Genomic DNA, 144,179 nt, shown 5'->3' on the forward strand with positions numbered 1-144,179 from the left:
CAGATAGATGGGAACACCACCACCTGGAAGTTCCCCTCCAAGTTACTCACCATCCTGACTTGGAAATATATCGCCGTTCCTTCACTGTCACTGGGTCAAAATCCTGGAACTCCCTCCCTAACAGCAGTGTGGGTGTACCTACACCACATGGACTGCAGCGGTTCAAGAAGGCAGCTCACCACCACCTTCTCAAGGGCAATTAGGGATGGGCAATAAATGCTGGCCCAGCCATATGAATGAAGAGTCATACGGACTCGAAACATTAACTGTGTTCCTTTCCGCAGATGCTGTCAGTTTTTCCAGGTATTTCTGTTTTTGTGTCCCTAATTGTGGTTGGGGGTGAAACAGCAAGGGGAAGCAAACATTGGTGGGAGCTGTTTATTGACCACCAAACTGTAGTGGTGATGTTGGATAAGATATAAATCAGGAAATTAGAGATGCATGGAATCTGGGTGGGGACTTCAATTTATGCATAGGCTGGAATTCAGGTGCCCACTGGCACTGCGAGTGATCGGTGGCATGAGCAGATAATATGGTGCAATTGGGTTCATGATGGTGTGAAATCAGTTCAGGATCATCCACTCAGCCTGTCAATGGCGTTTCCTGCCATCAGTTTCCTGCCGATGTGTTTCACAACAGCACAAAAAAGGCCTGCCCTTGGTGGGCTGCATTATGAGGGGAACTCGGAGGTGAGTGGCACAGTAACAATGTGCAGCCCTCACCAGGGGCGCCTGTTGGGCTTCAAGCCTGAGGAGCGGTGCAGGGGAGCAAGGGCAGCCCTGCGGCCGAGCAACTACAGAAGGGTGGGGGGCAGACAAGGGCTGCTCTGCCATTGAATATAACACACAGCATTCGGGGTGCGGGGTGCGGTGGGGGGTAAGGTGGGGGGAAGGGGTGGGTGAGGGAAGCGGTCACACATTAGGGAAACATGTAGAAAGTGACCATCCCTCTGAAGCTGAGACAGTTCAGATGCAGCCACATTGATATGATTGGAGTTGGGCCTCTCGTCTACCTGCCCACTCAATCAATGCAGGGGCAGGAAAGTGCCACCAAGTGCAGCCCCTGCTGCCCCCTCCCCGGCACAGACTGTAAACTCATGAGCGTTTTAGTGGAATTCTGCACACGTTGTACAATCTCCTCGCTAAATCTGGCCATGGGGCAGTCACTGGTGGAGATGCTCACAGCCCCTTTGCAATGTCATCATCCCGGTTTGGAGCAATCTCCCCCATGGTTCAAGCTAACAGTGCAGCCTTGCAGTGTGGGTTAGGAGAATGCCTGTGCCTGAGATGAGAGCACAGCCTGCAGTCCAGTGGGCAAAGCTGCTGCCAATCGGTCAGGTGGAATAGGGTGGAGGTGGATGGGGTTTTGGGCAGCCATGGGTTTTTAGTACACCGATGTTAACCACGTGTCTCTCTCTTTCATCCTGCAGGATCATGGAGCCTGGTGAACTAGCTGTATTCCTGATGGCCTACAGAGAGCGAAGATGACGGAGGAGAGAGCGACTGAGGCTCTTGGCTGCACCGAGGCAGAAGCAGCAACTTCAGGAGGAAGAGGAAACTGGGGCTCCCACACACGCCACAACAAGCCACAGTGAGCCATTGCTGGTCGATGCCTAGCTGGACCCAGGGTCTATAGACATCGCCTTTCATTCCTGTAGATGACCAAGAACCAGTGTCACCAAAGACTGTGCATGTCCAGGGAACTGACTGCTCACATCTGCCAGCTGCTGCAGGATTTGGTGCCAAGGGGACATGGAGGGCATCCACTGCCAGTGGCTGTGAAAGTGACTGTGGCGCTCAATTTCTATGCCAGTGGCTCCTTTCAGGGCTCCACAGGTGACCCCTGTGGGATCGCTTAAGCCTCCACCCAAAAATGCATCCATGAGGTCACGGATGCCATCTGCCCAAGGGCACACAACTTTGTGCATTCCACCCAGGACCAGGAGAGACAGGATGCAACAGTGATTGGATTTGCTCGGATCTCAGGTTTCCCAGAGGTGCAGGGTAGCATCAACTGCACTCACGTGGCGCTCAGGTCTCTATCGTTACACTCGGTGAACTACATCAACCGCAAAGGGTTCCACTTGCTGAATGTGCAGCTGGTGTGCGACCACCAGAAACACATCCTGCAGGTCTGTGCACCGTTCCCAGGGAGTGTGCACGATGCCTACACCCTCAGTCAGTCATAGGTCCCTGCAGTCTTCCAGGGTCCACAGAAGCTGCAGGGTTGGCTCCTCGGGGACAAGGGCTACCCACAGAGGCCGTGGCTGATGACACCCGTGCGGCGGCCTCAGACTGCAGCAGAGCGACGCTATAATGAGGCTCATGCAGCAACTCGCACCTTGGTGGAGCAGACCATTGGGATGCTGAAGAGGAGGCTCCGGTGCCTGGACCGGTCTGGTGGAGCCCTGCAATACAGTCCACAGAGGGTGTCACACATCATCGTCGTCTGCTGCACCCTTTACAACCTGGCGCTGCAACGGGGAGAGGAGCTGGCTGAGGAGGAGATGGAGGAGCTGGAGGTCTCCTCCGATGAGGAGCACACAAACAGGGATTAAGGTGAGGGGGCCCTCGGTAGTGTCACTGACGAGGATGAGGGTCTCGCACTGTCCAGACGAGGCTGGCGCGCTTAGGAGGCCCTCATAGCTGCTAGGTTTGTTGGGGATGATGAGGACATGCAGTGATGTGTCCCCGTAGATCCTCACATTACAGTTGTGAATGTTTGACTCCAGTCTGACTTATGGCAGCACCAACACCCTCTGTGAGAATGCTACTGTCATGGAGATGAAGTGGAGGCCCTAATAGTCCCTCAATTTCAGGAGGATGATTACGAGATGCAGTGAGGACACTCCATAGATCTTCACACAGTCTCTGTGAATGCCTGACTCCTGTCTGGCCGAGGGCAGCTCACTTACGCTGTGATCAGGGTCATATCATAGAGACGCAGCCATGAAACTTTAGAAGCATCTGATCCTTTGTCCTCCTTCAGCACCTGAGCCCTTCAGGAGCTGGAGCACAGCCTCACTGGTCACAGATGCTGAAGAGATGGGGACCAGCCCCACCTTAAAGGTGCTGAGACCACACAGAGAGTATGAGGGAACTCTGAACTCTGTGACGCCTGCCCACTACATTCTGGCAGCAATGACCAGCACCATCGAGGTGCAGACATCAGTAATGTGTCCAGGGAGTGTGAGGCCGGACCATCACTGTGGTCTGAAGGCTGCACAGACACAGGGAAGAGGCCCTGGACTGAGAGACCTGCCTTTATCTTGTGCAGAAAGGTTTCACATCTGAGTGACATGAACACTGCTCATCAGAACAAGAAGCCATAGGCAGAGAGATATTCTTGGGAGTTTATTTATAACAGTGAACATTATGTACAAGTGATTAACACCCGTGCCCAGGCTGGGCAACTACATCTTCTTAACCTCCCTAACCCTGCCGCTACGTCTTGGTGCTCCCCGGACATCCACAGCAGAGGTGGAGGCAGCCTGCTGACTGTGACACCCTGTCTGTGATGAGCTTGGCGGGCGTCCTCTGGAGGGTTGAGACTTGGAGGGGCCCCGGCCTGCTTTCGGGGTCCTGCTGTGTGGCAGTGACACCCTCCTCAGCCTGTGGAGCTGGAGCTGCGGAGGTCACAGGAAGTGGGGATTTGGTTGGGTAGATACTCCTGGAATCACCTGTATGGATGGGCCCAGGGTCCTGCTGATCCTTCTCCCTATGGGTGTCCGAGGGCCCCAGGCTGACTGTTTGAGGAGAAGGGGTAGCTGGAGTGAGATCGAGCTGTTCTACACCCCTCTCGTGTACACACTTTTGGATGGCATGAGCGATGGAGTTAAGCCCGTGCAGCAGTGACGTCCTGGACCAAGGTCTCCATGGCAGCCGCCATCCTGCCAGTGTTGACCTCGGTGCATTGACAATGCCGGCGCTATCACCTCAGCCTGAAGGCAGACAGACTCCTCCATCGTGCTTTGCATCTGAGGAGTGCAGCGGACATCCCTTCCTGATGTTCCCGAGCTTGTCTTTGCAGCTCCAACATCTGTCACATGACCGAGTCCAGAGGCTCCTCATCTGACCCGGACTCAGCAATGTTCAGGCCTCCAGCAGTTCCTCCCAGTGCTGGACATTTGGGAAATCCAGTGTCTCCGCCTGCTGTGGATCACAGTGCAATGTGCTCACCAGATTGTGATCCCGAGGCGACTCTAGAACTAGGTCCCACCGAGGCATGTCTCTGCGTTGGTGGAGGGTGTGAGTGAGGCTGTGATGGGACTTCAGGGAGGGTGCCTCCAGATTCCTCTTCAGAGGTTCCCTTGGGGTTTGATTGGAGGCCCTGGGTCATTGACTCTGTCGGCTGTTTCCCAGATGTGCCTGTGAAAGCAAGGGGAGATAATTAGTGCCTGGCAGTGGCCTGTGAAACAGGACACATCACTCACAGCCTGGGTGTCTGATGGATATTGCACTGCTGGATCCTCACTTGGTTGAGCAGCGCCGACCTCACCGTCAGCACAGGACCGGTCCCAGTCATCGCCGGCCAGCTGGATGGCTCTGTTTTCAAAGTCCGTGAGGACCTTGATTTCGGGCATTCCTCCACCGGTCTGCGACCTCTCCCTCTTGTGTGTCAGCTTGTCCTGCATGGACAGAGATGGAGAGAGTGTAAGCAGAACACCTGCCGGGCCAGATGATAAGTTTGCCTGGCACATGGACGGGATGAGGACAATGACGGTGAGTGTGAGGGAGTGAATGGTGATGTCCCTTGCACTGGCAGTGAGTGAGGGTCCTGTGGGTGTGTGATGGGTTTGTGAGTGTGAGAGGTGAGAGTGATGAGCAGAGTGACTTACCCTGGTGTAAAATAGTGTGCAATGATGTCAGGCGAGTATCCCAATGTCATCGCGCACTCGTGCAATGTTTCAGCTGGTGGATGCTCACAAGAGTCGGCAGTGTGCTGGCCGACAATTAAGAGGCCCGTTAAGGCTCTTAATCAATTAATTTAAACATATATATTTTTTGCTGCCTGACAACCTTACGGTTAGCAGGCAGGCGAATCTGCAGGTGGCCTTTTCATTTTTTAGCAAACCTCGTCCACAGGCGGGATGAGGTTTCCACAATTAAATAAAAAATAAATATAAATTTCTGGGCAGAATTTTTATTCTGTTCATGTTGTTGTGAGTTAGTCTCACGTCGGGACATTTTTTTTCAGATTTTAAAAATCTTTATTTTTGCTCAGCTCCCGGAGGCAGGTCCCAGCCCTCAGGGAGCTGTCAGTGCACGCTCTCCTGCGCAGGCCCAGACTTCAGTGTCCGCGCACCTCCCAACCCCACCCCAGCAGCGCTGAGGGTCTTAGCACACGTTTCATGTTGGCTGGCACCCGCCCAACAACCCGACAATCTTGCCCTAGGACCTTAAATCTGAACAAAGGAAACTATGAAGCTGTGAGAGGCAAGTGGGGGCTATGGTGTGTTGGGAAAATACACTGAAAGACTTGACGGTAGACAGGCAATGACTAGTATTTGGCCTGGATAGTGTGGACGTGGGGAAGATGTTTCCATTAGTAGGAGAGACTAGGACCCAAGGGCACAACCTCACAGCAAAGGGAAGACCTTTTAGAACAGAGATGAGGAGAAACTTTTTTAGCCAGAGAGTGGTGAATCTATGGAATTCATTGCCACAGAAGGCTGTGGAGGCCAGGTCATTGAGTGTATTTAAGACTGAGATAGATAAGTTCCTGATTGGTAAGGGGATCAAAGGTTACGGGGAGAAGGCGGGAGAATGGGGTTGAGAAACTTATCAGCCATGATTGAATGGTGGAGCAGACTCGATGAGCCGAATGGCCTAATTTCTGCTCCTATGTCTTATGGTCTTATGGTCTTACTTAAAGAAATACTACACGGTCTACAACCGATAGACATTCTTCTATGGCACAAACATCCAGAGGGAAAGGAAAATCCACTGTGATTTACAAAAGAAGTTAAAAATTGCATTAAGTCAAAGGAAGTGACTTATAAGGATGCCAGAAAAAGTGGTAAGCCCGAGGATTGGGAGCAATTTAGAATCCGGCAAAGGGGGACTAAGAATCTGATTAAGAAAGGGAAAAGAGAATATGAATGCAAACTAGCGAGGAACATAAAGGCCGACTGTAAAGGCTTCTTTAGGTATGTGAAAAGGAAAAGATTAGCTCGGACAAATGTGGGTCCATTACAGGTGAGGATGGGAGAATTTATAATGGAGAATTGGGAAATGGTGGAAAAACTAAAGTTACTCTACGACAGCCTTTACAGGAGCTTATACAGAAAATCTCCCAGAAATACCTAGGCAGCTGAGGAGCTAAAAGAAATTAGTATTAATAAAGAGGTAGTATTTGAAAAGTTAATTGAATTGAAGGTCGATAAATCCCCATGGACCAGAGACCAGATAAGCCTAATCCTAGAGTGTTGAAGGAGGTGGCTATGGAGATAATGGATCCATTGGTGGTCATCTTTCAGAATTCTTTAGATTCTGGAAAGTTTCCTGCAGACTGAAAAGTAGAAAATGTAACCCCAATATTTAAGAAGGGAGGGAAAGACAAAACAGAGAAGTACAGACCCCTTAGTTTGGCATCAGTAGTAGGGAAGATGTTAGAATCTATTATAAAGGGTGTGATAATTGGACATTTGGAAAAGAATGGTAAAATTGGGTAGAGCAAAAATGGAGTTATGAAAGATAAATCATGTTTGAGGATGTTACCTGCAGCATTGATAAAGGGGAACCAGTGGATGTGGTGTATTTGGATTTTCAGAAGGCTTTTGATAAAATTCCACACAGGAGGCTAGTAAATAAAATTAGAGCACATGGGATTGGGGGTGTTTTATTGGCATGGATTGAAAATTGGTTAACAGACAGAAAGCAGAGAGTACAAATAAATGGATCATTGTCTGGATGGCAGGCTGTTACAAGTGGAGTACCACAAGGATCAGTGCTGGGGTCACTGTTCATAATCTATATCAATGATTTGGATTGGGGACCAAATGTAATAGTTCCGAATTTGCTGATGACACCAAGCTGGGTGGGAATGTGAGTTGTGAAGGGGATGCAAGGCGGCTTCAAGAGGACTTGGACAGGACAAGTGAGTGGGCTAGAACATGGCAGATGGAATATAATGCGAATAAGTGTGAAGTTATTCACTTTGGTTGAAAAAACAGAAAGGCAAAGTATTTCTAAAATGGTGAGAGGTTGGGAAGTGCAGGTTTCCAAAGGGACCTGGGTGTCCTTGTTTGTGAGTCCCTAAAAATTAGCATGTAGGTGCAGCAAGCAATTAGGAAGGCAAATAGTATGTTGACCTTCATCATGAGGGGATTGGAGTACAGGAGTAAAGATGTCTTGCTGCAGTTGTAGACATCCTTGGTGAGACCTCACCTGGAGTATTGTGTACAGTTTTGGTCCCCTTAGCTAAGTAAGGAATATAATTGCCATAGAGGGAGTGCAACTGTGTGTGCTCAGAAGGACAGGAAACATGGAACAGATGTCACTGAAACTCAAGTCATGCAGAATGCAAACTGTTGGCAGAGTGAGGTTCGACTGTGAGATGGATTTACACATATTGGTTAAATTACAGCCCTGAGCTTCACTATCCTCAGAACAGATCAAACCCTGTATTGAAACAGCTGCTGTTTGTGGATTAGTACCCAACCTTTATAGCATTAAGCTCTCGAGTGTGTCTGTCCATTCAGAAGCAGTATTATTGGATCTTTCAGCCACTATCCTAACACAGGAGCTGTTCACAAAAGAAAACTTACATTCATGCAGCAACTTACACCACCATGAGGCGCTCTGAAGTGCTTTACTTTTGATGTAGTCACTGTTGTAATGTAGGAAATCCAGCAGTCAATTTGCCCAGAGCAAGCTCCTACAAGCAGCAATATGATAATAACCACCTGATCTATTTTAGTGATAGCTGTGTGCTTACAGATGCGAATTGGGTTCATTATGCCTTGGTCGCAGAGCTAGTTTCTTGTTGGATAGGGGTTAAGGTGAAAGAACCTAGCTTCATCGGAGAGGAACCAACGCTTTTCAAACTAACCCATTCTGTATTTTGGAGAAACCTCCCAAACTGTTCCAGATTGTTGATTCTCAAAGCAGATCCTTGGTAAGGCCCTGTGTGAACAGGACTGCTGGGGAGTGGATAATGATCCCAGAACATGCAGATGAAGGATTGAAGATGATCTGGTAGGCGTATCATGGCAACAATAACAATTTGCATTTGTATAGTCCTTTAACCTAGTAGAACATGCCAAGGCATTTCATAGGAGCGTTAGCAAATAAAACTTGGCCCCAAGCCACATAAGGTGATATTAGGGCAGATGGCCAAACGTTTTATCAAAGCTTGGTTTAGGAATATCTTAAAGGAATGAAACAAGGTAGAGAGGTGGAGATGTTTAGGGAGGGAATTCCTTCCAGCTTTTATTTTGCCTTAAATTACAACTCAGACTGATATCACAATCTATTCCATGAAAATCTGAGATGCTTTGTAAAACAGATAGAAAAATTCAAAATCTAGTGACTTGTTCTGGTTCTCTTTCTATAGATTGTTGCTGCAATGTTTTTTTTTATCCTTTTAAGTTATTAACTGAGAACCACTTTAATAAACAAGAATACCAGGTCAGTAAATGTAGAATTTAGTGCTGAGAAACATCCTGATCATATTCAGCCTCTTCTGAGATATGGCATTCAGTTCCCTCTTCAATGTCTTGGTTACTTGATGATGATTTCAATTGGGTAGAAGATGTTGAGCAGTTCTTCTGGAAGATTCTGCAGTTTGGTTATCAAGACCAGTTGGAATTTCTCTGTTCTTGTTGGAGAGAATTCATTGCGGGAATATTCTGGCCCATCTCCAGGTCGAATCAATGACAGGAACCTAGCATGACAAAGGACACAAACAACAAGTACATTTATAAAATACCTTTCCTATTAACAAAATATTTCAGGGTGCTTCACAGAAATATAATCAGTGAAACAGACAGTAAGTCAAAGAAGCGATAAATGGTACTATTTTAAAGATGGTGCAGGAACAGAGAGACCTGGGGGTGTATGGTGACAGGACAAGATGAGAAGGCTGTTGAAAAGGCAAACAGGGTCCTTTGCTTTATAAACAGAGGTATAAAATACAAAAGCAAAGAAGTTCAGCTAAACTTAGGTTTTAAAAAACTAGTAAGGCACCAGCTGTGGTATCATGCTCAATTTTTGCCCTTGAGTCAGGAGAACAGAGTTGGGTAAATTCCTGACTCTACAAGCCTGATTTGGGAGAAAGTGCCCTTCACACCTTTCAACCCCACACACTCCCCATGCCCCATCCATGCCAGCTCATGTCCTTCACACGCCCTCATGGCCCTTCATACACTCCCAACCTATGCCACTCTGCCTACCCACCATGGTCCTTGATAGTCCTGATGCCAACCTATGAACCTCCACCCAAACCCCATGGCCTTTTATATCGCTATGCCTACTTAGTTTCAACTCATGTCACTACCCTTTGCCCTTATACCCTCCATGCCAACTCACCCAGTATCCACCATGGGCAGACCTCAGGGTCCAGGCTAAGATAAAATAAAATAAAGTTTTAAATATCTACTGATGACTTCACTATCAAAAAAGCATTTTCAATGATAGAAACCCATTCAATGCATTTAAATTCTTTCAGCTACTTAATCCCATAGAAAATCAAACATTTCATTCAAGTGTTTAACACTTCATGTAAACACACATCTATATTCATAGTCCCACATTAATGACTTGGAGCTGCCAATCAAACTGTGAACTGATAGGCATGCTCTGTGATAATGAGAGGTTCTGGAATCAATCATGCAGCACTAATCTTAAAATAGCCCTCAAGCTTATGCCAACAGAAAAAGTGAAATAGCAAGCACTGATTTTTTTTTAAAAAACAGCAAACTTTTATTAATTCAAAAGGCAGAAGATTTAAATACTTCAAAAGCTTGACAGTTCCACAGAGCTTATCCTCTTTTTATGCACGATCATATCTACCCCTACCATTCCCAGAGGGGTCCCTGGGCCTATCCAAAAGGGTACTGTCATGTCCCTAAGACATGAAAGAGATCATAAACTGTTTAAATCAAACCTCACCTTTTGCTTATTTAAAAGTGGACCTTGCTGAACCAAAATATGGTTGTTACAGGTCACAAGATTCACAAGTTGGCTCCAGTTCTGCAAATTTCCAACATTAGCTACAGGACAAATACTCAACCCTCATCCTTGTGGAATCTCACATCTCTCATTGTGAAAACACATTATAATCAATTAAACCAGGGACCAACTGTTATGGCAGGTGGATGGTAACCATGTTCTCTGTGTTGTACTTTTTGGAGTCTCTCAATTTAAATAATAGTCTGCCTTTTGATTCTTCCTAGCAAAGTGCACGATCTCACACTTTCCTACATTAAACTCCATCTGCCAAGTTTTTGCCCAGTTATTCAACCTGTCAATACCCCCTTGCAGATTCATTATGTCCTCATCACAACATGCCCTCATCACAACATGCCCTCATCACAACATGCCCTCATCACAACATGTCCTCATCACAACATGCCCTCCCACTTATTTTTGTATCATCGGCAAATTTGGATGCATTACACTCTGCCCCCTTCTCCAAGTCATTAATATAGATAGTAAATAATTGAGGCCCTAGGACTGATCCTTTTGGCACTTCACTAGTTACGTTTTTCCAACCTGAAAAAGATCCATTGATCCTGACTCTCTGTCTTCTGTGTCTCAACCAATCCTCAACCCATACTAATACATTACCCCTAATACCATGAGCTCCTATCTTATACAATAACCTTTTATGTGGCACCTTATCAAATACCTTCTGGAAATCTAATTACACTACATCTACCAGTTCTCCTTTATCAACTCTGCTTGTTATATCCTCAAAGAACTCTAGCGTATTTGTCAAACATGATTTCCCTTTCACAAAACCATGTTGTCTCTCTGTGACTGTGTTAAGCTTTTCTAAATGTCCTATTTCTTCCTTAATAATGGACTCTAGCATTTTCCCAATGACAGCCTGACTGGCCTCTAGTTTCCTGCTTTTTGTCCCCCTCCCTTCTTGAACAGGGGCATCACATTAGCAGTTTTCCAATCTGCTGGGACTTTCCTGGAATCCAGTGAGTTCTGGAATATTTAGACCAATGTCCTCACTACCCCTGCAGCCACTTCCTTTAAAACCCTTGGATGCAGGCCATTAGATCCTGGTGACTTGTCTGCTTTTAGCCCCATTAGCTTGTCAAATACTTTGTCCCTCATGATAGAAGCTGTTACAAGATCTTTCCTCCCATTAGCTCCTTGTTTATCTGATATCTTTGGAATGTTTATAGTGTCTCCACTGTGAAGACCAATGCAAAATATTGGGTTAAGTTATCTGCCATTTCCCTGTTCCCCGTTATTAATTCTCCAGTCACATCCTCCAAGGGTCCCAAACTCACTTTAGCTACTCTCCTTTTTATATACCCATAGGAGCTTTATATTTCTTGCCAGATTGGTTTCATAATCAATTTTCTCCCTCTTTATTAGCTTTTTAGTCATCCGCGCAGGTTCCTAAGAAATTCCCAATCCTTTGGGTTGAATTCCATTTGCCACTTTTCTGCCCACCTGACCAGTCCATTGATATCTTCCTGCAGTCTACAGCAATCCACCTCACTATCTACCATGCAGGTAATTTTTGTGTCACCTGCAAACTTCTTGATCATTCTCCCTACATTTACATCTAAATCATTAACATATACCACAAAAAGCAGGGGACCTAACCCAAAAAATTCAATCAAATTTGTCAGACATGGCCTTCCCTTAATAAATCCACGCTGACTGTCCTTGATTAATCCACTTTTCTAAGTGACAGTTTATCCTGTCCCTCAGAATTGATTCCAATAATTTGCCCGCTACCGAGGTCAGATTGACTGGCCTGTAATTATTCAGTCCATCCCTCGCTCCCCTTTTAAACAAAGGTACAACATTAGCAGACCTCCAATCCTCCGGCACCTCACCCGTATCCAGTGAGGATTGGAAAATGATGGTCAGACCCTCCACTATTTCCGCCCTGGCTTCTTTGAACAGCCTGGGGTACATTTCATCCGGCCCTAGTGATTTATCCACTTTCAAGGATGCTAATCCCCTGTATACTTCCTCTATCTTGATTTGGCCATCCCAGCCTTTTTCTTTATGGGATCATGTTAACTCTGAACCCGTTGAATCTTCCCTTTGAATGCCTCCCACTGCTCAGACACTGATTTACCTTCAAGTAGTTTCCAGTCCACATCTGCTGAATCATTCATCAGCTTAGTAAAATTGGCCTTAACCCAATTTAGAACTCCAACTCCTGTTCTGTTTGTCCTTTTCCATAGTCATATTAAAACTAACTGAATTATGATCACTTCCAACAAAATGCTCCCCCACTGTCGCTCCTTCCACATGCCCAACTTCATTTCCTAAAATTAAATTCAGCACCGTGCCCTCTATGGTTGGACTTGCTACATACTGGCCAAAAAAGTTCTGAATGCACCTTAAAAATTCTGTTCCCTCCATTCCTTTCACACTAAAACTATCCCAGTTAATATTGGGGTAGTTAAAATCCGTTCCTATTGCTGCCCTACCGTTTTTGCACTTTTCAGAGATTTGCCAATGTATTTGCTCTTCTCTCCCCCTCTGGCTGTTTGGGGGTCTGTAGTACACTCCCAGTAGTGTGACTGTGCGACTGTCCGAAACTCAATCCATGTGGCCTCAATTGATGATCCTTCTAACATATCAATCCCTCCACAGCTGTCATTGCTTCTCTAACCAAAACTCCCCGTCTCCCTCCCTTTTCATCCCCCTCTCTATCTCATCTGAAAACCCTGAGCTATTCCTGTCCCCCTTGTAGCCATGTTTCACACAATCACAGAATCACAGTGCAGAAGAGGCCCTTCAGCCCACTGAGTCTGCACCGACACGTGAGAAACACCTGACCTACCTACCTAATCCCATTTACCAGCACTTGGCCCATAACCTTGAATGTTATGATGTGCCAAGTGCTCATCCAGGTACTTTTTAAAGGGTGTGAGGCAACCGCCTCCACCACCCTCCTAGGCAGTGCATATCCTGGCTGCGAGGTTTGCTAGTGTCACTCGGGAGGGTTTAAACAAGTATGGCAGGGGGATGGGAACCAGAGCAATAGGTCAGCAGGTGAAATAAAGGATTGGGAACCAGTGAATATGGCCAGTAGGACTAAGAGGAAGGGCAGGCAGGGAGAAATTACTGAACACAGTGAGACTGGGGGTCTGAAATGCATTTGTTTCAATGCGAGAAGTATAACAAGCAAGGCAGATGAGCTTAGAGCTTGGATTAGTACTTGGGACTATGATGTTATTGCTATTACAGAGACTTGGTTGAAGGATGGACATGATTGGCAGATAAACGTTCCACGATTTAGATGTTTCAGGCAGGATAGAGAGGGATGGAGAAGAGGTGGGGGAGTTGCACTGCTGGTTAAGGAGAATATCACAGCTGTACGACAGGAGGACACCTCATTGGGCTCATGCAGCGAGGCAATATGGGTAGAGCTCTGGAATACGAAGGGTGCAGTCACAATGTTGAGGATTTACTATAGGCCTCCCAATTGCTGGTGGGAGATTGAGGAGCAGTTATGTAGGCAGATTTTGGAAAGATGTAAAAGCAATAGGGTTGTTGTGGTGGGTGATTTTAACTTTCCCTATATTGACTGGGAATCACTTAGTACTAGGGGTTTGGATAGTGCAGAATTTGTAAGGTGCATCCAGGAGGGCTTCCTGAGACAATATGTAGATAGTCCAACTAGGGAAGGGGGAATACTGGGCCTGGTATTAGGGAATGAACCCGGCCAGGTAGTCGAAGTTTCAGTAGGAGAGCATTTCGGGAAAAGTGACCATAATTCAGTAAGTTTCAAGGTACTGGTGGATAAGGATAACAGGAGTCCTTGGGTAAGGTGCTGAATTGGGGGAAGGCTAATTATAACAATATTAGGCAGGAACTGAGGAATCTAGACTGGAGGCGGATGTTTGAGGGCAAATCAACAACTGACATGTGGGGGGCTTTCAAACGTCAGTTGATAAGAATTCAGGACCGGCATGTTCTTGCTAGGATGAAGGATAAGCATGGCAAGTTTCAGGGACCTTGGATAACGAAGGATAGTGTGAGATTAGTCAAAAAGAAAAGGGAAGCATTCGTAAGGGCTAGAAGGCTGGGAACAGATGAAACCCGTGGAGAATACAAAGAAAGTAGGAAGAAACTTAAGCAAGGAGTCAGGAGGGCTAAAAGGGGTCATGAAAAATCATTGGCAACCAGGATTAAGGAAAATCCCAAGGCATTTTATACAAATGTAAAAAGCAAGAGGGTAGCTAGCGAAAGGGTAGGCCCACTCAGGGACAGAGGTGGGAATCTGTGTGTGGAGCCAGAAGAAATGGGAGATAGAATTTGATAGAATTTACCCTGAAATTTGAGAGGAAAAAGCTGGAATCAGATGTAACGGTATTACAGTTGAATAAAGGCAACTAGAGAGGCATGAGGGAGGAGCTGGCCAAAATTGACTGGGAGATGAGCCTAGCAGGAAAGACAGTGGAACAGCAATGGCAGGAGTTTCTGGGAGTAATTTGGGAGACATAGCAAAAATTCATCCATAGGAAGAAGAAGCATACTAAAGGGAGGATGAGGCAACCATGGCTGACAAGGGAAGTCAGAGACAGCATAAAAACTAAAGAGAAAGCATACAATGCGGCGAAGAGCAGTGGGAAACCAGGGGATTGGGAAGCCTACAAAGACCAACAGAGGACAACTAAAAAAGAAATAAGGAGGGAGAAGATTAAATATGTGGGTAAACTAGCCAGTAATATAAAAGAAGATTGCAAGAGTTTTTTTTAGATATATAAAGGGTAAGAGAGAGGCAAAAGTGGACATTGGGCCGTTGGAAAATGACGCTGGAGAAGTAGTAATGGGGAACAAAGAAATGGCGGAGGAAGTGAATAGGTACTTTGCGTCAGTCTTCACAGAGGAAGACACGAGTAACATCCCCAAAGTTCAAGAGAGTCGGGGGGGCAGAGGTGAGTATAGTGGCCATTACCAAGTAGAAGGTGCTAGGAAAACTGAAAGGTCTGAAGGTGGATAAATCACCTGGACCAGATGGATTACACCCCAGAGTTCTGAAGGAGATAGCTGAAGAGTTAGTGGAGGCGTTTGTGGTGATCTTTCAGGAATCACTGGAGTCAGGGCGGGTTCCAGAGGACTGGAAAATCGCTAATGTAACCCTCCTGTTTAAGAAGGGAGTGAGGCAAAAGACGGAAAATTACAGGCCGATTAGCCTGACCTCGGTCGTTGGTAAGATTTTAGAGTCCATTATTAAGGATGAGATTTCAGAATACTTGGAAGTGCATGGTAAAATCGGGCAAAGTCAGCATGGTTTCACCAAGGGGACGTCATGCCTGACAAATTTGTTAGAATTATTTGAGGAGGTAACGAGTAGGTTAGACAAAGGAGAGCCAATGGATGTTATCTACTTGGACTTCCAGAAGGCCTTTGACAAGGTGCCGCACAGGAGGCTGCTCAGTAAGATAAGAGCCTATGGTGTTAGAGGCAAGGTACTAGCATGGATAGAAGGTTGGCTGTCTGGCAGGAGGCAGAGAGTTGGGATAAGGGGGTCCTTCTCAGGATGGCAGCTGGTGACTAGTGGAGTTCCGCAGGGGTCAGTGTTGGGACCACAACTTTTCACTTAATACATTAATGATCTAGATGAAGGAACTGAGGGCATCCTTGCTAAATTTGCAGATGATACAAAGATAGGTGGAGGGACAGGTAGTATTGAGGAGGCAGCGAGGCTGCAGAAGGATTTGGACAGGTTAGGAGAATGGGCAAAGAAGTGGCAGATGGAATACAATGTGGGGAAGAGTGAGGTCATGCACTTTGGTAGGAAAAATAGAGGCATAGACTATTTTCTAAATGGGGAGAGAATTCAGAAATCTGGAGTGCAAAGGGACTTGGGAGTCCTAATCCAGGATTCTCTTAAGGTTAACTTGCAGGTTGAGTCGGTAGTTAGGAAGGCAAATGCAATGTTGGCATTTATTTTGAGAGGACTAGAATATAAAAGCAGCGATGTGCTGCTGAGGCTTTATAAGGCTCTGGTCAGACCACATTTAGAATATTGTGAGCAATTTTGGGCCCCGTATCTCAGGAAGGATGTGCTGGCCCTGGAGAGGTTCCAGAGGAGGTTCACAAGAACAATCCCAGGAATGAAAGGCTTAACACATGAGGAACGTTTGAGGACTCTGGGTCTATACTCGATGGAGTTTAGAAGGATGAGGGGGGATCTGATTGAAACTTACAGAATACTGAAAGGCCTGGATAGACTGGACGTGGGGAAGATGTTTCCATTAGTAGGAAAGACTAGGACCCGAGGGCACAGCCTCAGAGTTAAGGGAAGACCTTTAGGAGAAACTTCTTTAGCCAGAGAGTGGTGAATCTATGGAACTCATTGCCACAGAAGGCTGTGGAGGCCAAGTCATTGAGTGTATTTAAGACCGAGATAGATAGGTTCTTGATTGGTAAGGGGATCAAAGGTTACGGGGAGAAGGCGGGAGAATGGGGTTGAGAAACTTATCAGCCATGATTGAATGGCGGAGCAGACTCAATGTGCCGAATGGCCTAATTTCTGCTCCTATGTCTTATGGTCTTATGGAGAGATACTAAATCAATACTTCTCGTCAGTATTCACCAAAGAGAAGGACTTAGCAGTCGATTTGTCTAGGGAAGAGTGTGTAGATAGCCTGGATCATGTTGAGATCAAAAAAGAGGTGTTAGGCGTCTTGGAGTATATTAAGGTGGATAAGTCCCCAGGGCCAGATGGGATCTACCCCAGAGTACTGAGGGAGGCAAAAGAGGAGATTTCTGGGGCCTTGACAGAAATCTTTGTATCCTCACTGGCTACGGGTGAGGTCCCAGAGGACTGGAGAATGGCCAATGTTGTTCCATTGTTTAAGAAGGGTAGCAGGGATAATCCAGGAAATTACAGGCCGGTGAGCCTTACGTCAGTGTTAGGGAAATTATTGGGGAAGATTCTTCGTGACAGGATTTACTACCGTTTGGAAGCAGATGGGCAAATTAGTGAGAGGCAGCATGGTTTTGTGAAGGGGAGGTCGTGTCTCACTAACTTGATCAAGTTGTTCGAGGAAGTGACAAAGATGATCGACGATGGAAGGGCAGTGGATGTTATCTACATGGATTTCAGTAAGGCCTTTGACAAGGTCCCTCATGGCAGACTGGTACAGAAGGTAAAGTCGCATGGGATCAGCGGTGAGCTGGCAGGATGGATACAGAATTGGCTTGGTTATAGAAGACAGTGGGTAGCAGTGGAAGGGTGCTTTTCTGAATGGAGAGCTGTGACTAGTGGAGTTCCGCAGGGATCAGTGCTGGGAACTTTGCTGTTTGTGGTATACATAAATGATTTGGAGGAAAATGTAATTGGGCTAATTAGTAAGTTTGCAGACAACACTAAGGTTGGAGGAGTTGCAGATAGTGAAGAGGATTGTCAAAGTATACAATGGGATATAGATCGTTTGGAGACTTGGGCGGAGAAATGTCAGATGGAGCTTAATCCGGACAAATGCGAGGTAATGCATTTTGGAAGGTCTAATACAGGCAGGAATTATACAGTAAATGGCAGAACCCTTAAGTGCATCGACGGGCAGAGGGATCTGGGTGTACAGGCCTACAGGTCACTGAAAATGGCAACGCAGGTGGATAAGGTAGTCAGGAAGGCATATGGCATGCTTGCCTTCATTGGCAGGGGTATTGAGTATAAAAGCTGGGAAGTCATGCTGCAGCTGTATAGAACCTTGGTTAGGCCACACTTGGAATATTGCGTGCAATTCTGGTCACCACATTACCAGAAGGATGTGGAGGCGTTGGAGAGGGTGTAGAGGAGGTTTACCAGGATGCTGCCTGGTCTGGAGGTTATTAGCTATGAGGAGAGGTTGGAGAAACTCGGATTGTTCTCACTAGAGTGATGGAGATTGAGGGACGACTTGATAGAAGTTTACAAAATTATGAGTGGCATGGACAGAGTAGATAGTCAGAAGCTTTTTCCAGGGTGGAAGAGTCAATTACTAGGGGACATAGATTTAAGGTGAGAGGAGAAAACTATAGAGGAGATGTGCGGGGCAAGTTTTTTACGCAGAGGGTAGTGAGTGTCTGGAATTCGCTGCCAGAGGAGGTGGTGGAAGCGGGTACGATAGTGGTGTTTAAGAGGCAGCTTGACAAATACACGAATAGGTTGGGAATAGAGGGATATGGACCCCGGAAGTGCAAAATGTTTTAGTTGACGGGCAATATGAGCGGCGCAGGCTTGGAGGGCCGAAAGGCCTGTTCCTGTGCTGTACTTTTCTTTGTTCTTTGTTCTTATTCCAGATGTCACCACCTTCTGGGTAAAAAGGTTTTCCCTCACATCCCCCCTAAACCTCCTGCCCCTCACCTTGAACTTATGTCCCCTTGTGACTGACCCGTCAACTAAGGGGAACAGCTGTTCCCTATCCACCCTGTCCATGCCCCTCATAATCTTGCACACCTCGATCTGGTCACCCCTCAGTCTTCTCTGCTCCAACGAAAACAACCCAAGTCTATCCAACCTCTCTTCATAACTTAAATGTTTCTGGAATAGTTCTGATATCAAACAGCCATGTTTCTATCTGTCTCGTCGCCTTTATTTGCTCTGCCCCTTGCATTGAAGTATAAATCCTTGAACACTGCCAAACTCTCTCTTTTATTTTCCATCTTTTGTTTCCTCTGCCTTCCAGACTCACTCTCTGATTTTCTGCCATCCATTACCATTTCTGATTTTGCCCTATCTGAGTCCAAGCTCAGGCTCCCATCCTCCTGCTAAACTAGTTTCAACCCTCCCCAAAAGCACTAGCAAACCTTCCAGGCAAGATATTCTTCTGGCCCCGGCAGCTTTAAACCTTTTCTTCAAAGGTCATCAGCCCATGGGTCATGTTCTGGAGATTCCACGATCCAGAATTGGATCTGTCTGAAGGCAGCTGTATTTTGACATGTGCAGCTGCCTCTGTGAGCTACAGATCTGAAAGCTACAATCCACCCCGTTCCCCCACCCAGCACAAAATGGTGGGTGCCCTGGTGCGGGACGGGACTTCCAGAATCGGGCTGATAGGGGATTATGCAGTTGCAGACGTGAACCCAGGATGGTATGTTGCCTCCCTGGCGCCAGGGTCAATGGTGTCATTGAACGGCTGTGGAGCACCCTAAGTGGGGGATGGGTGGGTGGTGGGGGGCTGTGTGGGTCGGGAAGTGGTAAACAACTAAACAACCAGTCGAGTGGTCCATATTTGTACAGGTAACAACTGGTAGAAAGAGGGACCTGGTGCTGAGTGCAGATCTTAAGGAATTCAGAAAGAGATTAATAGGCAGGATTTCAAAGATAGTAGTTAATCCTCACATTACTCCATGTGTCATGCGCTAGTGTGTACAGAAATAGGATTGAGCACATGAACGTGCTGCTGGAAAGATGGTGCAGGAAGGAGGGCTTTAGAATCCTGGGACTTTAGGGCCAGTTCTGAGGAAGTAGGACCTGTACAAGGGTTGTACCTCAACAGGGCAGGGACCAATACTGTCATGTAGAGGTTTGCTAGTGTTACTGGGGAAGGTTTAATCTAATTTGGCAGAGGAATAGCAAACTGAGCCTAGATTCAGCAGGGGGAGAAGCAAAACTGGAAATGGAGGGGAGAAAATTAGTAAGTGAGTAAGGAAAGCCAAGAAAATCAAGGCTGTAAAATAGACAACAAAGGATTATTATTCTGTGATATGCAGTATACACTTCAACACAAGGAGTCTAGGGAATAAGACAAATGAGCTGAGGGCACAGGGACACTTGGAATTATGATATGAACATATGAATTAGGAGCAGGGGTAGGCCATTCTGCCCCTTGAGCCTGCTCCGCCATTCAATAATATCATGGCTGATCTGATTGTAACCTCAACTCCATATTCCTTCCTATCCCCGGTAATCTTTTGCCACCTTGTTTACAAAGAATTTATTTATCTCTGCCTTAAAAATATTCAAAGACTCTGCTTCCACTGCTTTTTGGGGAAGAGAATTTCAAAAACTCACAACCCTCTGAGAGAAAAAAATTCTCTTCATCTCTGTCCTAAATGGGCAGCCCCTTATTTTTAAACAGTGACCCCGAGTTCGAGATTCTCCCACACGAGGAAACATCCTCTCCACATTGATCCTGTCAAGACCCCTCAGGGTCTTATAAGTTTCAAACAAATTGCCTCTTACTCTTCTAAACTCCAGCGGATACAAGGCTAGCTTTTCCAATCTTTCCTCATAAGACAACCCACCCATTCATAAGAACATAAGAACTAGGAGCAGGAGTAGGTAATTCAGCCCCTCGAGCCTGCCCCGCCATTCAATACGATCATGGCTGATCTCATTTTGGCCTCAACTCCAATTTCCTGCCCTCTCCCCATAACCTTTCCACCTGTTACTAATTAAAAACCTGTCTATCTCCTCCTTAAATTTATTCAGTGTCCCGGCATCCACTGCACTCTGAGGTAGTGAATTCCACAGATTCACGATCCTTTGAGAAAAGTAATTCCTCCTCATCTCTGATTTAAATCAACCACCCCTTAGCCTAAAACTATGGCCTCTCGTTCTAGAATGCCCCAGAAGGGGAAACATCTGCTCCACATCTACTTTGTCTATCCCCTTTAGCATTTTATATACCTCAATTAGATCTCCTCTCATCCTTCTAAACTCTAGCGAGTAAAGGCCTAAACTGCTCAATCTCTCCTCATAAGACAAGCCCCACATCTCTGGAATCAATCTAGTGAACCTCCTCTGAACTGCCTCCAGTACAACTACATCCTTCCTCAAGTAAGGGGACCAAAACTGTGCACAGTGCTCCAGGTGCGGTCTCACTAATGCCTTGTACAGTTGCAACAACACTTCCCTATTTTTATACTCTATTCCTTTAGCAATAAATGCCAAAATTCCATTTTCCTTCCTTATTACCTGCTGTACCTGCAGACTAGCTTTCAGCGATTCATGCACGAGGACACCCAGATCCCTCTGCACTGAAGCACTCTGAAGTTTCTCTCCATTTAAATAATGTCGTCTTTTTATTCTTCTAACCAAAATAGATAACCTCACATTTATCCACATTAAACTCCATCTGCCAAATTTTGGCCCATTCACCTAATCTGTCCATATCCATTTGTAAATTTCTTATTTCTTCCTTGCAACTTACTTTCCCACCTATTTTGGTGTCATCTGCAAATTTAGCTATTGTACCTTCTACCCCTGAGCCCCAGTCATTAATATAGATTGTAAATAGTTGGGGCCAAAGGACCAAACCCTGTGGCACCCCACTAGTTACAGCTTGCCATCCAGAAAAAGACCCATTTATCCCGACTCTCTGCTTTCTGTTGGTTAGCTAATCCTCTATCCAAGCTAATATATTACCCCTAACTCCATGTGATCTTATCTTGTGTATTACTCTTTTACAGGATCCCCATTATCCACTTTGCTTATCACATCTTCAAAGAACTCTAGCAAATTAGTCAAACACGATTTACTCTTCATAAAACCATGCTGACTCTGATGGATTGCATTTTGACTTTCCAAATGTCCCATTACTACTTCCTTAATAATGGATTCCAACAATTTCCCAATGACAGACGTTAAACTAACTGGTCTATAGTTTCCTACTTTCTGCCTCTCCCCTTTTTGAATAAGGGTGTTATATTAGCATTTTTCCAATCCACTGGAACCTTTCCAGAATCCAGGGAATTTTGGAATATCATGACCAATGCATCCACTATCTCTGCTGCCACTTCCTTTAAGACCCTGGGATGTAGGCCATCAGGTCCTGGGGACTTGTCACCCTTTAATCCCAATAGTTTGCTCAGTACTTTTTCTCTAGTGATGGTGATTGTTCTAAATTCATCCTTCTCTATACCCTCTGCACTACCTGTTACTATTGGGGTGGTATTAGTGTCCTCCACCATGAAAACTGAGGCAAAATATTGATTAAGCGTCTCTGCCATTTCTGCATTCCCCACTATTAACACCCCAGCCTCATCCTCCAAGGCACCAACATTCACTTTAGCTACTCTCTTTCCTTTTATATACTTGTAGACGCTTTTGCTATCAGTTTTTACATTTTGCGATAATTTTCTTTCATAATTTACCTTTGCTCTTTTTATTATTTTTTAGTAACCCTTTGTTGATCTTTAAAAGTTTCCCAATCTTCCAGCCTGCAACTGACCTTTGTAATTTGGTATGCCTTAGTTTTTGCCTTTAAGTTATCTTCAACTTCCTTGCTTAGCCATGGATGCTTTTTCCCCTCTTACCATCTTTCTTCCTCTTTGGAATGTATTTTACTTGGGAGGAATTGAATATCTCCTTAAATATCTGCTACTGTTCATCAACTGTCCTACCTTGTGGTCTTCCTGCCCAGTCCACCGTGGCCAAATCTGCCCTCATGCCTATGTAGTTAACTTTGTTTAACTCCAGAACACTAGTGTGGGACTCAAGTTTCTTGTTCTCAAACTGAACTTGTAATTCTATCATGCTATGATCACTCTTCCCTAGAGGATCCTTTACTATGAGATCATTAATTAATCCCATCCCATTACACAAAACCAAATCCAGAATAGCCTGCTCCCTGGCTGGTTCCAGAACATATTGCTCCAAGAAACAATCTCTAATGCACTCTACAAACTCTCCCTCAAGGCTACCCTTGCCAATTTGATTAGCCCAGTCCATATGCATATTAAAATCACCCATGACTATTGCCGTGCCTTTCTTACATGCTCCCAGTATTTCCTGGTTTATACTGTGCCCTACTGCTAAACTACTGTTTGGGGACCTATAGATTACTCCCACCAGGGACTCCTTTCCCTTGCTATTTCTTATTTCTACCCAGACTGACTCTACGTCTTGCTTTCCAGTGCCTATATCACTCCTCACTATAGCACTGATCTCTTCCTTTACTAACAAAGCTACACCACCTCCTTTTCTTTCCTGCCTATCCTTCCGAAACACTGAGTACCTTTGGATATTCAACTCCCAAACCTGATCTCCCTGTAACCACGTCTCAGTAATCACCACCAAATCATATCTATTTCTCTCTATGCGCTTTTAACTCATTAGTTTTATTCTGAACGCTACGTGCATTCAGATACAAAGCCTTTAAGTTTGCCCTATTGTCAATTTTCCCTACTCTTATATGATTCTTTGGTGCAATATGGGGTTCACACACTCTGTCCCTTCCTTTCACTTTTTGGTAGCAATCAGCCTTGTCACTAACCTGCACTCTCACCCTCTCCTTAAACTTTGATTTTTTATATTTCCATGCAATGAACCCTCCCCACCACATTGTGGGAGAAGCTCCAGCTGAAAAGGGCTAAGACTCTGGCCCCTGGTTCTAGACTCCCCAACCAGGGGAAACCTCCTCCCTGCATCTAGTCTGTCTAGCCCTGTTAGAATTTTATACTTTTCAATCAGATCCCCTCTCATTCTTCTCAACTCTAGTGAATACAGGCCCAGTCGAACCAATCTCTCCTTATACGACAGTCCTGCCATCCCTGGTATCAGCCTAGTGAACCTTCACTGCACTCCCTCTATGGTAGGGAGACCAAAACTGCACACAATACTCCAGGTGTGGTCTCACCAAGATACTGTATAACTGCAGTAAGACACCCCCACTTCTGAACTCAAATCCTCTTGCAATGAAGGCCAACATACCATTTGCCTCCCTAATTGTTTGCTGCACCTGCCTGTTTACTTTCATTGACTGGTGTACAAGGACACCCAGATCCCTTTGTACATCCACATTTCCCAATATATCACCATTTAAATAATACTCTGCCTTTCTGTTTTTCACACCAAAGTGTATAACTTCACATTTATCCACGTTATACTGCATCTGCCATGTGTTTGCCCACATACACAACTTGTCTAAATCACCCTGAAGCCTCCTTGCATCCTCCTCACACCTCAACCCCGCCCAGTTTTGTGTCATCAGCAAACGTGGAAATATTGCATTTGGTTTCCTCATCCAAGTCATTGATATATATTGTGAATAGCTGGGGCCCAAGCACTGATCCCTGTGGTACACCACTAGTCACCACCTGCCATCCGGAAAAAGACCCACTTATTCCCACTCTCTGTTTCCGGCCTGTCAACCAATTCTCAATCCATGCCAGTATATTACCCCCGACCCCATGTGCTTCAATTTTGCCCACTAGCCTCTTATGTGGGACCTTATCAAAAGACTTCTTGAAATCCAAATACACCAAATCCACTGGTTCTCCCCTACCTATTCCACGAGTTACATCCTCAAAAAACTCCAGTAGATTAGTTAAGCATACTTTCCCTTTAATAAACCCATGCTGACTTTGTCTAATCCCATTAATGCTTTCCAAGTGTTCTGTTACTGCATCTTGTATAATAGACTCTAGCATTTTCCCCACTGCTGATGTTAGACTAACTGGTCTGTAATTCTCTGTTTTTTCTCTACCTCCTTTTTAAATAGTGGGGTTACATTTGCCACCCTCCAATCTGTAGGAACTGCTCCAGAGTCTATAGAATTTTGGAAGATGACCACCAATGCATCCAAAATTTCCAGAGCTGCTTCCTTTAGTGTTCTGGGGTGTAGATTATCAGGCCCTGCGGACTTTTCAGCCTTTAACCCCATTAATTTCTCTAGCACCATCTTTTTTACTAATACTGATTTTCTTCAATTTCTCCCTCTCACTGAACCCTTCATTCCCTAACGTTTCTGGGAAATTATTTGTGTTCTCTTTTATGAGGACAGAACCACAATATGTGTTCAATTCTTCTGCCATTTTTTTGTTCCCCATTATTGGGACAGAAAGAGATCCCAGAAACAGATACTGTTAAGTAAATTTGAGGGAAAGGAGCAGAGAAATAAGCTCCAGGGTAAAGAAAAAGCTGCAGTAAGCAGACTTGAAGACAAGTGGGCTTGAGAAAAGCCCTGAAGTTCCGAAATGGCAGCTGATGGTTGGGGGCTCCATGCTGCGGGCTGTAGCGGCAAAGGTACCTCTTTGGAGTGGTGGTGTTCTGCTTGGCGTGGCTGAAGATCTGAGAGTGCGCTTGGAAGGTGAAGCTTGAGCGTACATGGAGATCCAGGGAAAGGAATCTCAGAAGGTGAGATTGAAACCTTGGAGGTGGATCCTTGTTGAAGCTGTCCGAGTGGGAGTGATGTTTGGAGAGGATTCCAAGGTGAGTTCTTCAAACGTGGACATTGGAAGCCCTCACAAGGAACACAGAGTTTCAGTGGGACTAAATGACTCACAGTGCGACAAGTGTCTGGGTGGGTTGTTGAGGAATCCATGGAATCTGCTTGGGTTACATCTGTAATTTACTTTGTAGTGTACCGTGCCTGTCCACAGTTCGTCTGTTAATACACATGTGCTCACCTTGAATATTAGAGTGAAGGATAGATATTTCTTTTTATATCTTTCCGAATTTGTACGTGTCTGTAAAGGTACAGATGAGATGAAGGAATGGTGAATATTTGAATCATTTTCCTTGTGTTTGTATTGAGATCTTTCCAACCTTTCTTGTGTGGTACAATATAGTTCATTTTTCTTGTTTAATAAATGTTTTATTCTTTGCTCATCAGCAGATTCCTGTGCATTTGTTCAGGAACTGTCCTCCACTGTTTCAAATTAAAAGTTAAGATCTACCAAGCCAGATTTCACTCTAGGATCTGATTCGTCCAGTATTAACACCAGCTCGAATCGTAACAACATAATAAATGACAGGTACATAAGGTTGTTAAGAAGCCTTACAGGATACCTTATTAGTCAAGGCTTGGAATATAACAGCAGGGAGGTTATGTATAAAATTCTAGTTAGACAGCAGCTAGAGTACTGCGTGCTACAGTGCTGGACAGTCTATCACAAGAAGGATGTGATCACACTAGAGAGCATACGGAGAAGATTGATAAGGGTGTTGCCAGGAATGGAGAACTTTAGCGATGAGGAAAAATTGGTTAAGCTGGGGTTGCTTTCTTTGGTGCAGAGGAGGCTGAGGGGAGATTAAGTTTAGGTGTATAAAATTATGAGGGGCCTAGAGAGAATGGTTGGAAAGGATCTATTTCCACTAGCAGAAGTCAACAATCAGGGGGCACGGGTTCAAAGCGATTGGTGGAAGAATTAGAGGGGAGTTGCAGAGTAATTTTTTTCACCTCCAGGGTGGTGGAGTCTGGAACTGACTGCCTGAAAGGGTGGTAGAGGTAGAAACACTCATCACAAAATAATACTTCAATATGCACCTGAGGTGCTGTAACCTACAGGGCTATAGACCAAGAGTTGAAAAGTGGGGATTGACTAGTTAGCTTTCATTTAAACAGCAAGACACAATAGACCAAAAAGCCTCCTGTAAAAGAACTCTAAAAAGTGACATCCAGGAAAGAAAAGGTTAGTGTTTTGGCCTTTTGATCAGAGCTGGAAAGCTATGAAAATCTCTTCTAGAGGGCAAAGTGGAGGGCAGCAGAAAGAGGGCTTGACCTAGCTGCTGTTGGATGATGGACATCACAGAGCTGTTGCAGGCAAGCTACTGTAGATGTGTGAAGATGCAGAGGACGAATGAGTGTGGCACACCATGACAGCAGATCTCCTGGTAGAAGTGTCTACATGCAGCAGCAGCTATGAACATGAGGATGAGAATTTTAAATCTGATGCATTGTGGAAGAGTAGGGGCCAACTGAGCAGGTCTAAATATTCTCTGTCTTATAGCCACCAGATATAAATGCAGGATAGAATACCAACTGCAGTGTTTTAGAGGAGTCAAAGTGCATGAAAATTGGGAGCTTACCAGGAGAGCACTGGGATAATCGAGTCAAAGTTGAGAGTTTCAGGAGCAGATGAAATGGAGTAGGGTGGAGCCAGGCGGTATTACAGTGGTGAAATTAGGCAGGCTTAGTGATACCGAGGAAATGTGGAAGAAAGCTCATCATGAGGTCAAACCAAATACTGGGTGGAATTTTCAATTTTTGAGACTAAATGCGGTGGTGGGCGGGTTTCGTGGCACGTACCCTGCTGCTCAGATTGGTGGGAACGCACGCCTGATCCTGAGCTTGGAAGCTCTTTTTTTATTCATTCACGGGATGTGGGCTTTGCTGGCTGGGCCAGCATTTGTTGCCCATCCCAAACTGCCCTTGAGAAGGTGGTGGTGAGCTGCCTTCTTGAACCGCTGCAGTCCATGTGGTGTAGGTACACCCACAGTGCTGTTAGGGAAGGAGTTCCAGGATTTTGACCCAGCGACAGTGAAGGAACGGTGATATATTTCCAAGTCAGGATGGTGAATGACTTGGAGGGGAACTTCCAGGTGGTGGTGTTCCCATCTATCTGCTGCCCTTGTCCTTCTAGATGGTGGTGGTCATGGGTTTGGAAGGTGCTGTCTAAGGAGCCTTGGTGAATTCCTGCAGTGCATCTTGTAGATGGTACACACACTGCTGCTACTGTGCGTCGGTGGTGGAGGGAGTGAATGTTTGTGGATGTGGTGCCAATCAAGTGGGCTGCTTTGTCCTGGACGGTGTTGAGCTTCCTGAGTGTTGTGGGAGCTGCACTCACCCAGGCAAGTGGGGAGTATTCCATCACACTCCTGGCTTGTGCTTGTGATTAATTATACGCAGGCAAGTATCTCTCCGAATCACCTGGCAAGTCGGGAGCTGATTCATTCGTCCTTTAGCTGGCGGGGTCAAAGGTCATGGCACCTTATTTAAACACCTCCCAAACATACCTCACTCTCTCCAGCCCACGTGTCTCCAGGAGACCGTTAGAGATGTCTGTGAACAAATAGAAGAAGGCTGCAGCCCACTTCCCTCACCAGGCCCTTGAGGCCTTGATCAGAGGAGTGTGGGAGTGTGGGTGCACAGTGTTGTCCTGTATCCCAGGGATGATTCCAGGAGTCATACCAGCCTCACTTCTCCAGCCTGGGAGGCCATCAGAGAGGAGGTCAGCGCAGCTGGTAATCGCACCCTAAACAACATCCAGTGCAGGAACAGGATGAGTGATCTCATCCGCCAGGGTAAGCCATCCTTCAACTCCCCTCAATATTAAACTCTCGTCATGGCATCGGCACTCAAAGGCCTACTCTCTTCAGGGATCTCAAACAACCATTAGCGGGGGACACATATCACCATTGATTGTCTCACAGGAACCTTCACATCACCACCATCCCATCTATCATGCTACTCACACTCTGTCCTCAGCCCCTTAGGGAGGGCTCAGCACACAGGGGTGTACATCCTTCCCAACCCCTGCTCCATCCCTCCTCATAACCTGCCTTTCTTTAGTCTTCATCCAGGCCCATGCTAGCCCACAACAGAAGGGACAGAACACAGACCCGTGGAGGCAGGCCTCAGTGAGTTTGAGGAGGCCGCAGCTGAGATCTCTGGAGAGGACAGGGATCGCTCCTGTAGGGAAATCAGATTTGCCCACCAACCTAGTATGGATTACGCCTCCACCAGTTCATCACGTCCTGGCAATCACAGTGTGACATGCAGTCTTATAATCCTCACGCTCATTAACTGAAACTCTATTCTCTATCTTATAGCCACCAGCAGATTGAGGCTCAAAGGGTTGGCCAGCGTAAATCCCAGCCCCCAGACCACATCTGAAGAGGAAGCTGAGTAAGAATGGTCACTGCGCTCACCCACACCCTCCACCAGCTCAGAGACACACACCTCGATGGGACACAGCTCAAGATTAGGCTCGGGCTCACTTACTGGGGAATACCTCACTGACACGTCCTTACAGCAGCCAGAGGCAGGGACAGGGAAAGTCTACAGCACTCGGAGGGCTGCTGGAGACCAGCCACTCACTCAGTCCCAGTCAGATGATGAGCCTCTGCAAGTAGCTGCCAACTCAATGCTGGAGATGCAACAACTGGCGGTGGAACATCAGGCAGAGATTCAGCAGTCACTCAGCAGACTAGAGCAAAGGATGGACAAGTCCGTGTGCGTTCTGTCTGATGTCGTGGCTGCGACATGCCAGCACCTCAGGGTCACCATGGGAAGGTTGGTGACCAACTTGGACAGGTTGGTCCAGCAGGTTTGGCCAGATCGGCCCTGGGCTCCAAGGTCATAGACCCTGGTGGGCACCATCAAGATGTAGGTGACATGGGGACAAGGCATCTTGACCTCCCTCCAAATGCACCATCTTCTCAAGGATTCAGGGTGGGGCTCTTGGACATGCACAGGGAGTATGAGCATCAGCCACACCCTGAACCTCTTCAGCCTCTTGAGGTGCCAGGCACTCCTGATCCTCATCCTCAGAAAAGCTCTCATCCTCCTTCAGTTCACCCTCTGGCAAGGGGTCACCTCTTTGCAGTGCCAGGTTGTGAAGGGTGCAACACACAGCGATGATGCGGGAACCCCTGTTGGGAGTGTACTGTAGTGAGCAACCTGAGCGGTCCAAACATCTGAAGCACATCTTCAGAATCCCAATAGTCTGCTCTACTAGGGAGCGTGTGAAGCTGTGAGCAGTGTTGTACCTCTCCTCCGAACAAGTCTGAGGGTGGGGCACCAGAGTCATCAGCCTGTGTTTCAGTGGGTACCCCTTATCCCCAAGCAGCCATCCCTGCAGGCGTTCATGCCCTTTGAAAAGCTCAGGCACCTGGGAGTGAATCAGGATGTAGGATTCATAGCAATTCCCAGGGTACTTGGCACAAACGTGCAATATGTGCTACCAATGATCACACACCAGTTGAACATTGGAATGGTAGCGTTTATGGTCTATATACATTAGATGCTACTGCCATGGAGCCCTTAAAGCCACACTGGTATGGTCAATTGCACACTGCACACTTGGGAAGCCTGAGATGGCTGGAAGTCAGTGAACCTCGCAGCCTGGCTACCTTCATCCAGAGCAAACCTCGCATGCTGATGTGTCTTCCTGTAAAGGGCATTTGTGACCTCCTTTATGTATCTATGTGTTGTGGACTACAGGCTGCCGCCCAGGTTCCTTGTTGATACCCAGAAAGGCCCACAAGCAAAGAAATTGAGCGTGGCGGTCACCTTTAAAGCCACTGGCAGGGAAAGCCTCCCACTCCACAGGCATCAGGTCTTCACAAAGAATGTGCCAGGCATGAACTACCAGAGTTCGGGACAGCCTGCTCTCACTCAGTAATAAATAGGAGAATCTTCTTCGGTAAACCCTCGGTCTGGTGAGTCACCTCCGTGGTCTGAGTCTCTCTTCCTGAGCCTCTTGTTCTTACTCTTGTTTTCCTTAACCCTGGACATCAGGCCAGGGGCCTCCTGGTGGGGCTGCGCCCAACATCACCTCTCCCTCCTTCACCCCCTCCAAATAGGAAGCATTAAACCCTGGATCTATTTCTGTTTTGACCTTCTGTCTGAAATGAAAGATTGAAGGCATTAATGAGAAACAGTTCAAGATAGTGAAGCTGACAATCTGCTACCTCTGGGGACTGTCATGGTCCACAGTGGTTTCCGCCTTACTGATTGTTGCTGATGCTGCATTGTCTTTGAGGCACTTTGACCCACATTGAAGTGACCAAGATGCCATCCCAGAAACGTGACATTGGAATCCGAGATTGGTATGAGAAGATTTGAATGATTGGTGCTACCTACCCGAGATCAGTGCTCCAATCCGGAATACTAATTAATAATAAGTTGCTTGTGATTAATGACTGGATGCCCTTTGCACCATTAGGAATGCCAATTCGGAGGAAGACCTGACTGGCCTCCATTAACGGAATACCATATATGCTGCACCTGTGCCTTCTCCCCGATTATCCAGTGTGAAGTGTTAATGCTGATATCTGTGCATCGGATGTGAAGCCTTTGCCTTCTGAGTATCCCTGTTCCAGTGCTGATAAATGGCTTTCTTCAATAGCAGCTCTTCCTCCTTTCTCCATAATAAGACTCCAGGTTGCTCTGCAGCACCAACAAGTTAGAAGCTGCCCCCAGAAAGGGCTCCTTGGCCCAGCAGTGTGCTCCTCCCACACAGCCTTAGACCCCCTCCTGTTCGGAATCACTCCTACTTTCGATTTATAACTGCACAATAACTCCAATAGAGCAAGATGGTGGCTCTGCATTATTATTCTGAAATGATCTTCAATGCTCCCCCTCTGACTGTCTGTTTTCCAATGTCTACATGGAGCCTCATGATGTAAAAGTAGATCTCCCTCCTGTTATTCTCCAACCTCCCCCAATAATACTGAATTCCATAGTTGTTGTGGTCGATATTCCTACCCCTCCCCCTGAACCGATCACCACTGAAGTGCCCATGACCCATGTGGACCTCCACCCTCCCCATCTGAAGCCTGTGTGCATGGTCGCTCACCCAGGAAAGCTTCACATAGCCCAGCCCTTTATTATGTGTTCCCCAAATAGAGGCTGCAGATGCCTCCCATTCCAACCACCAGACTGTGGGCAGCCCAGTTACAGAGACAAACAAGCCCAGGGACAGTGACTGTGAGACAGGCCTGCACACAAGCTGCACATTACTCCTCTTGAGGACACAGCCCTTGCCCCTCCCTGGAGCTGCCAATGATTACTCCTGCAGCATGGCCTGCTGCATCCCATGGCTGTCTCCACAATCTGACTGTTGACTGTGCAGTTCACAAGGCCCCAGGGATGTCTCTACTCTCTGACTGCTGACTGTAAGCCTCAGACCAAGAACTTTGACTTTCACATCATTCTCCATTGTCCTGGTGACTGAAGACTACACTGTCTCCCTTACCTCCTCCTCCTACCATGAGTCTGCATGCAACCCATCCCTCGTGACACACCAACACCCCCCCCCACTTTCCTATTGATGAGTCTGCGTGCATCTCCTCCCATTCATACATCTGGAATCCCTATCACCCCCTTGTTCTCCTTATTGGGCTCCAGCTTCCCACCCCTGGGTCTGCCCTTTGCCTTCCATCTTACCCCCTCCTCCTCTACCTCCTTGCAAAGCCTTCCCGCCCCTCTGCCCCCTTACCCCCACAACCCCTTGCTTAGCCTTCCTTCCCCAATCACCCCAATGTGTTCATCCTTCCCCACCCCACCTCACCCCCTTCCCTGGTTGAAATGCTGGTTACTGAATACTCAGCCCTGTCCGAGTACCATTGCACAGCGGTGTCCCTCTGGACAACAGTGACACCCACTGGGAGCAGGCAACTCCGCCTACCACCCCCCCCGCCCCCCGGTTGCAATACTGGTCAGTGTCTGAATGTTGAGCCCTGCCTGAGTACCGCTGCACAGTGGTGTCCTTGTGACTTTAGAGTCTACCACAGGGAGCGTACTAACCTTCCAGCCCCAGCAGTGTGGCGCTCCACTGGCATTGCAGCGAGGCTGGCGCAGCGCTGTGGCAGGTAGGCTATTGCACTCACTTTGAAGTCATCAGTGAAGTGAGATCCAAGATTCAGACGGACAGGATGTCTCGCTGGTGTGATGCAAGATTGGAAGGTGGCAGGTCATTCCAGCAAGCAGTGTTTTAATGAGCACTCATGAAATCGTGATGAAAGCAAATGGCATTAACGTCACTACTTAGCGGGGTACCCGATCTGCCATTAACCCGCCATCGGGAGAATTGCAAACTATTTTTATGCCGGCGGGTTTCTGACTTTTTGCCTGCCGCTGAATTCTCCGCTCTCACCTGCCATGAAACCTGTCGTGGGCAGGATGGGAAAATTCCGCCCTCAGAGTTTGCAAATAGTCTGGCTCAAAAGATGCAGAGTGGTGAAGTATAATGAAGAGGATGATCTTTGTCCTCACCTGTCCTTCTGGAGCAATTCCTTATTCAGCAACTTCTCCATCAGCCCTCCCTCAATCTGATCAAGTATCCTGCTGACTGCATGAAACATATTCACCTCCATCATGTCAATCACAAGCATCTTCCCAAACCTTGAGAAAAATACACAATCAATCAGCTTTCCGTCTCTGCTCTCCATCTCTGCTTTCCATCTCTGCTCTCCATCTCTGCTCTCCATCTGTGCTCTCCATCTGTGCTCTCCCTCTCTGCTTTCCATCTCTGCTCTCCATCTCTGCTCTCCATCTCTGCTCTACCTCTCTGCTTTCCATCTCTGCTCTCCATCTCTGCTCTCCCTCTCTGCTTTCCATCTCTGCTTTCCATCTCTGCTCTCCCTCTCTGCTTTCCATCTCTGCTCTCCATCTCTGCTCTCCATCTCTGCTCTCCATCTCTGCTTTCCATCTCTGCTTTCCATCTCTGCTCTCCATCTCTGCTCTCCCTCTCTGCTTTCCGTCTCTGCTCTCCGTCTCTGCTCTCCGTCTCTGCTCTCCGTCTCTGCTCTCCGTCTCTGCTCTCCGTCGCTGCTCTCCGTCTCTGCTCTCCGTCTCTGCTCTCCGTCTCTGCTCTCCGTCTCTGCTCTCCGTCTCTGCTCCCCGTCTCTGCTCTCCGTCTCTGCTCTCCGTCTCTGCTCTCCGTCTCTGCTCTTCCTCTCTGCTCTCCCTCTCTGCTTTCCGTCTCTGCTCTCCGTCTCTGCTCTCCGTCTCTGCTCTCCCTCTCTGCTCTCCATCTCTGCTCTCCATCTCTGCTCTCCATCTCTGCTTTCCAGCTCTGCTCTCCATCTCTGCTCTCCATCTCTGCTCTCCATCTCTGCTCTCCATCTCTGCTTTCCCTCTCTGCTCTCCGTCTCTGCTCTCCGTCTCTGCTCTCCGTCTCTGCTTTCCGTCTCTGCTCTCCGTCTCTGCTCTCCATCTCTGCTCTCCATCTCTGCTCTCCATCTCTGCTTTCCCTCTCTGCTCTCCATCTCTGCTTTCCATCTCTGCTCTCCATCTCTGCTCTCCATCTCTGCTCTCCATCTCTGCTTTCCCTCTCTGCTCTCCCTCTCTGCTCTCCGTCTCTGCTCTCCGTCTCTGCTTTCCGTCTCTGCTCTCCGTCTCTGCTCTCCATCTCTGCTCTCCATCTCTGCTTTCCCTCTCTGCTCTCCATCTCTGCTTTCCATCTCTGCTCTCCATCTCTGCTCTCCATCTCTGCTCTCCATCTCTGCTCTCCATCTCTGCTCTCCATCTCTGCTCTCCATCTCTGCTCTCCATCTCTGCTCTCCATCTCTGCTTTCCATCTCTGCTCTCCATCTCTGCTCTCCATCTCTGCTCTCCATCTCTGCTCTCCATCTCTGCTCCCCATCTCTGCTCTCCATCTCTGCTTTCCATCTCTGCTCCCCATCTCTGCTCTCCATCTCTGCTCCCCATCTCTGCTTTCCATCTCTGCTCCCCATCTCAGCTCTCCATCTCTGCTTTCCCTCTCTGTTCTCCATCTCTGCCTTCCATCTCTGCTCCCCATCTCTGCTCTCCATCTCTGCTTTCCATCTCTGCTCTCCATCTCTGCTCTCCGTCTCTGCTTTCTATCTCTGCTCTCCATCTCTGCTCTCCATCTCTGCTCTCCATCTCTGCTCTCCGTCTCTGCTTTCCATCTCTGCTCTCCATCTCTGTTTTCCATCTCTGCTCTCCATCTCTGCTTTCCATCTCTGCTCTCCGTCTCTCTGCTCTCCATCTCTCAGTATCTTTTTGCTCTCCAATCTCTGCTTTCGATCCCTCTGTTCTCCATCTCTCTCTATCTCTCTGCTCTCCAGCCCTCTGCTCCTGCATCCCTCTGTTCTCCATCTCCCTGCTCTCCACCTCTGTGCATCTCCCTGCTCTCCAATCTCTGCTCTCAATCCCTCTGTTCTCCATCTCCCTGTATCTTTCTGCTCTCCATCCCTCTGCTCTCGATCCCTTTGTTCTCCTCTCTCCATCTCTCTGCTCTCCATCTCTCTGCTCTCCATTTCTCTGCTCTCTATCCCTGTGCTCCCTATTTCTCTGTTCTCCTTCTCTCTCTCTGCTCTCAATTCCTCTGTTCTCCATCTCTCTGCTCTCCATCCCTTTGCTCTCCATCCTTCAGCCCTTGCACTGCTCTCTTCTCCATCACGTTGCCCTTTGTTGTTTTACTCTCTATCACATTGCAGTGTGTGACAGTGTCCAGAGACCCAGGCTCTGGGTACACGGGTTCAAATCCCACCTTGACAGCTGGTGGAACTGAAATTTAGTTAGTAAATCTGGAATATTAAAAAAAAGCTAGTCTCAGTAATAGCGACCATTATACTATCATTGATTATCGTAAAAACCCATTTAGTTCACTAATGTCCTTCAGGGAAGGAAATCTGCTGTCCTTACCTGGTCTGGCCTACAGGAGACTGCAGACCCACAGCAATGTGGTTGACTCTTAACTTCCCTCTGAAATGGCCAAGCAAGCTAGTCAGTTCTAGGGCAATTAGGGATGGACAACAAATGAAGGGAAGGTGGTGGCATATTGGAATTGCCATTGAACTGCTAATCCAGCGACCCAGGATAATGGGGACAGGGCTTCGAATCCCACCATGGCAAATGGTGGAATTAAAAGACTGACGATGATGGTTATTGTAAAAACCCATCTGGTTCACTAATGTCCTTTAGGGAAGGAAATCAGCTGCCCTTACCTGCTCTGGCCTACAGGAGACTCCAGACCTGCAGAAATGTGGTTGACTCTCTAATGCCCTTTGAACAGGAGCAATTAGGAATGGGCAATAAATGCCAGCCAGCAACACCCACATCCCACGAATGAAAGGAAAAGAAATGCTGACCTTGACAGTGGTGCCTATCATCCATGAAAGAATGAAAGTGTCAGTATGTGACAGTGTAACAGGGTATCTTTGAAGGCTTTTCTTTGTCCTCCCCTGAAAGCTGGGCATTTGAGTGTTGAAAAAACAGAACCTGGCGGGAAAAATACTTTTCAGCCATTCAGTCCATTGAAGTTGATTTTGCAGGAGTTTTACCTGAATGCTTGTGGAGCAGGATTCAAAAAGGAAATTAGTGACAGTGTAACATGCAGCAGACAATCAGCATGTGATAGTGCAACAGTTAGTGTGTGACAGTGTAACAGGCAGAAGGCAATCTTTTACAGTCAGTCAGTGTCTGATAATGTAAAAGGTAGCTGTCAATCATGTGTAACAGACAGTTGTCAGTGTCTGACAGAATACCAGGTACTCAGTGCCTGACAGTGTAAAGGGCAGATGGTCTGACAATGTAACATGCAGTTGGACAATATCTGACAGTGTAACAGGCAGTCGGACAGTGTCTGACAGTGTAACAAACAACACAGTGTCTGACAGTGTAACAGACAGATAGCCAGTGCCTGACAGTGTAACAGGTAGAAATCAGTGTCTGAGAGTGTAAAGGGCAGATAGTTAGTGTCTGACAGCGTAACAGGCGGTCAGAACTTGTCAGACGGTATAACAGGCAGTCAGTGTCTTGACAGTGTAAAGGGCAGATGGTCAGTGTCTGACAGTGTAACAGGCAGTCGGATCTTGTCTGACAATGTAACAGGCAGTCAGTGTCTGTTAGTGTAAAGGGCATATGGTCAGTGTCTGAAAGTGTAACAGGGAGTCAGTGTCTGACAGTGTAACAGGCAGCCAGACCTTGTCTGACAGTATAACAGGCAGTCAGTGTCGGACAGTGTAAAGGGCAGATGGTCAGTGTCTGACAGTGTTACAGGCAGTCGGACCTTGCCTGACAGTGTAGCAGGTAGTCAGTGTCTGACAGTGTAAAGGGAAGATGGTCAGGGTCTGACAGTGTAACAGCGAGTCAGCGTCTGACAGTATAATAGGCAGTCAGTGTCTGACAGTGTAAAGGGCAGATGGTCAGTGTCTGTGTAAGTTTCAGAGTGATTAATCCCGGCGACAGTTCACCAATATTATTTGAAAGCTATGATGCTGATCGCATGGCTGCCAATCCCTAATCCAAACTAGTTGATTACCTTATAGCTCCAAGGAGGCCGAGCCGAAGAACCTCAGGCTGCATGTGACCAGGATTGAGAGCATTGTAAAAATTGGTGTCACGGTACCGCAGGAAGGTGCTGGCTTGGCCAGATCGGTCAATGATGAGTGGCCACCTGAAACACAGTGGTGAGGATTGAACAGGCATCCATAGCCAGGGAAGTCTAGTAAGGGTGTGGTGCGATGTGAAGGTTTTGCTGCATATTACTGCAGCAGCATGGGTCTTTTACACATTCCCAATTCTAGAGCACAGTCTCAGGTTTCAACATGTTGTTATGTAATCATAAGGTCATTATAGCACAGAAGGAGGCCATTCGGCATATCGTCTCCATGCCGGCTCTCTGTAGAGCAAACCAGTTACTCCAGTGGTGGACAACCTGTGGCCCATGGGCTGCATGTGGCCCATCAGGGTTCGGAGTGTGGCTGGTGAGACATTTTGTTGCCCATGCGCATGGTTGCCAGATTCCGCTGGTTTCCCTCTGCGTAGTTTTTTCCTACCAGTATTACTAAAATGATATGCACTCGGGAGGTGGTGGACTGGTATTCTAGAGAGCCAGGGTAATGCTCTTGGGACCTGGGTTCGAATCCCACCACGGCAGATGGTGAAATCTAAATTCAATAAAAACCTGGAATTAAAAGTTTAATGATAACCACAAAATCATTGCCAATTGTCTCCAGACCCACAGCAATGTGGTTGACTCTTAAATGCCCTCTGAATTAGGGATGGGCAATAAATGCTGGTCAGTGATGCCCACATCCCATGAGTGAAGGAAAAAAAAACACAAAGCAAGGGCAGTGAAGTGAGGGCACAGAATTAAAGTGATTTGCAAAAGAAGCAAATGTGATGTGAGGAAAAAACGTTTTCACACGAGTGGTTGGGGTCTGGAATGTGTGGTGGAGGCAGGTTTAATCAAGGCATTCAAGAGGGCATTGGATGATTATTTAATTAGAAACAATGTGCAGGGTTACGGGGACTAGGCAGGAGATTGGCACTGTGAGGTGTGTGCTGATTGCGCACAACATTGACTATGAGAGCCATACACTCCATCAGCATCCAACCAAAGTGCTGCTACAATGCCCGATTTCAATCTTGCGGCCCACTGAGATGAAGAAGGGCCACATCCACTCACTAGCCTATGACTGAGTTATTCCCAGTCCTCCCACTCTGTCCCTGTAGTCCTGTAACTTTATTTCCTTCAAGTCCTCATCCAATTTCCCTTTGAAATCATTCATTGTCTCCACTTCCATCATCCTCCATTACCACTTTTGCATAAAAGGTTCTGCTTCACATTCTCCCTGCATCTCCTGCCCAGAATCTTAAATCTGTATCCTTAGTCCTTGTACCACCAGGTAATTTGAATAGCATTTCTTTGTCTACCTTATCTAAGCTTGTCATAATCTTGTGCACTTTAATGAAATGTCCCTTCAATCTTCTTTGCTCCAAGGAGAGCAGCCCCAGGTTCACCAAACTAATCTCATAGCTAAAATCCTTCATCCAATTGCAGAATCACAGAATTGTTACAGTGCAGAAGGAGGCCATTCGGCCCACTGGTCTGCACTGGCTCTCTGAATGAGCATTATGACCTAGTGCCATTCTCCTGCCTTTTCCCCATAACCCTGCACATTGTTTCTAATTAAATAATCTTGAGTGCCTTGATTGAACCTGCATCCACCACACATTCCAGACCCGAACCACTCGCTGTGTGAAAAAGTTTTTTCTCAAGTCACACTTGCTTCTTTTGCAAATCACTTTAAATCTGTGCCCTCTCATTCTCAATCTTTATACGATCAGGAGCAGTTTCTCTCTATCTACTCTGTCCAGCCTCCTCGTGATTTTGAACTCCTCTATTAAATCTCCTCTTAGCCTCTTCTCTCCAAAGAGAACAGTCCTAAACTCTCCAATCTATCTTCATAACTGAAGTTTCTTATCCCTGGAACCATTTTTGTGAATGTTTTCTGCACTCTTCCATTGCATTCACATCCCTCCTAAAGTGTGATGCCCAGAACTGTACACAATACTCCAGCTGAGGTGTAACTAGTGTCCTATACAAGTTCAGAGTAACCTCCTTGCTCTTGTACTCTATGCACCTATTAATAAAGCCCAGGATACTCTATGCTTTATTAACTGCTCTCTCCACCTGTCCTTCAAGCTTTAATGACTAATGCACATATACACCCAGGTCCTTCTGCTCCTACCCTTTATTTCAAATTGTCTGTCCATGTTCTTCCTACCAAAATCAATCACCTCACAGTTCTCTTCATTGAACTTCATCTGCCACCTACCTGCCCACTCCACTAACTTGCCTATGTCCTTTTGAAGTTCTACACTCTCCTCCTCACAGTTTACAATGCTTCCAAGTCTTGTATCATCTGCAAACTTTGAAATTGTCCCCTGCACACCAAGATCTAGATCATTTATATATATCAGGAAAAGCAAAGGTCCTAATTCCGACCCCTGGGGACCTCCACTAAAACTTCCTCCAGCCCGAAAAATATTAATTAACCATTATTCATTGTTTCCTATCCCTCAGTTAATTTTGTATCCACATTGCTACTGTCCCTTTTATTCCACAAACAATAACTTTTCTCACAAGTCTATTGTGTGGCTCTGTATCAAACGCCTTTTGAAAGTCCATGTACACCACATCAGCAGCATTACCCTCATCGACCTTTTCTGTTACCTCTTCAAAAAACTCCAGCAAGTTAGTTAAACACCATTCTCCCTTAAGAAATCCATGCTGGCTCTTCCTAATTGACCCATATATTTCCATGTGACAATTAATTCTATCCCGAATAATCGTTTTTAGAAGCTTCCCCACCGACTGAAGTTAAACTGTAATTGCTGGGCTTATCCTTACAACCTCTTTTGAACAAGGGCATAATGTTTGCAATTCTCCAGTCCTCTGGCACCACCCCTGAGTCTAGGGAAGACTAAAAATTTATGGTCAGTGCCCCTGCAATTTCCACTCTCACTTCCTTCAATATCCTTGGATACGGTCCCTGTATCAACTTTAAGTACCAACAGCTTATCCAACACTTCCTCCTTATTAATTTTGAACCCTTCTAGTGATAGAGTTTCCTCGTCTGTCACCATGACCTGGGTAGCATCTACCTCCTTGGTAAAGACAGATACAAAGTATTGATTTAACCCCACAGCCATGGCCCTTTCATCCATGTGTAAATCCCCTTTTAGGTCCGCAATCGGCCCTACTCCTCCTTTTACCACCCTTTTACTATTTATACGCCTATAGAAGACTTTGGGATTCCCCTTTATGTTGGCTGCCAGACTTTTCTCATAATCCCTCTTTGCTTCTCTAATATGCTTTTTCACCTCCTCTCTGAACCTTCTGTATTCCTCTTGGTTCTCCTGACATGTACTATAAGCACAATCTTTATCTTAATTTCTATCTCCTTTTTCATCCAGGGAGCTCTGGATTTGTTTGCCCTACCTTTCCCTTTTGAGGGAATATATCTTGACCATTTCTTCTTCTGTGAAGGTAGCCTATTGTTCAGCTACAGTTTTCCTGCCAACCTTTGGTTCCAGTCTATCCGGCCGAGCTCCGTTCTTGCTCTATTGAAGGTGGCTCTCCCCCAGTTAATTATTCTTATTCTGGATTGCCCATTGTTCTTTTCTACTGTCATCCTGAATACAATACAATGATCACTGTCTCCTAAATGTTCCCCCACTGACCATTGATCTACTCAGCCCACCTCATTTCCCAGAACCAGGTCCAACACTTTCTTGTTGGACTGCACACATGCTGCTGAGAGAGGGAGATGTGCTTTAGTCCTTTCAGCCAGCTGCAGTTTCTAACTCTTTCTCGCAGGTGGAAACCAGTCCACCAGTTGCACAGCCGAGACTGAGCAGTGAAAAGCAGATATTTGTGGGGAACGTGAAGATGGGAGAAGATGGGGAGCAAACAGAGGAAAGTAATGCCCAAGTTTTGCAGGAAGCCACAGAGCCCAGCCCACCCCCCCAGCCCGAGCCTGGAACCCAGCACCCAACCCGAGCCACAGAGCCCACCCCCCCCAACCCGAGCCACAGAGCCCACCCCCCAACCCGAGCCTGGAGCCCAGCCCCCACCCCCCCAACCCGAGCCACAGAGCCCACCCCCCAACCCGAGCCACAGAGCCCACCCCCCAACCCGAGCCACAGAGCCCACCCCCCAACCCGAGCCACAGGGCCCACCCCCCAACCCGAGCCTGGAGCCCAGCCCCCACCCCCCCAACCCGAGCCACAGAGCCCACCCCCCAACCCGAGCCACAGAGCCCACCCCCCAACCCGAGCCACAGAGCCCACCCCCCCCAACCCGAGCCACAGAGCCCACCCCCCAACCCGAGCCACAGAGCCCACCCCCCAACCCGAGCCACAGGGCCCACCCCCCAACCCGAGCCTGGAGCCCAGCCCCCACCCCCCCAACCCGAGCCACAGAGCCCACCCCCCAACCCGAGCCACAGAGCCCACCCCCCAACCCGAGCCACAGAGCCCACCCCCCAACCCGAGCCTGGAGCCCAGCCCCCAACCCGAGCCTGGAGCCCACCCCCCAACCCGAGCCACAGAGCCCACCCCCCAACCCGAGCCACAGAGCCCACCCCCCAACCCGAGCCACAGAGCCCACCCCCCAACCCGAGCCACAGAGCCCACCCCCCAACCCGAGCCACAGAGCCCAGCCCCCAACCCGAGCCACAGAGCCCACCCCCCAACCCGAGCCACAGAGCCCACCCCCCAACCCGAGCCACAGAGCCCACCCCCCAACCCGAGCCACAGAGCCCACCCCCCCCAACCCGAGCCTGGAGCCCACCCCCCAACCCGAGCCTGGAACCCACCCCCCAACCCGAGCCTGGAGCCCACCCCCCAACCCGAGCCACAGGGCCCACCCCCCAACCCGAGCCTGGAGCCCACCCCCCAACCCGAGCCTGGAGCCCAGCCCAACCCCCCAGCCCGAGCCTGGAACCCAGCCCCACCCCCCCCCCCCCCCCCCAAACCAACAACCCGAGTCTGGAGCCCACCCCCCAACCCGAGCCACAGAGCCCAGCCCCCCCAACCCGAGCCTGGAGCCCAGCTCATCCCCCCCAGCCCGAGCCTGGAGTCCAGCCCCCACCCCCCCAACCCGAGCCTGGAGTCCAGCCCCCACCCCCCCAACCCGAGCCTGGAGTCCAGCCCCCACCCCCCCAACCCGAGCCTGGAGTCCAGCTCATCCCCCCCACCCCGAGCCTGGAGTCCAGCCCCCGCCCCCCACCCCGAGCCTGGAGTCCAGCCCCCGCCCCCCCAACCCGAGCCTGGAGTCCAGCCCCCGCCCCCCACCCCGAGCCTGGAGTCCAGCCCCCGCCCCCCACCCCGAGCCTGGAGTCCAGCCCCCGCCCCCCCAACCCGAGCCTGGAGTCCAGCTCATCCCCCCCAACCCGAGCCTGGAGTCCAGCTCATCCCCCCCAACCCGAGCCTGGAGTCCAGCTCATCCCCCCCAACCCGAGCCTGGAGTCCAGCTCATCCCCCCCAACCCGAGCCTGGAGTCCAGCTCATCCCCCCCAACCCGAGCCTGGAGTCCAGCTCATCCCCCCCACCCCGAGCCTGGAGTCCAGCCCCCGCCCCCCACCCCGAGCCTGGAGTCCAGCCCCCGCCCCCCCAACCCGAGCCTGGAGTCCAGCCCCCGCCCCCCACCCCGAGCCTGGAGTCCAGCCCCCGCCCCCCACCCCGAGCCTGGAGTCCAGCCCCCGCCCCCCCAACCCGAGCCTGGAGTCCAGCTCATCCCCCCCAACCCGAGCCTGGAGTCCAGCTCATCCCCCCCAACCCGAGCCTGGAGTCCAGCTCATCCCCCCCAACCCGAGCCTGGAGTCCAGCCCCCGCCCCCCCAACCCGAGCCTGGAGTCCAGCTCATCCCCCCCAACCCGAGCCTGGAGTCCAGCCCCCGCCCCCCCACCCCGAGCCTGGAGTCCAGCTCATCCCCCCCAACCCGAGCCTGGAGTCCAGCCCCCGCCCCCCCAACCCGAGCCTGGAGTCCAGCTCATCCCCCCCAACCCGAGCCTGGAGTCCAGCCCCCGCCCCCCCAACCCGAGCCTGGAGTCCAGCTCATCCCCCCCAACCCGAGCCTGGAGTCCAGCCCCCGCCCCCCCAACCCGAGCCTGGAGTCCAGCTCATCCCCCCCAACCCGAGCCTGGAGTCCAGCCCCCGCCCCCCCACCCCGAGCCTGGAGTCCAGCTCATCCCCCCCACCCCGAGCCTGGAGTCCAGCCCCCGCCCCCCACCCCGAGCCTGGAGTCCAGCCCCCACCCCCCCAACCCGAGCCTGGAGTCCAGCCCCCGCCCCCCCAACCCGAGCCTGGAGTCCAGCTCATCCCCCCCAACCCGAGCCTGGAGTCCAGCTCATCCCCCCCAACCCGAGCCTGGAGTCCAGCTCATCCCCCCCAACCCGAGCCTGGAGTCCAGCCCCCGCCCCCCCACCCCGAGCCTGGAGTCCAGCCCCCGCCCCCCCAGCCCGAGTCTGAGGCCCAGCTGCCCCCCCCAGCCCGAGTCTGAGGCCCAGCTGCCCCCCCCAGCCCGAGTCTGAGGCCCAGCCGCGGCCCCCCCAGCCCGAGTCTGAGGCCCAGCTGCCCCCCCCAGCCCGAGTCTGAGGCCCAGCCGCGGCCCCCCCAGCCCGAGTCTGAGGCCCAGCTGCCCCCCCCAGCCCGAGTCTGAGGCCCAGCTGCCCCCCCCAGCCCGAGTCTGAGGCCCAGCTGCCCCCCCCAGCCCGAGTCTGAGGCCCAGCTGCCCCCCAGTCCAGCTTGAATATCTGTTCTTTCCTAATTTTTTTTTTTAATTCATGGGATGTGGGCTTTGCTGGCTGGGCCAGCATTTATTGCCCATCCCTAGTTGCCCTTGAGAAGGTGGTGGTGAGCTGCCTTCTTGAACCGCTGCAGTCCATGTGGTGTAGGTACACCCACAGCGCTGTTAGGGAGGGAGTTCCAGGATTTTGACCCAGCGACAGTGAAGGAACGGCCGATATATTTCCAAGTCAGGATGGTGAGTGGCTTGGAGGGGATCTTCCAAGTGGTGGTGTTCCCATCTATCTGCTGCTCTTGTCCTTCTAGATGGTAGTGGTCGTGGGTTTGGAAGGTGCTGTCAAAGGAGCCTTGGTGAGTTCCTGCAGTGCATCTTGTAGATGGTACACACGCTGCTACTGTGTGTCGGTGGTGGAGGGAGTGAATGTTTGTGGATGTGGTGCCAATCAAGCGGCTGCTTTGTCCTGGCACCACAGCCACAAACATTCACTCCCTGCACCACAGACTGAGAGAAAGAAGAGGGACTGTCTTATTCAGCGATGGAGATAAGCTCCATCTATCCATTTCTACAATCCAGGACCAGTAAACCATTCTCACCTGTTAAGAATCGTATGTCTTTTCAGCCTATTTAGCTTACTTACCATTTCTAAACTGTTGCTTCTTAATAAACTGCTTTAAAATCATCTATCACTTTAACCCCTTTTTGGGTAATCTATGACCATTGAACCAAAATCTTACGGTGCAGAACCCATTACCAGCTGCACCCTTTCTAATGTTCAGCAAGAGCCCAAACGGCCTTGCCCACTGCTCTGAGGCACACGCAATGCCAAGAGGGTGACACCCCCTGAACTGGCAAAGTTCTTAAAACAGACCCCTCCCTGGCCTGTGCTGGGCTGCTGCTGCTTTAATTTCACAGGGGTAATCTATGATAGGCATTCATACCTACGTTTAGAAACCTTTCTGGCTGTCATGACTCTCCCCAACATGGTCCTTGCCTGTTATGATGAATATCTAATTCATGTTTCCTGTTAATATTTTAAGAGGTAATGTTTAGTTCTGGGAAGATTATTGCTGTGAAGGGAAGGTAATCAAAATGTTGGGCTTTGAGACTGCCAAAACATCTCAAGAAATGGTAGTTCAGAAGGTTTTCCTTGTTTCTTAAGTAGAGTCAGAGTAGAAGAGATGGAGCTGTAAAAGGGCAGGCAGGCTTACTTAGCTAGTGAACTGGAGACGTGATGTCTACACTGCTTGCAAAGACGTGCAGTCCAGAAAGACGCTGTGTACTGAGAGTTAGAGATAAATTAGTTTAAAAGCATTCAGTGAACCCTGAAAGAGATGTGTGAAGCTTAAGAAGGTGCTCTGTTTTCAATTGACCTGAATGTTCTGCATCAGGGGAAGAGGTTGATACCAGAGAGGTGCTGTTGTTAACAGGCTCCAGGCAGTTAGGGATCAGGGAAGTCCTGGGAGCCATTTACTCCAGCCAGGAGACTGGAATTTGGAGAAACCCGGGGCAGTGCCAGCTTAGTGAGATGAGCAGCCTGGGAACGAATTAGAAGTGTGCTGGTAATTAGAGGTGGGATTTCAGCTTTGCGAATCCTGTGGAATGCAGTCTCAGGAAGTGACCGTGAACCATCAGGAGGTGAGCAGTCATGGAGGCAGTCCAAGTTGGAGTGGCTTTTGAGAGAATTTAGAGGGATACACTGTTTGAATGGAATTTTGTGATTCACAGTGGTTACTGATGTCTGAGTGGGTTGCTGAGAAATCCATGGGATCTGTCTTGGTTGCGTGTGCCATTAATGTACAGTGTGGTGTGCTTGACGACAGTTTCCCTGTTAATTCAAAGTTAAGTGTTAATTCTGAATGTTGGAGTATAAGATATATATTGTAGATTGTTTTACTTTTCTAACTTTGTATAGTTAAGTTTGTTTTATTTGTTTTAAACCATGAAATCTGTTGCTTTATTCTTCTAGTGGGTAACTAGGATTTTCAAACGATGTCTACTTAAATAAAAGGTTACTGGTCCCTAACTGGATTGTAAAACTGTCTTCAGCTGGCCTGAGACAGGCAGTTTCTGAATGCTGCTCATCCACAGAATAAAAACAGAAAGATTCCAGAAATGGGCTTTTAACAAAGCCTGTCATGAAGCTACTAATATATAATGTTATTGGAAATTATTATTTTTTTAAATAGAGGTTTAGTCTGTGTGTGTGTTAACTGGATTAAAGCCAGCTAGTCTGGGTACTTTGATGTATAGTAGTTTTGAGATGTTAACACAGAGGTAGAAGACATTTGCATTTTGTTGAATAAAGCATTCAAAGAGTGGGGATGAAATCTTGCACCTAGCTAGGAGACACCAATCAATGTTTATATTACTGATAACATTGATATTATGAAAGGAGTTTTATTGTTAGAAGAGGTGGAGTTCAAAGGGCCTGGTGATACAATGAGAATTTACATTCAAAGAGAAGTGCTGGGTATAACAGGAGACAGTTTTGTGTGTGCAGGGCAGAGACATGTAACATCAAAGCAGCAGGAAGCCTACAACTGTCTGCAAAGGAGCCAAGGTGAAAGGAACCTCATTTTGAATTTGTAAGGTGAAAATGTTTTGTCTGGTGTCTGCTTAAAGCCTATGGGTTGTTGTTGCCTTAGTGGAGATTAGTTTGGGAGTTTGTTAAAAGTTATGATAGTAGTAATTTATAGCCATGTCTATATTTTTAGCTTGTGTAAATTAATAAATGTCTTATGTAGTTTGATATAAAAACCTCTCGAGAACTGGTTGTCCTATTCCTAAATTTAGAGCTACATCTCAAACATACCACTTGAAAATATAGGTTAAGACAGTTGTTTAAAGTTTCCCTCTGGGACAGCCTTTACCAACTGTTGTGTCATAACACTGCCAGATAGCCTGCCTCTGGGAGTGCACTCCACATTGACCGCATGATGACTGCTGACACTGGAAATGGAGGCAGGATGCCCCACTGTACAACGCCACCATCTCTTTTTCAACTGCCCACCTCCGTTATAAAAATAGAAAATGCTAGAAAATCTCAGCAGGTCTGGCAGCATCTGTGGACTGTTTCGAGTCTGTACAATTCTTCTTCAGACCTATAGCCACATCTTTTATTTGGAGGAAGTGCTGCTATTAACACATTCTGCAAAACACCTGCCTTAGTCTTTAACGCTACCATTAACACTCCTTTAGTCCTGTAGCCATGACATCTTTGTCAAATCTCTCCTGAGCTCCCACCTTTCCCTGACCTTCTATTTTGCTCCACCTTCTCTCTTCAATAGCGTAAAACCCATCACATTTCTACCTCTCTTCAGCTCTGAAGAAGTCATATGGACTCAAAACGTTAACTCTGTCTCTCTCTCCACAGATGCTGCCAAATCTGCTGAGGTTTTCCAGCATTTTCTGCTTTTATTTCAGATTTCCAGCATCTGCAGCATTTTGCTTTCACCTGTTATGGCCTGATTGGGGCCCCCGAGGTCTAGCCCTGATACCCTGCAAATTTATATCTCTGAATCTCTATATTCTCAATCCTGATTTCCTGTCCCTGAAACTCTGCATATTCTCAATCCTAAATTCCTGTAAATTTCTGGACCTGATTCCCTGTAAATTTCTGATTATAAATCCCTGTATGTTCCTGATCCTGAATCCCTGAAAATTTCTGATGCTAAATCCCTGTTTATGCAGGTCCTAAGTCCTTAGAGTTTCGAAGCATAAGAGGTGACTTAATCTAAACCTTTAAGATCCTGAGGGGTCTGGACAGGGTGGATGTGGAGAGGATGTTTCCTCTTGTGGGAAAATCTTGAACTAGGGGTCACTGTTTAAAAATAAGGGGTCGCCCATTTAAGACAGAGATGAAGAAAAATCTTTTCTCTCAGAGTCTTTGGAACTCTCTTCCTCAAAAGGCAGTGAGAGCAGAGTCTTTGAATATTTTTAAGGCAGAGCTAGGTAGATTCTTGGTTAACAAGGGGGTGAAAGGTTATCGGGGTGGGCAGGAATGTGGGGTTGAGGTTACATTCAGATCAGCCATGATCTTATTGATGGCGGAGCAGGCTTGAGGGGCTGAGTTGCCCACTCCTGCTCCTAACTCATATGTTTGTATGTTTGTATGTTCCTGTTTATTCCCGCCCTGAATCACTGTCTTTTCAATGTTGCCTGTTCAATTGGAAAGTCGGAGAATTAGGGAGATTGAATTAATAAAGATTTGCATTTATATTGCACCTTTCACAACCTTAGGGCATCCCAAAACTCAGTGTGATGGGCCTGTCGTGGCAGAGCAGGCTCCAGAGGAATACTCCCACTCATGTACACCAAGTCCATCAGCGCACACACTGCTTCTGACTGTGAACTGGGATCACTGAGAGCAGCAGGTTGGATAGTTAGGCTGGTACCTGCCATCCTGCTTGATCTTGTCGCCAACGTCCTTCAGGAGCACATCATCCAGCTCACGGATATGGCACAGGGTTCCTACAGGCTTCGACAAGGGTGCTTCTGGGGAAAGAAAGTCATTTCAAGCAACATGTGAGAGACTGTTGGAGATTCCTTACAGGAGAATGCCTTTAATAGGCTATCAATAGCTGGAACTTAGCCCTGCTGGCTTCTCCCCAGTTACTTAGTGAGCTACCTGCGTTCTCTTAATCATTGATTGTCTCTTTTCTCACCATAGAATAATAATAACCTTACCTAAGGAAGGATATGTTTGCCATAGTGCAGCAAAGGTTCACCAGATGGATGTCTGGGATGGCAGGATTATCGTATGAGGAGAGATGGGGTTGATCTGGCCTGTATTACTGGACTTGAGAATATGGGAAGCGATCTCAATGAAACATATAAAGTTTTGACAGGGCTGGACAAACTGGATGCAGGGATGATGTTTACTGTGGCTGGGGGATCTAGACAAAGGGGTCACAATCTCAGGATATGGGGTAGTATATTTAGGACTGAGTTGAGAAGAAATTTCTTCACTCAGAGGGTGGTGACAATGTGGAATTTTCTACCACACAAGGCTGGGGAGGCCAAGTCACTGAATATATTTAAGAAGAAATTAGATAGGTTTCTGAACTCCAAAGGCGTCGAGGGGTATGGGGAGAAAGCGAGTGTATGACGCTGAGATAGAGGTTCAGCCATGATCACATTGAATTGCACAGCAGGGTCGAGGGGCTGCATGACCTACTGCTGCTCCTATCTTCTATGTTGCTAAGCTTCTAGAACATAGAAAGAGGATACTCAGCCCAATCAGCTGAGTCATTGAATAGATTCAAAGCTGAGATACATTCTTCAACTATAGGGGGATCAAGGGTTCTGGGGGGCAGGCAGGAGAGTAGAATTGAGGTCAAGATCAGACTAGCCATGATGTTATTGAATGGTGGAGAGGGCTCAAAGGGCCAAATTCTTTTCTAATCATTCATGGGATGTGCGCTTCGTTAGCTAGGCATCCCTAATTGCCCTTGAGAAGGTGGTGGTAAGCTTCATTCTCATTGAAGGTAGCAGGTCTTGTGGAGAGAGCAGTAACAAAGCATATGGTATCCAAGGTTTATTAATAGGGACATTGAGTACAAGAGTAAGGAGGTCATGTGAAAATTGTATAAGACACTAGTTAGGCCTCATCTGGAGTACTGCATCCAGTTCTGGGCGCCATACTTGAGGAAGGATGTGAAGACATTGGAGAGAGTACAGAGGATAAACAACTGCAGTTATGAGGATAGATTGGAGCTTGGGTCTTGGAGAAAAGGAAGCTGAGAGGAGGTATTCAAGATCCTGAGGGGCATGGACAGAATAAATAGTGAGAAACTGTTCCCACTCAAAAGAACACCAAGAACTAGGGGGGCACAGATTCAAAATAACAGGCAAAAGGAGAAGTTTATTTTCTTCATTTACGGGATGTGGCATCACTGGTTGGGCCAACATTTATTGACCGTCCCTCGTTGCCCTTGAGAAGGTGGTGGTGAGCTGCCTTCTTGAGCCGCTGCAGTCCATGTGCTGTAGGTACACCCACAGTGCGATTAGGAAGGGAGTTCCAGGATTTTGACCCAGCGACAATGAAGGAATGGTGATATATTTCCAAGTCAGGATAGCGAGTGGCTTGGAAGGGAACTTCCAGGTGGTGTTGTTCCCATCTATCTGCTGCTCTTATCCTTCTAGATGGTAGTGGTCGTAGGTTTGGAAGATGCTATCTAAGGAGCCTTGGTGAATTCCTGCAGTGCATCTTGTAGATGGTACACACTGCTGCTACAGTGTGTCGGTGGTGGAGGGAGCAAATGTTTGTGGGTGTGGTGCCAATCAAGTGGGCTGATTTGTCCTGGATGGTGTCAAGTTCCTTGAGTGTTGTGGGAGCTGCACTCATCCAGGCAAGTGGGGAGTATTCCATCACACTCCTGACTTGTGCCTTGTAGATGGTGGACAGGCTTTGGGGAGTCAGGAGGTGAGTTACTCATCACAGAATTACTAGCCTCTGACCTGCTCTTGCAGCCACAGTATTTATATGGCTAGTCCAGTTCAATTTTTGGTCAATGGTAACCCCAGAGTGTTGATAATGGGAGGTTCAGTGATGGTAATGCCATTGAACATCAAGAAACGATAGTTAGATTCTGTCTTGTTAGAGATGGTCATTGCCTGACACTTGTGTGGCATGGATAGAAACATAGAAACTAGGAGCAGGAGTAGGCCATTGGGCCCTTCGAGCCTGCTCCGCCATTCATTATGATCATGGCTGATCATCCCACACAATAGCCTGCTCCTGCTTTCTCCCCATACCCTTTGATCCCTTTCACCCCAAGAGCTATATCTAACTCCTTCTTGAAAACATACAATGTTTTGGCCTCAACTACTTTCTGTAGTAGCGAATTCCACAGGCTCACCACTCTCTGGGTGAAGAAATTTCTCCTCATCTCAGTCCTAAATGGTCTACCCCATATCCTCAGACTGTGATCCCTGGTTCTGGACTCCCCCACCATCGGGAACATCCTTCCTGCATCTACCCTGTCTAGTCCTGTTAGAATGTTATAGGTTTCTATGAGATCCCCCCTCATTCTTCTGAACCCCAGCGAATATAATCCCAACCGATTCAATCTCTCCTCATATGTCAGTCCCGCCATCCCAGGAATCAGTCTGGTAAACCTTCACTGCACTCCCTCGATAGCAAGAACATCCTTCCTCAGATATGGAGACCAAAACTGCACACAATATTCCAGGTGTGGTCTCACCAAGGCCCTGTATAATTGCAGCAAGACATCCCTGCTCCTGTACTCGAATCCTCTCGCTATGAAGGCTAACATACCATTTGCCTACTTTACCGCCTGCTGCACCTGCATGCTTACCTTCAGCGACTGGTGTACGAGGACACCCAGATCTCATTGTACATTCCCCTCTCTCAAATTATAGCCATTCAGATAATAATCTGCCTACCTATCTTTGCTACCAAAGTGGATAACCTCACATTTATCCACATTATACTGCATCTGCCATGCATTTGCCCACTTACTCAGCTTATCCAAATCACATTGAAGCATCTCTGCATCCTCCTCACAGCTCACCCTCCCACCCAGCTTTGTGTCATCTGCAAATTTGGAGATATTACATTTAGTTCCCTCATCTAAATCATTAATATATATTGTGAATAGCTGGGGTCCCAGAACCGATCCCTGCGGTACCCCACTAGTCACTGCCTACCATTCGGAAAAAGACCCGTTTATTCCTACTCTTTGTTTCCTGTCTGCCAACCAGTTTTCTATCCATCTCAATACACTACCCCCAATCCCATGCGCTTTAATTTTACACGCTAATTTCTTATGTGGGACTTTGTCGAAAGCCTTCTGAAAGTCCAAATAAACCACATCCACTGGCTCCCCTCATCAATTCTACTAGTTACATCCTCGAAAAATTCCAGCAGATTTGTCAAGCATGATTTCCCTTTCATAATTCCATGCTGACTCTGTCCGATTCTGCCACTGTTTTCCACGTGCTCAGCTATTAAATCTTTTATAATGGACTCGAGAATTTTCCCCACTACCGACGTCAGGCTGACTGGTCTATAATTCCCTGTTTTCTCTCTACCTCCCTTTTTAAATAGTGGGGTTACATTAGCTACCTTCCAATCTGTAGGAACTGTTCCAGAGTCTTTAGAATCTCAGAGGATGACCACCAATGAATCCACCATTTCTAGGGCCGCTTCCTTAAGTACTCTGGGATGTAGACTATCAGGCCCTGGGGATTTGTCGGCCTTCAATCCCATCAATTTCCCCAACACCATTTCCCTACTAATACTGATTTCTTTCAGTTCCTCCCTCTCACTAAACCCTGTGTTCCCCAATATTTCTGGTATGTTATTAGTGTCCTCCTTTGTGAAGACAGAACCAAAGTATGTATTTAGTTGGTCAGCCATTTCTTTGTTTCCCATTATAAATTCCCCTGTTTCTGATTGTAAGGGACTTACATTTGTCTTCACCAATCTTTTTCTCCTCACATACCTATAGAAACTTTTACAGTCAGTTTTTACGTTCCCTGCAAGGTTACTCTTGTACTCTATTTTCCCCTTCTTAATCAATCCCTTGGTCCTCCTTTGCTGAATTCTAAACTGCTCCCAATCCTCAGGTCTGTTGTTTTTTCTGGCCAATTTGTATACCTCTTCCTTGGATCTAATACTATCTCTAATTTCCCTTGTAAGCCATGGTTTGGCCACCTTTCCTGTTTTACTTTTGTACCAGACAGGGATAAACAAATGTTGCAGTTCACCCATGTGCTCTTTGAATGTTTGCCATTGCCTATCCACCGTCATCCCTTTAAGTAACGTTTCCCAATCCATCACAGCCAACTCGCGCCTCATACCATCGTAGTTTCCTTTATTAAAATTCAGGACCCTAGTCTCAGAATCAACTACGCCACTCTCCATCTTGATGAAGAATTCTATCATATTATGGTCACTCATCCCCAAGGGGCCTCACACAACTAGATTGCCAATTATTCCTTTCTCATTACACAATACCCAGTCTAGGATGGCCTGTTCTCAAGCTGGTTCCTCAACGTATTGGTCCAGAAAACCATCCCGTATACACTCTAGGAATTCCTCCTCTACGGTATTGTTACTAATTTGATTTGCCCAATCTATGTGCAGATTAAAGTCACCCATAATTACAGATGTTCCTTTATTGCATGCGTCCCTTAATTCCTGTTCAATGCCATTCCCAACATCACCAGTTTGGGGGTCTATATACAACCCCCGCTAACGCATTTTGCCCCTTAGTGTTTCTCAGCTCTATCCATACAGATTCCACATCGTCGGAGCTAATATCTTTCCTCACTATTGCGTTAATTTCCTCTTTAACCAGCAATGCAACTCCACCACCTTTTCCTTTTTGTCTGTCCTTCCTAAATACTGAATTATACTGGATGTTCAGTTCCCATCCCTGATCAGGCGTGGTACTCAAAGCTCTCTTGGTGGCAGGGGTATTGCAGGGTGGTCTCTGTATGTGACCGTGCACACAGCCTCAAGTTAGGGAGAGGTGAGATCCACATGGGGCATGGGTTCAGTTGGGAGGGCAGGGATGTCCACAACAATCACAATGGGCTCCAGGGTTATTGGAGGAGGCTGGAGAATGACCGGGTTCCAGGATGGTCAGAGGGGTGTGAAAGCTGGTCTGGAAGTAGAAGTGCAGCACCACCATGCTGACACCCCGAATCAATGAGGCAGTTTAAAAATGAAACTAGAAAAAATTTGCCACGGGAGGGGTCTGAAGCAGTGTGGGGGGAGCCCCGGGTTGGACTCCGGGCCCCTTTCAGGGGGAATCCTCATGTTTATTAGAATTTCAACATGGAGATGAAGGCTCAGCTGAGTGAACTCATGAAGACTTTATAAAGTTGAAACTTTATGGTGCACTTTTACACTCGGCAATGGCATCCCATGAGAGGTGGTTTCATTGAGCATTTAACCAGCAGGGGATTGTGAGAAGGAAAGAGGCAGCTAGCTATTCAGGGAGCACAGCTGCTGGATATATCCATGAAGCTCCTCCAAACCCTGCAAACTGCATTCTCCATTTGACATGGGTCACTGGGCACACAACATCCAATCATTCCAAAGTTGCCAGGCAGGGCTAAACTCAAATCTAAATGAGGCAGTGTGTGAGTGCCTTCAGTGAGGCTCAAAATTACATGGCTGTGTCCAACCCTTTTCCATCCTATACAGGATTGAGATGTCATGTGGTTGGGGTGGATTCTTAGAGACCTATAATCAGTGTGGGAATGCCTCAGCTCCATTCCTTTCACACTAAAACGATCCTAGTTAATATTGGGGTAGTTAAAATACCCTACTATTACTGCCCTACTGGGCAGAATTTTTAGCTTGGCATGTGGGCACACGCCTGACCCACTCGAGCGTAAAATAGCACATGATGATGCTGGGCGGAATATTTCGGAATGCACGGAAGTCGAAGACGCACCCGTCAACAATTAAGAGGCCAATTAAGCCATCAAAGTTCCAATTGTCCCCAATTTTGCATTGTCCACCCAACCTTATGATTGGCGGACGAGCAAATCTTCCAGGCGGACTTTGCATTTTTGATGAAACTTTATCCAAGGACGGGATGAGGTTTCTGTTATTAAAAATAAAAAAATGTATGGGCAGAATTTTCATCATGTTTATGTTCAGGTGAATAAATCTGGACATTTTCTTTTGGATTTTAAAATCTTTGTTTATTGTTTTGACAGGCAATATGATTGGCGCAGGCTTGGAGGGCCGAAGGGCCTGTTCCTGTGCTGTACTTTTCTTTGTTCTTTGAAATTCTTCAGCTCCCTGAGGCAGCTCTCTGCCTTCAGAGAACTTTCATTCCACACTCCCCTGCGCCCCACATACATCAGTGCCTACCCTCCCCCTGCGCCCACCTTGGCAACATTGAGCCTTTTAACCATTAATTGGCCAGCCAGCGTGAAATCGCTGTCGGGGGCCGATTGCAGCCAGTGGTTTGTTCCCTGGCCGATCCTGTACCTGCCGACTGCGCCCGCCCACCGAACTGAAAATTCTGCCCATGATTTGCAGTTTACAGAGAATTGCCTCCATATTTGCTCTTCTAACTCCCTCTGACTGTCCGGGTGTCTATAGTACACTCCCAGTAGCGTGACTGCCCCTTTATTTGTTCCTAAACTCAATCCATATGGCCTCAATTGATGATGTTCCTATCATCCCTCCTCACAGCTGCAATTGCTTCTCTAACTAAAATTGCCACACCCACCCCCTCCCTTTTTATCCACTCTCTATCTCATCTGAAAACTCTGAACCAGGAATGTTGAGCTGTCATTCCTAACATACATGTGAACATACGAATTAGGAGCAGGATTAGGCCACTCGGCCCCTCGAGCCTGCTCCACCGTTCAATAAGATCATGGCTGATCTGATTGTAACCTCAACCCCACATTCCTGCCTACCCCCGATAACCTTTCACCCCCTTGTTAATCAAGAATCTATCTAGCTCTGCCTTAAAAATATTCAAAGGCTCTGCTTCCACCGCCTTTTGAGGAAGAGTTCCAAAGACTTACAACCTTCTCGAGGAAAACAAATTCTCCTCATCTCTGTCTTAAGTAGGCAACCCCTTATTTTTAAACAGTGACCTCTAGTTCTAGATTCTCCCACAAGAGGAACCATCTTCTCCACATCCACCCTGTCAAAACCCCTCAGGATCTTAAAGGTTTCAATTAAATTGCCTTACTCTTCTAAACTCCAGTAGATACAAGCCTAACCTGTCCAGCCTTTCCTCATAAGACAACCTGCCCATTCCTGGTATTAGTCTGGTAAGCCTTCTCTGAACTGCTTCTAACATGTTTACATCTTTCTTTAAATAAGGAGACCAGTACTGTATACAATACTCTAGGTGTGGTCTCATCAATGCCCTGCACAACTGAAGCAAAACCTCCCGATTTTTGTAATCCATTCACTGCATTACAGAATTTTAATGGCACAGAAGGAGGCCATTCGGCCCATCATGTCTGCACTGGCTCTCCAAATGAGCATTATGGCCGAGTGCCATTGCCCTGCCTTTTCACCGTACCCCTGCACATTGTTTCTATTCAAGTAATCGTCTAATGTCCTCTTGAATGCTTCAATTCAACCTGCCTCCACCACACTTACGGGCAGTGCATTCCAGACCGGACCACTCATTGTGTAAAAAAGCTTTTTTTCACATAACATCTGTTTCTTTTGCAAATCACTTTAAATCTGTGCCCTCTCGTTCTTGATCCTTTTACGAGCAACAACAGATTCTCCCTATCTACTCTGTCCAACCCCCTCATGATTTTGAACATCTCTATCAAATCTCCTCTCAGCCTTCTTCTCTCCAAGGAGAATAGTCCCAACCTCTCAAATCTATCCTCATAGCTGAAGTTTTTCATCCCTGGAACCAGTCCTGTAAACCTCTTCTGCACTCTCTCTAATGTATTCACATCCTTCCTATAATGTGGTGCCCAGAACTGTACACAATATTCCAGTTGAGGTCTAATGAGTGTCTTATATCAATTCAGCACAACCTCCTTGCTCTTGTACTCTATGCCCCTCTTAAAAAGCCCAGGATACTATCTGCTTTATTAACTGCTCTCTCCACCTGTCCTGCCACCTTCAATGATCTATGCACATATACACCCAGGTCTTTCTGCTCCTGAACCCCCTTCAAAATTTCACTCCTTATTTTATATTGTCTGTCCATGTTCTTCCTATCAAAATGCATCACCTCACACTTCTCCACATTGAACTTCATCTGCCACCTATCTGCCCACTCCACCAACTTGTCTATGTCCTCTTGAAGTTCCACACCATCCTCCTCACAGTTCACAACACTCCCAAGCTTCGTATCATCTGCAAACTTTGAAATTGTCCCCTGCACACCAAGATCTAGATCATTAATATATATCAGGAAGAGCAAGGGTCCCTATATCGACCCCTGGGGAACTCCACTACAAACCTTCCTCCAGCCTGAAAAACAACCATTGACCATTACTCTCTGCTTCCTATTTTTCAGCCAATTTTGTATCCATGTTGCTACTGTCCCTTTTATTTCATGAGCAATAACTTTTCTCACAAGGCTGTTGTGTGGCACTGTGTCAAATGCCTTTTGAAAGTCCATATACACCACATCAACAGCATTACCCTCATCGACCTTTTCTGTTACCTCTTCAAAAAACTCCAGCAAGTTAGTTAAACATGATTTCCCTTCAGAAATCCATGCTGGCTCTTTCTTATCAACCCACATTTATCCATGTGACTACTAATTCTAACCCAAATAATTGTTTCTATAATCTTGCCCACCACTGAAGTTAAACTGACTGGTCTGTAATTGCTGGGCTTATCCTTACAACCTTTTTTGAACAAGGGTGTAATGTTTGCAATTCTCCAGTCCACTGGCACCACCCCTGAGTCTAGGGAAGGCTGAAAGATTATGGCCAGTGCCCCTGCAATTTCTACTCTCACTTCCTTCAATATCCTTGGATGCATCTCATCCGGTCCCAGTGCTTTGTCAACTCTAAGTACCGACAGTCTATTCAACACTTCCTCCTTATCAATTTTGAACCCTTCTAGTGACAGAGTTTCCTCATCTGTCACCATGGCATGGGTAGCATCTACCTCCTTGGTAAAGACGGTTGCAAAGTATTCATTTAATACCTCAGCCATGGCCTCTTCGTCCATGTGTAAATTCTCTTTTGGGTCCCTAATCCGCTCACAGTGAAGGATAACATTCTATTAGCTTCCCTAATTACTTGCTGTACCTGCATACTAACCTTATGTGATTCATGCACTAGGACACCCAGACCCCTCTGAATCTCAGAACTCTGCAATCTCTCACCATTTAGATAATAAGCTTATTTATTCTTCCTGCCAAAATGAACAATTTCACATTTGCCCACATTTTACACTATTTGCCAGATCTTTGCCCACTCACTTTACCTCTCTATGTCCCTTTGTAGCCTGTCTCTCTTTAAGCCATATTTCTGTAATAACTGTGATATTATGATATCATATTGCCAAGGTTCTCTCTATGCCCTCAGCTCATCTGCTTTATGTGCTCTGCTCCTTGCATTAAGGTCTATACCCTTGACTGCCAAACTCTTCTTTTTATTTCCTACCTTTTGTTTCCTGCCTTCCAGACTCACTCACTGAATTTACACCATCCATTACCATTTCTGATTTTGCCCCATCTAAAAGATCTTTCAGGTTCCCACCCCCAGCAAAGTAGTTTAACCCCTCCCCAAAAGCAATAGCAAACCTCTCCACGAAGATACTGGTCCAGGACCCATTGACCAGCAAACCGCCTGGCTTGAACAAATCCCGCCTGCCCCAGAGTACATCAGGACTTCAGTCCTGGGGCTGGAGAAGATCAGGATCTCAGTGCTGGGCTGGAGGACATCAGAGTTTCAGTCCTGGGACTAGAATGGATCAGGGCTTTAGACCTGGGTGGTGGAGAACATCAGGGCCTTAGTCCTAGGTGCAGGAGTAGATACATGCCTCAGTCCTGGGTTGGTGTACATCAGGGCACTTGTCCAGTGGCTGGAGTAGTTCAGGGCCTCAGGCCTGTGACTGGAGTAGATCCTGGCCCTGGTCTAGGGCCAGTAGTAGAGCAGGGCTTCAGGCCTGGGATAAGAGTAGATTAGTGCCTCAGTCCTCCAGCACTGGTAGATGAAGGCTTCGATCTTTTTTTAAAATTCATTCACGGAATGTGGGGTGTCACCGGATTGACCAGCATTTATTGCCAATCACTAATTGTTCTTCAGAAGGTGATGGTGAGCTGCCTCCTTGAGCCGCTGCAGTCCATGTGGTGTAGGTACACCCACAGTGCTGTTAGGGAGGGAGTTCCAGGATTTTGACCCAGCAACAGTGAAGGAACGGTGATATATATTCCCATGAACATGCTGTGCGTTAACAGGAAGTCGGCTATCCGAGGCCGACCAGTGATCCGTGGCACTAGGGTATCGTTACATTTAGAGGGGATTCTGATGTAGATGTGTTCGGTCATAATCCCACAGATGGTAGCTTCTCACTTTGATAAGTGCCACAGTCCAGGTCTAGTGTACATCAGGGCCCTTATCCTGGGGCTGGCGTAGATCCGGGTCCAAGTCCTGGGGCTGGGGTAGATCCAGGTCCGAGTCCTGGGGCTGCAGTAGATCCGGGTCCGAGGCCTGGGGATCGAGTAGATCCGGGTCCGAGTCCTGGGGCTGGGGTAGATCCGGGTCCGAGTCCTGGGGATCGAGTAGATCTGGGTCCGAGTCCTGGGGCTGGGGTAGATCAGGGTCCGAGTCCTGGGGATCAAGTAGATCCGGGTCCGAGTCCTGGGGCTGGCGTAGATCAGGGTCCGAGTCCTGGGGATCGAGTAGATCCGGGTCCAAGTCCTGGGGCTGGGGTAGATCAGGGTCTGAGTCCTGGGGATCGAGTAGATCTGGGTCCGAGTCCTGGGGCTGGGGTAGATCAGGGTCCGAGGCTTGGGGATCGAGTCGATCCGGGTCCGGGTCCTGGGGCTGGGGTAGATCCGGGTCCGGGTCCTGGGGATCGAGTAGATCTGGGTCCAAGTCCTGGGGCTGGGGTAGATCCGGGTCTGAGTCCTGGGGCTGGAGTAGATCTGGGTCCGAGTCCTGGGGATCGGGTAGATCTGGGTCCGATTTCTGGGGCTGGAGTAGATCCAGGTCCGAGTTCTGGGGCTGGAGTAGATCAGGGTCCGGGTCCTGGGGATCGAGTAGATCCGGGTCCGAGTTCTGGGGCTGGAATAGATCAGGGTCTGAGTCCTGGGGCTGGGGTAGATCCGGGTCTGGGTCCTGGGGCTGGGGTAGATCCGGGTCCGAGTTCTGGGGCTGGAGTAGATCAGGGTCTGAGTCCTGGGGATCGAGTAGATCCGGGTCCGAGTCCTGGGGCTGGAGTAGATCCGGGTCCGTCCTGGGGATCGAGTAGATCTGGGTCCGAGTCCTGGGGCTGGAGTAGATCCGGGTCCGAGTCCTGTGGCTGGGGTGGATTCGTTGTCCGAGTCCTGGGGCTGGGGTAGATCCAGGTCTGAGTCCTGGGGCTGGAGTAGATCCGGGTCCGAGTCCTGGGGATCGAGTAGATCCGGGTCAGAGTCCTGGGGCTGGAGTAGATCCGGGTCCGAGTCCTGGGGCTGGAGTAGATCAGGGTCCGAGTCCTGGGGCTGGAGTAGATCAGGGTCCGAGTCCTGGGGCTGGAGTAGATCCGGGTCCGAGTCCTGGGGATCGAGTAGATCCGGGTCAGAGTCCTGGGGCTGGAGTAGATCCGGGTCCGAGTCCTGGGGCTGGAGTAGATCAGGGTCCGAGTCCTGGGGCTGGGGTAGATCCAGGTCCGAGTCCTGGGGCTGGAGTAGATCCGGGTCCGGGTCCTGGGGCTGGAGTAGATCCGGGTCCGAGTCCTGGGGCTGGAGTAGATCCGGGTCCGAGTCCTGGAGCTGGAGTAGATCCAGGTCCGAGTTCTGGGGCTGGAGTAGATCAGGGTCCGAGTCCTGGGGATCGAGTAGATCTGGGTCCGAGTCCTGGGGCTGGGGTAGATCCGAGTCCGGGTCCTGGGGCTGGGGTAGATCCGGGTCCGAGTCCTGGGGCTGGAGTAGATCCGGGTCTGTGTCCTGGGGCTGGAGTAGATCCGGGTCCGAGTCCTGGGGCTGGAGTAGATCCAGGTCCGAGTTCTGGGGCTGGAGTAGATCCGGGTCCGAGTCCTGGGGATCGAGTAGATCCGGGTCAGAGTCCTGGGGCTGGAGTAGATCCGGGTCCGAGTCCTGGGGCTGGAGTAGATCAGGGTCCGAGTCCTGGGGCTGGGGTAGATCCAGGTCCGAGTCCTGGGGCTGGAGTAGATCAGGGTCCGAGTCCTGGGGCTGGGGTAGATCCAGGTCCGAGTCCTGGGGCTGGAGTAGATCAGGGTCCGAGTCCTGGGGATCGAGTAGATCCGGGTCCGAGTCCTGGGGCTGGGGTAGATCCGGGCCTCAGGGCTGGGCATGGAATAAGTCCATGGCCAGGATTTTGAGGTCGGTGAGCACGTTCATGCATCCCAGCGTCATTCAGATTGTCAGTTTGGTGGGTGCGCTCCCGAATCGGCTGCGCGCTCGCTTAACTCTCAAAGGCCTATTAAAGCCATTTAAGTATCAATTAAAACAATAAACGGAGCTGCCCGTCCAATCTTCAGGTCGGCGACAGGTGAAGAGCCCAGGCGGCCTTCATATTTATCACGAAACCTCATCCACGGGCGGGAGGAGGTTTCATGAAGGTATTTAAAGTTTTATAAAAATTTTAATCACATTCATCGACACTTTCACATGAGGGGACATGTCTTAAATGTTTTTTCTTTATTAAAATTTTCAGAAGTTGAACTGCTCTCCCTGACAAAACAAAAACAGAATTACCTGGAAAAACTCAGCAAGTCTGGCAGCATCGGCGGAGAAGAAATCAGTCAACGTTTCGAGCCTTCATGGCCCTTCGGCAGAACTGCAGCATGAAGGGCCATGAAGGCTCGAAACGTTGACTGATTTCTTCTCCGCCGATGCTGCCAGACTTGCTGAGTTTTTCCAGGTAATTCTGCTTTTGTTTTGTTTTGGATTTCCAGCATCCGCAGTAGATTTTAGCTTTTTGCTCTCCCTGAGGCAGCTCTGTGTCTCAGGGAGATTTCTCTGCTCTTTCGTGAACATGCACCAAAGAGCACACTCCCCGACTCAGGCAACCCCCCCCCCCCGCCCGCACAGATCGCGCTGAGCGCTTCTGGGCGTGCCTCACGCTGGACGGCCCTTAACTGACCTGCCCATGTAAAATGGCGGCGTCCAGCTGGTCGCGCGCAACGATCGGCTGCCCGTCCATCCGCTCCCATTCCTGCCCAACACCTCCAACAGGGAGAAAATTCTCCCCCATAAGATGTAGGAGCAGAAGCATTCCAATCGGCCCTTCGAGTCTGCTCCGCCATTCAATGAGATCATGGTTGATCTGATAATCCTCAACTCCACTTTCCTGCCTTTTCACCATATCCCTTTATTCCCTTACTGATTAAAAATCTGTCTATCTCACCTTGAATATACTTAACGACCCAGCCTCTACAGCCCTCTGCGGTAAAGAATTCCACACATTCACTACCCTCTGAGAGAAGAAATTCCTCCTCATCTCTGTCTTAAATGGGTGACCCCCTTACTCTGAGATTATACCCTCTGGTCCTAGACTCTCCCACAAGGGGAAACAACCTCTCAGCATCTACCCTGTCAAGCTCCCTAAGAATCTTACATGTTTCAACAAGGTCGCCTCTCATTCTTCTAAACTCCAATGAGTACAGGCCCAACTTACTCAACATCTCCTCATGAGAAAATCCCTCCATACCCAGGATCAACCTAGTGAACCTTCTCTGGACTGCCTCCAATGCCAGTATATCTTTCCTTAGATAAGGGGACCAAAACTGTTCACAGTATTCTAGGTGTGATCTAACTAGTGCCTTGTATAGTTTTAGCAAGACTTTCCTATTTGTATACTCCATTCCCTTTGAAATAAAGGCCAACGTTCCATTTTACCTGTGGAACTTGTTTGATAGCTTTTTGTGATTCATGCACAAGGACCCTAAAGTAGATCAGGGACTCAGTCCAGTGGCTGGAGTATAACAGACTGTCATGAAGTTATTAATGTATATAATATCTTGGGAAATATTTTTCTTTTAAAATAGAGGTTTAGCCTGTGGGTGTGCCTTAATTGGATTGAAGCCAGCTAGTCTGGGTGCTTTGATGTGTACCAGTTTTGATATGTAAGAGAGATAACATGCATTTACATTCTTTGAATAGAACATTCAAGAAGTGGGGTGAAAACTTGATGCCTTCCCAGCAGATACCAAGCAATATGTTTATGTTACTAATAAAATTAGTACAATGAATGAGGTTCCATTGTTAGAGAGGTTTAGTTCATAGGTTGTTGATACAATGAGAATTAACATTCAATGGGGCTGGTTGGTATAACTTCAGCAGTTTTCGTGTGTGTAGAGCAGAGGCAATGTGAGATCAAAGGCAGCTGTAAGCATCCAACTGGCTCCACAGGAACCAAAGTGAAAAGAACCTCATTTTGAATTCATAAGGTAAAAATGCTTTGCCTGGTGTCTGGTTAAGTCTATGGGTTGTTGTGGCCTTAATGGAGATTAGTTTGGGAATTTGTTAAAAGTTATGATAGTAGTAATTTGTAGCCATGTGTATATATGTTTTAACTTGTGCAAATTAATAAAATGTTTCAACTAGCTAATGCAAAACCTCGAGAAATGGTGGTCTGATTCATGTATTTAGAATTGCATCTCAAACATAACACTTAAAATTATAGGTTATGACAGTTGTTTGAAATTTCCCTCTGGGATTTTTAAATAACTCCACTATACCAACTGCATTGGTCATACCACAGACCCTTGTCCTGGGTCTGGAGCATATCAGGGCCTTCATTCTTGTGCAGGCGTGGATCAGGACGTCAGTTCTGGAGCTGATGTAGGTCAGGGCCTTCGCTATGGGGCTGGTGTAGATTAAACCTCAAGTCTGGGGCTGGAATAGATCAGACCCTCAATTGTAGAGTTGTAATTGATCAGGGCCTCAGTCCTGGAGCAGGACTGGATTAGTGCTTTCAGTCCTGGGTTGGAGTAGATCAGGGCTCTAGTCCTGGGGCTGGAGTTGATTAGGGCCTCAGTCCCGGGGCAGGAGTAGATCAGGGCTCTAGTCCTGGGGCTGGAGTTGATTAGAGCCTCAGCACGGGGCAGGAGTAGATCAGGGCTCTAGTCCTGGGGCTGGAGTTGATTAGGGCCTCAGTCCCAGGGCAGGAGTAGATCAGGGCTCTCGTCCTGGGACTGGAGTAGGTCAGAGCCAGGGTGTACTTGCCTCTCTGTAGTTTCTCTCTGAGCTCCAGTTTGGCCAGGGAGAGTTTATCTTCTGCCTCTGCTACTGCTGCTTTCTTTGCTGCCAACAGCTCCTCTGCATCATGAATGGCCTGAAACAGAGAGGCAGCTTCATCAAATCACAGCTCAGAAACCTCAGAAGGAGGAGGACCACACAGAATAGCCTCACCAAACCCCTGGCCCCGACTGTACTCTCCCCTGGTGCAGTCCGGCCAAAGACTCATCATGCCCAATAGTCCAAAAGAGATTGGGTGAGCATCACAGTTCTATAATACACCAAATACCCTCTCCCTCCATCCCCCAGGTTAACCCCTTTTCCCTCCTGTTCTTCAGAGCTCATGATTGTTTCTGAGTTGTAGATTCCACTGGTTTCCTCATTCTTTACTTTACAACCAATACAGAAGGGGTATTCAACTATGGGGGGCATTGCCCGGCAGTCATACGCTTCCAACCTCCAGCAGGGGCACATGGCAGTAATCTTAAGCAGGAGCCCTGGCGATTACTCCCACAGCAGATAGAAGCTAAAAGCCCGAGAGAGAGAAGGCAACCGAGAGTGAGAAACAGAGAGAGCATGATAGAGAGAGAAGTCGAGAGAGAGAGAGATAGAGAGTGAGAAAGATACTGTGTGAGAGAAAGAGAGGGAAAAGGTCCTACTCCCAGATACGGTGAGACTCGTGCTTCCCCAAAAACCCTTACCCACCTGCAGTGTGATGTCTGTTTTACTCATGTTTTTACGCACACACTTGTCATGTTCGATGATACGTTTGTTACACTCACAGTAGGCTTTCTGCAGCTGAGGAGAGAATAACTGAGTTAATTTGTTAGTCATGTTCCAGCACTGGATCTTACACTCAAGATATGAACAAACCAAATGCTGGGAATGCTCTTTGGCAAAGATTCCAGAAGAGCCAATCACCATTTGATGGCCACAATCATTATTAGACCCACGGCCACTATACTTTATCTCCATCTAGCACTCAGCCTAGAGAAGATTGTTGATGCTGCATCTCTCTTTTGTAGATTGATAGGTTACAAGACTTGTCAGTCAGAAATTTCTGATGGGTCAGACTGGACAGTGAGTTGAGGTAGCCATTGGAGCCTTGGGGCCATCTGTATTGAACCTACAGCAAAGGTGTTTGCACAGCTGTCAGTGGATGGGAAGAGGAGAAGAAAGCTGTCTCCAACACTGAGCTCTGGCTCCTGTTTCAGCTATTCCAGTACAGAGTGAGTGGGGAGATTATCACCCTCTTGGCCAAAGGTTGTGTTTACCAGTGCTGGTCAGGTTCAGTACCACTCCAGAGACACTTCAATGCAGTACTGAGGGAAAAGTGCACTTTCAGAGCTGCTGTTGATCGAATGAAATGTGAAAGCAAATTGACTCCTCTCTCAAGAGGAGGTTGATGGCACTCTTCAAAAAAGAACAGGGGCAGTGTCTGGCTATTTAACTGATTGCTGTGCACAAATCGCCTGCTAGGATTTCCAATGATACCAGTGATGACACATTTCATTGGCTGTAAGCAGTTCTCAAATGTTTTTGGTTGAAGGAGTCCTTTTTAAGCTTATGAATAATCACTAATCCCTCATTTAAATATAATACACATAGTACCCAGGTGAACTTGTGTTCTGGTGGCTTTCTTTGAGTTCAATTATGCCGTACTTAAATATTTACAAAATCCACCCCCCTTAGACAAAGCTGAAGTTACCTGGCACCTATTATCAGCCTTCGCAACTGCAGGTCTATGTGGCAATCTGCCTGCTCCTCTGCATCCCCCGCGAGAGGGATAACTCATACCAGCTCACACTGCACTGCACATGTAAAGGCCGTAATCTACTCCTGTTTCCAGCCTTGCTCCAGGTCAGCCTCTGTCTGTGGTCAGTTGTGTACTGCTTGACTGCTTTATGGGCCCCTCACCTCCCCCTAGAAAGTCATTTGAACCCCATTTGAAAAACACTGCATTTTAACATTTAGAATGAGAGTACAAATCCTTTCTTTCCTTCCAGTGTAGGTCTGGTTCAGTATCACCTTTCAGCTCAGACATTAAACTGAAAGGTTCTGCCTTTTCAGCTAGATGTAGCAGAAACATGGTACTGTTTAGGTAGAAGCTTCATGTTCACCATTCATCCCTCAATGAAAAGATATACAGTCATCTTGTTACCCTTTACTTGAAATGATTAAAGCAGCTGTGTTTACCTACAGAACAACAAATCTAATCATGCATTGTATGTGAAAGCAGGATTGATGCGCTCTGTCAACATGGTTCAACTCAGTTTCTATAAATATGTCCATGATTACATTGGAAACACCATTGTTCACTTCATAAAGAAATACAGCTTAAAACTGTTTTTAGCACACAGCAGGCCCTAAGGTCAACAAGAGGTACAGAGGTTAATTAATAGAAGTTATTACTCATCATGTAATTGCACCTGTGCTGGAGATTTAAGAGAAACATGTGAGCATCAAAAATAGGAGCAGGAGTAGGCCATTCAGCCCCTCGAACCTGTTCTGCCATTAATCTAGATCATGGCCGATCTTCTACCTCAACGACATCTTCCCGCATTATCCCCATATCCCTTGATATCTAGAAATCTATCGATCTCTATCTTGAACAGACTCCATGACCTCAGTGCTTGGTGCTGTGGAACTCTATATGATTGTTTTGATCTTGTCATCCCACTACCTGACTCCAAATATCTCCTCCAACATTCTCCTTTGGTTAATCGAAAAGCAGAATACTGCGCAAGTGGGAAATCAGAAATAAAAACAGAAAACGATGGAAACACTCAATGGGTTATAGCAGCATCCGTGGGGAGAATGTTTCGGGTCTGTGACCTGTCATTAGAACTGGGAAAAGTGAGAGATGTAATAGGTTTCGAGCACAGGGCTCACCACCACCTTCTCAAGGGCAACTAGAGATGGGCAATAAATGCTGGCCCAGCCAGCGAAGCCCACATCCCATTAATGAATAAAAATAAGAAATGGTGATGGGGCAAGGAAGAATTACACAGATGAAGTGACCACTTTGTGGAACGCCGCTGCTGAGTCCACGAACATGATCTCGAGCTCCCAGTGCCTGTCATTTTAATTCTCCACTTTTCACTCACTCTGACGTTTCTGTCTTTGGCCTGCTGAACTGTTCCACTGAGGCTCAATGTTAGCTTGAGGAAGGAAACCTCATCTTTTATTAAGCACTTTTACAGCCTTTCACTCAACACTGAGTTCAACAATTTCAGACCATAATCTGTGCTCCATTTTATTTCCTTTCCTAGATTCGGTTTTATTCTTTCAGTCAGCAGCACATCTGCTCTTGGCACATCTTCTGTTTCTCTGTTTCTTTCCTTGGCCCATCACTATTCCCTTCAGCCCGAGAAAACTAACTCTTCTCTCAGTCAATCTCTCTCGTCTTTCACCTTATCACAGACCTTCCTTTGTCTTTGTCTCACCCGCCCCTTGTTCAAAACCTATTACATCTCTAATTTCATCCAGTTCTGAGAAAAGTCACAGACCTGAAAGCTTAACTGTGTTTCTCTCTCCACAGGTGCTACCTGACCTGCTGAGTATTTCCAGACTTTGCTGTTTTTATTTCCCTTTGATTATTCCCTTAGCTTTCCCATCCCAGTCTCTCAATGTCCATTCTTTTTTGCTTATCACTTGCCCTGTTTTGCTCCTTATTTCCCTTCCCACACTCTCCATTTCCTTCTCCAATCCCCTACTCCCATCTCTCTCCCCACCCTCTCCACTTTCCTCACTCTCCCCTCCCACTCCCTCTCCCCTCCCTCTCCCCTCCCTCGCCACTCTCTTCCTTTCCCCCCACACTGTGCCTCTCCTCTCCCTTCTCCCCCTTTCCGGGCCCTCCGCTGTCCTCTCTCTCCACTCTCCCCTTTCCCCAACCTCTCCACTCCCATCCTTTCCCCACCCTCTTTGCTCCCATCCTTTTTCTGCCATCCCTCTCTCCGCCTTTCCCATTCCACTCTTCTCATTCTCCTCCCTTTCTGCATTCCACCATTTGCACTTCCTTTTCCTTTCCAGGTATTCCGTTTTTGCTGTACTCTGTCATACCTTGCTGCAATATGCTCTGCAAACTTTGGCTGCATATGTGGAGTTTTACATAAATTATTATATTGTGGGAGATGATGGTGTAGCGGTAATGTCACTGGACTAGTGATCCAGAGGTCCAGGCTAATGCTCTGGGGACAAGGATTTAAATCCCGCTATGGACGCTTATGGAATTTGAATTCAGTCAATGAATTGGAATATAAGGCTAGTCTCAGTAATGGTGACCATGCCAACTACCATCGATTGTTGTAAAAACCCATCTGGTTCACTCATGTCCTTTAGGGAAGGAAATCTGCCGTCCTTACCTGGTCTGGCCTCCATGTGACTCCAGCCCCACAGCAATATGGTTGACTCTTAAAAATGCCCTCAGAAAGGGCCGAGCAAGCCACTCAGTTCAAGGGCAATTAGGGATGGGCAACAAATTCAGGCCTTGCCAGTGATGCCTACATCCCATGAAAGAATTTTAAAAAACTTCTGTTGAAAGTTAAGCAGTTAGTTAACATTTTGAGTCCAGTGCCTTTGCCGGAAGTGCAGCTGAGGCCTCAAATTTATCCAACAATTCATCATTGCTGTGAGAAGCAGCTCAAAGTGCTTCTGGACAATTAGTTCCTTTGAAGAGACGTACCTTATTATTTTACTACCTCATGGGGTGTGGGCGTCGCTGGCTAGGCCAGCATTTATTGCCCATCCCTAGTTGCCCTTGAGAAGGTGGTGGTGAGCTGCCTTCTTGAGCCGCTGCAGTCCATGTGGTGTAGGTACACCCACAGTGCTGTTAGGGAGAGAGTTCCAGGATTTTGACCCAGTGACAGTGAAGGAACGGTGATATATTTCCAAGTCAGAATGGTGAGTGACTTGGAGGGAAACTTCCAGGTGATGGTGTTCCCATGTATCTGCTGTCCTTGTCCTTATGGGTAGTAGAGGCTGCAGGCTTAGTAGGTATGATTGAAGGAGCCTTAGTGTGTTGTTGCAGTGCATTTTGTAGATGGTACAAACTGCTGCCACTTTGTATTGGTGGTGGAGGGAATGAATGTTTAAGTTGGTGGATGTGGTGCTAATCAAGCGGCTGCTTTGTCCTGGATGGTGTCAAGCTTCTTGAGTGTTGGGGGAGCTGCAGTCATCCAGGCAAGTGGGGAGTATTCCATCACACTCCTGACTTGTGCCTTGTGGATGGTGGACAGGCTTTGGGGAGTCAGGAGGTGAGTTACTCACTGCAGGATTCCCAGTCTCTGACCTGCTCTTGTAGCCATGGTATTTATAGGGCTAGTACAGTTCAGCTTCTGGTCAATGGTAACCCCCTGGATGTTGATGATGGGGGATTCAAAAATGGTAATGGCATTGAATGTCAAGGGGTGATGGTTAGATCTGTTCTTTTTGAGGTTCTTATTCCATGAAACTTGTGTGACATGAATGTTACTTGCCATCTATCAACCCAAGTCTGAATGTTGTCCAGGTCTCACTGCATTTGGACATGGACTGCTTCAGCACCTGAGGAGTAATGAATGGTACTGAACATTGTGGAATCATCAGTGGACATCAGCACTCTGGCCTTATGATGGAGGGAAGGTTAGGATGGCCAGTGATACCCACATCCCATGAAGTAGTAAAATAATAAGTCACTGCTCTTTAAAGGATCTAATTGCAGCTGAAGATGGTTGGGCCGAGGACACTACCCTGAGGAACTCCTACAGTGATGTCCTGGAGCTGAGATGACTGACCTCCAACAACCACAACCATCTTCCTTAGTGTTAGGGATGACTCTAATGAGTAGAGAGTTTTCCCCCTGATTCCCATTGACTTCAATTTCCCGAGGGGTCTTTGACACTTAGTTAAATGCTGCCTTGGTGCGCAGCGCAGTCACTCACACCTCTCAGCTTGAGGTCACCTCTTTGGTCCATTTTTGCAACAAGGCTGTAATGAGATCATGAGCCGAGTAGCCCTGTTATTAATACAAATGTAGCAACCATTTTGTGCACAGCTGGAGCCCCGTGATGATCTAATAGATTAACTAATCTGTTTTTGAGAGAGACAATTAATGTTGATCAGCACAACCAAGCATATTATTCTCCTTCAAAGCAGTGAACCTGAACTCTTGATACCACTGCTTCTTGTCTAATCAAAGGTGAGGCTGTTTCAACAGTGCAGCATGGCCTCAGTACTGCCCTTCCGACAGTGCAGCATGGCCTCAGTACTGCCCCTCCGACAGTGCAGCACTCCCTCAGTACTGACCCTCCGACAGTGCAGCATGGCCTCAGTACTGACCCTCCGACAGTGCAGCACTCCCTCAGTACTGACCCTCCGACAGTGCAGCATGGCCTCAGTACTGCCCTTCCGACAGTGCAGCATGGCCTCAGTACTGCCCCTCCGACAGTGCAGCATGGCCTCAGTACTGCCCTTCCGACAGTGCAGCATGGCCTCAGTACTGCCCCTCTGACAGTGCAGCACTCCCTCAGTACTGCCCCTCCGACAGTGCAGCATGGCCTCAGTACTGCCCCTCTGACAGTGCAGCATGGCCTCAGTACTGCCCCTCTGACAGTGCAGCATGGCCTCAGTACTGACCCTCTGACAGTGCAGCATGGCCTCAGTACTGACCCTCTGACAGTGCAGCACTCCCTCAGTACTGCCCCTCCGACAGTGCAGCGCTCCCTCAGTACTGACCCTCCGACAGTGCAGCGCTCCCTCAGTACTGACCCTCCGACAGTGCAGCACTCCCTCAGTACTGACCCTCCGACAGTGCGGCACTCCCTCAGTACTGACCCTCCGACAGTGCAGCACTCCCTCAGTACTGACCCTCTGACAGTGCAGCATGGCCTCAGTACTGACCCTCTGACAGTGCAGCACTCCCTCAGTACTGACCCTCTGACAGTGCAGCACTCCCTCAGTACTGACCCTCCGACAGTGCGGCACTCCCTCAGTACTGACCCTCCGACAGTGCGGCACTCCCTCAGTACTGACCCTCTGACAGTGCAGCATGGCCTCAGTACTGACCCTCTGACACTGCAGCACTCCCTCAGTACTGACCCTCCGACAGTGCAGCATGGCCTCAGTACTGCCCCTCCGACAGTGCAGCACTCCCTCAGTACTGACCCTCTGACAGTGCAGCACTCCCTCAGTACTGACCCTCCGACAGTGCAGCACTCCCTCAGTACTGACCCTCTGACAGTGCAGCACTCCCTCAGTACTGTCCCTCCGACAGTGCAGCGCTCCCTCAGTACTGACCCTCTGACAGTGCAGCACTCCCTCAGTACTGACCCTCTGACAGTGCAGCACTCCCTCAGTACTGACCCTCTGACAGTGCAGCACTCCCTCAGTACTGACCCTCTGACAGTGCAGCGCTCCCTCAGTACTGACCCTCTGACAGTGCAGCACTCCCTCAGTACTGACCCTCTGACAGTGCAGCACTCCCTCAGTACTGACCCTCCGACAGTGTAGCACTCCCTCAGTACTGACCCTCTGACAGTGCGGCGCTCCCTCAGTACTGACCCTCCGACAGTGCAGCACTCCCTCAGTACTGACCCTCTGGCAGTTGTAACATTCCCTTCGTACTTCTTCTGTGTAATGCTGTGAGGCAACAATAGCCCTAAACTCATTAGACTGCTCACTTATGTTCCACATTTCCTCTTTAATGCAGACAATGCCTCTTTTACTGACCATATAGCAATTTTAAATTGTAAACCTAGTTGGTACTTTGGTGGGCACAACTCCAGTCCTACCCATTGCCCCTTCAACTAGCTTTCCTTATTGTTCAATCTCATGTTCATGAGCAGTCTACCCTGCCCAACATGGACACAACAGTAAAGTGTTTCATCTTGTCTGGATCTGTGTAATAAGACCGTAAGACATAGGAACAGAAATTAGGCCATTCGGCCCATCGAGTCTGCTCCGCCATTCAATCATGGCTGATAAGTTTCTCAACCCGATTCTCCCGCCTTCTCCCCGTAACCTTTGATCCCCTTACCAATCAAGAACCTATCTATCTCGGTCTTAAATACACACAATGACCTGGCCTCCACAGCCTTATGTGGCAATGAATTCCATAGATTCACCACTCTCTGGCTAAAGAAGTTTCTCCTCCTCTCTGTTCTAAAAGGTCTTCCCTTTACTCTGAGGCTGTAATCAGAGGACACAGCCTGTTCTGGTGAGGGTCTGACCAAATCTAATCCGCAGAAAGAAAATTTCAGTGAGTGAGTGGGCAATCAATGGAACTGGTTCCCTCAGGAGTAGAAGGAAGCGGATCGTATTGATTCATTTTAGATTTATTTCAGTAAATAGTGTTTTGGGATCCAGTCTATGACTAATTTGAGATGTGATATATGATGAGTGTTACTCATGGAGGAACAAGTGATTTGCTAAAGGAGGCAGTGGCATAGTCACTGGATTTAGTGTCTAGGATAATGTTCCAGGTTTGAATCCCAGCATGGAAATCCAATAAAAAATCATTAGATGTTAACCATGAAACCATTGGTGGTTGTTGCAAAAACCCACTCATGTCCTTTAGGGAAGGAAATCTGCCGTCCTTACCTGGCCTGGCCTACGTGTGACTCCAGACTCACAGCAATGTGGTTGAGTCTGAAATGGCTGAGCAAGCCACTCATTTCTCAAGGGCAATTAGGGATGGGCAGTAAATGCTGGGCTAGCCAGTGACACCCACATCCCGTGAATGAATTTTAAAAAAACCTATGGCTCCCAAAGCTCTCCAAGCCTGGGTGTTTTACTGACCTTGGGCTGGACTTTCGAAAGGGGGAGTGGGGGGGGAGGGGGGGTGGGGTCAGGAACCTGCTTACCTCCAGTTAACAGCCTGTTAAGCTGTTAACAGGTTGACCAGGGTGAGAAGAGAATTTTCAATCAGCAAATCGATGTACTCGCGCAGCCTGGTGCACATTCGTGCACAGCTGACCAGTTCAAAGAGGGGAGGAGTTAATGGTTTTTTAATCTGGTGAAAACTCTCAGAACCTGGAGCTTCGTCGGATCAGGTACAACACCTTTCATTTGGCCTTGTGTGGTTATGCTGCTGGTCCTCCGCGGAGCTGCCTGCTCTCTTCAGCAAGGCCCCCACCTCCTGGAGATGCTCAGCACCATTAAAAGTGTACTGAGCCTGCCTCCCGCCCAATTAAGGCATTTACATTTCATGATCGTGTCGTGTGAGAGACACAGATGCAGTGCAGGGTCAGGATCTGGAAATTCAGGCATGGGTTTCCAACATCAAATTGAAAATCACGCCCATCATGATTGGGTCTGTTTTAGACTAACTGATAGAGATTGACTGCTGATTGGTCAACAATTCTATTACCGTTGTCTCACTTACTCACTATCTCACTGAAATAGATGGATGCTGGTCTTTATTCATCAAGCAATTTCTTTCTGATTCATTCAAAGGGAATGGGCTTCTCTGGCTGGGCCAGCATTTATTGCCCATCTGGAATTGCCCCTTGAAAAGGTGGTAGTGAGCTGCCTTCTTGAACCGCTGCAGTCCCTGGGGTGTGGGTATACTCACAGTGCTACATATAAAATATCCCGAAATAGGATAAGAATTGGTTCACTCACAGCAAAGATGAAATAAAACAAAAGAAAGACCAGTGAAAGATTGCAGGGACCAAAACCCTGGGGAAATTCAAGGAAAGATAGACAGATGAAAGGTTAAGGAATAGATAGGGTTGTCTGGGAATCTGAGGCACAATAAAGTGATAATTCAAGTAGACAGGTTGTAACAGGAATGTGCCTTTGGTCAAAGAATCCCATCCTGATCCAGAGCTGGTCAACATTTTCCAGAAAGTTGCTGAAGGACAGTTGGCTTCACCAGGTACTAGTTGATATAATGCCGAAGGGACAGTTACCTCATGCTGATATTGGGCCAGTTCCTTTGTGATTTCTGAAACCTGATTCTGAATCCTGGAGTGGGGAAAAATGAGATTTCAGGTTATAGAATCACAGGTTTCCCATCGCACAGCTCCCCACCTCCACAATGGTGTTTCAACTAAACCTTCTTATTTTCAGTTCATTCCCCTGTCCTTTCCCTGTATACTTATACATTCTTCCTTTTCGAATACTAATCCAGTTCCTTTTAAAGATCAACTTATAGGACAAAATATTTGCCCCCAAATGAGAGTGAGTACAGAAGCAGGCAAGCACATGATTCCAGTTTCTGGCACCATCACGCACCAAACAATTTTCCTGGGGTCAGGATGGGGGCCGTGGTCCATGGCCAATTATAGCCAATCATTATAGACCAAATGGAATTTTCCAATTGGCCTGCAGACATCCCACCCCTCACCAGCCCCCTCCGGAATTGGCATTGCAGCCAAGCTTTGGGGCACTCCCAACATACCTACACACAGCTCCGGCTGCAGACCACCCTTTTGAGGGGTTCCCCCTCCACCATGGCGGTCTGACAGCTGCCACCATCTATCATTGTAAAAGTTTCAAAAGTGTGAGGAAGTCGAAAGATGGCTGCTGCTCCTTCTATGCTGGAGGGCCTCCTATTGACCCTCCAACTTTAAAAGCCCACCCACCATCCTTAATTGGACAGTGTGCACCCCTTCTGGTCACTAATTGGTCAATTCAGGGAAAATCACAGTTGGGTAATTATTTCCCATACAATGTGGGGTCAAGGCCCTTATTTGGTGATGCCATTGGAATCCCAACCCAAAACCCAATATTTTGCCCATAGTCTCTGCCTCGATAGTCTATTGTGGTAAAGTTTTCAATATTTCATGATTTTTAAAATTAATTCATGGAATGTCGGCTCACTGGCTGGGCCAGCATTTAATGTCCATCCCTAGTTGTCCTTGAGAAGATGGTGGTGAATGTTTGTAGATGTGGTGCCAACCAAGCAGGTTGCTTTGTCCTGGACGATGTCAAGCTTCTTGAGTGTTGTGGGAGCTGCATTCATCCAGGCAAGTGGGGAGTATTCCATCACACTCCTGACTTATGCCTTGTAGATGGTGGACAGGCTTTGGGAGGTCAGGAGGTGGGTTACTCGCTGCAGGATTCCTAGCCTCTGACTTGTTCTTGTAGCCACAGTATTTATATAGCTAGTCCAGTTCAGTTTCTGGTCAATGGTACCCCCAAGATGTTGATAGTGGGAGATTCAGTGATGGTAATGGAACATCAAAGGGTAATGGTTAGATTCTCTCTTGTTGGAGATGGTCATTGCCAGACACTTGTGTGGTGTGAATGTTACTTGCCACTTGTCACCCCAAACCTGGATATTGTCCAGGTCTTGCTGCATTTGGACATGGACTGCTTCAGTATCTGAGGAATCGCGAATGGTGCTGAACATTGTGCAATCATCAGCAAACATCCCCACTTCTTACCTTATGATGGAAGAAGGTCATTGATGAAGCAGCTGAAGATGGTTGGGCAGAGGACACTACCCTGAGAAACTCCTGCAGTGATGTCATGGAGCTGAGATGACTGACCTCCAACAACCACAACCATCTTCCTTTGTGCTAGGTATGACTCCACCCAGCGGAGAGATTTCTCCTTAATTCCCATTGACTCCAGTTGCGCTAGGGCTCCTTGATGCCACACTCGGTTAAATGCTGCCTTGATGTCAAAGGCATTCACTCTCACCTCACCTTGGGAGCTCAGCTCTTTTGTCCATGTTTGAACCAAAGCTGTAATGAGGTCAGGAGCTGAGTGGACCTGGCAGAACCCAAACTGGGCATCAGTGAGCAGGTTATTGCTAAGCAAGTGCCTCTTGATAGCACTGTTGATGACCCCTTCCATTACTTTTCTGATGATCGAGAGTAGACTGATGGGGCAGTGATTGGCCAGGTTGGATTTGTTCTGTTTTTTGTGTACAGGACATACCTGGGTAATTTTCTACATAGCTCGGTAGATGCCAGTATTATAGCTATACTGAAACAGCTTGGCTAGGGGCGTGGCAAGTTCTGGAGCACAAGTCTTCAGTATATTGCTGGAATATTGTCAGTGCCCATAGCCTTTGCAGTATCCAGCACCTTCAGCTGTTTCTTGATATCACATGGAGTGAATCAAATTGGCTGAATACTGGCATCTGTGATGCTGGGGACCTCCAGAGGAGGCTGAGATAGACCATCCACTCGGCACTTCTGGCTGAAGATTGTAGCAAATGCTTCAGCCTTATCTTTCGCACTGATGTGCTAGGCTCCTCCATCATTGAGGATGGGGATATTTGTGGAGCCTCCTCTTCCAATTAGTTTTTAAATTCATGACCGGATGTAGCAGGACTGCAGAGCTTAGATCTGATCCATTGGTTGTGGGATCGCTTAACTCTGTCTATCACTTGCTGCTTATGCTGTTTGGAATGCAAGTAGTCCTGTGTTATAGCTTCACCAGGTTGACACCTCATTTTTAGGTCTGCCTGGTGCTGCTCCTGGCATGCCCTCCTGCACTCTTCATTGAACCAGGGTTGATTCCCAGGCTTGATGGTAATGGTAGAGTGGGGGATATGCCTGGCCACGAGGTTACAGATTTTGTTCGAGTACAATTCTGCTGCTGATGGCCCACAGCGCCTCATGGATGCCCAGACTTGAGTTGCTATCCTATTTAGCACAGTGGTAGTGTCTCACAACACGATGGAGGGTATCCTCAATGTGAAGGCGGGACTTTGTCTCCACAGCAACTGTACAGTGGTCACTCCTACCGGTACTGTCATGGACAGATGTACCTGCGGAAGGCAGGTTGGTGAGGGTGAGTTCAAGTGTGATATTTCCCTCACCACCTGCCGCAGACCCAGTCTAGCAGCTACGTCATTTAGGACTTGTCCAGGTCGGTCAGTAGTGGTGCTACCGAGCCACTCTCAGTGATGGAGACCCCACCCCCATTGAAGTCCCCCACCCAGGTTACATTCTGTACCCTTGCCACCCTCAGTGCTTTCTCCAAGTGATGTTCAACATGGAGGAGCACTGATTCATCAGCTGAGGGATACGTGGTAATCAGCAGGAGGTTTCCTTGCCCATGTTTGACCTGATGCCATGAGACTTCATGGGGTCTGGAGTTGATGTCGAGGACGCCCAGGGCAACTCCCTCCCGACTGTATACCACTGTGCCGCCACCTCTGCTGGGTCTGTCCTGCTGGTGGAACAGGACATACCCAGGGATGGTGATGGTGGTGTCTGGGACATGATCTCTAAGGTATGATTCCGTGAGGATGACTATGTCAGGCTGTTGCTTGACTGGTCTGTGAGACCAGCTCTCGAGCCCCCCAGACATTATTAAGGAGGACTTTGGTGGGTTGACAGGGCTGAGATTGCCATTATCACTTCCGCTGCCTAGGTCGATGCCGGGTGGTCCATCCAGTTTCGTTCCTTTTTTGAGGCTTTGTAACGGTTTGTTACAACTGAGTGAGTGGCATTTCAGAGTCAACCACATTGCTGTGGGTCTGGAGTCACATGTGGGCCAGACCAGGTAAGGACAATAGATTTCCTTCCCTAAAGGGCATTAGTGAACCAGATGGGTTTTTACAACATCAACAATTGTTTCATGGACATCATTGGACTTCTAATTCCAGATTTTTATTGAATTCAAAATTCACCATCTGCCGTGGTGGGATTCAAAACCGGGACCCCAGAGAATTACCCTGGGTCTCTGGATTACTAGTCCAGTGACAATACCACTACATCATCGCCTCCCCTTGTAGATCAAAAGGTCAGGCAACAGGGGGCAGATCCCCATTTTGCTGATTCTCTGCTCTATTTCCATCATCCTGGGATATTTGGGGTTTCCCAATCGGGACTCAGCTGGACCAATACCTGGCAGAGGCCAAAGCCATCAAAGCTGATGACAGCGCAATTCTGGACAGAGGTGGCACACTTTGAAGGCAGTGGTCCTGTCCAACACCAATTCAGAGGGATTAGGAAGATTGGGCCACCAGTGGTTTTTTTCCTTCCTAATCATGACCCTTCATTCCTGGGTCACTATGGTGAATTCTTGCCTTATTCACTGTTTCACCATCAGGAATTTGTCCCACAATGTGTTGGAAATTTTGCATCCCTGACCTGTGATTTTGTGTTGAGAATCTCCTTCACATCACTCTGCATTGAATTGTATTTTACAAACTGCCACTCTGCTCAGCTGAGCAGTTTGCTGCATTTTCTAAGCACCCTAACTTGGTATTATCAGCAAACGTCACGCACGTGTGCACCATATCGCAAACACATGGATAAGTACGCATACAGGGGTACACACATGCACATATAAGTTCACACAAATACACACACATAGGAATATATATACACACACACACCCCAGTACACACAAAGACAATCAAGATCTCATGCATTCAATTATGATAAGGGGTTCAAACCCTTGCTGAAATGTTCCCTCTCTAATTTAGGGGCAATAATGCCAGGTAGCCTCCCTCCCTCCTGCTACAGCTCCACACCTCCCTCTCTCACCCCGTTAGAACTCAGCAGACACTCGAGGATGGAGCTGGGGACGGGTTTGTATATCTGAACTCTGCCGTGAGCTATATATTGACCAGCTGCTCAACTGGAGGAAGCAGTTTTCCACAGTGTGTCTGATGTTCCACCAGCCGCCAGACTGTCAGCACTTCTCACCTGTTGGTTTCCTCCAGTGTCAGTTTCTCTTCGGCTGCTGATATCCGCTGCCTCTCTGTTTCGATCTTTTCACCAAGGGCCACGGTTGTGCTGATGTCCCACTCGTGAAGGATCTTTATGACAGCATCTGTGGATGCTATCTGCCCAGGACCACAAGAGACAAGAGACATGTGAAACATGAATCAAGATAACTCCACCAGTCCAATCCCAATCTGTCTACAGAGGTGCTTGCTTTATAATATTTAGTGAGTAGGAACGCTGACAAAAGAGCAGTTACCATTCTAGCAGTACTGTCAAGCAATCCAAGGCCTGTCACTGCATTGGGTTAGGTGCAGGATAACACTTCTAACAATCTGTAGCCCTGCCTCAGCTCCAGCCCCTCTCTGATAATTCAGTCCCACGAAATCCCAGGGCACCCAGTCTATTCTATCTGGATTTATCCTGCTGCAATCTCACAGTCCCAAACGTTTGGAAACAGATGATCTTAATGATGTTATCTCACTGACGGGTAAATCCTAAATCAGAGTCCCAGGATCAGTTCGTAATGGCGGCTGGAGACATGGGGAAATTAATGCATGTCAATGTCTTACTAATTACTTTGTTAAAGTTTAATGGTAATACATATTGTTAAACAGGTGATGGGTATTTGTACACCTTCAAATGGAGATAGGAGGTGTCAGCTGTGGCTCAGTTCATAGCACCCTCGCCTTTGAATCAGAGGGTTGTGGGTTCATGTCCCACTCCCGGAAATGGAGAACTGTGATTGTACTCGAAAGAGTTGCAATCTGTGACTGTTGATAACTCGAAAGAGTTTCAAATGGAGATAGCTGGGATATGGAATGGAGTAGTGTTGATTGTGAAGTAATAAACTCTCTCCAGCAAAGAAAGCTGCTTAGTTTTAACTTCACCAACCAGCATGGATCCAGTTAACAACGGGAATATCTGCTTGGACGCAAAGTCTGGAGTTCCCTCTTTGTATCTCTCCTCCTGTCTCCCTCACTGCTTAAAACCAACCTCTGTGACAAAGCTTTAGGTCATTTGATCTAACATTGTTTTATGTGTCTCAGTGTCACAATTTTGTTTGGTAATGCTCCTGAAAAGCACATTGTAACATTTTACTACATTAAAGGCCTGATGTCAAATGCAAGTTGTTGTCCAAAACTTCCTGGTACAAATCTTGACAGCCCATAGCAACTCAAAACAGGTCAACACAGTCTAGCACAGGAGAGGTAGGGTATAAAATCTCTGTTCCCCAACAATGTGCTTACACCTGCCCATGCACCAATGTGACAGGGCTCACAGCCTAGCATGGGATATCATGGGGTTTGAGAATTAGGGCCCAAAGTTTCAACCTTACTCCAGTCACATCTGTATTTTATTCTTTCATAGGGTGTAAGTATCACTGGCTAGGCTAGCATTTGTTGCCCAGCTCTAATTGCCCTTGAGAAGGTGGTGGTGAGCTGCCTTCTTGAACCACTGCAGTCCATGCAGGGTAGGTACACCCACAGTGTTAAGGAAGGAGTTCCAGGATTTTGACCCAGTGACAGTGAAGGAACGGCAATATATTTCCAAGTCAGGATGGTGAGTGAATTGGAGGGAAGCTCGCAGATGGTGCTGTTCCCATGCATCTGCTGCCTTTGTCCTTCTAGGTGGTAGGGGACACAGGTTTGGAAGGTGCTGTCTAAGGAGTTGCTGCAGTGTATCTTGTAGATGGTACACACTGCTGTTACTGTTCGTCGGTGGTGGAGGGAGTGAATGTTTGTGGATGGGGTGCCAATCAAGCAGGCTGCCTTGTCCAGGATGGTGTTGAGCTTCTTGAGTGTTGTTAGAGCTGCACTCATCCAGGCAAGTGGGGAGTATTCCATCACACTCCTGTGCCCCACCAAGAAGAAATAAATCTAAAAGAAATTTGTTTCTCTTCCATTATTCTCTTTTTATAAATTCTGCTCTTTTTTAAAATGGACAGATGGATGGACTAATAAAATGGCCATCGCTGACCACATGGAAGTAGTCCTGGAAGTTTCTGAGCAGTTTAAAAACAGACAAAGGCTAACACATCAAACCCCTGGAATGTAACATTCCTTGCATTGTATACATATTCTAGTAAAGCCAACACAAAGGGTAGTAGGCAAGACGTCTGCACCAGCCAGCTATGGACAAAGGTGACTCCCCATCTCCAAAGTTGTGCTAATGGTTCAACAGCTACCTGCTCACACACAATGGGTTTTAACAAGGGACCTAGTCAGCTTAATAGCTCAACCTGAAACCGCCCTTCATATGACCGAGACTTGAACTGTTTGAATTGCTTTAATTATACAGCTTTTGGGTTTTATCTTCAGTCAATGTTTAACCTCAGAAGAGAAACAGGACTCCAGGCTTTGTCTGCCATTTACCACCTAACAGAGCAGCAATAGGACCAGAGCTCTGTCCAGGTTTTAAATTACCTGGCCCTCATCTACACTGTGTACTACTGAACACGGAACGATGGAAAATCTGAACTCCTGTATCTGTGCCTGGAAGACTAATTTATCTCTACGTGTCTTCTTCCATCATGGAAATCATCGCCTCTGGGAAAGCGGATCCCCCTGCAACAGTTTCGGCCTGCCGACCTCTGAAGGAATATACCGCTGGACTTTTTGATTCTGGGCTCAGGGCTCACGTGAAATTATAATTCTTATTGTTATTGTGGCCTTTGCTCTGAACCTCTTTCTTTCCCTTATCCTTCTTTTATTGTATGAATGTAAAAAGGGGCGGACATTGCGAAAACCATTCCTGCATTTTGTGTGTAAAATAAACTACCCCTCTTGTTTCACCTTATCTCGAGTTTGCTGTGGTGTTATCATTAGAGGATTGGATCACTCCAAAACAGGGGTTGGTTGAAAATGCGCCACCACTGATAAAGGGTAAATCAAAAATCAAAAACACCTTTCCTCACAATATTTAAGAAGTATTTAGATGAGCATTTGAAACACCATAGCATACCGGGCTATGGGCCAAGTGCTGGAAAATGGGATTAGAATAGATAGGGGCTTGATGGCCGGCACGGACACGATGGGCCGAAGGGGCTGTTTCTGTGCTGTGTAACTCTATGACTCTATGACCTTTCTGATAAGAGGACAAATCAGGGCTGTTTAAATTAAACCTCTTCCTGTCCATAACACCTGACTTGTGCCTTGTAGATGGTGGACAGGCTTTGGGGAGTCAGGAGGTTAATTATTCCCTGCAGAATTCCCAGCCTCTCACTTGCTTTTGTAGCCACAGTATTTATATGGCAAGTCCAGTTAGTTACCTCCTCAGGTGTGATGCCGTCCTCTGCATAGATGCGAGGGTCCCCTCCGTACTGTAACAGAGTTTCAAGTGCTGCCAGGTGTCCTCCAAAGGCTGCTCTGTACAGTGGGGTTCTTCCATAAGCACCCTGACAGACAGAAATCAGAATAAAATAATCAGTCATAGATTAAACTATATACACTCGAATACATCATACATACACTGTCACAGAGATACACAATACACACTCACACACATACACACTCTCTCACACAAACACACACACACACATATGCTCACACTCACACACTGGACATCACTGCAGGAGTTCCTCAGGGTAGTGTCCTTGGCCCAACCATCTTCAGCTGCTTCACCAATGACTTTCCTTCCATCATAAGGTCAGAAGTGGGGATGTTCGCTGATGATTGCACAATGTTCAGCACCATTTACGACTCCTCAGATACTGAAGCAGTCCATGTCCAAATGCAGCAAGACCTGGACAATATCCAGGCTTGGGCTGACAAGTGGCAAGTAACATTCGCACCACACAAGTGCCAGGCAATGACCATCTCCAACAACAGAGAATCTAACCATCGCCCCTTGTCATCAATGACATTACCATCACTGAATCCCCCACCATCAACATCCTGGGGGTCACCTTGACCAGAAACTGAACTGGACCAGCCATATAAATACTGTGGCTACAAAAGCAGGTCAGAGGCTGGGAATCCTGCAATGAGTAACTCACCTTCTGACTTCCCAAAGCCTGTCCACCATCTACAAGGCACAAGTCAGGAGTGTGATGAAATATTCTCCACTTGCCTGGATGAGTGCAGCTCCCACAACACTCAAGCAGCTCGACACCATCCAGGACAAAGCAGTCCACTTGATTGGCACCACATCCACAAACATTCACACCCTCCACCACCGACGCACAGTAGCAGCAGTGTGTACCATCTACAAGATGCACTGCAGGAATTCACCAAGGCTCCTTAGACAGCACCTTCCAAACCCACGACCACTACCATCTAGAAGGACAAGGGCAGCAGATAGATGGGAACACCACCACCTGGAAGTTCCCCTCCAAGTTACTCACCATCCTGACTTGGAAATATATCGCCATTCCTGCACTGTCACTGGGTCAAAATCCTGGAACTTCCTCCCTAACAGCGCTGTGGGTGTACCCACACCACATGGACTGCAGCGGTTCAAGAAGGCAGCTCACCACCACCTTCTCAAGGGCAATTAGTCATGGGCAATAAATGCTGGCCCAGCCAGCGACACCCACTTCCCGTGAATGAATAAAAAAAACACACACACAGAGCACTCATATACAGAACACACATGTACACACATTGGACAAAAACACACACAAAACATCCATAGGCAGGACACACACTCACACACACACACACACACAAAACAGACAGTAAGCATACACACCAAACACACTGCGCATGGAGAGAAGATCTAGCACAGGGTCTCTTGAGGTGTGACAATTAGGGCCTAAAGTTTCCCTTGCCCCAGTCACACCTGTATTTTATTCTTTCCTGGGATGTGGGCATCGCTGGAAATGCCCATTGCTAACAGCTCTTGAGAAGGTGATGGTGAGCTGCCTTCATGAACCACTGCATTCCATGTGTCACCGGTACTCCCACAGTACAGTTAGGAAGGGAATTCCAGGAATATAACACAGTGACAACGAAGGAATGGACTTTTAGCTCCAGGTCAGGATGGTGTGTGGCTTGGAGGGGAACTTGCAGATGGTGTAGCTCCAAGGATGCAGAGCTGCAGAGTGTAGCTCTACTAACACTGAAAAAGCTCAACACAATCCAGGACAATGCAGCCCGCTTGACTGGGACCCTATACAACACCTTCAACATTCACTCCCTCACCACCAACGAACAGTAGCAGCAGTGCATTCCATCCACAAGATGCACTGCAGGAATTCACCAAGGCTCTTTAGTCAGCACGTTCCAAACCCATGACCACTCCCATCTAGAAGGACAAGGGCAGCAGATAGATGGGAACACCACCACCTGGAAGTTCCCCTCCAAGTCACTCACCATCCTGAATTGGAAATATAACAGCCGTTCCTTCACTGTCGCTGGGTCAAAATCCTGGAACTCCCTCCCTAACAGCGCTGTGGGTGTACCTACACCACATAGACTGCAGCGGTTGAAGAAGGCAGCTCACCACCACCTTCTCAAGGGCAACTAGGGATGGGCAATAAACGCTGACTTAGCCAGCGGTGCACACATCCTGTAAATGAATAATTAAAAAAAAAATCTTAACGAATAAATGAATGTTGGGTACCTCAGTCCTTTTCATTCCCCAAATTAGAAACCAAGCTTTTGGATGTGTGGTCATGTGTCATTCCAGCAAGTGTGGGAGACTGTGAGGTTAGTGTTTATACCAGGCACATGCAGCAACATCTTTTACAAATATACAGTACCTTCCACCCCTCTGAGAAACTGTTTCAAGAATATCTCGTACAATGAATGACTCAATCTGCTCAAAGGGGGTCATACTGACAAACACAGTCACCATCCTACACCCAGCAATGCCCACTGGTAGTAACACAGGCATGATCAGCGAATCACTTCTGCTGGTTGAGGGCTGAATTTGAAAAGGTCACTAGAAAAACTCTCCTGTTCACTGTTCAAGAATGCAAACAGATCTTTAAATTGAACATAAAGGCAAAATTGGAATTTACCCTCAAACTTACAGCGCCCCCAACAGTGCAAAGTTCCCTCAGTACTGACCCTTCGACAGTGCAGGGCTCCCTGAGTACTGACCCCTTGACAGTGCAGCACTCCCTCAGTACTGACCCTCCGACAGTGCAGCATTCCCTCTGTATTGACCCTCTGACAGTGCAGCATTCCCTCAGTCCTGACTCTATGACAGTGTAGCACTCCCTCAGTACTGACCCTCCGACAGTGCAGCACTCCCTCAGTACTGACTCTCCAACAGTGCAGCATTCCCTCTGTATTGACCCTCTGACAGTGCAGCATTCCCTCAGTCCTGACTCTATGACAGTGCAGCACTCCCTCAGCACTGACCCTCCGAAAGTGCACCAATCCCTCAGTACTGACTCTCCGACAGTGCAGCATTCCCTCTGTATTGACCCTCTGACGGTACAGCACTCCCTCAGCACTGACCCTCTGACAGTGCAGCACTCCCTCAGTACTGACCTCAGCACTGAGGGGTAGAATTAATCTCCACTTGGGGAGGCAAGGATTAATCAGGGATAGTCAGCATGGCTTTGTCAGGGGGAGATCATGTCTAACAAATGTTATTGAATTTTTCGAGGAGGTGACTAGGTGTGTAGATGAGGGTAGTGCGGTTGCTGTAGTGTACATGGGCTTCAGTAAAGCTCTTGACAAGGTCCCACATGGGAGAATGACCAAGAAGGTAGGAGACCATTGGATCCAGGGCTATTTGGCAAATTGGATCTAAAATTGGCTTAGTGGCAGGAGGCAGAAGGTGATGGTCGAAGGTTGTTTTTGTGACTGGAAGCTTGTGTCCAGTGGTGTACCACAGGGATTGGTGCTGGGACCCTTGCTGTTTGTATTGTACATTAATGATTTAGACATAAATATAGGAGGTGTGATCAGTAATTTTGCAGATTACACGAAAATTGGTGGTGTTGTAAATAGTGAGGTGGAAAGCCTTAGATTACAGGACAATATAGATGGGCTGGTAAGATGGGCAGAGCAGTGGCAAATGGAATTTAATCCTGAGAAGTGTGGGGTGATGCATTTTGGGAGGGAATACACAACAAATGGTAGGACCCTAGGAAGTACAGATGATCAGAGGGACCTTGGTTTACATGTCCATAGATCCCTGAAGGCAGCAGCACAGGTAGATAAGGTGGTTAAGAAGGCTTATGGGATACTTGTCTTCATTAGTCAAGTCAATGAATACAAGAGCAGGGAGGTTATGGTGAAGCTGTATAATCCTCACAGCATTTAAGAAGTATTTAGATGAGCATTTGAAACATCATAGCATACAGGGCTCCGGGCCATGTGCTGGAAAATGGGACTAGAGTAGATAGGGGCTTGATGACCAGCACAGATATGATGGGCCGAAAGGCATCTTTCCATGCTGTAAAACTCTATGACTATGACAATGACTCTATGTCTATGACCCTTCAACAGTGCAGCATTCCCTCAGTACTGACCCTCTGACAGTGCAGCACTACCTCAGTACTGACTCTCTGACAGTGCAGCACTCCCTCAGTGCTGACCATCTGACAGTGCAGCGCTCCCCCAGTACTGACCCTCTGACAGTGCAGTGTTCCCCTGGTACTGACCCTCTGACAGTGCAGCACTCCCTCAATTCTGACCCTACGACAGTGCAGCGCTCCCTGAGTACTGACCCTCTGACAGTGCAGCACTCCCTCAGTACTGACCCTCCGACAGTGCAGCACTCCCTCAGTACTGATCCTCCGACAGTGCAGCACTCCCTCAGTACTGACCCTCCGATAGTGCAGCACTCCCTCAGTACTGACCCTCCGACAGTGCAACACTCCCTCAGTACTGACCCTCCGACAGTGCAGCGCTCCCCCGGTACTGACCCTCTGACAGTGCAGCACTCCCTCGGTACTGACCCTCTGACAGTGCAGTACTCTTTCTATACTGAAATGAAATCAGGGTGCATGATCATAGTTCTTACCTACATGTACACTGTACACAATGATAAAGGAGTCAACTTAGATTTTGATTTCCTTCACTCCACTCATGGTGGCCATTTTCTCAACTGTCTGGGCCCTAAACTCTGGGATTCCCTCCCTCAGCTTTTCTGCCTCTCTACTTCTCTCCCTTCCATTAAGACATTTCTTAAAACCTACCTTTTGACCAAGCTTTTACCTCTCTTAGTACCTCCTTATGTGGTTCAGTGTCAAATCTAGCTTGATAGTGCTCCTGTGAACCATGTTGGGAATTTTTCCTACATTAAAGGCGGCTATATAATTGAAAGCTGTTGTTGTTATTGCTCTACATTGAAACAGTGGGTTTGATCCATGACCTTTGACTCAAGTCAGGAGTGTGAAGGAATATTCTCCACTTGCCTGGATGAGTGCAGCTCCCACAACACTCAAAAATCTTGACACCATCCAGGACAGAGCAGCCCACTTGATTGGCACCACATCCCCAAACATTCACTCCCTCCACCACCGACGCACTGTACCAGCAGTGTGTACCATCTACAAGATGCACTACAAGAATTCACTAAGGCTCCTTATACAGCACTTTCTAAACCCACGACTGCTACCACCTAGAAGGACAAGGGCAGCAGACACATGGGAACCCCATCACCTGGAAGTTCCCCTCCCAGTCACTCACCATCCTGACTTGGAAATATATCACCATTCCTTCACTGTCACTGGGTCAAAATCCTGGAACTCCCTCCATAACAGCGCTGTGGGTGTACCTACACCACAGGGACTGCAGCGGTTCAAGAAGGCAGCTCACCACCACCTTCTCAAGGGCAACTAGGGATGGGTAATAAATGCTGGCCCAGCCAGCGATGCCCACATCCCGTGAATGAATGAAAAAATACAAAGGTACATACAGTGAGAGACACATGGGGACACGTTTGGCTAACAAAAGAAGTTAAAAATTGTATTTGATGAAAGGAAGTGACTTATAAGGATGTCAGAAAAAATGGTAAGCCGAAGATTGGGAGCAATTTAGAACACAGCAAAAGAGGACCAAGAAAATGATACATCTTCCTCTCCAAAACACAGCTGGACCTTCCTCTCCACACACCCCCCACCGCCCCCCCCCCCCCCCCCCTCCCCACCACCACTGGTACATCTTCCTCTCCCAAAAACAGCTGGACCGTCCTCTCCACACACCCCCACCCCCACCCTCCCCATCACCGGTACATTTTCCTCTCCCAAACACAGCTGGACCTTCCTCTCCACCCCCTCCACCATCATCCATTGAGTAGATCCTCAACGGAGACTTTCCAACTTCTTTGAGCTGTTTCGCAGTGGAGCCATGTCTATGCAGTGCTTGTTCCTCCAGGGCTCCGTTGCTGTCAAGCTCCAGCATCTTCTTCTCCTCTGATGTCCATGATGTGGACAAGGCCTGACAGTGAGTCTTGACCTCTGCAAGTCACACTTGTCAAAACGTATTCTGCACTGTTGTGTTTTCTCACTGACATAGGCAGATGATCCAGCGTTGGGGGTGGGGGGTGATTCCGGTGGATGGGCTTATAATATGTAGATATGTTATAATGAGGTTCCTGATGTCTGAAGGCAGGAAACACAGCCCGCCATTGACGGGCAGAGCATACAATTGCAAACTGGTTTCACAATATTGTGAAACCAATTTTTGGCCTTCTCGCCATATTGTCCACTCACACTGCCAGGCACAGCCAATGCCAGCAGGCACGGAAAATTACATCCTTTATATTTGGAAGGATATGAGGTTCAAAGAGGTGTGAGAACAATGGAATCTGAAATGAAAGGGGAACAGGGGTATTTTAGAGTTATTGTTAGCTGTTTGAGTTGCGGTTTGAGCTGTTGAGCTAGAGCTGTGAGATATAGCAGCTGAATCTATAGCTGGAGCTCTGGGCTGGGTGAGGATGCAGTTTGAATCAGCCATCCAGTCAAGCCAGAAAAGTCTTGGGCTGCAAAAATCAATTTTATTCTGAAGTTTGGATTTCCACAGCAGTGTGGAAGAGGGTTAGAGGGTTAGGGTATGCCTTTATTGAAGCTACAGCAGTTTGCCTTGGGTAATATTACTGGATTTTTATAGTTAGACATCTATAAGGGAGTGTTGTCTGGAAGGTGTTTACTTGTGGGTCTGAAAAAGGAGAGAGTCTTCCTTGGGGGAATGTTTTGTAAGACTAAGTTTAACTATGCAACTGCAATCTTGTGTGCTTAAGTTTTCTTTTATTCTTGTTAATAAAACTTTTGCTTTTAATTTTTTTAATCCCAAAAGTGTCACTGGACTCTTGCTGCTGAGATCAGTATGCCTTCTTCTCGTTTACCAGAAAAGAAGGGTATCGTCCGTAAACCAAGTTTCCCTCTGGGAATTGGTTTGCGTTGCAATTAACATCGGCTATGGTCACAACAATGCCAATGGCATCAAGGGGTATGGGGATGATGCAGGAAGGTGGCATTGAGGTAGATGATCAGCCATGACCTAATTGAATGGCAGAGCAGGCTCAATGGGCTGAGTGGCCTACTCCTGCTCCTATGTTCCTATGACACATCAGAGATATACAGGAGTGTACACAGGGGCACATGAGGACACATGGAGAGGCACATGGAATGAGATATCAGGGCACATGGAAACACACAGCAAGACACACTGGGACAAGGGGGCACACAGAGAGACACATAGGAATGCACGTAGGGACACATGGGGTGCACATGGAGAGATACATAGAGAGGAACATAGGAACACATGGAGAAACACATGGGAACGCACAGACACATGGGGTACACACAGAGAGAAACACAGAGAAACACATGTGGGGACACAGGGAGACACACAGGAATATACAGATAGACACACGCAGAGACACACAGGGCCACATGGAAACAGTTACACAGGAACATATAGAGAGAAACACGTGGACATGAAGAGAGACACACAGGGTCACACAGAGAGACACACAGAGGCACATGAAGAGACACATGGGGACATATGCGACACAGCAAAAACCTGTCTCTGATGAAATTAGCACCTGCTCCGTGAACTTACATTGCAGGATGAGAGGTGAAAGGTCATGACCAAAGTTTTCTCCATCACTAACTGCCCTATACCTTTGAGTTTGGATTAGCTCCTTTCTCAATCAAGAACTTAATGGCCTCAGGATGCCCCCCGCCAGAGGCCTCTGACAGAGGTGTATTGCCGTGGGCGTCGGCGCAGTCAGCCAGTGCTAACTGGTGGCGTTGGCGAATCACTTTCCCCATTTCATCATTTCCGATTCCATTTTTGGAGTCCAGCTCAGAAACCTGTGGGAAAAATAGAAATGAAGCAAAGTGGAAAAACATCCCAGGATCCACAGACTGCTTATCTACTCATCCTCATTCTCCATTCTGCATGTCTGGCTCTGAGATTTGATCTTACTAGATCCTCCTCCACTGATTCTCTTGACTCTGTCTCTGTCTCTCTATCATCAATCAGGTATTGAGCACTTCTAAATGTTTTGGAGGTGCTGTGCAGCAGTGTGATCATAAATGAGACACGACAGAAGAAGGTCCTTTGACCCATGGTGCTTGTGCTGGTTCTTTGATAAAGCTATCCAGCTAATCTTGCTCCTCTCCTCTTCCCCCACAGCCCTGCAGATATTTTTCCTTTCCATCCACTTCTATTTGGAAAGTTATGATTGAATCTGCTTCCACTGTCCTTTCAGGCAGTGCATTCCAGATCCAACAACTTGCTTCACAAAAAAACATTTCCCCCCCTTCCTCCTCCACTCCAAACCCCGGATCTTGTGCCAATTATCATGAATCTGTTTCCCTCTGGTTATTGACCCACCTGTCACTGGAATCTGTTCCTCCTTATTTACTCTATCAAAGCCCCTCAGAATTTTGAAGGCCTCTATTAAAGCTGTCTTTAATCCCAGCTTCTCCAGGCACTCCACACAAATGAGCTCTCTCATCCCTGATACTCTGTTACAAGAGTTAGACACTTTGCACCTTGACGGGAGTCGGAGCAGAGCGGACCTGAGGGAGACAGTCAGGGACTGAGGGGCAGGCCTGTGGGAGACAGTCAGGGACTGAGGAGCAGGCCTGCGGGGGACAGTCAGGAGCTGAGGAGCGCCAATAAATACAGACCAGGGATTGCAGAGCGGCCTGACTTGTTGGGAGTGGGAGCAGAGTGGACCTGCGGGGGACAGTGAGGGACTGAGGGGCAGGCCTGCGGGGGACAGTCAGGGACTGAGGGGCAGGCCTGCGGGGGACAGTCAGGGACTGAGGGCAGGCCTGCGGGGGACAGTCAGGGACTGAGGAGCAGGCCTGCGGGGGACAGTCAGGGACTGAGGAGCAGGCCTGCGGGGGACAGTCAGGGACTGAGGGGCAGGCCTGCGGGGGACAGTCAGGGACTGAGGAGCAGGCCTGCGGGGGACAGTCAGGGACTGAGGAGCAGGCCTGCGGGGGACAGTCAGGGACTGAGGGGCAGGCCTGCGGGGGACAGTCAGGGACTGAGGGGCAGGCCTGCGGGGGACAGTCAGGGACTGAGGGGCAGGCCTGCGGGGGACAGTCAGGGACTGAGGGGCAGGCCTGCGGGGGACAGTCAGGGTCTGAGGAGCAGGCCTGCGGGGGACAGTCAGGGACTGAGGGGCAGGCCTGCGGGGGACAGTCAGGGACTGAGGGGCAGGCCTGCGGGGGACAGTCAGGGACTGAGGGGCAGGCCTGCGGGGGACAGTCAGGGACTGAGGGGCAGGCCTGCGGGGGACAGTCAGGAGCTGAGGGGCAGGCCTGCGGGGGACAGTCAGGGACTGAGGAGCAGGCCTGCGGGGGACAGTCAGGAGCTGAGGGGCAGACCTGCGGGGGACAGTCAGGAGCTGAGGGGCAGACCTGCGGGGGACAGTCAGGAGCCGAGGAGCAGGCCTGCGGGGGACAGTCAGAAGCTGAGGGGCAGGCCTGCGGGGGACAGTCAGGGACTGAGGAGCAGGCCTGCGGGGGACAGTCAGGAGCTGAGGGGCAGGCATGCGGGGGACAGTCAGGAGCTGAGGGGCAGGCCTGCGGGGGACAGTCAGGAGCTGAGGGGCAGGCCTGCGGGGGACAGTCAGGAGCTGAGGGGCAGACCTGCGGGGGACAGTCAGGGACTGAGGGGCAGGCCTGCGGGGGACAGTCAGGGACTGAGGGGCAGGCCTGCGGGGGACAGTCAGGGTCTGAGGGGCAGGCCTGCGGGGGACAGTCAGGGACTGAGGGGCAGGCCTGCGGGGGACAGTCAGGGACTGAGGGGCAGGCCTGCGGGGGACAGTCAGGGTCTGAGGAGCAGGCCTGCGGGGGACAGTCAGGGTCTGAGGGGCAGGCCTGCGGGGGACAGTCAGGGACTGAGGGGCAGGCCTGCGGGGGACAGTCAGGGTCTGAGGGGCAGGCCTGCGGGGGACAGTCAGGGTCTGAGGGGCAGGCCTGCGGGGGACAGTCAGGGACTGAGGGGCAGGCCTGCGGGGGACAGTCAGGGTCTGAGGGGCAGGCCTGCGGGGGACAGTCAGGGTCTGAGGGGCAGGCCTGCAGGAGACTGAGCTGCGGAGCTGTGGAGTGGAGCTGAGCAGTGCATATTTCACTGTGAGGCAGTGGTCGGGGGAAAGGGAAAAAGCACCTGTGATGTCACAGGAAGCTAGTGAGTTGATTGGCCAGTAAGTGTTCAGTCTAAGGGACAGTGTGTGAGAAACCAGCCAAAGGACAAGCGAGTTCAGGTAGATCTATAAATAAAAAGAACTAAAACTTTAAAATAATAAACCAAAATTTGAAAACTTTAAAATAAAAATAAAACAATAAAGATAAAAAAAGTAAAAATAAAGTAATTTAAACAAACATCTAGCAGATGGAATTTAACCCTGAAAAGTGTGAGGTGATACACTTTGGAAGGAGTAATTTGACAAGGAAGTATTCAATGAACGGCATGGCACTAGGAAGTTCTGAGGAACAAAGGGACCTTGGCGTGTGTGTCCATAGATCTCTGAAGGCAGAGGGGCATGTTAGTGGGGTGGTGAAAAAGGCATATGGGGCACTTGCCTTTATCAATCGAGGCATAGATTACAAATGTAGGGAGGTCATGTTGGAGTTGTATAGAACCTTGGTGAGCCAACAGCTGGAGTACTGTGTGCAGTTCTGGTCGCCACATTATAGGAAGGATGTGATTGCACTGAAGGGGGTGCAGAGGAGATTCACCAGGATGTTTAAGTTATGAAGAGAGGTTGGATAGACTTGGGTTGTTTTCATTGGAGCAGAGAAAACTGAGGGGCGACCTGATCGAGGTGTACAAGATTATGAGGGGCATGGACAGGGTGGATAGGGAGCAGCTGTTCCCCTTAGTTGAAGGGTCAGTCACGAGGGGGCATAAGTTCAAGGTGAGGGGCAGGAGGTTGAGAGGGGATGTGAGTTAAAACTTTTTTACCCAGAGGGTGGTGACGGTCTGGAATGCGCTGCCTGGGAGGGTGGTGGAGGTGGGTTGCCTCACATCCTTTAAAAAGTACCTGAATGAGCACTTGGCACATCATAACACTCAAGGCTATGGGCCAAGTGCTGGTAAATGGGATTAGGTAGGTAGGTCAGGTGTTTCTCACGTGTCGGTGCAGACTCGATGGGCTGAAGGGCCTCTTCTGCACTGTGATTCTGTGTGGTTCTGTGATCTAAGACACATACCTTTGTAGTTAAGATGCATATAGCCTTTAGTTGTCAGTGGTACTAGCATTCAATAAACTCAGTAAAATATAGAATACATAGGAAGAAAGTAATTAAAGTAAATTAACTAAATAACATAAGTTAGAATGGCAGGCCAGGTGTTATGTTGCAGCTGTGGGATGCGGGAGCTTTTGGAAGCCAAGGCGATCCAGGACAAACACATCTGCAGAAAGTGTCAGCAGCTTGAGCTGTGCTGCCCACCCGGTGCCAGGATTCAGGACATCTGCTCAGGGCTGGAAAGGAATTTGCAGCGGGAGGAGGAAGATCCAGTTGTCATGGTCCATGTGGGTACCAATGACATAGGTAGAACTAGGAAAGAGGTTCTGCAAAGTCAATATGAGGAGCTGGGTACCAAATTAAGAAGCAGAACTTCATAGGTAATAATCTCTGGATTATTACCTGAGCCACATGCAAATTGGCATAGGGCAAATAAGATTAGAGAGACCAAAGCTTGGCTCAGAGACTGGTGTGGGAGAAGTGGGTTCCGGTTTGTGGGGCACTGACACCAGTACTGGGGAAAGTGGGGGCTGTACCATTGGGACGGTTGACACCTGAACCGTGCTGGGATGAGTGTCCTCGCAAATCACATAATGAGGGAAGTAGAGAGGGCTTTAAACTAAACAAGAGAGGTGAGGGATCAAACTTGGGTAGAGGTAGCAATTCAAGGGGTGGAGTCAAGACAAGAGATTAAAATAGTAACATGAGAAATGAGGGTCAGAGGATGGCTGAAAGGGACAGAGAGAAAAAAACCTAAGAATACATCAACAGTCATGACGACATGTTACAAAGGTAACAAAAAGACAAAACTGAAGGCTCTCTATCTGAATGTGCGTAGCATTCATAACAAAGTAAATGAATTGATGGCCCATGTTGAAGTAAATAAATATGACCTGTTAGCAATTACGAAGATGTGGCTGCAGGATGATAAGGATTGGGTCCTGAATATTAAGGGGTACATGACATTCGAGACGAATAGGAATCTAGGTAAAGGTGGAGGGATAGCACTGTTAATCAAAGAGGGCATTGGTGCAATAGTTAGAGATGGCTTTCGTTCAAGAGATCAGGATGTAGAATTGGTTTGGGTGGAGATGAGGAATTCTAGGGGAACAAGGTCATTAGCAGGAGTGGTCTACAGGCCCCCTAACAGCAGCCATAGTGTAGGACTTAGATGAGGGGAACAAAGACATGGTAGCTAAATTTGCAGAAGACACAAAGATAGGTAGAAAAGTATGTTGTGAAGAGGACATGAGGAGGTTGCAGATGGATATAGATAGGTTGAGTGAATGGGCAAAGATCTGGCAAATGGAGCTTAAGGTGGGAAAATGTGAAGTTGTTCACTTTGGCAGGAAGAACAAAAAAGCAGAGCATTACTTAAATGGAGAACGACTGCATAATTCTGAGCTGCAGAGGGATCTAGGTGTTCTAGCACACAAGTCACAAAAAGTTAGTATGCAGGCACAGCAAATAATTAAGAAGGCTAATGGAATGCTATCCTTTACTATGAAAGGGATTGAACATAAAAGTAAGGATGTTATGCTTCAGTTATACAGGGCATTGGTGAGACCGCACCTCGAATACTGTGTGCAGTTTTTGTCTCCTTATTTAAGGAAGGATGTAAATGCATTGGAGGCTGTTCAGAGGAGGTTTACTAGATTGACACCTGGAATGAGTGGGTTGTCTTATGAGGAAAGGTTGGACAGACTGGGCTTGTTTCCACTGGAGTTTAGAAGAGTGAGGGGTGATTTGATTGAAGTATACAAGATCCTGAACGGCCTTGACAAGGTGGACGTGGAAAGGATGTTTCCTCTTGTGGGTGAATTCAGAACTAGGGGGCACTGTTTTAAAATTAGGGGCCTCCCTTTTAGGACGGAGATGAGGAGAATTTTTTTCTCTCAGAGGGTTGTGCGACTTGGTAGATTGGCAAGTGAATCAAAGGTTATCGGGGATAGATGGGAATGTGGAAATTGAAACACAATAAGATCAACCATGATTTTATTGAATGGCAGAGCAGGCTAGAGGGGCCGAATGGTCTACTCCTATTCTTATTTCTTATGTTCTTATGTACAGCAAGCAATTAGGAAATTCAATGCAACAGTAGGGAGATTATGCTTCAGTTATATAGGACACAGGTGAGACCACATCTGGAGTACTGTGTACAGTGTTGGTCTCTTCTTTGAGGAAAGATATAAATGCATTGGAAGTGTTAGCAGGGTCACTGTTTAGGAATCAGGAGTTGCTCATTTAAGACAGTGGTGAGGAGAATTTTTTTCTCAGAGGGTAGTGAGTCTTTGGAACTCTCTTCCTCAAAAGGCAGTGGAAGCAGAGTCTTTGAATATTTTTAAGGCAGAGGCAGATAGATTCTTGATAAGCAAGGGGTGAAAGGTTATTGGGGGTAGGCAGGAGGTTATAAGCAGATCAGCCATAATCTTGTTGACTGGCAGGGCAGGCTTGAGGGGCCGAGTGGCCTACTCTGTATGTTTGTATGTTTATATATGTCTGCCTCCCCGGAGGTGCTGACTCTCACTGATGTACAGGTTCCATGCTGCATGGCTGAGTTCTGCTTTATCACCCAGGGCATCATTCCAATGTTTAGCTGCACTGTGAACAGTGCCCAAGGAGTAAGACAGGTCTCACCCTCACCGGGAGAGATAATGTACGGCTCCATGATATTGTCTTGGAGTGTCCAGGAATTATAGGTTAACCTCCCAGATGTGGCAAAAGGTTTTAACCCTTTTGTTCCTCAGTTATAAAACTACTGGAGCTGGGAAAAGGCTGCTTGGCCCTGCTGTTAAAGGTGGGAGGTCATCTGCTGAAACCTCCTGGAATATGTCCAAGGAGAGTTGGGAACTCAGGCTTGACTTTTCCTTGAGTCTGACTTTAGGAATGCAAGAACATAGGAACAGGAGGCCATTCAGCCCCTTGAGCCTCTTCTGCCATTCAATCCTATCATGGCTGATCTACATACAACCCATGTAGGTGCCTTAATTTGCCTTATAGCCCTTAATATCTTTGGTAAACAAAGACCTATCAGTCTTGGGAGGTTTAGGAAAGGAATTCCAGAGCTTAAGGTCCAGCAGCTAAAAGTCAGGGACAGGGAACCAAGCAGAAGTTGGTTGTGGTTTCAGAGGCCCTGTTGTAAATGCCCTGCTACACCTGACCTCCTTTAACAATGCCTTCATCTCATCTACATCTCCATCGAAGGCCGCTTCCAACATCTGGGTCCTGCGTTTTTGCTCCTCCTGTCTCTGCTTTCGTTCCTTCTCTTCTTTTTCACGTTCCTTCGCTGCTGCCTCCTGCTCTCTCTTCACCAGAGCAATGAAAGCCTGGCAGAAAGACAAAAGGTTCGTTTTTTAAATTTGTTCATGGGCTATGGCAGTGCTGGCTAGGCCAGCATTTATTGCCCATCCCTAACTGCCCTTGTTCAGAGGGCATTTAAGAGTCAACCATATTGCTGTGCGTCTGGAGTCACATGTAGGCCAGACCAGGTAAGGACGGCAGATTTCCTTCCCTAAAGGGTATTAGTGAATCAGAGGGATTTTTATGACAAATAGCATGGTGGGATTGAACTCCAGTCCCCAGAGCATTACCCTGGGTCTCTAGAATACTAGTTTGGTGACACTACCACCATACCACCCCTCCCCCTAACAGCAGCTAACAAGAGCCAATCACACTGATCAATCAGGATCCAGCCCTGTAAATCAAACAGTAATGCCAATTGATCCCAACATGTTCAATAAACCAAGGTTAAAGATAAGAGAGGGGTAGGCGATGGTTTAGCACTCGAGTCAAGAGGTCATGGATTTAAGTCCCAGCTACAGAAGCCAGTGCAGTACTGAGGGAGTGCTGCACTGTCAGAGGGTCAGTACTGAGGGAGTGCTGCACTGTCAGAGGGTCAGTACTGAGGGAGTGCTGCACTGTCAGTGGGTCAGTACTGAGGGAGTGCTGCACTGTCAGAGGGTCAGTACTGAGGGAGCGCTGCACTGTCAGAGGGTCAGTACTGAGGGAGCGCTGCACTGTCAGAGGGTCAGTACTGAGGGAGTGCTGCACTGTCAGAGGGTCAGTACTGAGGGAGTGCTGCACTGTCAGAGGGTCAGTACTGAGGGAGCGCTGCACTGTCAGAGGGTCAGTACTGAGGGAGCGCTGCACTGTCAGAGGGTCAGTACTGAGGGAGCGCTGCACTGTCGGAGGGTCAGTACTGAGGGAGCGCTGCACTGTCGGAGGGTCAGTACTGAGGGAGCGCTGCACTGTCAGAGGGTCAGTACTGAGCGAGCGCTGCACTGTCGGAGGGTCAGTACTGAGGGAGCGCTGCACTGTCGGAGGGTCAGTACTGAGGGAGCGCTGCACTGTCGGAGGGTCAGTACTGAGGGAGCGCTGCACTATCGGAGGGTCAGTACTGAGGGAGCGCTGCACTGTCAGAGGGTCAGTACTGAGGGAGTGCTGCACTGTCTGAGGGTCAGTACTGAGGAAGTGCTGCACTGCCGGAGGGTCAGTACTGAGGGAGTGGTGCACTGTCCGAGGGTCAGTACTGAGGGAGTGTTGCACTGTTGGTGGGGCATTACCGTGTTGCCGTATTGTCAGAAGGTCAGGATTTGAGGGAGTGTTGCACTGTCTTTCAGATGAGCTGTTAAATCTGTCTGCCTTGTCAGATGGATGCAATAGATCCTATGGCACTAGTTCAAAGGAAACCATTGGAGTTCTCCTGCTGGCCTGGCCAATATTTATCCCTCAACTAATATCACTAAAACAGATTATCTGGTTATTATCACATTAATGTTTTTGGGAGTTTTCTATGAGTCTATTGGCTGCTGTGTTTTCTTCATTAGAAAGTGAGTACTGTTAAAAAAAGTGTTTCATAGATTGTAAAATGCTTTGGAACATTCTGGCCCTGAGATTGAGTCAGATATTATCAGAGGAGGTTAAATAACTAGGCAGAGTCACTGAAAGTGAAAAAAAGACCTGCATTTAATTAGTGACCACCAGGCGCCCCAAAGCGTTTTACAGTCAATGACGTACTTTTTAAGTGTGGTCACTTTTTGGGGGAGGTTAGCTAAGTTGGCTATATAGAAACATAGAAGGAGCAGGAGTAGGCTATTCGGCCCTTCAAGCCTGCTCCACAATTCAATTTGATCATGGCTGATTCTCTATCTCAACGCCAAACTCCCGCTCTCTCCCCATGTCCCTTGACTCCTTTAGTGTCTAGAAATCTATTTCCTTCTTAAATATATTCAGTGACTTGGCCCCCACAGCCTCTGTGGTAGAGAATTCCACAGGTTCACCACCCTCTGAGTGAAGAAATTTCTCCCCATCTCAGTCCTAAATGGTCCTGAGACTGTGGCCCCTTGTTCTAGACCCCCCCAGCCAGAGGAAACATCATCCCTGCATCCAGTCTGTCTATCCCTGTCAGAATTTTATATGTTTCAATGAGATCCCCTCTCATTCTTCTAAACTCCAATGAATACAGGCCTAGTTGACCCAATCCCTCCTCATTCGACAGTCCTGCCATCCCAGGAATCAGTCTGGTGAACCTTTGCTGGCCAATGATGCTCTTGTGGCCTGCCTCCTTGCCTTGACCTATCATAGTGATATTATGATATGAGCTTTGATTAAACCATCTTGAAACAATGACGATGTTACATGAAAAGAGAGTCACTTGTGTAATGGAGGAAACATGGCAGCCAGAGGAGGCAGTGGTGTAGTGGTATTGTCACTGGACTAGTATTTCCGAGACCCAGGGTAATGTTCTGAGGATTTGGGTATGAATCCCACCACAGCAGATGGTGAATAAAAAGCTGGAATTAACAGTCTGATGATGACCACGAAGCCATTGTCGATTGTTGTAAAAACCCATCTGACTCACTGATGCTCTTTAGTCTGTCGTCCTTACCTGGTCTGGCCTACATGTGACCCTAGACACATAGTAATGTGGTTGACTCTTAAATGCCCTCTGAAGAAGGGCAATTAGGAATGGGCAATAAATGCTGGCCCAGCCAGCGACACCCCCATGACCAAATTTTTAAAAAGCCCATTTATGCTCAGCAAGCTCCCTGAAACCGGAACGTGATACATGATGAGATAATCTGTTTCTGTGATGTGGATTGAGGGATAAATATTGACCAGGAAACTGGAATAGAGAGTGTGGAAGGTGATTGGCTATAACATACAGGGAGTGTAGAAGGGGCTGGCTGAGTAGGTGAGGAGAATCTCCTGGCCTATTGTGGATACCCCACCTCTCTCTGAAGCTGCTCCATTAATTCCTCATTGTTCTCCTTCTCCTTCAGACGTTTGGTCCTTTCCTTCCGTGCAAGATACTGACGGCAAGCACACTGGATGGTGACGGCAGACCTCTCTGTGGGAAGACAGAGATCGCACATGATTCAAACATATGCCACGCAGGGCAGAAAAGTATAGCTGATTGAAACGTGTAGCATCTTGGAGAGAGAAACAGAGTTAACTTTTCGAGTTTTCAGGAAGGAGTTAGATATAGCTCTTGGGGTGAAAGGGATCAAAGGATATGGGGAGAAAGCGGGAGCAGGATATTGAGTTGGATGATCAGCCATGATCATAATGAATGGCGGAGCAGGCTCGAAGGGCCGAATGGCCTACTCTTGCTCCTAGTTTCTATGTTTCCTATGTTTCTATGAGTCCTATGACTCTTCTTCAGACGCTGTCAGGCCTGCTGAGTTTTTCCAGCAGGTTTTATTTCCGATTTCCAGCATCCGCAGTATTTTGCTTTTAATATTTGAAAGCAGGAAGCCTGACAATGCAGCACTCCCTCAATACTGCATGGAGTTTTAGCTAGATTCTGTGCTGAAGCTTTATATTGGATTCAAATCCACAACCTCCTGCAGCAGAGGGTAGAGAGCACACTCAGCTGCCTGTGTCCTAACTTGCACAAATGTCTGTTCACCTATCACCTCCGTACTCACTGACCGACATTGCGCTTGGATCAGCAACATCTTGCCTGGGACGTGGGGACAAGAGGGCTGTCCCACGATGAGAGGCTGAGTAAACTGGGCCTATACTCTCTGGGGTTTAGAAGAATAAGAGGTGATCTCACTGAAACATACAAGGTTTTGAAGTGGCTTGTTAGGGTAGACGCTGGGAGATTGTTTCCTGTGGGTGGGGGATCTGGAACACAGTCTCAGGATCAGGTGTCAATAACTTAGTGCTGACATGAGGGGAAATTTCCACAGTATTGCTGCAAAAAGAGACATGCGGTCAAAGCGTTTTGTCTTACACTCATCAGGATAGCTCGGAAAGATTTTCCTCCTCTGATTGGTGGAGGTGTTTACAGGAGCTGGATGGATGGAGAATACAGCATGGGAAAGATCGGGGAATGCTGGGAGGTGGGAGGGCAGTGGAGGAAGGGGAGGGGCATGCAGAGGAAGGGGAGGGGCATGGGGAGGAAGGGGAGGGGCATGGGGAGGAGGGGAGGGGACTATAGGAAGGGGGAGGGATGTGCAGTAACGGTGGAGGGGAGTGGAGGAAGAGGGAGTACAGTAGGGGAACGGGAGTGGGACAATGAGGATGGGAGGGGGAAGGGGAGTGCAGGAAGTGGGGGAGGGGAGTGCAGGAAGGGGGAGGGGAATGTGGGAAAGGGGGAGGGGAATGTGGGAAAGGGGGAGGGGAATGTGGGAAAGGGGGAGGGGAATGTGGGAAAGGGGGAGGGGAATGTGGGAAAGGGGGAGGGGAATGTGAGAAAGGGGGAGGGGAATGTGGGAAAGGGGAAGGGGAATGTGGGAAAGGGGAAGGGGAGTGGGGGAAGGGGGAGGGGAATATGGGAAAGGGGGAGGGGAATGTGGGAAAGGGGGGGGGAATGTGGGAAAGGGGAAGGGGAGTGGGGGAAGGGGGAGGGGAATGTGGGAAAGGGGGAGGGGAGTGGGGGAAGGGGGAGGGGAATGTGGGAAAGGGGAAGGGGAGTGGGGGAAGGGGAAGGGGGAGGAGAATGTGGGAAAGGGGAAGGGGAGTGGGGGAAGGGGTGAGGGGAGTAGGGGAAGGGGGATGGATGTGCAGGAAGGGTGGAGAGAAGTGTGGGAAGCGAGGAGGTGGGCGGGAAGGCCGGTGGGAGTGCAGGAAATGGGAATGAAGTGGGATTTGAGGGTAGGGGAGTGGGAAGGGGGTGAGGATTGTGGGAAGCAGGGGTGTGGGAAGGGACAAGGGAGTGGGGGAAGGGGGGAGGAGAGTGCAATGAAGGGAGGAGAATGCAGGAAGGGGGGAGGGAAATGTAGGAAGGGGGAGGGGAGTGCAGGTAGCGGGGAGGGGTGTATGGGAAGAGGGGAGGAGAGTGAGGGAAGGGGGTAGAGCAGTGCAGGAAACAGGGTGGATGTGGGGGATGTGGAGGGGAGTGCGAGAAGTGGAAGGGAAGTGCAGGAAGAGGGAGGGGGTGGGGCAAGGGAGGAGGGAAGTGGGGGAGGGGTAGGGGTATGCAGGGGGTGTTGAAAAAGGGGTGGGGAGTGCAACAACGTGGGAGGGGAGAGGGGGAAGGTTTGGGAATCACAATTAAATGCCATTCCCTCCACCACCGACACACAGTAGCAGCAGTGCGTGTACCATCTACAAGATGCACTGCAGGAATTCACCGAGGCTCCTTCGACAGTACCTTCCAAACCCACGACCACTACCATCTAGAAGGACAAGGGCAGCAGATAGATGGGAACACCACTACCTGGAAGTTCCCCTCCAAGTCACTCACCATCCTGACTTGGAAATATATCGCTGTTCCTTCACTGTCACTGGATCAAAACCCTGGAACTCCCTCCCTAACAGCACTGTGGATGTACCTACACCACAGGGACTGCAGTGGTTCAAGAAGGCAGCTCACCACCACCTTCTCAAGGGCAATTAGGGATGGGTAATAAATGCTGGCCCAGCCAGTGAAGCCCACACCCTGTGAATTAATATCTCACTCTCTCCAGCCCAACTGTCTTCAGGACATGTGCGGAGATGTCTTCCAGTCACAAGAAGAAGGCGAAAGCCTCAAGGAGAAGGCAACACTCCAATTCACCCACCAGGTGCTCCACAGTATCACAGTATGTTTACAGTGCAGAAGGAGGCCATTCAGCTCATCCAGTCTGCACTGGCTCTGTGATAGAGCATTTCACCTAGTCCCACTCCTCTGCCTTATCCTCGTAACCTTGCACATTTTTAATTTCCAGGTAGCAATCCAAATCCCTTTTGAATACCTTGATCGAACCTGCCTCCCCCACCCTTTCAGAAAGTTTGTTCCAGACTTGAACCATCCTCTGGGTGAAAAAATGTTTCCTCACGTCACATTTACTCCTTTTGCCAATTATTTTGAATCTGTGCCCTCTAGTTCTTGATGTTCTCTTGAGTGGGAACAGTTTCTCACCATTTACCCTGTCCACACCCCTTAGGATCTTGAATACCTCTATTATGTCTCCTCTAAGCCTTCTTTTCTCCAAGGAAAACAGACCCAACCTCTCCAATCTATCCTCATAGCTACAGTTCTTCATCCCGGGAAACATTCTTGTGAATCTCCTCTGTACTCTCTCCAATACCTTCACATCCTTCCTCAATTATGGCGCCCAGGACTGGATGCAGTACTCCAGATGAGGCCTAACTAGTGTCTTATACAAGTTCAACATGATCGGGGGAGGGACGGCTGACATCATTGCCCTCACTGAGTTTGAGGAGGCTGCAGCTGAGCTGGCTGGGGAGGACAGGGATTGCTCCTATGGGGAAGGGGAGATCAGCCTCTCCCTGGTATGGATCACAACTCCAGCAAATCCTGACAATCACAGTGACTCACATGTAGTCTTATATAGTTCATGCTCATCAACTGAAACTCTATTTTCTGGGCACCAACAGACCGAGGCCCCCAAGCTAGTCAAGCACCAGCCCGAGTCCCCAGACCACTTCGGACGAGGAATCTCCGGAAGAACCATCACTGTATTCACACGCACCCTCCACCAGCTCAGAGACACACACATCATTGGAGCACAGGTGTAGATTAGGCTTGGTCTCACTTTCTGGCGAACACCTCACTGACACATCCCAACAGCAGGCGGAGGCAGGGACAGCCCAGGTCTCCGGCACTCGGAGGGTTGCTGGAGACCAGCCACCTGCTCAGTCCGAGTCAGATGATGAGCCTCTGGAAGCAATCGCCAACTCAATGCTACAGATAAGACCATAAGACCATAAGACATAGGAGCAGAAATTAGGCCATTCGGCCCATCGTGTCTGCTCCGCCATTCAATCATGCCTGATAAGTTTTCTCAACCCCATTCTCCCACCTTCTCCCCGTAACCTTTGATCCCCTTACCAATCAAGAACCTATCTATCTCCGTCTTAAATACATTCAATGACCTGGCCTCCACGGCCTTCTGTGGAAATGAGTTCCATAGATTCACCACTCTCTGGCTAAAGAAGTTTCTCCTCATCTCTGTTCTAAAAGGTCTTCCCTTTACTGTGAGGTTGTGCCCTTGGGTCCTAGTCTCTCCTACTAATGGAAACATCTTCCCCACGTCCACTCTATCCAGGCCTTTCAGTATTCTGTAAGTTTCAATCAGATCCCCCTTCATCCTTCTAAACTCCATCGAGTATAGACCCAGAGTGTCCTCGAACGTTCCTCATATGTTAAGCCTTTCATTCCTGGGATCGTTCTCGTGAACCTCCTCTGGACCCTCTCCAGGGCCAGCACATCTTTCCTGAGATACGGGGCCCAAAATTGCTCACAATATTCTAAATGTGGTCTGACCAGAGCCTTATAAAGCCTCAGCAGCACACCCCTGCTTTTATATTCTAGTCCTCTCGAAATAAATGCCAACATTGCATTTGCCTTCCTAACTACCGACTCAACCTGCAAGTTAACCTTAAGAGAATCCTGGACCAGGACTCCCAAATCCCTTTGCACTCCAGACTTCTGAATTCTCTCCCCATTTAGAAAATAGTCTATGCCTCTATTCTTCCTACCAAACTGCATGTCCTCACACTTCCTCACGTTGTATTCCATCTGCCACATCTTTGCCCATTCTCCTAACTTGTCCAAATCCTTCTGCAGCCTCCCCGCCTCCTCAATACTACCTGTCCCTCCAGCTATCTTTGTATCATCTGCAAACTTAGCCAGGATGCCCTCAGTTCCTTCATCTAGATCATTAATGTATAAAGTGAAAAGTTGTGGTCCCAACACTGACCCCTGTGGAACTCCACTAGTCACCGGCCGCCATCCTGAGAAGGACCCCCTTATCCCCACTCTCTGCCTCCTGCCAGATAGCCAATCTTCTATCCATGCTAGTACCTTGCCTCTAACACCATGGGCTCTTATCTTACTGAGCAGCCTCCTGTGCGGCACCTTGTCAAAGGCCTTCTGGAAGTCCAAGTAGATAACATCCATTAGCACTCCTTTGTCTAACCTGCTCATTACCTCCTCAAAGAATTCTAACAGATTTGTCAGGCATGACCTCCCCTTGATGAAACCATGCTGACTTTGCCCGATTTTACCATGCACTTCCAAGTATTCTGAAATCTCATCCTTAATAATGGACTCTAAAATCTTACCAACAACCGAGGTCAGGCTAATCGGCCTGTAATTTCCCGTCTTTTGCCTCACTCTCTTCTTAAACAGGGGGGTTACATTAGCGATTTTCCAGTCCTCTGGGACCCTCCCTGACTCCAGTGATACCTGAAAGATCACCACTAACGCCTCCACTATCTCTTCAGCTATCTCCTTCAGAACTCTGGGGTGTAACCCATCTGGTCCAGGTGATTTATCCACCTTCATAGCTTCTCCTTGGTAATGGCCACCATACTCACCTCTGCCCCCCGACTCTCTTGAACTTTGGGGATGTCACTCGTGTCTTCCACCGTGAAGACTGACGCAAAGTACCTATTCAGTTCCACCGCCATTTCTTTGTTCCCCACTACTACTTCTCCAGCGTCATTTTCCAGCGGCCCAATGTCCACTTTTGCCTCTCTCTTACCCTTCATATATCTAAAAAAACTCTTGCAATCTTCTTTTACATTACTGGCTAGTTTACCCTCATCTTCTCCCTCCTTAATTCTTTTTTAGTTGTCCTCTGTTAGGCTTCCCAATCCCCTGGTTTCCCACTGCTCTTCACCACATTGTATGCTTTCTCTTTAGCTTTTATGCTGTCCCTAACTTCCCTTGTCAGTCATGGTTGCCTCGTCATCCCTATAGTATGCTTCTTCTTCCTAGGGATGAATTTTTTATGTGTCTCCCAAATTACTCCCAGAAACTCCTGCCATTGCTGTTCCACTGTCTTTCCTGCTAGGCTCATCTCCCAGTCAATTCTGGCCAGCTCCTCCCTCATGCCTCTGTAGTTGCCTTTATTCAACTGCAATACCGTTACATTTGATTCCAGCTTTTTCCTCTCAAATTGCAGGGTAAATTCTATCATATTATGGTCACTTCCTCCTAAGGGTTCCTTCACCTTAAGCTCCCTTATCAAATCTGCCTCATTACACATCACTAAATCTAGAATTGCCTGTTCTCTAGTGGGCTCCACCACAAGCTGCTCCAAAAAGTCATCTCGTAGACATTCCACAAATTCCTTTTCTTGGGATCCACTACCAACCTGATTTTCCCAGTCTACCTGCATATTGAAATCCCCCATGATCACTGTAACCTTGCCTTTCTTACACACCTTTTCTATCTCCTGGTGTATCTTGTGCCCCACAACCTGACTACCGTTCGGAGACCTGTACATAACTCCCATTATGGTTTTTTTACCTTTGCGGTTCCTCAACTCTATCCTCACAGATTCTACATTATCTGACCCTACGTCATTTGTTGCTATCGATTTAATTTCATTTCCTACTAACAAAGCAACCCCACCCCCTCTGCCAATCTGCCTATCTTTTCGATAGGATGTATATCCTTGGATATTTAGCTCCCAGTCCTGATCCCCTTGTAGCCATGTCTCCCTAATGCCCACCACATCATACCTGCCAATTTCAATCTGCGCCACAAGCTCATTTACCTTATTTCGTATACTGCGTGCATTCAGATACAACACCTTCAGTCCTGTATTTTCCGTCCCCTTTCTCACTGTCGTCCCTTTATCTGATGTGCTTGAAGTTAGATTCCTAGCCCTTTCCAAACACTCTGTCCTATTTTGTGTTCTGGAGACTTTAGTAGCCTCTCCTGGGCTCTCCTTTCTTTTCAGTTTTTTCATAATTTTCCATGAAGTTGAATCCACCCCCCACACGCTAACTTGCTGCTTTGTTTCCCATTAGTCATACTTCTTGGAGCTTTACCCTTCCCTCCCCCCCAACTTTCTAGTTTAAAGTCCTGTTGACCACCCTATTTACCCTTTTCGCTAGAACATTGGTCCCAGATCGGTTCAGGTGGAGACCGTCCCAACGGTACAGATCCCTCCTGTTCCAATACTGATGCCAGTGCCCCACGAAATGGAACCCCTCTTTCCTGCACCACTCCTTTAGCCACGTGTTTACTTCCCTTATTCTCGCGTCCCTATGCCAATTTGCACGTGGCTCGGGTAGTAATCCAGAGATTATAACCCTTGAGGACCTGTTCTTTAATTTAGTTCCTAGTTCCTGATAATCCACAAACAGGTCCTCTTTCCTAGTCTTACCTATGTTATTTGTCCCGATGTGGACCACAACAACTGGATCCTCCCCCTCCCTCTCCAATATCCTTTCAAGCCAGTCAGAGATGACCGTCACCCTCGCACTGGGCAGGCAACATACCATGCGGGACTCTCGATCCTGCTTACAAAGGAAGCTATCAATTCCCCTAATTATAGAATCCCCTACAACTACCACTTGTCTTTTTGCTCCCCACTCTTGAATGGCCTCCTGTGCCACGGTGCCATGGTCAGCTGGCTCATCCTCCCTACAGCCCTGTTCCTCATCCACACAGGGAGCAAGTACCTCGTACCTGTTGGACAAGGTCAAGAGCTGAGGCTCCTCTGTTCCTGAACACAGGATCCCTCTACCTGCCTCACTTGCAGTCACACCCTGCTGACCCTGACCACTGACCGAACTTGAGGTACTTAATCTACCGGGTGTGACCGCCTCCTGAAACAAAGCGTCCAGGTAACTCTCCCCCTCCCGGATGTGCCGCAGTGTCCGGAGCTCGGACTCCAGCTCATCAATTCTGAGCCGGAGTTCCTCCAGCAACCAACACTTGCTGCAGATGTGATCACTGCAGCTCGCAATGGGATCTGCCAGCTCCCACATCATACAGCTACAGCACATCACCTGCCCAGCCATCTCCACTTAGATAATTCATTTATTAATTAGCTTTGCAGTGTTTTTTTTTCAAATTTGGTGCAAATTTCCTACCAACCAATCAGGTCACAGCTGCAATGACAGGCGGTGAACATCAGGCAGAGATTTGACAGTCACTCAGCAGACTAGAGCGAATGATGGAGGAGTCCATGTTCTGTCTGATGTAGTGGCTCTGATGTGCGAGTGCCTCGAGGTCACCATGGGAAGGTGGGGGACAACCATGGAGACCTCGGTCCAGCAGGTCTTGCTGGATTTGCGCTCAGACCTTCACCATGGCCATATACCCTGGTGGGTACTATCAAGATGTAGGAGGCATAGGGACAAGGCGTCTTGACCTCCCTCCAGCTGCACATTTCCTGCAGGAGTCAGGGCGGGGCTCCCGGGCACCCACAATGAGGATGATCATCATCCGGACATCCGGGGGCCTCCTCTCAGGACACCCCAAGGGTGTGCAGCCGTTCACAGGCCCCTCTGCCTGTGACCCCATCCACTCCAGCTTCATGGGCCGCCAAGGGTGCTTCTGCCCGTGAGCACGAGAGCCTAATCACAGAATCACAAAATCACAGAATCACAGTGCAGGAGGCCCTTCGGCTCATTGAGTCTGCACTGACACGTGAGAAAGGCCTGACCTACCTACCTAATCCCATTTACCAGCACTTGGTCCATAGCCTTGAATTTTATGACGTGCCAGTGTTCATCCAGGTACTTTTTAAAGGATGTGAGGCAACCCGCCTCCACCACCCTCCCAGGCAGCGCATTCCAGACTGTCACCACCCTCTGGGTAAAAAGTTTTTCCTCACAGTCCCCCTAAACCTCCTGCCCCTCACCTTGAACTTGTGTCCCCTCGTGACTGATCCTTCAACTAAGGGGAACAGCTGCTCCCTATCCACCCTGTCCATGCCCCTCATAATCTTGTACACCTCGATCAGGTCGCCCCTCAGTCTTCTCTGCTCCAGCGAAAACAATCCAAGTCTATCCAACCTCTCTTCATAGCTTAAATGTTTCATCCCAGGCAACATCCTGGTGAATCTCCTCTGCGCCCCCTCCAGTGCAATCACATCCTTCCTATAATGTGGCGACCAGAACTGCACACAGTACTCCAGCTGTGGCCTCACCAAGGTTCTATACAACTCCAACATGACCTCCCTGCTTTTGTAATCTATGCCTCGATTGATAAAGGCAAGTGTCCCATATGCCTTTTTCACCACCCCACTAACATGCCCCTCTGCCTTCAGAGATCTAGGGACACACACGCCAAGGTCCCTTTGTTCCTCAGAACTTCCTAGTGTCATGCCGTTCATTGAATACTTCCTTGTCAAATGACTCCTTCCAAAGTGTATCACCTCACGCTTTTCAGGGTTAAATTCCATCTGCCACTTATCTGCCCATTTGACCATCCCGTCTATATCTTCCTGTAGCCCAAGACACTCAACCTCACTGTTAACCACCCGGCCAATCTTTGTGTCATCCACAAACTTAGTAATCCTACCCCCCACATAGTCATCTATGTCGTTTATATAAATGACAAATAATAGGGGACCCAGCACAGATCCCTGTGGTACGCCACTGGACACTGGCTTCCAAATCTAATCAGGCTGGAGCTCCCAGGGGACATCCACCAAGGTCATCACAGACATCAGGGTGCAGCAGTCAGCAGGCTGCCTTTACCTCTGCTGCGGATGTCAGGGCTGCACATAGACGTAGTGGTAGGGTTAGGAAAATTAAGAAAAATTGATGTCACTTTTGGGTCACCGGTGCGCTCTAACTGTAAAGAAATTGCACTTTTGTGAATATGTTTGATGGTTATGTCAATGTTTTGGTCAACTGAAGGCATTGTGAATTTGTACACTGTGATCCTCTTATTTTGAAAGTTAGCCATTCTCCCACTCAGTGATAGTGTCCCACTATGAGGTTAACATTCATGTGGTGTCAATCTCAGTTGAACTAATATCCGCAGCCCTTGTATGATGTCAGGGGGATGTGCTTAAATCTTTATTGGAAGTGTGTGATGTAAGCGTTTCTAATCCTTCTTCCTCAAGGAAAACCATTGAGTGAGGGCAGCTCATCAGCGTTGATAATCTAGCGGCATTTGTGTCTCCTCAGTGGGAGTGGCAGAAGAAAAGACATACATGGGAGAAGGAGATCCCTCATTCTCTCCGCGAGTGGGTGGACATCCCCTGAGATGAAAGGGAATGGCATTGAGGGCTAGGAGAGATGTGGCCATATACCCTCACTTAACTTAACTTTTCCTGGAACCTGTCAGCAATTAACATATCACGGATACGTCTCCCATGTCTTCCTTCCTCCGTGGCGTGATCACGCTCATATTGACCCTTAGCATCTCCTGAAGGTCCTGGGCCGTTGGATCTTCATCTTCCAATGAGCTGTCATCCTCCTCCAGTTCACCCTCTGGCAGGGGGTCTCTTTGCATAGTCAGATTGTGAAGGGCGCCAAAACAATGCGAAGATGCGTGAAAGCGTGTCGGGAGTGTATTGGAGTGAGCCACCTGAGAGGTCCAAGTATCTGAAGCACATCTTCAGAAGCCCTATGGTCTGCTCCATAAGGGAGTGTGTTGTGCTGTGAGCAGTGTTGTAGCTCTCCGGACTCTGCTGATACACCAGCGTTTCAGTGGGTACCCCCTATGCCCAAGCTGCCATCCCTGCAAATGTTCAGGCTCCTCAAAAATCTCAGCTTCTGGGAGTGACTCAGGATGTAGGAGTCATGGCAACTCCCAGGGTACCATGCATGAACATGCTGTATGTGCTTCCGGTGATCACACACCAGTTGTACATTGATGGAATGATAGCCCTTGCGGTTTATAAACATAGGGGCTGCTATCATGGAGCCCATATAGCCACATGGGTGCAGTCTATTGCATCCTGAGCTTGAGAAATCTGAGATGGCAGTGAAGCCAATGAATCTCGCAGCCTGGCTATCTTCGTCCAGAGAAAACTTGACCACCACCTGGAAGTTCCCCTCCAAGCCACTCACCACCCTGACTTGGAAATATATCGCTGCTCCTTCACTGTCACTGGGTCAAAATCCTGAAACTCCCTCCCTCACAACCTTTCTTGTCTGGGTCTCTCCTCCTGACCCTTCTGTTCATGCTGTGGCTCCCCTTCATCAAGTCCCTCAGGCATGGCCTCCTGCTGGAGCTGCGTGCAGCATCGCCCCTCCCTCCTTCACCTCCCCCATTGTGTTAGGACCCTGACAAAGGCAGCATTGAGCCCTGGATCCCTCTGAAAGGAACCATTGGAGATATTAATGATTTAAAGGGCAAGAAAGTGAAGCTCAGGAGATGAAACATATGGAAATTGTAAGGATCCATAGATTTCCTACCCAACTTGCATGGTGGCAGATGCCATGAGTACAAACATCGAGGTGACCAAGATGGCATCGCGGATATGTAACATCTTGAGTACTGCGTGGGATGCAAAAGTTTGACTGAAATGAGTGACCCAACATATCTCTGTGCTCCAATCTCTGATGTGGAATATTAATGACCAATCATGGTCAATGAATGGATGCCTTTTGGCTTGTTAGGAATGTCAAATCTGGTGAACATGTGACAGGTCTTCATTGAGGAATGCCACATATGATGCAGCTGTGCCTCCTTCACCATTGCCCGCATTTCCAAATTCTACATTTCTATGTGTTACTCTTGTGATGTGAAGCCATTGAGTTCTGAGTGGCCCTTTAACAGTGCTAATGAAGCCATTGGCCTTCAGTGGCTTCCATTGCAAAGAGATCTTCCTTCTTTCTTTCTAAGCGGAGTCCTGTTCACTCCTGCGGCAACAAGTTAGAGGGCGACCCCAGAAAGTTTCACTGGTGTTCGCCCTATCCCCTCACTGCCTTTTCACAGCCTTCCCTCCCCACTGCCCCCCTCATGTTTGCCCTTCCCCTTCACTGCCATTTCACAGCCTTCCCTTCCCTTTGACCTCCTCATGCTCACCCTTCCCCCTCACTGCTATTCCACAGCTTTCCCTCCCCATTGCCCCCTTCGTGTTTGCCGTTCCCCCTCAGCCTTCCTTACCCATTGCTCACCTTGTGTTGGTCGTCCCCACCCTCACATCACACCTCAGCCCTGGTTAAAGTGCTCGTTTCTGAAAGTGGAGTTCTGCCTGACGACCACTGCACAGTGGTGTCCTTGTGGACAATAGTCACAGCCACCAGGAGTAGAAGACCCTCTGCACTCCTCAACCCCGGCCGCAGTACTGGAGGAGTGCCTGGTGTCCTTCGGGGCAATGTAGGCAAACGGCAGGAGCAGACCAACCCTACAGCCCCAGCAATGTGGCATTCATTGTAACAAGACCGGCGCAGCGCTATGGCAGGGAGACTATATACGTTACACTCACCTCGAAGTTACCAGTGAACTGAGATCCAACTTGTGCACGCCACCCCTTTGCAAACAGTTTGAGGCCAATGTAATTTCCTGCTGGCGTGAAGCAAGATTGGATGGCCTGACAAGATTCCGGGAAGCAGCTGTTTAACAAGAATTCCTGAGATGTTAATGGATGCAAATGGCGTTCACTCCACTAGTCGGCTGGTATAACTGATGTGGCATTAACTTTATTTTATTATTATTCATTTACTGGATGTGGGTGCCGCTGGCTAGGCCAACATTTATTGCCCATCCCTAATTGTCCTTGAGAAGGTCGTGGTGAGCTGCCTTCTTGAACCGCTGCAGTCCATGTGGTGTAGGTACACCCACAGTGCTGTTAGGGAGGGAGTTCCAGGATTTTGACCCAGCGGCAGTGAAGGAACGGCCGATATATTTCCAAGTCAGGATGGTGGGTGGCTTGGAAGGGAACTTCCAGGTGGTGGTGTTCCCATGTGTCTGCTGCCCTTGTTCTTGTAGATGGTAGCGGTTGTGGGTTTGGGAGGTGCTGTCGAAGGAGCCTTGGTAAATTACTGCAGTGCATCTTGTAGGTGGTACACACACTGCTGCTACTGTGTGTCGGTGGTAGAGGGAATAAATGTTTGTTGAAGGAGAGCTGAACAAGCAGGCTGCTTTGTCCTGGATGGTGTCAAGCTTCTTGAGTGTTGTGGGAGCTGCACTGATCCAGGCAAGTGGGGAGTATTCCATCGCACTCCTGACTTGTGCCTAGTAGATGGTGGACAGGATTTGGGGAATCAGGAGGTGACTTACTCACCACGGGATTCCTAGCCTCTGACCTGCTCTTCTAGCCACAGTGCTTATATGGCTGGTCCAGTTCAGTTTCTGGTCAATGGGGTCACGACTCACTGGGGATAGTGTGCTGTAATATCGAGCCCCACTGCTCCCCGAGCCATGACAAATGTGAAAAGTTTGATCAAACCACCAGATTGCCCCAATTCTACCTAACTGTTTAATTTAGGTTAACAGAATACGAGCACCAGGTTTGTAAACTTAATAAGTAAATAACTGTTTATTGAACAAACTGTCGTTAACCATTGGCAAAAGAAAGAAATATGAACTTCTAACTTCTAACACTACAACAAACTCTACCCCCTTCTTAAATCCCTATACACACACACACACAAGAATGTAAGACACACAAAACATGGATTTTAAGGGTGGGATAAAACAGTTCAGTAGCACCAATCCGGAGTACAGGATTCGATGGGTTGATTTTGATCGATGTCTTCCAAATTCCTTTCAGCTCTTGTTGATGAGGCGAGGTGGTCTCCCAGCACTTTCTGTGTTTAGTTCACTGATTGAGAAATTGCTTTTCAATGTCTCTAACAATGGTTTTCCCCTTTTCAGTTTTACAGGGGTTTCCTCAGATACAGGGAACAGGTTATAGAGATATGAGGAAAGGTGATTTTAGATGTTTTCTCTTTGCAGGCCAGGAGCTTTTCTACTGCATTGCTACCACACAAAACCCAGGTCATCTGGTCAGGAGCCAATTAAAATTCAGTTGTCAGGCAGCTCCCTTGGTCCAGAACTCCTTTCTGGCACCATCTTGTCTTCCATGGTACACCCGGTTCCAGTGCTGCAACATTGTATATATCTCTTATCCTGTTCCAGTGGACGTGTCCTTTAAACGGCAGCCATTGTAATTCAAATCCACAGTCCAACAAAAAATAAAAAGATATGTTCTTTACAATAGTCCAACAGAAATAAAAAGATATGCTCATTGCAATGGTAACCTCCAGGATGTTGATAATAGGGGAGTCAGCAATGGTAATGCCATTGAATGTCAAGGGGTGATAGTTTGATTCTCTCTTGTTGGAGATGGCCATTGACTGGCACTTGTGTGGCGCGAGTGTAACTTGCCACTTGTCAGCCCAAGCCTGGATATTGTCCAGGTCTTGCTGCATTTGGACATGGACTTCTTCAGTGTCTGAGGAGTCGCGAAAGGTGCTGAACATTGTGCAATCATCAGCAAACATCCCCACTTCTGACCATGTGATGAAACGAAGTTCATAGATGAAGCAGCCGAGGACACTACCTGAGGAACCGGGTAGGGCTGAGGACACTACCCTGAGGAACTCCTGCAGTGATATCCAGGAACTGAGATGATTGACCTCCAACAACCACAGCCGTTTTCCTTTGTGCTAGGTATGACTCCAACCAGGGGAGAGTTTTCCCCCTGACTCCCATTGACTCCAGTTTTGCCAGGGCTCCCTGATGCCACACTCGGTCAAATGCTGCCTTCATATCAAGGGCAGTCACTCTCACCTCACCCCTCAAGTTCAGCACTTTTGTCCATGTTTGAACCAAGTCTGTGATGAGGTCAGAAGCTGAGTGACCCTGGAGGAACCCAAACTAGGCTAAGCAAGTGCTGCTTGATAGCACAGTTGATGACCCCTTCAATCACTTTACTGATTATTGAGAATAGACTGATGGGGCGTTAATTGGAAGGGTTGGATTTATCCTGCTTTTTGTGTACAGTATATACCTGTATCCGGGTAGATGTAGCTGTACTGGAACAGCTTGGCTAGGGGCGCGGCAAGTTCTAGAGCACAAGTCTTCAGTACTATTGCTGGAATATTGTCAGGGCCCATAGACATTGCAGTATCCAGTACCTTCAGCCGTTTCTTGATATCACGTAGAGTGAATTGAATTGGCTGAAGACTGACATCTGTGATGCTGGGGACCTTCGGAGGAGGCCGAGATGGATCATTGTTGTGAATGAAGATTGTTGTGAATGCTTCAGCCTTATCTTTTGCACTGATGTGCTGGGCTCCGCCATCATTGAGGATGGGGATAATTGTGGAGCCTCCTGCTCCAGTGAGTTGTTTAACTGTCCACCAAACAGAGTGCAGCTGATGAGCTGAGTGAAGACTTGCAGTTGGTGAAAGGGGGGTTTGGTGAAGAGGGAGGAGGAGTCGTTCATTTCCTCCTCCTGTCTTTCCCACCCCATGGAAATTGGTTCTTGCTCTACTACAGGAGCTGGTGAGTATCTGGTAGGTGGGTAAGTTCTATTCTATCCCTAAGGCTTAAAATAATACACAATTTGGTGGTAACATTAATAAAATGTATAAGAAAGCAACATTCAATAAGTGATTAATGTAATTAAGTAATTATTTTAAACACATTAAGGATGGCAGGAGAGGTGATGTGTCAAAGGCTGCAGCATGTGGAAGCTCCGGGATAACATTGTGATCCAGGACAAACACGTCTGCAGTAAGTGTTTGCGGCTCGAGGAACTTTGGCTCAGTGTCACTGAGCTGGAGGCTGAGCTGCAGACACTGTAACACATTAGGGAGGGAGAAAGTTACCTGGATGCTTTACACCAGAAGGCAGCCACACCACTTAGGATAGGGTATTCTAATTTGGTCAGTGGTCAGGGACAGAGTGTATGACTGCAAGTGAGGCAGGTAAGGGGACCCAGAGGGCAGGAGTGCAAGAGTGTGAGCCTCTGTAATTGGTCAACAGGTTTGAGGCTCTCTCAGCTTGTTTGGATGAGAGTGGAGGCTGCAGAGTGGATGAGCAAACTGACCATGGCACCATGGTACAGGAAGCCTCCAAGTGGGTGGAGCAAAAGGAATGCAGTGGTAATAGGGGACAGTATAGTGAGGGGGGTTGACACTGTTCCCTGTAGCAAAGAGTGAGGGTCCAGAAGGCTTTGTTGCCTGAACGATGCCAGGGTTCAGGACATCTGCTCAGGGCTAGGGAGTAATGAAAAAGGCAAGAAGTCACTTGTGGGAGTGTTGTACTGGGAGCCCTAATTGCAACTACACAGTAGGACAGAGTATGAAAGAAGAGATAATGGGAGCTTGTCAGAAAGGTACAGCAATAATCATGGGGGATTTTAATCTACATATAGACTGGAAAAATCGGATGGCAAAGGTACCATAGATGAGGAGTTTATAGAATGTTTTCTTGATAGTTTCTTAGAACAGTATGTTCTGGAGACAAAACAAAAACAGAATTACCTGGAAAAACTCAGCAGGTCTGGCAGCAGCGGTGGAGAAGAAAAGAGTTGACATTTCGGGTCCACACGACCCTTCAACAGAACTGAAGTATAGTTAGGAGAGGGGTGAAATATAAGCTGGTTTAAGGTGGGGGGCGGGGGGAGAGAAGTTGAGGGTGGGGTGGTTGTAGGGACAAGCAAACAGTGATAGGAGCAGATAATCAAAAGATGTCACAGACAAAAGGATCAAAGAGGTATTGAAGGTGGTGATATTATCTAAGAAAAGTGCTAATTAAGAATGGATGGCAGGACACTCAAGGTACAGCTCTAGTGGGGGTGGGGTGGAAAGACTGACAAGGTATTAGTTGTAGATTTAAAAATAATGGAAATAGGTGGGAAAAGAAAAATCTATATAAATTATTGAAAAAAAAACAAAAGGGAGGGGGAGGAAACGGGGTGGGGATGGGGGGGAGGGGGAGTTTAAGATCTAAAGTTGTTGAATTCAATATTCAGCCCGGAAGGCTGTAAAGTGCCTAGTCGGAAGATGAGGTGCTGTTCCTCCAGTTTGCGTTGGGCTTCACTGGAACAATGCAGCAAGCCAAGGACAGACATGTGGGCAAGAGAGCAGGGTGGAGTGTTAAAATGGCAAGCGACAGGGAGGTTTGGGTCTTTCTTGCGGACAGACCACAGATGTTCTGCAAAGCGGTCGCCCAGTTTGCGTTTGGTCTCTCCAATGTAGAGGAGACCGTATTGGGAGCAACGAATGCAGTAGATTAAGTTAGAGGAAATGCAAGTGAAATGCTGCTTCACTTGAAAGGAGTGTTTGGACCCTTGGACGGTGAGGAGAGAGGAAGTGAAGGGGCAGGTGTTGCATCTTCTGCGTGGGCATGGGGAGGTGCCATAGGTGGGGGTTGAGGAGTAGGGGGTTATGGAGGAGTGGACCAGGGTGTCCCGGAGGGAACGATCCCTATGGAATGCCGCCAGCGGGGGTGAAGGGAAGATGTGTTTGGTGGTGGCATCATGTTGGAGTTGGCGGAAATGGTGGAGGATGATCCTTTGAATGCGGAGGCTGGTGGGGTGATAAGTGAGGACAAGAGGGACCCTATCATGTTTCTGGGAGGGAGGAGAAGGTGTGAGGGTGGATGCGCGGGAGATGGGCCGGACACGGTTGAGGGCCCTGTCAATGACCGTGGGTGGAAAACCTCGGTTAAGGAAGAAGGAGGACATGTCAGAGGAACTGTTTTTGAAGGTAGCGTCATCAGAACAGATGCGACGGAGGCGAAGGAACTGAGAGAATGGGATGGAGTCCTTACAGGAAGCGGGGTGTGAGGAGCTGTAGTTGAGGTAGCTGTGGGAGTCGGTAGGCTTGTAATGGATATTGGTGGACAGTCTATCATCAGAAATTGAGACAGAGAGGTCAAGGAAGGGAAGAGAAGTGTCAGAGATGGAGGGGTGGAGATTGGAAGCGAAATTAATAAATTTTTCCAGGTCCCGACGAGAGCATGAAGCAGCACTGAAGTAATCATTGATGTACCGGAGAAAGAGTTGTGGGAGGGGGCCGGAGTAGGACTGGAACAAGGAATGTTCCACATACCCCATAAAGAGACAGGCATAGCTGGGGCCCATGCGGGTGCCCATAGCCACACCTTTTATTTGGAGGAAGTGAGAGGAGTTAAAGGAGAAATTGTTCAGTGTGAGAACAAGTTCAGCCAGACGGAGGAGAGTAGTGGTGGATGGGGATTGTTCGGTCCTCTGTTCAAGGAAGAAGCTAAGGGCCCTCAGACCATCCTGGTGGGGGATGGAGGTGTAGAGGGATTGGACATCCATGGTGAAGAGGAAGCGGTTGGGGCCAGGGAACTGGAAATTGTTGATGTGACGTAAGGTGTCAGAGGAATCACGGATGTAGGTGGGAAGGGACTGGACAAGGGGAGAGAGAAGCGAGTCAAGATAACGAGAAATGAGTTCCGTGGGGCAGGAACAGGCTGACACGATCGGTCTGCCGGGACAGTTCTGTTTGTGGATTTTGGGTAGGAGGTAGAAGCGAGCCGTCGAGGTTGGGCAACTATCAGGTTGGAAGCTGTGTGAGGAAGATCTCCAGAGGAGATGAGGTCAGTGACAGTCCTGGAAACAATGGCTTGATGTTCCGTGGTGGGGTCATAGTCCAGGGAGAGGTAGGAGGAAGTGTCTGCGAGTTGACGCTCAGCCTCCACAAGGTAGAGATCAGTGCGCCAGACCACAACAGCACCACCCTTGTCAGCGGGTTTGATGACAATGTTGGGGTTGGACCTGAGAGAACGGAGTGCAGTAAGTTCAGAGAGAGACAGATTAGAATGGGTGAGAGGAGCAGAGAAATTGTGACGGCTAATGTCACGCCGACAGTTCTCAATGAAAAGATCAAGAGAAGGTAAGAATCCAGAGGGAGGGGTCCAGGTGGAGGGAGAATATTGGAGGTGGGTAAAAGGATCCGTTGAATGGGGAGAGGACTCCTGCCCAAAGAAGTGAGCACGGAGATGAAGACGGCGGAAGAAGAGTTCAGCATTGTGCCGAGCCCGAAATTCATTGAGATGAGGGCGTAAGGGTATGAAACTAAGTCCTTTGCTGAGCACTGAACGTTCAGCATTGGAGAGGGGAAGGTCAGGGGATATAGTGAATACGTGGCTGGGGCTGGGATTGGAAGATGGGGTGGGGACGGAGGGACAAGCAGGGGTGGAGGGTCCCAGATGGGTGTTGGTGTCGATGAGTTGTTGGAGCTTGCGTTCCTTAGCACTTGAGAGAAAGAGAAAAAGTTTCTTGTTGAGGCGTCGGATGAGGCGAAGAATAAAATGAAACTGGGGGCACGCACAGCTTTGAAAAAGGGTGCGGCGGTGCTGCTGGAGGGAGAGGTCGAGTGTGTTCATATGGCGGCGCATGGCACTGAGTGTGGATATTGAACACTGAGTGTTCTGCAGCCAGCCAGAAAGCAGGCTATACTTGACCTAGTATTGAACAACGATATAGGATTAACTGATAACCTCATAGTACAGGCACCCCTAGGCAGCAGCGATCATAATATGATTGAATTTTACATTCATTTTGAGAGAGAAATGAGTATGTCCAAGATTAGTATATTAAACTTATTGACAGCAATTATGGGGCATGAAAGCAGAGCTACCTAAAATGAACTGGCAAATGTGGTTAAGGGATAGGTCAATAGATGTTCAGCATCAGGCATTTAAAGGGATATTTCAGAATACACAGAATATATACATTCCAGTGAGATAGAAAAATTCCAAGGGGAGGGCCCACCATCCATGGTTAACCAAAAAGTTAAAGACAGAATCAGACTTAAAGTAAAAGCATATAATTACACAAAGACAGGTGGCAGGTCAGAAGATTGGAAAGAATATAAAGAACAGAAAAGAATGATGAAAAGATTAATAAGAAGGGATAAATTAGAGTACGAGTCCATGAGTCTATGAGATTAATATGGAGGGAAAAATTAGAGTATGGAGAGAAAGCTAGTTAGTAATATAAGGGCTTCTATAGATATTTAAATAAGAAAAGAGTTAACAAAGTGAGAGTTGGTCCTATAGAGAGTGCGTCTGGGGATTGGAAATGGAAAGTAAGGAGAAGGCGGATGAATTAAACAGGTATTTTACTTCCGTCTTCACTATAGAGAACACAAGCAACACCCCGAAAATAGCTGTAAATCAGGAAATGGAAGGAAGGGAGGAACTTGGGAAAATTATAATCACCAGGGAAGTGGTATTGAGCAAATACCACTGGGGCTGCGGCTGACAAATCCCCAGCTCCGGATGTGCTTCAGCCCAAGATCTTGAAAGAAGTGGCTAGTGAGATGGTTGATACACTGGTTTTAACTTTCCAAAATTCCCTAGGTTCGGGGAAGGTTCCATTAGATTGGAAAATAGCAGATGTAACTCCTTTATTCAGAAGGGGAGACAGAAAGCAGTTAGGCCAGTTAAGCCAGTTAACCTAATATCTGTCATAGGGAAAATGTTAGAAGCTATTATTAAAGGTGTTATAGCAGGGCACCTAGAAAAATTCAAGGCAATCAGGCAGAGTCAACATGGTTTTGTGAAAGGGAAATCTTGTTTAACCAATTTATTGGGGTTCTTTGAAGGAGTCACATGTGCTGTGGATAAAGGGGAACCGGTGGATGTACTGTACTTAGATTTCCAGAAGGCATTTGATAAAGTGCCACATTAAAGGTTATTGCAGAAAATAAAAGCACATGGTATAGGGGGTAACATATTGGCGTGGATAGAGGATTGGTTAGCTAGCAGGAAACAGAGAGTTGGCATAAATGGGTCTTTTTCTGGTTGGGAGGGTGTGATGAGTGGTGTACCACAGGGATCAGTGCTGGGGTCTCAACTTCTTACAATTTATATAAATGACTTGGATGAAGGGACCAAAGGAATGGTTGCTAAGTTTGCTGATGACACAAAGATAGGTAGGAAAATAAATTGTAAAGCAGGCTTAAGTAGGCTACAAAGTGACATAGATAGGTTAAGTGAGTGCTCAAAGATCTGGCAAATGGAGTATAATGTGGGCAAATGTGAATCGTTCATTTTGGCAGGAAGAATAAAAAAGATGCTTATTTTCTAAATGGTGAGAGATTGCAGAGTTCTGAGTTTCAGAGGGATCTGGTGCATGAATCACAAAAGGTTAGTATGCAAGTACATTAGGTAATTAGGAAAGATAATAGAATGTTATCATTCTTTGTGAGGGGAATTGATTACAAAAGTAGGGAGGTTATGCTTCAGTTGTACAGGGTATTGGTGAGATCACATCTGGAGTATTGTGTACAATACTGGTCTTCTTATTTAAAGAAAGATGTAAATGTGTTTGAAGCAGTTCAGAGAAGGTTTACCAGACTAATAGCAGGAGTGGACGGGTTGTCTTATGAGGAAATGTTGGACAGGTTAGGCTCGTATCCACCGGAGTTTAGAAGAGTAAGAGGCGACTTAATTGAAACCTTTAAGGTTGTTACGAAAGTATAATAATTTTCATAATATTATTCTGGTTTATTGTAAAGTAGGTTTATGGGTGTGAGTGTAGATGGTTCTGTCTGTGTGATTTAATTACATTTGGAGTCAGGTAAGCTGCAAGCTTGAAATTATCAAAAGATGTTAGGTCTAGAAATGTACTTGAAATGCGAATGAGTAAACATGGATGGGGTCTCAGCATGTAAAATATGAAGGGAATTTGCATTTTTAGATAAGTGAAGGGGTTGTTTGGATTTCAAAGGGATGTTAGGATCTTTATAACTAGCCAGATAAGCAAGGCAAGCAGAATGTTTATTTTTTCCAAAGGTTACTGACAATATTGGCAACATGAAAGATTTTTATATTATGGGAAAGGTATAGTTCTAAAGATACATGGAACAATGGAATTGACATATTCAAGAGAGAGAGAAACATATATAAAGGAGAATGAAAGGCTATCCTGGGGGGCCATTTAAGATCTAATAGGAGGCCATTTAAGATCTAAATGGCTCCAGCCATTTGTGCATAAGTCTGCTGTGCCCGGTAACTAATGTTGGAGACGAGCTTTTGGAATTCCACTGTCAAGTGGGTACCATGGTAACTTGCTGGCTTGCTTTTTTTAAAATGTAAAATCTATTTTGGACTGCTGCCTTATTGGGAGTATATAATTGAGAGTCAGGTTAATTAGGAATTTTAGCATTCGTTATAGTGGTAAGTAATTGTAGTCTCATGTATGTGCTTGAAATCTTTTCTTTTGTTAAGAAATATTTTAATTTAATTTTTAAAATCTCTAAAGGTCTTAGTTGACTTATTGCTTCTGAATTCACTGCACACATTTTCACGTAATAATTACAAATTGCAAAACCTTTGTGATAGTGTGGCCAAGATGCCCTTGTGGATTTGGTCCACTTGCCACGCATCGCCTACCATGTCATAACAAAGATCCTGAGGGGTCTTGACAGGGTGGATGTGGAGAGGATGTTTTCTCTTGTGGGAGAGTCTAGAGTTTAAAAATAAGGGGTCGCTCATTTAAGACAGAGGAGAATTTTTTCCTCTCAGAGAGTTGTGAGTCTTTGGAACTCTCTTCCTCAAAAGGCGGTGGAAGGAGAGTCTTTGAATATTTTTAATGCAGGGCTAGATAGGTTCTTGATTAACAAGGGGGTGAAAGGTTATCAGAGGTAGGCAGGAATATAGGGTTGAGATTACATTCAGATCAGCCATGGTCTTATATAATGGCAGAGCAGGCTCGAGGGGCCAATTTCCTGCTCCTAATTCATATGTTTGTATGTTCACCACCATTCACGACTGGATGTGGCAGAACTGCAGAGCTTAGATCTGATCCATTGGTTGTGGAATCTCTTAGCTCTGTGTATCACTGCTGCTTCCGCTGTTTGGCACGTAAGTAGTCCTGTGTTATAGTTTTACCAGGTAGGCCTGATGATACTCCTGGCATGCCCTCCTGCACTCTTCGTGTAACTAGGGTGGATCTCCTTGCTTGGTGGTAATGGTAGAGTGGGGGATATGCCAGGCCATCAGGTTACAGATTGTGTTCGAGTACAATTCTGCTGCTGCTGGTGGTCCACAGCACCTCATGGTTGCCCAGTCTTAGTTGCTAGATCTGTTTGAAATCTATCCTATTGAGCACGATGATAGTACCACACAACACCAATGAGGATATTCTTGATGTGAAGATAGAACTTCGTCTCCACAAAGACTGTGCGGTGGTCACTCCTACTGATACTGTCATGGACAAATGCATCTGCAGCAGAAGTGTTGGTGAGGATGAGGTCAAGTATGTTTTTCCCTCTTGTTGGTTCCCTCACCACCTGCCGCAGACCCAGTTGAGCAGCTATGTAATTTAGGACTCAGCCAGCTCGGTCAGTAGTGGTGCTACCGAGCCACTCTTGGTGATGGACATTGAAGTTCCCCACCCAGAGTACATTCTGCACCCTTGCCACCCTCAGTGCTTCCTCCAAGTGGCGTTCAACACTGAGGAGCACTGATTCATCAGCTGGGGCTGATGGTATGTGGTAATCAGCAGGAGGTTTCCTTGCCGATGTTTGACCTGATGACATAAGACTTCTTGAGGACTCCCATAGCAACTCCCAACTGACTGTATACCACTGTGCCACCACCTCTGCTGGGTCTGTCCTGCCGGTGGGACAGGACATAGCTAGCGATGGTGATGGTGGAGTTTGGGACATTATCTCTAAGGTATGATTTCGTGAGGATGACTATATCAGGCTGTTGCTTGACTAGTCTGTGAGACAGCTCTCCCAATTCTGGCACAAGCCCCCAGCTGTTAGTGAGAAGGACTTTGCAGGGCCTGGGTTTGCAATTGTTGTTTCCGGTGCCTAGGTCTATGCCGGGTGGTGTGTCCAGTTTCATTCCTTTTTATTGACTCTGTAGCGGTTTGTTACAATGGAGTGGCTTGTTAGGCCATTTCAGAGGGCAAGCACATTACTGTGGATCTGGAGTCATATGTAGGCCAGACCTGGTAAGGGTGGCAGATTTCCTGCCCTAAAGGACATTTGTGAACCAGATGACTTTTTACAACAATCGACAATGGTTTCATGGTCATCATTAGACTTTTAATTCCAGATTTTTATTGAATTCAAATTCCACCATCTGCTGTGGTGGGATTCAAACCTGGGTCCCTGGAGCATTTACCCAGGGTCTCTGGAATATTAGTCAGTGACAATACCACTACGCCATCGCCTCCCCACATCGGGAGAATTGCAAACTGTTTTTATGCTGGCGGATTTCCAACTTTTTGTCTGCTGATGGATTCTCTGCTCCGATGGACAAATTCCACCCAGTGACATAAGAAGGCGTATGATGCGTATCCTGGGGTCAGTGTGGTGGTGAGCAGAGACATGTAAAGATCTACATGTGGAGATAGCTCCAAGCCTATATCTTTTACTGTACATGTATAAAGTTAATTAAAGTTAGCTAATAAACACTTACAGTTAACCTACAGAAGACTACGAGGACTTCTTTAAGACATACTGTTCCCTCACAAAGATTGGTCGGGTGGTTAACAGTGAGGTTGAGTGTTTTGGCCTACAGGAAGATATAGACAGGATGGTCAAATGAGCAGATAAGTGGCAGATGGAATTTAACCCTGAAAAGTGTGAGGTGATACACTTTGGAAGGAGTAATTTGACAAGGAAGTATTCAATGAACGGCATGGCACTAGGAAGTTCTGAGGAACAAAGGGACCTTGGCATGTGTGTCCATAGATCTCTGAAGGTGGAGGGGCATTTTAGTGGGATGGTGAAAAAGGCAAATGGGACACTTGCCTTTATCAATCGAGGCATAGATTACAAAAGTAGGGAGGTCATGTTGGAGTTGTATAGAACCTTGGAGAGGCCACAGTTGGAGTACTGTGTGCAGTTCTGGTCGCCACATTATAGGAAGGATGTGATTGCACTGGAGGGGGTGCAGAGAAGATTCACCAGGATGTTGCCTGGGATGAAACATTTAAGTTATGAAGAGAGGTTGGATAGACTTGGGTTGTTTTAGTTGGAGCAGAGAAGACTGAGGGGTGACCTGATCGAGGTGTACAAGATTATGAGGGGCATGGACAGGGTGGATAGGGAGCAGCTGTTCCCCTTAGTTGAAGGATCAGTCACGAGGGGACACAAGTTCAAGGTGAGGGGCAGGAGGTTTAGGGGGGCTGTGAGGAAAAACTTTTTTACCCAGAGGGTGGTGACAGTCTGGAATGCGCTGCCTGGGAGGGTGGTGGAGGCGGGTTGCCTCACATCCTTTAAAAAGTACCTGGATGAGCACTTGGCATGTCATAACATTCAAGGCTATGGGCCATGTGCTGGGAAATGGGATTAGGTAGGTCGGTCAGGTGTTTCTCACGTGTCGGTGCAGACTCGATCGGCCGAAGGGCCTCTTCTGCACTGTGTGATTCTGAACATGGTGGCAGCAGGGGGATCAAAAAAACTCAACCTCTCTAAAATCCAAAACAAATCAAAATGCTGGAAGGCTCTGGTGAAAACTTCAACCAAGATTGTGATCTGAAAGAAGCTCCCAAAAGGAGCTGAAGGCGCAGAGAAAAGATTGCCAGAAAGTGCTCCAGAGAAAAGGCCTGGAAGATGAAGGCAGAGATTTTGACTGCAGCAGAAGGCTCCACTGAATCTCCCTTGGAAGTCCTGCTTCAGAGTGCAGAGTTGACAGAACCTACCTCAATCTTTTAAAGTTCCAGGCTGCATCTAGTCCTAAGAATCCTTTCACTAATTCAGTGCCAAAAGCACAGTTTGGAACAAACCTGACGCTAAAACCTGATCCCTGTGTCGGAGCCCCAACTCATGGTGTCCAAGTTTGTAAGAAAAAATAAATAATTAAATGTGTTGCGACTGTCCAGCTCAAAAAACAGCCAAGCTTAAGTTTGATTTCGACTCCGTCCTTACTAGGTAGAGCAAAACACTGAACATAAGAAGTCGGAAGATAGCCAACCCAGGCAGCCACGGTTAAGGATTTTTCTTCAAGAAGTGCACCACTGCCATTTTGTGGACCTCGCCAAAACTGTGAGGAAATCCTATGTCTCGGAGTCAACAGCAATGCCATCTTGAAAGTCAATAGGTTCTTAAAGCTGCACATACACTATTAAAAAATTTAACATGGATCACAATTCCAAACTCCCAGCTCGATTTGGACTAATCCAAGGCCCAAACCAATTGCAAAATTAGGGACTTAGTATGAAAAGCCTCTTAACACACAGCATTGCTTCAAGCTTAAAAAGGGAGGCAGAGAGAAAACAGGGAATTATAGAGCATTCAGCCTGACGTCGGTAGTGGGGAAAATTCTAGAGTTCATTATAAAAGATTTAATAGCTGAGCACGTGGAAAACAGTGACAGAATCAGACAGAGTCAGCATGGATTGACGAAAGAGAAATCATGCTTGACAAATCTACTGGAATTTTTCGAGGATGTAACTAGGAGAGTTGATGAGGGGGAGCCAGTGGATGTGGTTTATTTGGACTTTCAGAAGGCTTTCGACAAAGTCCCACATAAGAGATTAGCATGTAAAATTAAAATGCATGGGATTGGGGGTCGTGTATTGAGAAAACTGGTTGGCAGACAGGAAACAAAGAGTAGGAATAAACGGGTCTTTTTCCGAATGGTAGGCAGTGACTAGTGGGGTACCGCAGGGATCGGTGCTGGGACCCCAGCTATTCACAATATATATTAATATTTAGATGAGGGATCTGAATGTAATATCTCCAAATTTGCAGATGACACAAAGCTGGGTGGGAGGGTGAGCTGTGAGGAGGATGCAGAGATGCTTCAGTGTGATTTGGACAAGCTGAGTGAGTGGGCAAATGCATGGCAGATGCAGTATAATGTGGATAAATGTGAGGTTATCCACTTTGGTAGCAAAAACAGGAAGGCAGATTATTATCTGAACGGCTATAAATTGAGAGAGGGGAATGGGCAACGAGTCTTGGGTGTCCTCGTACACCAGTCGCTGAAGGTAAGTATGCAGGTGCAGCAGGCGGTAAAGAAGGCAAATGGTATGTTGGCCTTCATAGTGAGAGGATTCAAGTACAGGAACAGGGATGTCTTGCTGCAATTATACAGGGCCTTGGTGAGACCACACCTGGAATATTGTGTGCTGTTTTGATCTCCTTATCTGAAGAAGGATGTACTTGCTATAGAGGGAATGCAGTGAAGGTTTACCAGACTGATTCCTGGGATGGCAGGACTGACATATGAGGAGAGATTGAGTCGGTTAGGATTATATTCGCTGGAGTTCAGAAGAATGAGGGGGGACCTCATAGAAACCTATAAAATTCAACAGGACTAGACAGGGTAGATGCAGGAAGGATGTTCCTGATGGTGGGGGAGTCCAGAACCAGGGGTCACAGTCTGAGGATATGGGGTAGACCATTTAGGACTGAGATGAGGAGAAATTTCTTCACCCAGAGAGTGGTGAGCCTGTGGAATTCGCTACCACAGAAAGTAGTTGAAGCCAAAACATTGTATGTTTTCAAGAAGGAGTTAGATATAGCTCTTGGGGCGAAAGGGATCAAAGCATATGGGGAGAAAGCGGGAACAGGCTATTGAGTTGGATGATCAGCCATGATCATAATGAATGGCAGAGCAGGCTCGAAGGGCCAAATGGCCTACTCCTGCTCCTAGTTTCTATGTTTCTATAAATAAAAAGTCTGCAGACCTACAAGTTAAAGAAGATCTAATCGTGGACAAGGCAATGCAGATAGCTAAACAGAACAGGACAATCTTAAGGGGAGAGAATAAAACATGGGGCAGAAGCCAATCCTCAGTCCAGCTTATCAGACCACAAAGACACAGGGGCAGTCTGTGTCAGGGAAAGCAATTCCCGAAATGCCCTGCAGAGCAACCTTGCCTGCGCTGTGGTACAAAGCTCCTTCACAGGAGAGATCACTGTCCTGCATGTACAGCCAATGCTCCCACTGTAACAGGTTCGGGCACTATGGAAAACTGTGCAAGGCAAAACCCCTGAAATGCACAGAAAGCCCAAAAATAAACCACGAGTTCGAGGCTGCAAACCCAGAAGACACACGGCCATGCTTCTTGGGTGAGGTCAAAGGTTGTGGTTTCTCATTTTGAAACGCAGACATCTATGTCAATGGCCATCTAACAAATTTTAAATTAGATTCTTGTTCTGGTGTAACCACCCTATTGGACAAAGAAACTTGGCTGGCAAACCAATGGCAGATGCCACCCACCCTGCAGGTGACACTGAGGTATAAGGACAAAACAATCCAAGTGACCCTGTTCATTGTCCAATAACCAGGGCTACTCACTAATAAACTGCAACATCTGTGTCGAATTGAACCTCCTGCAAAATGCTGATGAGTTCCACCAACAATGGCCTGGTTCCAAACACAAAAGTGAGTTCCCGAAGCTCCTTACAGGACTGGGCAGTCTGAAAAACTTGTACAGGATCACACTGAGAGATGATGCTAAACTCGTGTGCCTTTCCACTCCACAAAAAGTCCCTCACCACCTCATGAAGAAAGTGCAGCAGGCATACTCTGGAGGCCCAAGGCCTGGAGGGCCCTGGCTTGCTCAAGGTTTCCTGCTCTAGGCCCGGTGCACCCTCCTCAGCCTGACGTACTGAAGTTGATGGGGTCACAGGTAGTGGGGAAAACTCCGCCCAAAGACTATCCCACTGCACTGCTCACATACAGTTCCATCCCCTTACAATGCAGCCTGTCCCTATCTGAACTCCTGATAGGCAGGAAACTTTATACACAAATTCCCATATTGCTGAAAAAACTAATGCCATGGTTGGTAACCAAGGGTTACTTGGTCATCCATACAAAAGAGCAGTCTGTTATGACGTGGCAGATGATGTGTGCCAGGTGGACCAAATCCACGAGGGAAACTTGGTCACGCTATCACAATTGTTTTGGAATTTGTGTTCATTACGAGATGTATGCACTGAATTCAGAAGTAACCAAGTCCACCAAGACCTTTAGCGATTTCAAAAATCAAATTATTTATTAACAAAATAAAAGATGTCAAGCACATAAGTAAGATGACAATTACTACAATAATAGCTCCTAAAATTCTTAATTAACCTAACCCCCAGTTACATTCCCTTTAAGGCAACAGTCCAAAAATAGATTTTAGATTTTAAACAGATCCAGCAAGTTAACACAATACCTTGGACAATGGAATTCCAAATAGCTTTACCCCTGTTCAGTTTCAGTAGACAGCAGACTTATGCACAAATGCTGGAGGCTTCACCAAGGCTAAGTCACACACTCCTATTAGGTCTTACATGGCCTTCTGATACATAATCTTTTATTCCCTGTTTCCCTCTTCTTAATATGTAAATTCTATTGTTTCATATGTCTTTGTATCTTCACAATATAAGAACTTTCTATTGTTAGTAACCAATGGGAAAAATAAATACATTCCTTAGCCTTGCTTATCTAGCTAATTATAAACTGACTCAAATCCCTTTGAAACCCAAATCTCCCTTCATTTATCTAAAAATGCAAATTCCTTTCACACTTTACATGCTAAGCTAACATCCATGTTTACTCATTAGTATGTCAAGCACCTAGCTTCTTTTAATGATTTAAAATTGCAGTTTACTTGACTACAAATGTAATTAAATTACACACAGACAGACCCAACTATACTTACCTCCATAAACCAGAAAAATATTATGAAAATTATTATACTTTTATTACAAGCGATACAGACAGAAGCAGGCTTCCGCCTACAACAGAAGGCACCACCAGACACTTGCCACAACTACAGTAGGTCTCAGGGTCTGGCTCAAAGACCTTGAGCGAGATGGTGCTGTCATCAGAAAGAATGAGGACCAACCTCAGTTCTACCAGATTGGTACAGCAGAGGGCACGGTCACATGAAACAGGAGGAGCTTCTGCCTTATCCCTAGGCCGGCTGCTCCCATCAGTGGAAAATTATCGATGAAGATACCCAGATGCCAGACCAACCTCCAACCCAACAGGAAGAAGCAGCATGAACAGAGCCTACCACTCCTCCGGCAGAACGGCTAAAGACATATGGAAGGGTTATAAGGCCTCTTGACCAACTGAACTTTTAAATTCAAGGACTTCAAGCGGGAAGATGGGGTAGTGATCATGTTGTAATAGTGCTAATATAGTAATAGTGACAATGTAGTAACAACAATATAAATGTATCATACTCATAACAAGGTATGACTCATAAAAATGAAGTAAACTAGTATAACTTCATATAAATTGGATAAGGTGCATACTGTACCCAACCAGTCCATGCTTGCAAAACTCAAAACATAGTGTCCAACATTAGATGTGATTCCGTGATTGGACAACATTTGCTAAATAATCCTCAATGTGCTAAGAGTTATGCTGACAACCAATTTAAGATTGTCAATTAGGATTGAGTGTGGTGCATTTTTGTGTACTGAAAGCCACATCTATTAATACACAGAGCCCTGTTCTTTGCAAACAGAAAGAATACGTACACAAATTGCGCTTGTTTCAGCTAAGCAAAATAAGTGACAGCCATTCGCTGGTTCATTCCTCAGGGCAACGCCCTGACTAATCAGAGTCAGGCTGCCTGGTTTAAATTTCAAACAATGCTTGGAAGTTAACTGTCAGTCATCATCAATTCATGCATTCACCATGGCAACACCTCCACCAGGGTCTACTTGGTAACCAGTCAGCACTCTCTTCTCATTCAGTATAAAGCTGTTTCTTCCCCTGACATTGGTATTCTTGCAATTGTCCTGATGAGTGCAAAATGAAAAGCTTCAACAAAATGTGTTTTCTTTCAGCAATACTCATAGCTCCTAACTGGACCCTTTATTGCACATGTGTAAATAGTTCTGAAACAACACCCTCCCAACAGAGAGGAGTGGGGGAAGGGGAGAGGAATGTGGGAAGTTGGGGAGTGTTGTGGGGTAAGGGGGAGGGATGTGGGGGATAAAAGGAAAGGGTGTGTGGGAAGGGAAGAAAGGGCTGTGGGGGAAGGGAGGAAGGTTTGTGGGGGAAGTGGGGAGGGTTGTGAGGGAAGGTTGGGACGTGAGTGGGAAAAGAGGGGAGGGGAGTGCTGGAAGGGTGAGCAGAGTGGGGGAAGCGGGGAAGGGAATGCTGGAAGGGGAGTGGGGAGAAGGGGGAGGGGAGAGGGGCAAGGGTGGAAGGGATTGCGGGAAGGGATGGAGGGGACTGCAGGAAGGGGAGGAGGAGAGTGCAGGAAGGGGGAGGGGGCTGCGGGAAGGAGGAGGGGAGTGAGGGGAGTAGGGGGGGAATGAGAAAAGGTGAGAGTGTGGTAAGGGGGAGGGAAGTGCAGGAGGGGAATGTGGTGAGGGAGTGAGGGAAGGGGGACGGGGTGGGGCCTTTGAGGGTAGGACAGGGTTCGAGGATGGATGGGTGGGGTGGGTAGAAAAAGGTGGACAAATGAAGTGTAGGAAGAGGTGTGTGTGGGGTAGTGCTGTCCTGAGGCCGTGAAAGGTGCTATTGAAATGCAGTTCATTTTTAGTTTTTACCCCTCTAGGCACCTGGGGAGTTGCCTGTCCTGTTTTTAATAAATGTGAAGATTAGATATAAAGACTGAAGGCTGTGATTGACACGCCCTCTCATGGACAGTAATGTTATTACTATCTTAGAACCTCAGGGCTTACAAAACACTGATTCTAAACTCTACATACAATCTCTAAATTCTCTCACAGCAAGCAGAGAACTCACTGACACACCAACCTTGGCCCTCTCATAGATCAAGTTTCTGGATGTAGCCAGCTCATATCAGCACAAACTGACAAATAACATTTTCTGACTCATGAACAGGGCATTCTGTAAACATTGACTGACAAGCAGGGTACAGGATGATTAACCTGCTCACTGGCCTAGGCCTCAAGAAGGCATTTATTGTTGAGCACTATGCATAAGCTTCACTCTTTTTTAATGCTGTCTAAGGATCTCTGGGTATTTATTGCCCATCTCTCATTGTCTCAGGAAGTTGGTACTGTGCCTTCTTTTTCAACTGCTGCAGTCATTTTTTGCAGTAGTTTTGAAACAATTGAGTAGTTTGCTCGACCACTTCAGAGGTCAGTTTAGAGTTCATCATGTTGATTTGGGACTGGAGTCACATATAAGGCCAGACTAGGGAAGGATGTCAGGCTTCATAGAATCATAGAGCACAGATTCTGGGGATAAGTAACTTCAGGTGTGAAGATAGATTGGAGAAATTAGGACTGTTTTCCTCAGAGAAGAGAAGATTGAGGGATTAGATAAAGGCATTCAAAATCATGAGGGGTCTGGACAGAGTAGATAGGGAGAAACTGTTACCATTGTTGGAAGGATTGAAAACCAGAGGGCACTGATTTAAGGTAATTGGCAAAAGAAGCAATGGTGATAGGAGGAAAATCTTCTTTACATAGTGAGTGGCTAGGATCTGGAATTCAGTCCCTGAGAGTGTGATGAGGGCAGGGTCAATCATAGCTTCCAAAAGAGACTTGCATCACTGGCTGGGATCTTTCGGTCCCACCAGTGGTGGGCATTGGTGCAGATGGATGGAAAAATTTGGAGAGCTGCCAAATTCAGCCCCTTGTGCCTGTGCCAGCTCTTTGGTAGAACTATTCAACTGGTGCCACTGCCCTGTTCTTGCCCACGGCCTTTCTATAATTGCTTTTTGAAAGTTATTATTGAATCTGCTTCAACCTCCATTTCAGGCAGTAAATTCCCACTAAACACAACTCACTTTCCTGAAAATATTTCTCCCCAGCCTCTGGGCCTTAAACCTGTGTCCTCTGGTTACCAATTCTTCTTCCATTGAAAACAGTTTTTAATTACTAAATTGATCAAAATGCTTCATGATTATGAATAATTCCATGAAATCTTCCCCTACCTCTGCTCTAAGGAGAACAATCCAAGCTCCTCCAATCTCCCTCAAATCCCTCTTCCCTGGTACCACTTAATCTCCACTGCAACCTCTCTTAAGGCCTCCACGTCCTTCTTAAAATGTGTTGCCCAGAATTGACCACCATAATGCAACTGGTATCTAATGAAAGTGTTGTAAAGGGTTAACATAAGCTCCTTGTTTTTGTACACCATGGGCGGAATTGTCCCAGAAATCAGCAAAGTCCGATATTGGGTGGGGAAATCGACATGTGACCCGCCAATGGCAATGGTGGCTTTTCCTGCTGTATCGAGCGCCACCTTATTTTAAAAAATTGAGAGACCCGGGTTTTACATCACATCACTGGCAGGGCAGGGCCATTGTGTCCTCACCACATCCATGGCACCACTCACCACCCACACATGTCAGGCAAAACGTTGACTGATTTCTTCTCCGCCGATGCTGCCAGACTTGCTGAGTTTTTCCAGGTAATTCTGTTTTTATCCTTCTCATCTGGTCTGGCACATGTCCTGTTCACACTCTCTCCATCTCTGTCCATGCAGGACAAGCTGGCACACAACAAGAGGGAGAGGTCGCAGACCGGTGGAGGAATGCCTGACATCAAGGTCCTCACGGACTTTGAAAACAGAGCCATCCAGCTGGCCGGCGATGTCCGGGACCGGTCCTGTGCTGACAGTGAGGTCGGCGCTGCTCAACCAAGTGAGGATCCAGCAGTGCAACATCCATCAGACACCCAGGCTGTGAGTGAGTCCCCCTGTTCCGGAGTTTTATCTCTCTTTGCTTCACAGGCACACGTGGGAAGCAGCCGAGAGGCTCCACAAGCCAGGTCCTCGATTCGAGCCCCAAAGACACCTCGGGTGAAGAATCTGATGACACCCTGATTGAAGACCCATCACAGCCTCACCCACACCCTCCACCAGCGCACAGACACACACCTCGGTGGGATCTAGTTCTAGAGTAGCTTCGGGGTCACAATCTGATGAGCACATCACACTGTCTGATCCACAGCAGGCGGAGGCAGGGACTTTCCAGGTGTCCAGCACTGGGAGGGCTGCTGGAGGCCAGAAATCTGCTGAGTCCGAGTCAGATGAGGAGCCTCTGGAGTTGGTCAGACCTCAGTTGTTGGAGCTGCAAAGGCAAACTCAGAAACTTCCAGAAGGGATGTCCACTGCACTCCTGAGATTGTAAGGTATGATGGAGGAGACTGTCCGCTTTCAGACTAAGGTGAAACCTCTGGCACGCCAATGCACTGAGGCTAATAATGGTAGGATGGCAGCCACAATGGAGGCCTTGGTCCAGAACATTGATCCTGCACTGCTGCAGGAACTGCACTCCATTGTTGAGGCACTTGCTGGCATCCATCAGTGTCAATGTGAGATGGAGGGGCAGGGTGGGGCATCTCCAGCTCAATCCAGCTGCCCTGTCCTGTCAAGGAGTCAGCCAGGAGTCAACGGGCACCCACAGGGAGGAGGATCAGCAGGTGCACACCCCTGGACCATCCATCCAGGTGACTCCAGGAGTGTCCAGCCCATCCAAATCCCCTCTTCCTGTAACCCCGGCAGCTCTGGCTCAACAGGCCAAGGAGGGTGCCACTGCCACACAGCAGGACCTCAATAGCAGGCTGGAACTGTCCAGAGGATGCCCGCCAAGGTCATCACAGACAGAGCATTTCAGTCAGCAGGCTGCCTCCACCTCTACTGTGGGTGTCAGGGTAGCACCAAGACATAGCAGCAGGGTTAGAAAGGTCAAGAAGATGTAACTCTTTTCAGTCAACCAAATAAACTAAATTAACAAAATTAGGAGCAAAGTAAATAGCAGCCCCTTAAAGGGAAACTGCAAAAACAAAGAGAACATTTAAAGGAAACTTGCAAACATTAAACCAAAATGTGATGAACAGGGGCAACAAAACACCCCAGTTCCCACACTGCCCACCGAACATGGAAGACCTTGACATTGCCGCCTGACACCACGTGCTCCCTCTCCAGGGACACCCGGCCGTGAACATAGAAGAAGTTGTGACTCTTTTGAGTCAAATAAACTAAATTAACAAAATTAGGGACAAAGAGAAACACAGCCCCTTAAAGGGAAACTGAAGAACCTTTTACTGATGTTTCGTTTGCACTTCAGCCCCACACTCCTGATCTACCGACACCCGGTGCGGAGGGGGGGGGTCAGAGAGGGAGGAGGACCTCCTCATGAACCTGCTCCTGGGCTTGGCCAAGTTGGCCATTAACAGGTCCAGGCAGCGGGTGATCGAGGGGGTCCTCTCACCCGACTGCCTGCCCCTCTCCCGCGGCTACATTCGCGGCCGAGTGTCTCAGGAGAGGGAGCACACGGTGTCTGCCGGCACCATCGAGGCCTCCCGTGCTCGGTGGGCACCGCGGGGACTGGGGTGTTTTATCAACCCCTTTAATCACATTTTGATTTAATGATGGTGAGTTTCCTTTAAACTTTTGTCTTTTGTTTTTGCAGTTTCTCTAATTTAGGGGCTGCTTTTATTTTGTCCCTGATTTTGTTAATTTAGTTTATTTGGTTGGACTCAAAAGAGTTAAAGGAAAACCACAAAAACAAAGACAAAATTTAAAGGAAACTTGCAAACATTAAATCAAAATATGATTAACAGGGTCAATAAAACACCCCAGTCGCCGCAGTGCCCACCGGACACGGAAGGCATCGACAGTGCCAGCAGACACTGCCTGCTCCCTCTTCAGGGACACCCAGCTGTGGACATAGAAGAAGATATAGATGTAGTTGCATAATGTGAGCATGGGTGTTAATCACTGGTACTAATGCTGTCCATTGTAAATACCCTCCCAAGAATGTCTCCTTGTCTATGGCTCCTTGTTCTGATGAGCAGTGTTTGTGTCAATCAGATGTGAAACCTTGTTTCCTGCACAAAATAAAGGTACTGTCACAGGCCAGGGTCTCTCCCCTGTGCCCGTGTGGAACCTTTTGAGCACAGTGATTGTCCAGCTTCAAAGTCACTCTCCAGATCAGTGATGCCTGCACCTCCATGTGGCTTTTGTTTGCTGCAAGAATCTCATAGCCAAGCGTCATTGGGTTCGGTGATGTTCTCTGTGTGCTCTCAGCACCTATGAGGCTGGGCAGCCCCTCCCCCCATTTCGTCACCACTCCTGACAGGTGAAGGTGTGGTGCTGAAGGGAACAGGTGATGAAGCCTGTCAAAGGATCAAATTGTCTTAAAGTCCATGTGCCCGCTGTATCTCAGCAGCATCTCCATGATACCAGCCTCTTCACAGAGTGTTTGCACCCTGCCCTCAGCCAGACAGGTGTCAGACATTCCCAGATGCAATGTGAAGATCTCAGGAGTCTCTTCATCATCATCCTCCTGGAACCTTGTGGCAATGAGGGCCTCGACTGGCCAGCGCAATGGCCTCAAAGCCTGCACCCTCATCATCCAGGACCTCATCATCCTCATCCCCTTTGACTTCCTCCTCATCAGAGGAGATGTGCAGATTTGCATCTCCTCATCATCCAGGTCCTCCACCCATTGCATTGCCAGGTTGTGTAGTGTGCAGCAAGCTACATGGTGCGTGACACCCTCTGGGGAGTGTACCTGAGTCCTCCAACAGTTCTGTTCATTTTCAGGATGCCGATGGTGAGGCCAAACTCCGGGCTGCAGCATGACCTCATTGTACCTTGTCTCACCAGGAGTCTGAGGCCGCTGCATGGGCATCATCAGCCAAGTCCTTTGTGGGTAGCCCTTGTCCCGAGGAGTCAACCCTGCATCCTGTGTGGTCCCTGGAAGATTTCAAGGGCCTGAGACCTGCTGAGCATGTAGGAGTCATGGACACTTCTGGGGTATCTTGAACAAACCTGTCTGATCTGTTTGTTATGGTCGCAGACTAGCTGAATAATGAGACAGTGGAAGCCTTTGCAGTTCAAATACTGGACTCCTTATTGCCAGGGAGATTTAAGAGCCATGTGGGTGAATCCAGAAATCTCTGCGAATCCCAGCGTTCTTGCTTCCTGGCTTGTCTGATCTCTGGTTGATGTTGACGAAGTTTTGTGCCTTGGTCATTGCCTGTGACCTCCTGGGAGGTCACTTGTGGATGGAGGCTTGCGAGATCCTGCAAAAATCCCCTGTGGGGCCTTGGAAGGAGCCACTGCTGTAGAAGTTGAGCACAATGGTAACTTGAACTGCTGCTGGCAGTGGATGCCCGAGTCCCTGTGGTGCCAAATCCTGCAGAAGGTGGCATATGTGTGTGACCAGTCCCCTTGACATACGCAGGCATTGGCAACACTAGTTCTCACTCATCTGCAGGTAGTACATGTACTGTCTATAGACCCTGGGTCGAGCGATGCACCTACGACGGCTGTTTGGGGTTCATTCCCTGCATGCAGAGGAGGTCGTGCTGCCCCTTGGTCTTCAGGATTCTGCTCCCCCCTTTGCTGAGCCTCTGTCACATTCTTCTCCTTCTTGTCTCCTGCCTATAAACAATGAAGCAGACAGCGAGATCACCAGGTTCCATGTTCCTGTTGGTCTCCTCACTGCAATATCAAAGATAGAGACGCGAGGGTCAACAATTATCTCCTAAGGATCACACCTGGTCAAGTCATTGCCTGTGGCTGCCTCTCAAGGCCCCTTAATGCCTGTCGGAGAATCCAGGCCACCACATGGATGCCCAGTGTTTATTGCGCATGACGGTTCACCATGCCCATATCCAGCACTGCCCACACCACATGACCGAGTGGCAACAGCTTCAGCCGCTCGACTTCAACCTGAGGCACAGGCATTTTCCTAACCTACACTCCAGGGCTTTGCGGTTTTCCTGGACCATGAGGATGACTTTTCAATGTCAACTGAAACATAATGCAAGGGGCTAGGAGCACACCCCTCTGTCAGTATTCGATGGGCACCTTTCCCAACAGGACCCTCAGGCTTGACCAGTGGTGCAATGTTTCTGCAGCAGCAGAGCACTCATTCGAGTTTGAAGTGTGCACGCGAGGGGTTAACAGCAGAAGAGTAACCATTGGGCACTGTCAGGAATTGGTGCTGCTTGAAGTGGGCACAATTGCTTCACGAGGCTGACTCCAAGCCTGTCAACTGAGTTCAAGCTAACCGCTCTCAGCTGTGGAAGAGTTGCTCATCTTTGACATGTTTTGGCACTTGCCTGTCCAGCCATTTTCTTCCCCCACCACCCCTCACCCCATTTGTGTTCAAATTTCAGTCGGTGCTTCCATGACTTCCCCTTGCACTGTTACCCTTACCCCAAGGTTCCCTTCTCCCCGGCACTGTTGCCCTTACCCCAATACCACAAGCCAGCCAAGATGAAGCCACTGTGACAACTTGCCTGTGACCCCAACCCCCTCCGCCCTTGAATCCGTGGAGCCGCTTCCTTGTGTTGGGATCATTGTGAGCACTGTGCAAGGTTGTGTGCATTCACCTCTGAGTTCCCCTCAAAGTCCAGGTCACCAGGTAAAGGCAGTTGTAAATCACTCCGTGGTAAAAGTCATGCCATATGACTTGGAGCGGTGGGAGGGGGGTGGGGTTGATTCAGCGTGTAGCCACAATAATGAGATGCAAATGCATTCAAATTAAGTTCCCAACATTCGACAGTGGGAAACGCAGCCCGTCATTGACGGGGGAAGGGGACAATCACTTCCTGGATTCACAGCACTGGGAAACACACCTAGGGCCTTCTCACGAAATGCTGTTCTTCTCACGACCGAACACACCCGTCACAATTAGGTGCAGAAAATCCCGGCCCATGTCTGGAATTAGAAAGCCAAGATCTTGTGTACTTTTTTTTAAACAGCATTCTAAATTTGTCCTGTCTCCTTTGAAGACTTGTGTGCATTCAAACCTGGATTTCAAGACTAAGATTGATAGATTTTTATCAAGAAAGCGTATCCAGGGACATGGAGCCAAGGCAGGTAGACAGATACTGAACAACCATCATCTAATTGAATGGCAAAACAGGTTTGAGTGGCTGAATGGCCTCCTCCTGTTACTATGTTCCAAAGTGGTGTATGGGTTGAATGTGAGATCATTCTATGAAATAACAGAGAGTAGACTGATTTGCTGAATAGCTCTCTGATCTGTGAGATGTCACAGAAACATTGGACAGACCCCAAACTCAAAATTTCACAGGAGCCACAGGTCTGACCAGTGTGAACTGATGAGATCATTTTTTGTCGTCTCATAACATTCTTATAAACACCAGTTTTGGAGCCTGAATGGGAAAGTTGTGTGCAACAGTGACTGAAAGCACGGGTAGTTTATATAAGTAGCTGTGTCCTGAGATTGCTAATCTTGTGCAGTAAAACAGGGTGGGGCAGTGACAGCACATTCCACATTCTGTTCAATACAGGTTTAGCAAGTCCAGCACAGCATGAAAATTCTAACATGCTCTCAAGGATGAGTCATAATGCAGGAGTCAGGCACCTGGACGCCTCAGCGTGAATCAAACTTCTCCAAACCACCTACTCCCTAGGATTCCCCAACTCCTCTTACACAATCTCATACAGCACTCAGCTTCATAAAGTCCAGCTCACCCAGCGACCTGCCCCTCCACTCCTTGGAGAGAGGGATTGAACATAAAAGTAAGGATGTTATGCTTCATTTATAGAGGGCGTTGGCGAGACTGCATCTTGAATACTGTATGCAGTTTTGGTCTCTTTATTTAAGGAAGGCTGTAAATGCGTTGGAGGCAGTTCAGAAGAGGTTTACTAGATTGATATCTAGGTGGAATTTTCCAGTCCCGCTGGCGTTGGGTGTGTTTGGCAGTGTGAGCGGCCAATATGGTGAGGCCAAAAATCGGTTTCACCACATTGTGAAAATAGTTTGCAATTGTCCGCTCTGCCCGTCAATGGCGGGCCGCATTTCCCGCCATCAGACGTCGGGAACCTCATTGTAATACATCTGCATATCATTATCAGGCCAGCCCGCCGGAACCATCCCCCCTCACCGCTGGATCATCCACCCAAATCAGCAGGAAAACACGCCGGTGCAGAACACACCTTGACAAGTGGGACTTGTAGATGTCGGGGCTTATCACCGGGCCTTGCTCACAACGCGGACATCCGAGGAGCAGAAGATGCTGGAGCTCAACAGCAACAGGACCCTGGAGGAATGTCCATGGCACGCTGCGTGGATTCTCGTGGACATGGCTCCTCAGCAAAGCAGCTCACGTAAGGTGGAAAGTCACCGTTGAGGGTCTGTTCACAACGGATGATGGTCGAGGGGGTGGAGGGGAAGGTCCAGCTGTGTTCGGGAGAGAAAGATGTACAGGGGATGGAAGAGGAAGGTCTAAGATTGACCTGGAGAGGAAGAGGTGTCAGGGGTGCATGTGGTCTGGAGGGGGGGAACAAAGGTGTCAGGGTGGGGGAGGTCTGGGTGGGGGGAACGAAGGTGCCAGGGTGCAGGAGGTCTGGGTGGTGGGGAACGAAGGTGTCAGCATGGGGGAGGTTGGGAGGGGAGAACAAAAGTGTCAGGGAGGGGAGGTTGAGTGGGGGAACTACAAGGGGAGGAGGGGTAAATGGGAGAGTGGATGGAAACTGGGGAGGTAGGTGTAAGAGGGGTGGAAGGCATAGGGAAGGAGTTCTGAGTGGGGAAAGAGTCCGGAGAGGGGAAGGAGTCTAGGGGGAGGAAGGAGTCCGGGGGGTCATGTTGGAGTTGTATAGAACCTTGGTGAGGCCACAGCTGGCGTACTGTGTGCAGTTCTGGTCTCCACATTATAGGAAGGATGTGATTGCACTGGAGGGGATGCAGAGGAGATTCACCAGGATGTTGCCTGGGATGAAACATTTAAGTTATGAAGAGAGGTTGGATAGACTTGGGTTGTTTTCGTTGGAGCAGAGAAGACTGAGGGGCGACCTGATCGAGGTGTACAAGATTATGAGGAGCATGGACAGGGTGGATAGGGAGCAGCTGTTCCCCTTAGTTGAAGGGTCAGTCACAAGGGGGCATAAGTTCAAGGTGAGGGGCAGGAGGTTTAGGGGGGATGTGAGGAAAAACTTTTTCACCCAGAGGGTGGTGATGGTCTGGAATGCGCTGCCTGGGAGGGTGGTGGAGGCGGGTTGCCTCACATCCTTTAAAAAGTACCTGGATGAGCACTTGGCACATCATAACATTCAGGCCATGGGCCAAGTGCTGGTAAATGGGATTAGATAGGTAGGTCAGGTGTTTCTCACGTGTCGGTGCAGACTCGATGGGCCGAAGGGCCTCTTCTGCACTGTGATTCTGTGAAGGAAGGAGTCCAGGTAGGGCAAAGAGTAAGGCTGGAGGAACGAGTCTGGAAGGGGGAAGGAGTCCAAGGGGAGGAAGGAGTAAGGGTGGAGGAAGAAGTAAGTCTAGGGGAAGGAGCAAGGGAGTCTGAAGGAGTAAGGAAGGGGTAAGGATTAAGGGTTGAGAAGAAGTAAGGGTGTCTGAAGGAGTCAGTAAGGGGAAAGGACTAAGGGTGGGAGGAAGGTCTGGTGTCCTGGGCAGTGGGGGGCGGGGCGGGGGGAGTTCGGGGAGGAACGACTAAGCGAGGGAGAGGAGTCCCAGAGGTGGGAAAAGGTTCCAAGGGTGGAAGGAGTTCCAAGGGGGGAAGGAGTCCAGAATGGTGGGGGTGTCCAGGTGAATGTGCCAGGGAGGGCTCTGATGTAACCATGACTGCCTCCTGGGGAGCGAACTGAGGGTGGGTGTGGTAAGAGGGAATGGTGAGAATGACCGAGGGCAGAGGGAGGCGGCAGGGTTGGAGGGTGAGGGTGCAATGGTATCAATAAAAAGGACGGCGAGGGTGATTGGTGAGGAGTCAGAGGCAGACGCGGACTCTGGGGGTGGGAAGGAGCCGGCCAGGGAGGTTAACATGGATGGGGTGGGATTTTCGGGAAGGGAGGGAACGTACACGTCCACCTGGACGTCTGGTAGGTCACAGAGGGGAGGTGGAAGGTGATGCAGGGGGGGGCGTCGACATTGATGGGGGAAAGGAAACGGGTGACTGGGGGAGGGGAAAGGATGGGGGATCGCAGGAAAAACTGTAGCACTACCATGCTGGCTAAATTGAAAATGAAATGAGAGTTGTGTTGGGTGTGAACAGGTGCTGCACGGGAGTGTGATCCGTGGGGGAGGGGGGTGAGATACAGGTCGGCTCAGATGGACACTGAAAGGGAACCCCAGCAGGCAGCACTGAAAATGCTCAGGACACTGAGCTGAGTGTCATACAGCAAGGATCTGCGTGCGTGGGAGAGTGCTTGTCCCAGGCTCCAGAAGGCCCTGCCACACACACACACACACACACACTCACACACACACACACACCTCGTGGGCCGGCTGCATGGAGGGGGTGGGGTGTGGTATGATGTGATGGGAGGACTCACAAAACCTGTCAATGAAGCTGAAAGACACCATTACACATTATTCAGTGATAGTGAATATATTTCCAGATTGTAAAGTGACAAAATATGTTCACTCAACCAACTGAGATCGGATTTTGAATGCCTTGGATTTCTAGGTGCTGCCCTGACATCCGCAGCAGGGGTGGAGACAGCCTGTGCAACGCTTGGCCCTGTTGCCTCTGATGCCTTCGGCGTGGGTCCTCTGGAGAGCCAAGGCCTTGAGTGCCCCAAAATCCCTGCTTTGGCTGTCCTTCAGTGGGCCAGCTGTTCCCCCTGCGGTGACAGAGGGCAAGGTTGAGAGGGTCACAGGCAAAGGGGACTCGGAGGGAGTAGACGGCCTCTGATATTCCTGAGTGGATGACCCAGGGATGTCCAGCTGCAGCTCCTCCTCCCTTCGGGCAGCCGAGGGCCCCAGCCTAACACTTTGAGGGGAAAGAGCACCTAGGGGATGTCGAGGTGCCCCATTTCCCTCTCGTGTCACCACTGCAGGAACTCACCCATGACTACTGAGGTGGGTTGCAAGTCTGCACACATCTCCACGTTCTGCTGGACTAGGGTCTCCATGGCATCTGCCATCCTCCCCGTGGAGAAATAAAAATATGCACATGTGGGCTCCACTTCATCAGCAGGCGGACACACTCCTCCGACCCGTGTGTGACTCTATTGAGGGCTTGCATTGCTCTGCTTGCTGTTCCCTCACCTTCTGCTGACTCTAGGACGAGTTGGAAGGCTAAATCCAGAGGTTCATCATCTGACTCAGACCTCACAGATGCCTCTTCCCCAGGAATCCTCCAAATGCTGGGGAGCTCGGCTGAACCTGCCTCCTCCTGCTGTGGACACGTGTCCGTGCGGTGACCACCAGATTGTGAACCTGAGCCTGCTCTGGATCTAGGTCCCACCGAGGTGTGTGTCTCTGCACTGGTGGAGGGTGTGGCTACACGATGTGATGGATCTTCCACGCTGTTTATTTCCAGCTCTTCAATGGAGGAGGTGTCCTCTTGGCTGGAGGTGAGGACGTGGATGGAGCTGAGGAACTGGTTGGCTAAGAGTGTTGGTCCACACTCTCACCAGTCAGTGCGATGGCGCACTCCTCAAAAGTGAGTGAGGGGCCTAATGTGGGCCACTCCACCCCTGGTCTGGGACCTCTCCCTGCTGATGTGAGCCAGCTTCACCTGCATGAAAACAGATGGAGAGAATGTGAGCAGGACACATGGCACTGAGTGGAATGTTTGCATGGTGAGCGGAGCCATGGATGGGATGAGGGTGTGAATTCCAGAGGGTATGAGCCTGATGGAGATGTGAGGGTGTGTGAGAGAGTTACTGTTGTCCCTTGAGGCATGAGATCCCTGTGGATGTGTGATGGGTTTGTGAGTGTGAGAGCTAAGAGTGATGAGAAGAATGGATAAGACCATTCATCCTGTAGCAGCACTGGATGGCTGTCCTCTTTAATAGGGCACTGGTGCTGACCACTGCTGCCAATGCCTCCCATGTTGGATTAGTGATGTTGCTGCCCTTTCTACGGCCAGAACAGGGGCTTAGGACAACACGGTGGACCTCCACTGCATCCTAAAGGCACTCGAGAGATGCATTATTAAATGGGGGTGGGGTGCGGTGGGGAGGGCTGCAGTCTTCTTGCTTTTCGGGCCATGTCTCCTGTGCAGCAGGGCCTGGGCTGGAAGCGCTGAGTGGTGTGTATGCAGCTGCACTTTAAATATTGCACCCAGAATGATGAAGCAGTGAGGTGAAGGCGTGGTGGGCAAATGAGAGCCCACCTGCCATTGAAATGGTGAGTTTACTGGAAAGGCAGGATTGGGATGATACAGCGTGAAAACCCACCATTGCAGCCAGCGGGGAAAACATTCTTTTCCCCGCCCACTACTGCACTTAGTGCAAATCTGGGACGATTCCACCCCTGGAATGAGTGGGTTGTCTTATGAGGAAAGGTTGGACAGACTGGGCTTGTTTCCACTGGAGTTTAGAAGAGTGAGGGGTGATTTGATTGAAGTATACAAGATCCTGAACGGCCTTGACAAGGTGGACGTGGAAAGGATGTTTCGTCTTGTGGGTGAGTCCAGAACTAGGGGGCACTGTTTTAAAATTAGGGGTCACCCTTTTAGGACAGAGATGAGGAGAATTTTTTTCTCTCAGAGGGTTGTGTGACTTTGGAACTCTTTGCCTCAGAAGGCGGTGGGGACAGGGTCATTGAATAGTTTTAAGGCAGAGGTAGATAGATTCTTGTTTGGCAAGGGAATCAAAAGTTATCGGGGGCAGATGAGAATGTGGAATTCAAAACACAAACAGATCAGCCATGAACTTAATGAATGGCGGAGCAGGCTCGAGGGGCCGAATGGCCTACTTCTGCTCCTATTTTTTATTCCTTATAATCATCTAAACTTCCTTAGACTCTGGAAGGGGCCCAGTGGATTGGAAATAGTGAATTTAACTCCTTTATTCAAGAAGGGAGGGAGGCAGAAAGCAGGAAACTACAGGCCAGTTAGCTTAACATCTGACATAGGGAAATTGCTAGAATCCATTATTATAGCAGAATACTTAGGAAATCATAATGTAATCACGCAGAGTCAACATGGCTTTCTGAGAGGTAACTTGTGTTTAACTAATCCATTAGCGGTTTTTTAAGGAAATTGAAAGCAAGGTGAATAAAGCAGAGCCTATAGATATTGTGTACTTGGCTTCCCAAAAGGCATTTGATAGGACGCATATCAAAGGTCACAGAAGATAAGAGGACATGGCCTAAGGGATACATTTTAGCATCGATAAAGGATTGATTAGCCAACAAGAAGCAGAGAGTAGGATAAATAAGTCTTTTTCTGGTTGGCAAGTGCTGGAGTGCCAAGAGGGATCAGTGCTGGAACCCTAACTATTTACAATCTATATCAACGACTTGGATGAAGGGGCCAAATGTGTGGTAGCTAAATTTGCCGATGACACCAAGACAGGTAGGAAAGCAAGTTGTCAAAAGGAGGCAGAGAATCTGTAAAGGGATACAGACAGGTTAAGTGAGTGGGCAAAACATTGGCAGATGGAGTATAATGTGGGAAAATGTGAACTTGTCCACTTTATCAGGAAGAATCGGAAAGCAGTATACTATTTAAATGGAGAGAGATTGTAGAACTCAATGGTACAGAGGGATCTGGGTGTCCTGTACATAAATCACAAAAAGTTAGTCCGCGGGCACAGCAAGTGATTAGGA

At 48.0% G+C, this 144,179-nt stretch overlaps 1 protein-coding gene across 1 annotated transcript; it reads right to left on the reverse strand.

The window, feature by feature from the left end:
- Nucleotides 1–8,433: 8,433 nt before the first annotated feature.
- Nucleotides 8,434–98,937, reverse strand: LOC144674677 (IQ motif and ankyrin repeat domain-containing protein 1-like). The gene is made up of 12 exons (XM_078535921.1): nt 98,917–98,937; nt 95,848–96,012; nt 89,096–89,287; nt 81,335–81,460; nt 78,046–78,185; nt 73,339–73,393; nt 64,154–64,246; nt 63,437–63,545; nt 47,999–48,098; nt 36,828–36,962; nt 32,813–32,941; nt 8,434–8,886 (listed from the first exon to the last, which is right to left on the reverse strand). Exons 1-12 carry the CDS (start codon nt 98,935–98,937, stop codon nt 8,724–8,726), a joined length of 1,428 nt encoding a protein of 475 aa, XP_078392047.1. The 3' UTR covers nt 8,434–8,723.
- Nucleotides 98,938–144,179: the final 45,242 nt, after the last annotated feature.

The sequence above is a fragment of the Cetorhinus maximus genome, chromosome 3 (assembly GCF_964194155.1).
Source record: "Cetorhinus maximus chromosome 3, sCetMax3.hap1.1, whole genome shotgun sequence".
NCBI classification, from domain to species: Eukaryota; Metazoa; Chordata; class Chondrichthyes; order Lamniformes; family Cetorhinidae; genus Cetorhinus; species Cetorhinus maximus.

What these genes read in the sequence shown, in the direction of transcription:
- LOC144674677 (XM_078535921.1), bottom strand. Translation starts at nt 98,937, where the DNA reads ATGGAGCAGCTTCAGAGAGAG. An exon ending in TGGCCCAATATCAGCATGAG is followed by an intron (nt 64,247 to 73,338) that starts GTAACTGTCCCT and finishes TTCTCTCCTCAG; the next exon opens with CTGCAGAAAGCCTACTGTGA. An exon ending in GGCCTCCTTGGAGCTATAAG is followed by an intron (nt 32,942 to 36,827) that starts GTAATCAACTAG and finishes ATTTTTCTCAAG; the next exon opens with GTTTGGGAAGATGCTTGTGA.